Source organism: Lissotriton vulgaris, unplaced genomic scaffold, assembly GCF_964263255.1.
Source record: "Lissotriton vulgaris unplaced genomic scaffold, aLisVul1.2 SCAFFOLD_1088, whole genome shotgun sequence".
NCBI lineage: Eukaryota > Metazoa > Chordata > Amphibia > Caudata > Salamandridae > Lissotriton > Lissotriton vulgaris.
The window spans coordinates 152,604-296,782 of record NW_028251602.1 but is presented as its reverse complement, the minus strand read 5'-3'; the positions used below and the strand labels follow the sequence as shown (position 1 = coordinate 296,782).

The 144,179-nt window shown below is 47.6% G+C and overlaps 1 protein-coding gene across 4 annotated transcripts; it reads right to left on the bottom strand.

Moving 5' to 3' along the window:
- Positions 1 to 43,003: 43,003 nt before the first annotated feature.
- LOC147662829 (uncharacterized) lies at positions 43,004 to 129,438 on the bottom strand. 4 transcript variants are annotated; one of them, XM_086950877.1, is made up of 5 exons: positions 129,197 to 129,438; positions 106,753 to 106,813; positions 69,814 to 69,867; positions 51,089 to 51,139; positions 43,004 to 48,110 (listed from the first exon to the last, which is right to left on the bottom strand). In XM_086950877.1, the coding sequence occupies exon 5, from the start codon at positions 46,955 to 46,957 to the stop codon at positions 45,563 to 45,565; it is 1,395 nt and encodes a 464-aa protein (XP_086807003.1). In that variant the 5' UTR covers positions 46,958 to 48,110; positions 51,089 to 51,139; positions 69,814 to 69,867; positions 106,753 to 106,813; positions 129,197 to 129,438; the 3' UTR covers positions 43,004 to 45,562. The 4 variants fall into 4 exon arrangements, with proteins under 4 accessions (XP_086807003.1, XP_086807005.1, XP_086807002.1 ...); XM_086950879.1 differs by lacking the exon at positions 69,814 to 69,867; XM_086950876.1 differs by lacking the exon at positions 51,089 to 51,139 and having other exon boundaries at positions 129,197 to 129,436.
- Between the last annotated feature and the right edge of the window lie 14,741 nt (positions 129,439 to 144,179).

The window sequence follows — 144,179 nt, the reverse complement described above, 5'->3', positions numbered from 1 at the left end:
GAGAGATGCGTCACGTTGTAAAGCCCTGCGCCATCAGGAGGCGTTCCGGCGCAGGGGAAGGAGCTCCTGCGCAGGAGCAGGGGCAATGCTTGGCGCAGCCTTGGGGAGATAGGGTCCCCCAGAGCATTGCAGCTGCAGCGTTGCAGCTCCAGCAATGCGCTGCTTTTACGGCACAGATGCGTGACGCATCTGTGCCATTTTTGCCACATGGTGCGCCGCATTGTAAATGCGGCGCACCATGGGTAGCGAGCTGCAGCGCACAATAACTGGCGCATCCCTGGGGATGCGCCAGTTATTGTAAATCTGCCCCCATACATTTAGCCAACGAGGGAGCTATTACTGATTAGACAGTAGAAAGTACTCCAGTTGAGTAGAGGTATTGCACAAAACGTGGCATCTTCGTGGACAAACACGCAGGGCGGGATTCATTCTGGCACGATGCTCCTGTCAAAAAAATTAAACTTCAACAGAAAGCACTTACAGATACAAATTAAGCAGGTGCCAGAGTTGAAGGTCAAATTCAGTAACGTAGTAATCAGCCCTAAAAAATTGTAAGCAAGGTCGAGGCTGGGCAAGTGTCCTTTATCCCCATATCTGCCGTCTTAAATGAGCTGTAATCCTTGAGGAGGTCTGTGCATCCAGGAGTTTCTCGAGTGCCATCCCCGTGTAGTTCCTGTGACCAGGAACCTGCTTTCTCCTCATATGCTGCCCTGCTCAGCCTCTGACCCTTTAAAACAAGAGGCATGTGAACTCACATTGAAGCCCCGCACACCACACACTAGCACTATGAAACGTCTTCCCGCCCTTTCCCCACTATGATGGACAGGTCACTCAAGGGACCTCAGAGCCTTTTGGCACGGTGCAAAGTTACAGGCACACATGGTCACTGGAGACACATCTTCCGGCCTTTTACGCGGCTGTAGTGTAGTAAAAGCACTATGAGGCAGATTTACAAGCCCCTTGCGCCTCTTTTGCGCCGCCGTTGCGTCACTTTTGTGATGCAGCGGCAGCACAAAAGATGTGCCATGGTGCTGGGTATTAACAACGTGACGCATCTGAGACATGAGTCACGTTGTAAAGCCCTGCGCCATCAGGAGGCGTTCCGGCGCAGGGGAGGGCATTCCTGCGCAGGAACGCCTCCTAAAAGTGGCTGAGTGAAATCTACAAGATTTCACTCAGTCACTTTTAGGCCAATGCTGCGTCAAAACCCTGCACCTGCTTGTAGCAGGCGTAAGGCTTGACGCAGCATTTGGGAGATAGGGCCCCCAGAGCATTGCTCCTGTGAGCAGGAGCCTGCTTTCTACTCATCTGCTGCCCTGCTCAGCCTCTAACCCTTTAAAACAAGAGGCATGTGAACTCGCATTGAAGCCCTGCACACCACACACTAGCGCTATGATGTGTATTTATGAACACTGTGGTGCATTTGTGAACACTGTGAACGAGCAGGGGCTTCTTTCTGTGACAAACAAAAAGAGTTGGTGATACAGTTTTACGGTACTTTTGAAAGAGAGCAGGTTAAAAAAAAGCCTGTTAGGAGCATTTTTAACATATTTATTAATAATTAATAATATGCTTGAGAACTTTTATGATGCGCTTCAGCTGAGGTTTTTTAAACAGCTAACTTCCCATGTGAATTTATGTAGGTGAGAAAGCCTTTTCACTTGCCCAGCCTCGACCTTGCTCACAATTTTTTTTATGTTACTGAATTTGACCTTCAACTCGGGCACCTGCTTTTTTTAGGGCACGCCCTGTTTGCTTTGCGAGACATGCAGTATACAGTATAGTGGGAGAAGCTCCGCCCACTTTCCGTCCATGTTTCTGATTGGCTTATATCAGAAATGCTGCATCCGGATTTGTTTTCAGCTTGTTTATCCCTCCTCCTAACAGCCATGTCGTCATTTTTCTCCTCAACAAAGAACAACTATTTCATTAGGGTCAATGGGGATTTTTAAGACCACGCTCCAATACGTCCCCTTAATACTTTAAACAACAAAGATATCGGAGGGTCTAACAAAAAAACTGAGTTGTGAACGCAAGCTATGAACTGACAAGAAAAACTAAATGACCATGTCATGTGTATATCTATCTGGGGTCATCCCTACAATAGACCCATATAGTGGTCAGGTAAGGATGCCCATCAGTCACCACACAGAACCGCCCTTCATCATTTGGGTTTCCTTTAAGACCATCACCAAGGGTGCCACTTAGCTTTCACGGAGAGGGCCCAGATATTAAGAGAGCCCTCACCCGATCAGATAGGTCTTACTGTGGTCCTACTACTCAATTAAGAGGATGTTAAACCAAGGGGGGGACTGATATCGCAGTGCACAAAATGGTGTGTACAAAATAAGAAAAAAGTGTACTAAAATTCGATGAGGGGGAACTGAAAATGAATTTTATTCTGGTGCTACCCACTCTTCCCACATTAAAAAGTAGTCAGTGACAGTCACCCAAAAAGTTTTTGGAACGCGTAGATGTAATGGGAGGTCAACATGTTTCAGCAATTAGCGACACATTTTGTCATTGCTTTCTTCAGGACCGAAAAATACTGATAGCTACTGCAACAAAGTGATGGTGAAACAAAATTCGTGCTCAAACCAAAATAGAACTGATACAGAGATCACCTGAATCCACTAGGTGTCCGCATCGTTTTCTCCACTCTTCCAAGTTAGTAGATTATTCTAGGAACAGTGAAAACATGGGAATCAGAAATGGGTGCCTTGCCAATAAACACTGCGTCCACAAACTCAGTTCATGATAATATACCAGGTTTAAAATTTTAGCAATCCTAGTAATAGGTGTCAGAATCATATACACCCATAGCACTGTGTAGCCATGTGCATCTGTCTCAACAATGAATCGATTTTCAAATGCCAAAGTAAAGAAACAGAAACCATCTTACCAGACTCGGAAGATGCACAGACCTCATCCCACCTGGCTGCGGCTCAGGAAGATAGGGCGAAGCACCGCTCTAAAAAGGAAGGAGGCAAGAACACAGTATGCTGAGAAAGCAACTCCCTTATTATTGTTATAAAGATCTACTTAGCGCCACTCACAGCAAGTTGCTACTTTACTAGATTGGAGTGTTTTAACAGGTGGGAAGACAGAGGTCCCGCTTTTCTCCATGCTTGTTCCGACCTTTAAATCTGTCGGCAGTTTTGACGCGAATAAATAATAAATCAGAGTCCTAGTTTTAACTCTCCAACACAGCCATGTTGGTTTCTAGTGAAGTAGCAACTTGCTGTGAGTTGCGCTACGTAGATCCTTTTAACAATAATAAGGGAGTTGCTTTCTCAGCATGCTGTGTTCTTGCCTCCTTCCTTTTTAGAGTGGTGCTTCCCCCTATCTTCCTGAGCCGTGGCCAGGTGGGGTGAGGTCTGTGCATCTTCCGAGTCTGGTAAGATGGTTTCTGTTTCTTTACTTTGGCATTTGAAAATCGATTCATTGTTGAGACAGTTGCACATGGCTACACAGTGCTATGGGTGTATATGATTCTGACACCCATTTCTAGGATTGCTAAAATTTAAAACCTGGTATATTATCATGAACTGAGTTTGTGAACGCGGTGTTTATCGGCAAGGCACCCACTTCTGATTCCCATGTTTTCACTGTTCCTAGAATAATCTACTAACTTGGAAGAGTGGAGAAAACGATGCGGACACCTAGTGGATTCAGGTGATCTCTATATCAGTTCTATTTTGTTTTGAGCACTAATTTTGTTTCACCATCACTTTGTTGCAGTAGCTATCAGTATTTTTCTGTCCTGAAGAAAGCAATGACATAATGTGCCGCTAATTGCTGAAACATGTTGACCTCACATTACATCTAGGCGGTCTAAAAACTTTTTTGTGACTGTCACTGACTATTGTAATGTCGCCGCTTATCAATGACCACTATGACGCTCTAGTGTGCTTCAACTAGGAATTTTATTTTAAGTACAGCAATTACTGAAGAGCGCCGGCCAATGCTGCCTCCTCTCTCGGTCTCCAGCGCGCTAATGCTAAGCGCGTCCATTGCCTACAAAATGGCCGCATGCACGTCACGTCTGCGTGACGTGCATAGACTAGTACGCTCACTACATATCTCCCCCTTTTACCAACCAATAAAGAGTCACTTACAGTTCATCGTCCAATTCAAAATCTCGAAACCTGGAGGGCCTTACCACCGGCCTAACACTCCTTGTTATCCTGATAGGGTTCCCCAAGGTCCCTTGGCTCTGCACCTCGGCACCCTCCATTCCTTCCTTCTCCCTCACATTCTCCTCCGTCTGTCTTCCCAGCCCGACCTTGTCAGTCCTCTGACTTCCGCTCGCTCCTTCTACTTTCTCTTGTTCCGTTTCTTCACTTGCTCCATCTTGCTGCTCACTTACGTTTTGTCCTTTCTCCGTGTTTGAATCCTCAATGTCCTCCCACATAAACTTTAATTGTGCTATTAAACAAACTGGGATTTTAACAAAACGTTCTATTTTTTTTAATCAAACAGTGGCAGGATAACCCCCACCATGATATGAACGCTAAAACTGATACACAAGCCCATTGAAAAGCTCGTGACAATATATAGCTGCCAGTCATTTAAATCTGGGTGAGTATAACTAACTAAAAACCAATTTGACATTTGATAATCACTCCTTTGATTACAATATGGTAATAGGTGTATTTATCTACAGCACAACTGAAGTCCAATATCGGTGGCTCCTACTACCAGAGCGAGATCCATTCTTAAACAATCTCAAGGTAGTGATGTGCTATATTAATGTATCACTGCTAAGTAAAAATAGAGCACACAAATCATTGATCTAAAACTTTATTATCATTTATAGATACCATTGCAGCGTATGTTAAAACAGCGAGAACTTATAACAGTTCCTGACCGGATTCTAGAACCGGCTCACGGCATTCCAGGATCTATCTGGAAGCCATTAACACAATACAGGTAAATTCAAAGTCAAGACATGAATAACAAATATGTCTACATTAGTGAAATTTTTCCCATAAATATAAACTGGGACTCACGAAATGGTACTATTAATAATATGTGATGTACTTTAGCAATACCAATAGTGTCAACCACCACCCATTTTTTTGAATAGCGCCAACCACCAAATAATGTAGCCAATCAACAGTGTTGTTTTGGAAAAATGCTTTGTCTGAAAATTGGAATTGCAAAAAAGTAATTTTCTGTTTCCTTTTAGAACTTGGTCCTGAAGAAGGTTGTCTATTGTTAGCCTGTAACCGAAACGCCGCGTCGACCCATGTTCTTTTGAACTTTTAACCAATGTTTACTTCATGTGATTTTAAATGTCTTTTATGAAATGTTTAACATACTATATGTATGTTTTTTAATGATTTGTTATCACTGTGATAAAATGTTTTCATCTGAATAAATACACAAAGTATATATATATTTTTCCAAAAAACTACTTTATGGTTTTCCAATTTTTATCTTGCTTTTATACGATGTAATGTGTGCCATAGTGGTTTAAGCTTGCAACTCTTGCTGGTCTAATGAGTACATTAGTTGGCCTACGTTCTGTAATTCAGCCCTCTGCATTTTATATAATTGTGTGATTGGTATTGCTAAACATCAAAAAACTTATTAGGTACCACTATTCCACTCCTCACCAACTTAGTGGTAAATTTGTGGGACAATTTTGGTTTCCTAATATGTCGATAGACAGTTCCTCCCACGGGTTCAACGGAGGGTCGAACCTTCCTAACGCTGGGCGCAGGGGTATGAGCGTCTTGTCTGCCCCTTGACACTGCGGACACTCTCTGACATGTCTTTCCGCCCTCATATCCATGCCTGGCCACCAGTAGTTTTGTTTGGTTCTTAGTTTTAGCTTGCCGATGCCCAAATGGCCCTCATGTAACATGTCTAATAGCTAGGTGACTAGGTACCTTGGGGGAATCACCTTGTCTCCTCTGTAGGTGAACACCCCCATGTCTCCTACCGACAGTTCTTCTCTCACTTCATAGTATGGTCTCATGCCTTCTTTCACGTGTCTTTTGTCTGGCCAGCCTTGTATGATGTGTCTCTTCACTTCCTTCATGTCACTATCCTCCTCATATGCCTCTGTCCACTCCTGGTGGCTGATCACCTTCTCCAGGTCGTCTACTAGAGCCACCAATTCCCCTTTGCTTGCATGGTCTTCCTCCCCTGGCTCCATGGCAGCTGCTCTACTCAGGTAGTCAGCTACTCGGTTCCGATTTCCGGGAATGTATTCCACGTCATACCTAAACTCAAGCAGTTTTAGAGTCATTTTGGATATCCTGGGAGTGGCGCTGGCATGTCCACTTGACGTTAACACTTTTACTAGCGGCTTGTGGTCCGTCTTGAGTAGGAATCGGGTACCCCAAAGGAATTGCCGAAATCTCGTCATGGCCCATACCACCGCCAGCATTTCCTTTTCAATCACGCTGTATTTGCTCTCCGTATCGGTCAATGCTCGCAATGCAAAGCTGATCGTTTCCATTTCTCCTCGTCCCCGATCCTGCATAAGCACTGCCCCCAGGCCCTTGTCACTGGCGTCCGTGGTGAGTACTGTGGCACCTTGGGGGTCATATCCTTTGAGCGGCACGGCTCCGGTGACATCCTTCTTTATTGTTTCGAATTCTGCTTGAGTTTCCGGGGTCCACTGGAACGAGGTGCTCTCCCTGGTCAGCAACCTCATATGGTGAGTCTTCGAGGCAAAGTGTACCACAAACTTGCTGTAGTACTCTGCCATCCCCAAGAACGATCTGACTTCTTCCTTGTTCTTGGGGGGCGGTGCTTCTGCGATTGCTTTAACATTTTCTGCCTTGGGTGTGATGCCCCGCGCACCTATCCCATGGCCCAAGTATGTCACTGACTCTAGGCCTAACCGACACTTTGCCCACTCTACCGTGAGGCCCTTGCTTTCCAATGTCTTTAGTACCCTTCCAAGCTTCTGATCATGGTCTACTTTGTCACATCCCATTACCAGGATGTCGTCCTGAAAATACTGGACTCCTTTGATGTCTCTGAATAGCTGGTGCATCATTTTCTGAAACACTGCCGCAGCCGAGGCCAGCCCAAACGGCATACGACAGAATTGGTAGCATCCGAACGGGGTGATGAAGGATGTGAGGCTTCTGCTGTCCGGGTGTAGCACTATTTGGTGGTATGCGGAGGTCAAATCAATTGTGGAGTACCACCTTATTCCCCTGGTCTTCGCTAGCATTTCCTCAATCCTCGGGAGGGGGAATTTCTCTACCACAATGTTTTTGTTGAGCTCCCTCAAATCCACGCAGAGCCTGACCTTCCCATTGGGCTTCATGACTACTACCAGGGGCGCAAGCCATTCTGCGCATGTGATTGGTTAAATTATTCCCTTCCTCTCCAAGTCTCGAAGTTCCATTTGGACAGCCTCTCTCACCGCTATGGGTACGTTCCTCACCTTGTGGGCTACTGGGATGGCCCCTTCCTTGAGCACAATCTTGTGTTGGAATCTCTCCATTCTTCCAACCGTGCCCCCGAACGCTTTTGGGTAGCTCTCTCTCCATTTGTTCAGGTCAGGCCACTCTTCCGGTTCCGTGAGGAGTATTTGTTCCTTCCCTCCTGGGTCCAATTTGATTCCTAGATCGCCTTGGTCTAGCCAACCTAGGACGGAGGGCCCCCTCTCCGCTATGTACAGTTTGCACAATGCTGATCGTCCTCTGAATTCAAATCTCAGGCGTCGGAATCCCACCATTGGAATACGATCTCCATTGTATGTGACTGGTCGAATGTCCAATCTCTCCAACTCCGGCCCTAATTTCGGTCTGAACATTTCATCCCAGACTGCCTTTTGGACTATAGTGTAGGGGGAACCTGTTTCAGCTACAACGCTGATGTTAACACCGCCCATCGTCATTTCCAGTACGGGTTTGGTTGTTCTCTCCCCTTCCACGCATAATATCTGGTCATATATGCATAGGACGGTGACCACATCCTCCTCTGTGACCTCTTCCTGGTCCGCTTCGCCCTGATCAACGCATTTCACAACGCCTTTAGATAACTTTTTCCGACACACTTTCTCGTAGTGGCCTATGATGCCACAATGCAGACATTTGGCTCTGAACGCCGGACATCTTCTGTCCTGTGCTTCGTGGGCCCAGCTTCCACACCTATAGCACGTTCTCTTGTTGTTGCTGCTTGTTTGCTTTCCCTGTGGTCCGGAACTGCCCTGCCATTTGTTGGCTCCTCTGGGTGCTGGGTTCGTATGTCTTTGGTCTCTGTGATGTACCTCCTCATGTATCTTGTTCACTATGGTTGGAGTTGCCACTTCTTTCTTGGTCGCGTCTGCGCACCTCCGTGCGAGCTCCGCTCTCTTGACAATGACCATTACGTCGTTAAGTTTGTGGTCCCCACTCGCCCACAGCTTATCCTGCACATTCGTGCTGGTCGTGTGCATCACTATCTGATCCTTGATGAACTCGTCGTCCCACAGCGCATACCTGCACGTGGTCGCCAGCTTCCTCAACGCCGTGACGTATTCCTCTATGGACTCTCCAGCCCGTTGTTTCCTCTGCTGGAAATTGAATCTGTCGACTGACACACACACCGTGGGTCAATAACGTTCATCCAGATCTTCGATAGCGTGGGCATACACGTCGTCGTCCGTACTTTCTCTCTGTTTGGGCACCAAGCTCTTGTAGATCCTGAGACCCTCCGGTCCCAAGTTAAGTAGCAGGATGCGTTTCTTCCTTTGCGGCGTGAACTTTTCCTCATTTTCGTCCTCCAGGACCCCTATAAAATTGTCAATGTATTCCTTCCAGTCCTCCCACTTCATTAGTGGGTCCCCTGGTTTCGGCAGGAATTGTACTGGTGCAATTGCATACCCTGCTGGTGTGCTCATTTTGACTTCCCTGGATACGCTTGCTTTATCTTCCTTGCTGGTGGGGCTCCCTGGGGTGCTGTCCTTCGTGACTATGCTGGGTTTCGCCTGGGGACTCTCCGTGCTAGTCCCCACTTCCTCCTCTTTGGTAGCCAGCTCTATACTTCCCTGACGCGTTCTGCGGGGCTTGCACGTCTAATCTGGCTGCGGTAATGCGTTTGTGTCCCCTTCACAACCTCTTTTGCCGCCTGCGTGGGTAGCCGTGGCTCTGCCACGCTCTTCAGGTTCACTGTACCTTCGGTTCGCACTGTTGTGACCCTCGTGGTTTCGGTTTAGCTGCCCGCTCCGGGTGGACTGGGGGCCGTGCTCTCGTCCGTCCTCCACGTGGTGGGCCCGTTTTCCTGATCTTTTTTTTTTCTTGCGTGGTTCTGCTGGGCGTATCCCGTCCTCGTCGCCACTGTAATGTCGCCGCTTATCAATGACCACTATGACGCTCTAGTGTGCTTCAACTAGGAATTTCATTGTAAGTACAGCAATTACTGAAGAGCGCCGGCCAATGCTGCCTCCTCTCTCGGTCTCCAGCGCGCTAATGCTAAGCGCGCGCATTGCCTACAAAATGGCCGCACGCACGTCACGTCTGCGTGACGTGCATAGACTAGTACGCTCACTACAACTATTAATGTTGGAAGAGTGGGTAGCACCAGAATAAAATTCATTTTCAGTACCCCCTCATCCAATTATAGTACACTTTTTTCTTATTTTGTACACACCATTTTGTGCACTGCGATATCAGTCCCCCCCTTGGTTTAACATCCTCTTAATTGAGTAGTAAGGCCACAATAAGACCTATTTGATCGGGTGAGGTCTCTCTTAATATCTGGGCCCTCTCCGTGAAAGCTAAGTGGCACCCTTGGTGGTGGTCTTAAAGGAAACCCAAATGATGAAAGGCGGTTCCGTGTGGTGACTGATGGGCATCCTTACCTGACCACTATATGGGTCTCTTGTAGGGATGACCCCAGATAGATATACACATGACATGGTGATTTAGTTTTTCTTGTCAGTTCATAGTTTGCGTTCACAACTCAGTTTTTTTGTTAGACCCTCCGATATCTTTGTTGTTTAAAGTCATTTTTCTCCTTCCATGGCTATCGGCCCCTTCACTTTATAAACTCTTTGGTTACTCTGCCCCCCCTCCTTCCATCCAGCAGTCTGTAACTTCTCTTCCTACCTCCCCCCTTTCCCCCTCCCCCACCCCCCTCACTCCCGATCATGCCTTCTTGGACACACACACCTTTGTTCATAATGCAATAGGGCTCGCGTAAGACGAGTCTTATTGCATTTTGAAATGCTTGTTTTCTCATTGGATTGGCTGGCTGAGTCTCGCACTTTATTTTGCCTGACCTGTCCAGGCGGCTATGGTGCGCATGCGTCGTCCCGTATTCACTAAACAGACGCTCCTGCGCATTAAGAAGAACTTCAAAAAAAAGCTGCAGAAGCAGAAAACGAAAGTGTAGCGGCCAGAAGGAGGAAGTGACAGGAGGCACCGAGACTTGTAATACATCTATCCACTGAAGAACAGGAAACACTACTGGTTAATATGAGGAGACCATGGAGAGATGCAGCTCTGTACCTTGTGAAATAACAGAAGCTAAAGTAGTGCAGTGACACAAATCATGAACCCAAGCACACAATGAGAAGCGCAGCTGTGCTCATTCAGGTGTGTGCATTTGGAGCCTTTAAAATGGGTAAAAAGGTGGCCTGAGGTCATGAATATGTGATAAACTCACGTCCCTGAACAAGAACAGACCGTTCACGAGGCCCCTGCGCATGACCGGCATCTGGAACTGGAGGTCAAGAGAGGAGAAGTGAGCTGTGTGAAGTAATGCACAAGCGATCAGCGCAGCCACACCGCCAGCGTGAGTGACACTGCCCTCACCGGAGCTCCTCAGTGGCGCAGGGGGGCCGTGAGTGACACTGTCCTCACCGGAGCTCCTCGGTGACGCAGGGGGCCGTGAGTGACACTGCCACTGCCCTCACCGGAGCTCCTCGGTGGCGCAGGGGGGCCGTGAGTGACACTGCCCTCACCGGAGCTCCTCGGTGACGCAGGGGGCCGTGAGTGACACTGCCCTCACCGGAGCTCCTCGGTGACGCAGGGGGGCCGTGAGTGACACTGCCCTCACCGGAGCTCCTCGTGTCGCAGGGGGCCGTGAGTGACACTGCCCTCACCGGAGCTCCTCGGTGACGCAGGGGGGCCGTGAGTGACACTGCCCTCACCGGAGCTCCTCGGTGACGCAGGGGGCCGTGAGTGACACTGCCCTCACCGGAGCTCCTCGGTGACGCAGGGGGCCGTGAGTGACACTGCCCTCACCGGAGCTCCTCGGTGACGCAGGGGGGCCGTGAGTGACACTGCCCTCACCGGAGCTCCTCAGTGACGCAGGGGGGCCGTGAGTGACACTGCCCTCACCGGAGCTCCTCGTGACGCAGGGGGGCCGTGAGTGACACTGCCCTAACCGGAGCTCCTCGTGACGCAGGGGGGCCGTGAGTGACACTGCCCTCACCGGAGCTCCTCGTGACGCTGGGGGGCCGTGAGTGACACTGCCCTCACCGGAGCTACCGGAGCTCCTCGTGACGCAGGGGGGCCGTGAGTGACACTGCCCTCACCGGAGCTCCTCGTGACGCAGGGGTGCCGTGAGTGACACTGCCCTCACCGGAGCTCCTCGTGACGCAGGGGGGCGGTGGGGCACAGATAACACGCTGGGCCATATTTCACGCTCCTCGGCTGGAGAGGAGCTGCAATGGCCGAGCTGTGCCGGCTAAAGTTCTAACTGCAGCTTTTCAAGGCGCTGGACGACAGCGACGTGGGCAGCTCTAATCGCAAGCTTTAATTAACAAGGCTTGGCAAAGCCAGTAGGGTTGGTTTTGAATACTTGATACATTCAGATGCACACACCAAACAAACAACTAGAGAACCCAGCACTCATACATGCACAAGCAGACAGTAACTTATTTTGAGACGTCCGTGCACGCAGATAAATATAGCTACAGGTCCCTGTACACATTGACTACAAATACCTATGCACAGATATGCATAATAATGCTCATAGATCTATAAACATCCTACCAAAAGTGACAACAGACATACAGATACCCATGCGCACAAACCACCTCACACACTGGCACACAACACATGCACACAAGACAACGGACATGCTGTTAGAGATTCACATTTAGGCGCCCAGTCTCACACAGACACTGTGCATGGGGACACCTTTGTACTGACAAAGCAAAAAGGCAAACAAGCAGCACACATACATACACTCATTGATAACAACACACTGGCACACAACAGTGATAGCCACTTCCAATTTATCCAAGCCCAGCCTACGCAAAGCAGACAAAATACTGTTTTGCCTTCAGTCCTATAATCTTAGCTCCATTCCAACCCAGATGTGTAACTAAGAGACTCCCCTCCATATCTAGATGTTTACATCTAAATTGAAGGTGCCTTATGCATTCAGTTTCAGGAGGGCATTACATAGTCTACCTATGCGAACCCCAATGCAAGAGCTATCCATGTGCCTTCAGTCACCACCTGTGGGTTGTGCCTCGTCTAAATCTAAGGAAGATATACATTTTCTTGATAGGAGCTGAATTTATTTCAGTTGCGATAAAGTGGTTGTTAAACAGATTTTGAAATTCTGCACAACATACCATTGTTGCCCCTTAATTTTCTTCATAGTTTAAACCGCTAGTTTAAAAAGCTTTTCCATGTTCAATAAATCACAGGACATGTGCGTCTCTTTGAGCTTTTTTTGCAGTTACTTGGGGCCAGGAGCACGTCCCTGAGCAGGCTTCTTTCTATACAGGATTTATGTATTTAATCTTAATGTTGAGTATGCAGACAATTAGCGTTTTTAGTGCCTAATCTCAGAGTGTGACCGGAATTCATTCATTGATGAACTCTGCGTAATGAACACGAGGAATGTCTGCTGTTTATTAATCTATTCCCATATATCACACCATTTTAGATAGGACTATTTTTAACACCCCTGTCAAATGACCCTGCGAGCTGGCTCTTTGTCTGGCGGGGTGGCAGAGGTCCCCCACAGCATAATTTCTATCATTTATATCTGTCAGTGCTTCCTGTTGCGGTTTAATTTTCGTGACAGGCGCCTCATTGCCTACTTGTAACTATTCTCTGACCCTGCTTTAAGGGTCAGAGCAGGGTCAGAGAATAGTTGCAAGTAGGCAACGAGGCGCTAGGAAGCACTTACAGGCTTACAGCAGTAGGTGCCCAAATTGAAGTTAATTTCTTTGTAACCCTTTTGTAAAAGGTTACAAAGAAATTACCTTCAACTTTTGCACCTGCTGCAGTAACCCTGTAAGTGCTTGGCTGAAAATTCGTCCCGCTCACGGATTTTACCGCGATTTCACGAGATTCGCGGATTGCGAAATCGCGGAAAATCCACAAATTCTGCGAGCGAAACTAATTTTCAGCCGACCCTTACTGGGGACCCGGGTGTTCACCCAGCGGTCTGCCTCCGCAGCAAGCCTCGTAGGGTCAGTAAGTTTGTAGTCGAGTGGGTGCTGGCGCAGTTCTACAAAGCAATTTAAGGACAAGTGTTCCCAGGCTATCAAATCAAATAAGTCTTCAAAAGTGGTGACCTTGCTGTCCTTGATCCAACCTTCTAAGGCTCTGCTGTAAAAGTTAACATACTCTACCCAAGTGGTACCAGGGAGCTTTTTGCAGTCCCTGAATCGTTGTCGGTACATCTCGGGGGTGAGCCCATATCTAGCAAACAGGGCCTCCTTCATGTGACTGTAGGAATTCAGTACCGTGGAGGGTAGTTGTTGGACAGGCCTCGTGGCATGCCCGACCGCTCCCCGCATGGCGGGTCGCGGACCCCTGTTTCCCGGACCAGAACAACTCCTGCAACCCGTCGGGTCAACCCACGACCCTTCCCCGACGGAACCTTGGCCCATGACCACAACAGTCTCGGCTGGCCCGGGCCCCTTCCCGAACCACTGTCTCCGGCCCAGCCGCCATTTTGGACACTCCACGACCAGGCCTCGTGGCCTCGGGTCGACCTCGGCCTCGGGCCCAGCCAGGCCCCGACATCGAGGCACCACCATCCACCCAGGGGGTAGAGAGACCACTTGGCAAGTCAATGGGCGAAGGATTTTCGATGGCTCCCCTCCGCCCGGTTTCGATCACCCTCGGCCTCCCTGGGCGCTGGCTCCACCCCCCTGCTGGGTGTCTGGACTCCCTCATTCTGGACCTCCCGACCTCCAAGTGCGAGGGTCCGGACATCAAAGGGCGCCAGACCTATAACTGGGGCAGCTCCAGAGTAGGAAGGCAGTTGTATCCTGGAGTCGAGAGACACCGAGACAAACTCATCCTTGGAGGCCTGCTGGCGCTGCCGCGGCTCCTCTTCGTGAACCATCTTGAAGGCCTGCTGGCGCTGCCGCGGCTCCTCTTCGTGAACCATCTTGAAGGCCTGCTGGCGCTGCCGCGGCTCATCGGCGTCGTAAACCATTGTGAAGGCCTGCTGGCGCTGCCGCGGCTCATCCTCTTCGTGGACCATCTTGAAGGTCTGCTGGCGCTGCCGCGGCTCATCCTCTTCGTGAACCATCTTGAAGGCCTGCTGGCGCTGCCGCGGCTCATCCTCTTCGTGAACCATCTCGAAGGCCTGCTGGCACTGCCGCGGCCCATCCTCGTCGTGAACCATCTTGAAGGCCTGCTGGCGCTGCCGCGGCACCTCCTTGCGAACCCTCCAGCTCGAGGATTGTGAGCTCCAACCCTGCAACCCCCGTACCGGATCGGTACTCAGACTGTCCCGCTACCCCTTTCCCCAAAGAGACTAGGATTGACGGGATCCTCGAATCCTGGTCCCCACTGTATCGTCAAGTTAACCTGCTTAAGAATACCTATAAAAGTATATGTAACCTATCTTGGTGTGGTGTCCATCTGTGGGGGGGAAGTTACTCGTCCGTACGATTACCGGAGAGGGCCCTCGCCAGGAGGCCTCTCCCCCTTACTCGGCCGACCCTCCGGGTCCCCGTCTAACATTGGTGGCCAGCGGCGCGATCCGAGCCGACGCATAATCGTACAGAGAGTAACTCACCCCACGACACACAGCAGCCATGACGACAAAAGAGAGTGGAACAACCGAAAAATTTCAGATGGAACGGCTGGAAGAATACAGCCACAAAGAACTAACGCAATTCTGCATAGATTTGGGCATTGCTACCACAGGACTGAGCACAAAAGATGACCTCAAGCACGCCTTGGAATCTTGGGTGGAGACGGAAACGTCCCCACCCCAAAATCAAAGCCTCGAGACCGCAGAAACAAGTACCACCCCCGTAGAAGGAAGAAGAGCGGGCCTCTCGTCCGAAGAGGCCCAAGAACGGGAGAAAAGCCGGCTCCACAAGTTGGAGCTGGCTCGACTCCGCTTAGAAGGAGAACTCAAACTGGCAGAACAGAAGATAACCCTCGAACACTTACGGCTCAGGGAAGAACGAGAAGAGAAAAAGAGCCAGAGGGAGCTGGAAGAAACGAGACTAGCATACGAGCATGAGCGAAATTTAAAAGAACTCGAAATTCGACGGCAAAACAAAGACCTCGGCGTCCCCGGGAACCAGAGTCCTGCTTCCCCTGCGGACCCCAAGGTCCACATCCCCAAGGACGTCGTCCGGGAATACTACCGGAACGATGATATCCAGCAATGGTTTAAGGCCTACGAGGTGGCCATGACCTCCCACCGAATTCCGAGGAGCGACTGGGGAGCCGGGTTATGGGGAAAATTCGTCAACGAAGGAAGAGATGCCCTGCTGCAACTCCCCGACCACGAGATGACATCCTACGACCACATGAAGGCCGCCCTCCTCACTCGCTATGGGCTCACGCCCGAGATGTACCGGCAGCGATTTCGAGACTGTAAGAGAATCCCCGGTACCACCTGGGTGGAGTACGTAAACTTTTTTAGCCGAGCCTTCGAGGGATGGATCAAGGGCAGCCAGGTCACCACCTACGAGCAATTATTCAACCTTATTGTGTGGGAGCACCTCTCCAATAATTCTTTCGTAGAACTGAGGCAGCACCTCCTCGATAGTAAGCTGACCGAACCTCGGAAACTCGCCATCGAAGCAGACCGATGGGAGAGCACACGGGTCCCTCGGAGCTGGTCCAGCGAACAGAACAGAGCCTCCCAGGGGCCCCACCGCCCCCGCCCCCGGAGAGGAGGAGGAGGCCAGGGTCGGGGCCGGGACACCGTCACGGTGCCCCCCACTAGCAATCCCCCGCCCCCGGCCGGAAGAGGAGGCCCTCCAACGCGGCCCGGGTTCCGCTCCAACGTCACCTGCCACAAATGCCAGCGACCCGGCCACTACGCCAATGATCCCACCTGCCCGAAAAATCAGAGCTCCATGAACCGCCAAATCACCGCCGTCGCCCTGGGCGAAGAGCCAGGCCACGAAGAAGCCGAAGAGTGCGAGCAATACCAGCCCGAGTGGGAGCCAGCCGCCATGTCCCTGGTCTGCCTAGGGGAGAGGGACATGGTCCCGCGGGCGCCCATTCCCGCTAACACGCAGAAATACAGCCAGTGGGTCACCATCAATGGACGCCGGGCTGAAGCCCTCCGTGACACAGGGGCCAGTGTGACCGCAGTCCGCTGCCATCTGGTGACCCCCGACCAAATCCTACCCAATGTACTTTGTCCAGTACGGTCAGCAGACAACTCCGAAAGCCTGTGCCAGATGGCCCGCGTCCCCTTCGAGTGGGGGGGGGGTGTCCGGCATGCTAAAAGTGACTGTCCGCGACGATGCCCCGGTGGACTGCCTTCTGGGGAACGACCTCGAGAGCTCACCCTGGTCAGCCGTTGAGAGAAGAGAGCACCTGGGAATGCTTGGTCTCCCGGAATGGGTCTGTGTAACGACCCGATCCATAAGCATGGGCGAATTTTGCGGATCTCGCGTTCGCAGGTTTTGCGGATTTGCGAACTCGCAATCCGCAAAATCCGCGAATTCTCGCGAATTTGCGGATTTTTTTTTTATGTTCGCACGGGTTTCTGCAAGTTCGCGAGGGTTTTGTACAATTTCGCAAATTGCGAAATTGTACAAAAAGCGTGCGAACTTGCAGCAACCCGTGCGAACACAATAATATGAAGAGAAAGAAGCTCCTGGTCACAGGAACAGCACGGGGATTGCACTCATGAAAGTCAAGGATGCAAAGGCCTCTACCCAGCATCACAGCTGACTTTCCACGGTAGATTTGGGAAGAGGCACACCTGTCTAGCCTCGAAGACGCTCACAATTGTTTTTGGGCTAATGAATGAGTCACTGAATTTGAGCATCAACTAGTTCGAGCGACCATGTGTGTGTTACTATGCAATCGCCCCGAAGGGCGCAGGGGTCCCTTGAGTGAGCTGTCCATCATAGTGGGTGAATGGCGGGAAGACGGTGCAAACCGCGAGTGTGTGTGCGGGGCCAAACGTGCGGGGCTTCCATGCGAGTTCACATGCCTCTTGTGTGCATAAAAGGTCAGAGAAAGATCAGTTCAGCAGCCTGGCCTGTTGTAACTATTTTACGATGGCGCCGGCAAGCTGCCAGCGCCATCCTAAAATAGTTACTAAGTTAGCTTCAACAGGAAGCTCTAATAGATAAAATCGAGCACCTGCTTTATTTTATCTCTTAGAGCTTCCTGTTGAAGCTAACTTAGTAACTATTTTAGGATGGCGCTGGCAGTTTGCCGGCGCCATCCTAAAATAGTTACAACAGGCCAGGCTTCAAGTTTTGAACTTTTGCCCCCGGAAAAATCCGCCGCTCGCGGATTTGCGGATTTTCGGTAAATTCGCGGGAGTTCGCGGATTGCGAATTTACCGAAAATCCGCGAGCGGAACGGATTTTCCGCCCATGCTTACCGATCCATGGACGCCCGCGCCATCTCCGTCCCAGAGGAACAGGAGTGGCCCGAACCTCCTCCACCGATCGTCGCAGAAGAAACCACCCCTGAGCCTGGTCCTCCGGGGCTCAGCAACGAAGAACAGGACCAGCTCCAAGACATCCCGGAGCTGGCCCAGTGGCGCCAAGAGGGTGGCCCCACTCAGGAGCAGTTCCGCCAGGAACAAAGAGCGTGTCCCTCCCTCGAGGGCCTCCGACAACAAGCCATAGCCCAGAGCGCAGGGGATGCCTCGGGCCCACTGGATCTACTGGGACAACGGGCTGCTCTACAGTGAGCAAAAGATCGCCGAGCTGGGAGCCAGCCGGGTGCTGGTGGTCCCCCTCCGATTCAGAGACTTCCTCTTGAACCTGGCCCACGATGTGCCTCTTGCCGGGCACCTGGGGCAGGACAAGACGTACAGCCGCCTGGTGACCCACTTCTACTGGCCGAAGATGCGGAATGATGTAACGAACCACTGCCGGGCCTGCCCCACCTGCCAGGCCAGCGGGAAGAGCGGCCGAAAACTTAAAGTCCCCCTGCAACCCTTTCCCATCGTCACCACTCCCTTTGAGCGGGTGGGAATAGACATTGTGGGGCCCCTGGAGCCCCGAACAGCGCAGGGTCACCGGTTCATACTTGTCTTGGTGGACCATGCCACCCGCTACCCCGAAGCCATACCGCTCCGGACCGTGACAGCGCCCCTGGTGGGCCGAGCCTTGATGGGGATCTTCTCGCGGGTGGGCTTCCCCCGAGGAGTCGTCAGTGACAGGGGCACGAACTTCATCTCCAAGTACATGAAGTCCCTGTGGCAACAGTGCGGGGTCACCTACAAATGCACGACCCCTTATCACCCGCAAGGGAACGGACTGGTAGAACGATTCAACCGCACCCTCAAGGGGATGATCATGCGCCTGGAAGAGCCCCTACGTCGCCAATGGGACGTGCTGCTCCCGTGCCTCCTGTTCGCTTACCGGGAGGTCCCCCAGAAATCCCTGGGCTTCAGTCCGTTCGAACTCTTGTATGGGCACCCCGTCCGGGGCCCCCTCAGCCTGATCAAAGAAGGGTGGGAGGTAGCTCCTCAGAAGACTCCCCCTGATGTGTACAAGTACCTCTTGGCCCTCCGGAACCAGACCCGGCGGTTCAGGGAACTTGCCAAGGCCAACCTCGAAGCCAGCCAAAAGGACATGAAGCGCTGGTATGATCAGAATGCCTCGTCCATCGAGTTCGAGCCGGGACAACGGGTCTGGGTGATGTCCCCGGTTGAACCTTGCGCCCTCCAGGACAAATGGATGGGACCCTTCAAGGTGGTGGAGCGCAAGGGCCCCGTCACCTACCTGGTAGACCTGGAGTCACCTCGGAACCCCCTACGTGTCCTCCACGCCAACAGACTTAAGCCCCACTTTGTACGCTCTGAACTCAGCCTCCTGATGGCTACCGACAGTGGGGCCGAAGAGGACTCGGAGCCCCTCCCCGATCTCCTGAAGACACTCGAGAAAGACGGCTCCATGGAAGGAGTCCACCTCTTCGATGCCCTGTCCCCAGCGCAACGCAAAGACTGCCAAGACCTGCTACTACAATTTGCCGACCTATTCTCCCTCATCCCGGGGGTCACCCCTTGGTGCCTCCACGATGTTGACACCGGGGATAGCCCCCCATCCCACACAGGGCGTACAGAGTACCTGATCGAGTACGCGCCTGCATCCAGTCGGAAGTCTCCAAGATGCTGGCTCTAGGAGTGATCGAGCCTTCTGACAGCCCCTGGGCCAGCCCGGTCGTACTGGTCCCCAAGGCCGCCGCCCCGGGCGTCGCCCCCGAGCTCAGGTTTTGTGTAGACTATCGGGGTCTGAACGCCGTCACCAGGACCGACGCTCACCCCATCCCCCGGGCAGATGAGCTAATCGACCGCATGGGGGCCGCCCGCTACCTGAGCATCTTTGATTTAACAGCGGGCTATTGGCAGATCGGCCTCACTCCTAGTGCCCAGGAGCGATCCGCCTTCTCCACCCCGGATGGCCACTACCACTTCAAGGTGATGCCCTTCGGAATGAAAAACGCACCCGCCACCTTCCAGAGACTCGTGAACAAAGTCTTGGCGGGTCTGGAGGAATTCAGCGCTGCCTATCTGGACGATATTGCCGTGTACAGCCGCCACTGGGCAGAACACCTCCACCACCTCCGGGAAGTCCTGAACGCCCTCCGGCAGGCCGGGCTAACCATCAAGGCCAGCAAATGCCAGATCGGCCAAGGGTCCATGACCTACCTGGGGCACCAGGTAAGAAGTGGCCTGGTGGCCCCCCTCCAACTCAAGATCGCCGCCATTCAAGCGTGGGAGCCCCCGGTCACCCAAACAGAGGTCCGAGCCTTCCTGGCGCTCACCGGGTACTACCGGCGCTTCGTAAAAGACTATGGCAGCCTTGTGGGGCCCCTCACAGAACTCACGTCCAAAAAGAACCCCCAGAAAGTCCACTGGACTCCCGAATGTGAGGCGGCCTTTGAGAAACTCAAGTCCGCCATGTGCACCGCCCCGTGCTCCAAGCCCCCGACTACAGCCGGGAATTCATAGTACAGACGGATGCCTCCGATCATGGCGTTGGGGCCGTCCTCTCCCAACTCAACACCGAGGGAGTTGATCAGCCAGTGGCCTTCATCAGCCGACGCCTGCTGGCCCGAGAACAGCGCTGGAGCACCATAGAGCGAGAGGCCTTCGCCGTGGTGTGGGCCCTCAAGAAGCTCCGGCCCTATCTCTTCGGTACCCACTTCCGGGTGCAAACAGACCGACCTCTGCAATGGCTGATGAAGATGCGAGGAGAGAATCCGAAGCTGTTACGTTGGTCCATCTCCCTGCAAGGGATGGACTTCACTGTGGAGCATCGCCCAGGCCAAGACCACACCAACGCAGACGGCCTGTCCAGCTTCTTCCGCCTCGGCGAGGAGATTACCCAAGAGGATGGGTGACTCTCCCTGCCTTCAGCTGGGGGGGGACGCATGTTGGACAGGCTTCGTGGCATGCCCGACCCCTCCCCGCATGGCGGGTCGCTGACCCCTGTTTCCCGCACCAGAACAACTCCTGCAACCCGTCGGGTCAACCCACGACCCTTCCCCGACTGAACCTTGGCCCATGACCACAACAGTCTCGGCTGGCCCGGGCCCCTTCCCGAACCACTGTCTCCGGCCCAGCCGCCATTTTGGACACTCCACGGCCAGGCCTCGTGGCCTCGGGTAGACCTCGGCCTCGGGCCCAGCCAGGCCCCGACATCGAGGCACCACCATCCACCCAGGGGGTAGAGAGACCACTTGGCAAGTCAATGGGCGAAGGAGTGTCGATGGCTCCCCTCCGCCCGGTTTCGATCACCCTCGGCCTCCCTGGGCGCTGGCTCCACCCCCCTGCTGGGTGTCTGGACTCCCTCATCCCGGACCTCCCGACCTCCAAGTGCGAGGGTCCGGACATCAAAGGGTGCCAGACCAATAACTGGGGCAGCTCCAGAGCAGGAAGGCAGTTGTATCCTGGAGTCGAGAGACACCGAGACAAACTCATCCTTGGAGGCCTGCTGGCGCTGCCGCGGCTCCTCTTCGTGAACCATCTTGAAGGCCTGCTGGCGCTGCCGCGGCCCCTCTTCGTGAACCATCTTGAAGGCCTGCTGGCGCTGCTGCGGCTCATCCTCGTCGTAAACCATCGTGAAGGCCTGCTGGCGCTGCCGCGGCTCATCCTCTTTGTGGACCATCTTGAAGGCCTGCTGGCGCTGCCGCGGCTTATCCTCTTCGTGAACCATCTTGAAGGCGTGCTGGCGCTGCCGCGGCTCATCCTCTTCGTGAACCATCTCGAAGGCCTGCTGGCACTGCCGCGGCCCATCCTCGTCGTGAACCATCTTGAAGGCCTGCTGGCGCTGCCGCGGCCCCTCCTTGCGAACCCTCCAGCTCGAGGATTGTGAGCTCCACCCCTGCAACCCCTGTACCGGATCGGTACTCAGACTGTCCCGCTACCCCTTTCCCCAAAGAGACTAGAATTGATGGGATCCTCGAATCCTGGTCCCCACTGTATCATCAAGTTAACCTGCTTAAGAATACCTATAAAAGTATACGTAACCTATCTTGGTGTGGGTTCCATCTGTGGGGGGGAAGTTACTCGTCCGTACGATTACCGGAGAGGGCCCTCGCCAGGAGGCCTCTCCCCCTTACTCGGCCGACCCTCCGGGTCCCCGTCTAACAGTAGTTCTAGCAAGGTATCCCGCCCCTCGCTCAGGAATCGCCCCCATAACCCGGCACCCCAATCCTTCTCAGGGACCCGGTGGGAGGTCATGGCTACCTCGTAGGCTTTAAACCACTGTTGAATGTAGTCATTCCTATAGTATTCCTTTACTACGTCTTTGGGGATGTGGACCTTGGCTTCTACAGGGGCAGTGGCCCCTCGGTTTCACGGGGGTCCGGCTTCTTCCTTCCAAGCCTTGAGCTCAAGCTCCGTTCATGTTCTAACTGCAGTCTTCTGCCCTCATGCTCCAGCTGTAGCCTTTTCTCCTCCAACTCCCCTTGCAACCTTAGTTCCTCCATCGCCAACTTCCTCTATGCTAACTTCCATTCCCCTTCGATTAGGCGCTTAGCCAGCTCTAACTCGTGGGCTCTGCTTTTCTCTCGGTCCACCAGCTCATCTGCGGACAGGCCCCTTTCTGATGCGCTGCTACGCGAAGGGGAGACTACTCCCTCTCTCCCAGGGCTCCAGGGTTCGTCCTGCACCCCAATGCCGTTACCTTCTACATGGGGGGAGGGGCCCTGGACTCTACCCAGGCCCTCAGGGCTTTTTGGACATCTTCCTTGGTGCTTAGGCCATTGGTAGGGATTTGTAAGTCTTTACAGAATTGTTTTAGCTCCCTATGGGTGTAATTTTCTAGTTGTTTTTCCTGAAAGGTCTAATTCACATTGGTGTCGGTAAGACTCATGGCTGTCGGGGTGCAAGACTCTCCTTTACTAGTTCTGGCGAACTTCAGACAAACAGGGCTTGTTTTCACCACCTCAGGGCGGCTTTAGTGTTTGTCTTTGCGAGGTAGCAGGTCAGTAACTCACTGTGCAGCAACTAAATGCCGGATCGGATCCTTCCGTTGCTTCCAGTGTTAGAAGGGGGAGGTCACTGGGTGGCCGAGGTAGTTACTGCGGACCACACAGGGACCCCCCTCTCCCAGGAGCGTTGCCGAGCACTTGGGGTCTGACCCTCAGATGGGAGGGTTACGCATTGATAGTTGCACACAGCGAGATCCCATCCTACCACAAAAGGACAACACACCAGTGGATTACAGGTAGAAATGGATTCTTTATATAACAGGGGTCAATAAGCTTGCAAGATCCACGGGTACACTATGTCATCCAGATAGGGGTTAGGGGTATCCGTCAGCACAAGGGGTGTAGGAGACAGTCCGATCGGGATATAGATGCAGTGGTTTCTCAGTACTCACAGTCCATTGGCCTGAAGTCCCTCGCCCGGTTCGGTCCCGCAAGACCGTGAAGAGCAGCAGTGGTGTGGTTGCCTGGCGGCCGGCTCTCAATCCTCGAGCCACGTGGGTATTGATGGAAGACTGCTGCGGGTTTATCAGGCGTATGGCTCCCAATCCTTGAGCCGCGTGATACGAAGGTGCCCACGTGCGAGGCGAACCCAGTGTACGGCCCGCACTCCTTGGTCGGGGTAGTCCCTTCAGGCTACCGGTGAAGACGCGTTGAACACCAGCGGGTGCGTCCAGGAGTACGAGGCGTACTCACCGGCTGGAGTTCCAGGATGCGCACCAGCGGGTGTGTGCCAGAGTAAGGACCATACTCGCGGGATGGAGACCAAGGATACGCACCAGCGGGTGCGTGCAGGGGAACGGAGCGTACCGGCAGGCTGAGGATCAACGAGGAACACCAGCGGGTGCGGGCAAGGGTACGAGCCGTACTCACAAGGTGGAGATTCAAGGATGCGCACCAGCGGGGGAGTGCAGGGGTACAGAGCGTACCGGCAGGCTGAGGATCAACGAGACGCATCAGCGGGTGCGGACAAGAGTACGAGCCATACTTGCAGGATGGAGCCGCGACAATGTCAGCAAGGATCTGGAGGTCCGAGTCGACAGAGCTGTGATGCCTTCCGCAGGGCTCTGGAGGTCCGAGTCGACAGAGCCGCGACGAAGTCAGCAGGGCTCTGGAGGTCCAAGTTGACAGAGCCGCAACGAAGACAGCAGGGCTCTGGGGGTCCGAGTCGACAGAGCCGCAACGAAGTCAGCAGGGCTCTGGAGGTCCGAGTCGACAGAGCCGCAACGAAGTCAGCAGGGCTCTGGAGGTCCAAATCGACAGAGCCGTGACGCCGTCCGCAGGGCTCTGGAGGTCCGAGTCGACAGAGCGGTGATGCCGTCCGCAGGGCTCTGGAGGTCCGAGTCGACAGAGGTTTCCTTGATGTCCTCCCCCTCCTGGCCCGGGCTTCCTGCCAGATGGCATCTGGCTCCTCTCCAGCTGGGGGCAGGGTGCTCAGACTGCCAGCGGGGACAGCCTCGGGGGAGACAGGATGTTTGGCCGAAACTCCTCCACCGCCCTCATTTAGTGCCTGCATGCTTAACACCAGGCTGGGGGACAACTTGGCAGGGTGTTTCCGGCCCTATGTCTCTCATGGCCTGAAGCACGGTGGGGGTGATAGGGAGTCAGGGATCTTACAGGATTTCCTACGCTGGGGGGTGCTACAGGTCTATGCTACGGATAGGTCTCGTGGACCCAGAGGATGGGGCGCTATTCTGGAGTTTCTGTTACTCACCCGGGGTCGGGTGAATATGTGGGGGTCGGGGCTAACTGATTAGGATGTGGCCTCACACGGTGTTCAGGGGTGAGGCACAAAGGAGTTTAGCTGGAAGACTGGGACAGACACGGGGGCTTAGTGGGAAAGAATGTAAGGAGACCCACGCCAAGGCTGCCAGGTCTAACAAGGAAACACAGTCAAACTAGGACGGTGCCACTGGCCCGGCTGTAGAGGGCTCTGGAAACAAGCGATTGAGGGACCTGACACTGAGATCGGGAGGTTCTAAACCATAGACACTGTGAGTACCAGCTTTGGCCCACAGGGCACTATATGCTGGTTAGGTTCGCCGGTTGTGGAGTGCAGAGGCAACCTGGCTAGACCTCGGTCGGGCGGGGCTGCGCGGTGCCAGTCAGTCGGCTGATTCACAGAGTCTAAGCTGGAAGGGAGGTTTAAACGGACCTGGCTGGGTAAGCGTGGTTGTAATCGTTCTTTCAAGTTGAGAGGGGTATTCTAGGGGGTGGGTGGAGCTTTGGGGCGGGGTTCAGAATCCTCAAACCAGGACTCGCTGCAAGAATGAAGGGCTACCGCCTGTGGGTGGGGGGAGTTGGGGTTTCCAGTTGTGGGTTTGTTGGGGTTGCTGTTGGGTCTGGTCTATGTTGTTACACAGGAGATCGAAGACGTCCTCCTCTTTCGGGGGCAAGGTATGACACTACTGGGGGGGTCCCCACACCACAGGCGGGGAACTGTGATACCGAAAATTGTTCACTCATGCCAGGGGATAACCAGAATTACAAACTGATCACATGGAATGTTCGGGGGCTCAATAATAGGGTGAAACAGATCTGGGTGGCATCATACCTTAGGCACCCGGAGTCCCCTTTAGTAATAATAATAATAATAATAATAAAGCCATTTTTAGAGCGCCTGGTTACACTCAAGACCGTGTGTCACCGCGCTAAAATTGCTGCTGCTCCCAGAGAGAAAGAAGTCCAGAAGCGAGTGGCCTAAGTCAGAGGAGCAAGAGAACTTTATATGTGTGGGAAGAGATGGGTTTTGAGTCCCAGTCTGAATCTAGTTTCAGAGGGTTCCATGCTTAGAGCAAGCGGGAGTTCATTCCAGTGTTTTCTTGCAAAAAACCTGAAGGAGCGACCTCCCATTCTGGCCTTGTGAATGCAGGGAAGTTTGAACAATATCGCTTCGGCAGATCTTAAGTTCCGGATAGGACGATGGATGGTGAGGAGTTTTCGCAAGTAACCTGGGCCCTTTCCCTGGGCAATGCGGTGTGCAAAGCATAACGCCTTAAACTTAATGCGTTCCACAATAGGGAGCCAGTCTAGTTTAGATAGTGCTGTCTTTCCTGATGCTCTGCGCGGGAGGTTGAGCAGAGGCGGTGCATGTTCAACAGGATCCTGTAGGGAGGTTTGTGGTGGTGGAGGGGGCCCTAGTTGGGTGCAGTATATGCCTTGTAAATGTTTATGCCCGAATAGCGGTGGGATTTTGAGCCGAGTTATGGGACAGCTGGATCTGGACCCGGATTCAGGATTGGTAGTGGCAGGTGACTTTAACTGTGCCCAGGATGGGGGGGCTCGACAGATTCCCCCCAAAACTGGATGCCAAACCTAGAGTCAGAGAAGCGATGGGCCAAATGCTTCACAATTATGGCTTGCTGGACGTGTGGCGCCACCGTAACCCTAGTCGTAGAGTATACTCGTGTCACATACCTGCTGCCAATACCTATAGTAGATTAGACTAATTCTTCATTCAAAAGACGGCGAAATATCGGATGGCAGAGACGCAATACCTAGCCCGCTATTTGACTGACCATTCCCCACTCCTAATTGCTTACTCGCTGGCGAGACCGAGATCACTGGTATACGGAAGGGGATAAGGCAGTGCGGCTTCTGGCATGCCTGATTAGGGTGGAGACTCGGCCTTACCCAATCCTGGCACTTAAAAACGACCTTGGACAGATGGTGTATGCTCAACATGAAATAAATAACGTTTTCCTGGCCCACTTATGTAAAATATACTCCAAGACCCAGTCACCCACGACCCTTGAGGCTGTGGAGGCCTATCTGGCCGGAGTGGAATTGCCTAGTATAGACGCAGACAGTCAGGAAGCCCTGGGGGGCCCCTTTAATCACCCACCTAAAGACAGCAAAGTCCCCAGGAATGGATGGTATAGCAGCCGAACTCTATAAAGAGTACGGCGGAGTGCTGAGCCCCAAACTACTAGAGATCAAAGTGGATGCCGAGGAACGCAGAATGCTCCCGGACTTCAGGCGGGAAGCACTGATCTTGATAATCCCCAAACCTGGGAAGGAACCCCTCCTCCCCGGCTCATATAGGCCCATTCTATGCTGAATGTTGATCTTAAAATTATCAGCCAGGTGTTGGCATCTAGGCTCCTCCCCTATCTGCGGCAGCTGGTCCATGACGACCAGTCCAGGTTTATACCTGGCAGAAATATGTTGCGGAATATCCTCCGCCTGGCGGACATTATGCAATCTTTGGAGGGACGGGCCCAATAGAGCACCTTGGTTTTTCTTCGATATCGGACAGGCGTTCGATATGATCAGATGGGATTGACTATGGCAGGTACGGCTTAAAATGGTTCTAGGGGAGGGGTTCGTAAACTGGATTAAAATACTATATGCTCGTCCGATGGCGAGGATCCGTACGGGACGTTACGTGTCAGACACATTTCCTATAGCAAGGGACATGGCAGGGTTGCCCGCTATCCCCCTTGCTATTTGCCCTGGCAATGGAGCCGTTTGCGTGTCATTTGTGCAAGATACTTGTAGGACAGGTGTGAGAAGTTGGCCTGATATATGATGTTTCCAATTCTGGAACCACCTTGTATCAGTCCAAACAATCCCTTATGGTGTCTGGTTGTAAGTCAACCTTGTTAGACAAGCTATCCTAGGGGTAGCATGGACTAAGCAGCCTTAAAGGCTTAACTTAAGAGGTCGTGTTAAGCGAGCTGTTTTACCACATACAATCCTGTAATACCAAATGAAAGGGCACCACACAAGTATATATTATAACAAGCATTGGAAATGCAATAGGTCTCGCAGTAGGAAAGTTTGAGCTATAGGTGTTAATTATTTTTTTGTTTTTTATTTATGTGTTTTTTCTAAATAGCTAAATTAATAGCTTTCTTCTTTACAAAGCCAATAGTTATAATTGTTGTAAATGTGACACCTCTAGCATTTGTAAAGCAACATGTTTTGTATTAACGGGACTTATATGTGACTTGTATGTATTGATATAAAAAAAATCAATGGCTTTAAAAAACAATTAATAATTAATACGTAAATAAAATGGATTTTATTTTATATTGCCAATAGCTTAAAGTTTATTAAATATATTTAGTGAAGATGCTGTGGTTGCGCTGAGTGAGGGTGAGTGAGGGTGAGGGTGAGTGAGGGTGAGTGAGGGAGGGTGAGGGTGAGTGAGGGTGAGTGAGGGTGAGTGAGGGTGAGTGAGGGTGAGTGAGGGTGAGTGAGGGTGAGTGAGGGTGAGGGGTTGAGGGTGAGGGGTTGAGGGTGAGGGGGTGAGGGGTTGAGGGTGAGTGAGGGTGAGGGGTTGAGGGTGAGTGAGGGTGAGGTGTTGAGGGTGAGTGAGGGTGAGTGAGGGTGAGGTGTTGAGGGTGAGTGAGGGTGAGGGTGAGGCGTTGAGGGTGAGTGAGGGTGAGTGAGAGTGAGGGTGAGTGAGGGTGAGGGGTTGAGGGTGAGTGAGGGTGAGGGGTTGAGGGTGGGTGAGGATGAGTGAGGGTGAGGGGTTGAGGGTGAGTGAGGGTGAGTGAGGGTGAGGGGTTGAGGGTGAGTGAGGGTGAGTGAGGGTGAGGGTGAGTGAGGGTGAGTGAGGGTGAGGGGTTGAGGTTGAGGGTGAGGGGTTGAGGGTGAGTGAGGGTGAGGGTGAGTGAGGGTGAGGGGTTGAGGGTGAGTGAGGGTGAGGGGTTGAGGGTGAGTGAGGGTGAGTGAGGGTGAGGGGTTGAGGGGGGTTGAGGGTGGGTGAGTGAGGGTGAGTGAGGGTGAGGGGTTGAGGTTAAGGGGTTGAGGGTGAGTGAGGGTGAGGGTGAGTGAGGGTGAGGGGTTGAGGGTGAGTGAGGGTGAGGGGGTGAGTGAGGGTGAGGGGTTGAGGGTAAGTGAGGGTGAGTGAGGGTGAGGGGTTGAGGGTGGGTGAGGGTTAGGGTGAGTGAGGGTGAGTGAGGGTGAGGGTGAGTGAGGGTGAGTGAGGGTGAGGGGTTGAGGTTGAGGGTGAGGGGTTGAGGGTGAGTGAGGGTGAGGGTGAGGGTGAGTGAGGGGTTGAGGGTGAGTGAGGGTGAGGGGGTGAGTGAGGGTGAGGGGCTGAGGGTGAGTGAGGGTGAGGGTGAGTGAGGGTGAGGGGTTGAGGGTGGGTGAGGGTGAGTGAGGGTGAGTGAGGGTGAGGGGTTGAGGGTGAGTGAGAGTGAGGGTGAGTGAGGGGTTGAGGGTGGGTGAGGGGTTGAGGGTGAGTGAGGGTGAGGGGTTGAGGGTGAGGGTGGGTGAGGGTGGGTGAGGGTGAGTGAGGGTGAGTGAGGGGTTGAGGGTGAGTGAGGGTGAGGGGTTGAGGGTGAGTGAGGGTGAGTGAGGGTGAGGGGTTGAGGTTGAGGGGTTGAGGGTGAGTGAGGGTGAGGGTGAGTGAGGGTGAGGGTGAGTGAGGGTGAGGGGTTGAGGGTGAGTGAGGGTGAGGGGTTGAGGGTGAGTGAGGGTGAGGGGTTGAGGGTGAGTGAGGGTGAGTGAGGGTGAGGGTGAGGGTGAGTGAGGGTGAGGCTGAGGGGTTGAGGGTGAGTGAGGGTGAGTGAGAGTGAGGGTGAGGCTGAGGGGTTGAGGGTGAGTGAGGGTGAGTGAGAGTGAGGGTGAGGCTGAGGGGTTGAGGGTGAGTGAGGGTGAGTGAGGGGTTGAGGGTGAGGGGTTGAGGGTGAGTGAGGGTGAGGGGTTGAGGGTGGGTGAGGGGGAGTGAGGGGGAGGGTTGAGGGTGAGTGAGGGTGAGTGAGGGTGAGGGTGAGTGAGGGTGAGGCTGAGGGGTTGAGGGTGAGTGAGGGTGAGTGAGAGTGAGGGTGAGGCTGAGGGGTTGAGGGTGAGTGAGGGTGAGTGAGGGGTTGAGGGTGAGTGAGGGGTTGAGGGCGAGGGGTTGAGGGTGAGGGGTTGAGGGTGAGTGAGGGTGAGGGGTTGAGGGTGGGTGAGGGGTTGAGGGTGAGTGAGGGTGAGTGAGGGTGAGGGGTTGAGGGTGAGTGAGGGTTGAGGGTGAGTGAGGGTGAGGGTGAGTGAGGGTGAGGCTGAGGGGTTGAGGGTGAGTGAGGGTGAGTGAGAGTGAGGGTGAGGCTGAGGGGTTGAGGGTGAGTGAGGGTGAGTGAGGGGTTGAGGGTGAGGGGTTGAGGGTGAGTGAGGGTGAGTGAGGGTGAGGGTGAGGGGTTGAGGGAGACTAGAGCAAAGAAGCGGGGTGGGGCTACAGGCAGCATAATTAAGGACTACAGCGCCCGGCAAGCCGTTCGTATCTGTGACGTGGTTACGTCATCCAGACTGTAACTGCGTAGTCAATAAGAGACGGCAATGGGAAGTAAACTAACTGAATGTCCGTCACTCGAAAAAAACGGATACGCTACTGTAGTATGGCGGAAGAAGCTGAACATAATGGCCATATTGAAATGTTTACGTGTTTCGCTATTTTAAAAAAGCGATACACTCAGAAATAAGTTAAACAAAGCAAGGTAATTTTTGTCTAATACATTAAATGTAGATTTATTTTTGGTATTTAAAAATAAAAAGATGATTCTGTACATACAAGATTAGAAAAAGAACAAATACATACTTTGAACGAACAGAGTCGTTGCTTTCATATATTAAACTAATCACAGAACTCTAGCAGAATAATTTTTACAATAAGGCGTTGCCAAAATATATGTGGTATTAAACTACTGGCCTGTCCCTCTGTTCACCCTAACGGGCGAATCTTGTATACCGTACATTTCCTTGACTCAGAGAGCACATACCGACCGTCGCACACGTAAAGGACTCTTTCAATATGTGTTATCAAATGTTATACGGCAAGTAGAAATGCTACGTTTGAAAAACTACCAACATCCAAGTGGAAACGCTTTAAGGGCATAAAGATCGTGGTTTTTATGCTGTTACATACAAAATTATGAAACACAAATATCGGCCGAAATATTTAAAATGTTATACTAAATGATGGAAACAGGTAATAAAAACAGATTTATTACATAAAAAGCGGTGTGGAATCTTGCAGTATACGAATATGATCAGTTGATGTGCCATTTACATGACTGAAAGCTACATTCAAACATGGCGGCTTCATTTGACTTCTTACGAATAAGGTCCTCTGCGTGCTAGTCTCATTGTAGGTACATGGCTTTAGTAGGGTAGCGGGGAGAGGGAACAGACGGAGGATAAGGGGAGGGGGAGGAGAAATGCGACACAGCGGGCAGGGGAGGGGGCGGAGCGGGGGGCTGGAGTCCGGCTGAGGGAACTGATGTGCACGCGCTTTTAAGCTCAATGCGCATGCGCATTGAGCTTAAAAGTCAAGGGCACTGCAAGGAATCGCCACGATTCCTTGCAAGGTGGACAAAGAGTGGATAAGCCCCCATAGTCTCGCTTGCTCGATGCGCATGCGCATCGACAGGCGAGACCTAAAAATATATGTGTTATTTCTAAATTAATCCCCAGTACTCTTTATGAGCAAAGGAGCACAAGCGTTAAATCAAAAGCACAGTATAACATACAAAGTTGCACAATTATGGATGAGGGCGGGTGGCCACTCAAACCATATATTAAAAAAGTGGTATTAGAGATACCAATCGAACAGTGGTTAGGCCTAGGGAATCGCTGGGAGCAGTCAGGACTAGCAATGCTGAAGTCGGGAGAAGCCCGCGGGATTCGGGTGCAGCACGTAAAGTGCGGCTTGCACGAATGCAATGTCAATGGTGCGTAAAAGTTACAAAGTGAGATTAAAGATACTTCCGCTGAACCTAGAGGAACAAAACTTAAGACACAGACCCTAGAGGTGTGTACCAGTGTGGGAACACTGGCGTTGCAATGTTACCTCAACCACAGGAAGTGGGTGCACAGGGTCGAAGTGGCGTCGGGTTTTGACACGCAGGCTCTTGGTGCTTGGAGCTGAAGATGCTGTAGGCGATGGGAAGCAGAAGTGTCCGGTGTGATCCAAGGGTGGATCGAAGTCGAAAAGTATCTGAAAGCAGAGGGGACAGAGTCTGGGTCACTCAGCAGTGACCAGGGTGGAACCAGGACGTAACCAGGCAATGTCGGGCGCAATCAGATGGTTGTCGAGGAGCTTCTCTCCGCTGTCACGTGGGCTCTGGGGCATCTGCGACGTCCAGGAGCAGGTCACGATCCGTCCCACGCAGGCTCTCGCCGTCAGCGCCGTCTGCTTCGAGATTGGAGCAAACAGCACTTGGCAAAAGCAATCCAAGCGGAGATTGCTTCTCACTCAGACCAGGAGGGTCAGAGCGGGGCTCCTTTTCCCAGGAGCTGGTGCAAATCTGGAGCAACCAGAAAAGCAAGTCGGTTTAAGGTTTTTGTCGGCACAGGGGCCGCAAGCCAGCTGGCAAGTGACCGGGCCAACGCGTCGAGCCAACACAAGCAGAGGGGCCCCACGCAGCACTCGTCGAGTGTGGAGGGGGTAGCTTCGGTGCAAGAGCAGCTCAGGGTGGGGGCTTCTCAAACCCTGGTGTACAGCTTCGAGGGTCACTCGTGGGCTGCACGGTCAGCGTCTCGTAGCCTTTTCAAGATGGCGTTCCCCACGCTTCCGGTCGCCTCCACGGGTCTCAGCTCTGCAGGGACTGTGGATCGGGCTGGAGGAAGGCAGGCAAGCTTGATCTCGTCGATCTCTGTCGCTCGAGTTCCGGCGGGAACTGCAACAAAGCAAGGGTCGAGGTGCTGGATGGTACCTGTTTGCACAGGGTGGTCACTCCTTGACCACAAGGGAAATTCTTCAGTCTTCTACGTTGAGTAGGATGTCGAAGGGTCCAGAGTTTCGTTTCTTATGTTTCTTCAGGATAATCTGAGTTGCATTGGCACTGCTCCCACTCTTATTCGAATCTGGTGGGCTGGATTACCTGCTAGGTCCCCTCCTATGGGTGGGACCCAGGAAGGGGGTGGATACAACCCTTTCCTTTGATCCAGGCCGCGCTGGGACTGGGGCTGGTGTGCCCCAGAACCGGTTTGGCCGGATTATGCAAGGGGCAGCCTTGTGCTCCCCAGGCAGTGTCTGGTTTCTTTGAAACCTCCCTGCTACAATCCACTATCTCCTGTCTGGGGTGGTGTAACACCGCCCTGCGACAGGAAACCCTTTGTCCAGGCCACCATTTGCTGAGTTTCGGTCAGCAGCAGGAGGCCAGACCCGTGTCTGTGGCAGAGGCATCCATTTTGTGGATCTGAGGCTCTTTTAAAATCAACCGCGTTTCAGTAAAGTAACATGTCTTCTCCCTCTAGAAGGGTGGAATGCTACCCCCGTCGCCAGAACTGGCGAGGGGGTACTATTCCAATTCGTATGACACCTTACACGACATGTTTTGATAAAGCCAAACCAAAGTTGCTAAATAACCGCGAGGATTATAAGGCACTTAATAGTATATGGTATGGCATTATCCCGGATCAGCTTAGGGAGTTGTTCCCGACAGCTGCAGACAGGCTCAGCTCATGCCAGAGCTCCATCTCATATTAAACCACGCACTCTGCCTCCAGGATTGATAAGGCCTTCCATAGGAGTGACTCACAGGTTTATATGTGTCCAGATATAGGTTTAGATATAGGCATACTATATCTAAGCAAGGGGTGATTACACCATCTTGCCCCAGCTGAGTGATCAGCCAGTTGTGTCAATTTTGGATAGCCAGCCAGGGGTGGCAAAAGATATGCTGCAGCCCCTGGTAGGCCTTGGGTGGCACCTATGCCCTGGGCACCTATAGTGCACTATACAGGGGCTGATAAGGTGACCAAAGCCAATTTAGTTATGCACCTAGGGTACATGGAGTCCATTTTACAGAGAGAGCAGATAGCCTGGGGCCCTGATCAGCAGGGAACCAGGCCAACTAAGTCGAAAACCAGCTAAACACAGGCAAAAAATCTGGGGTAACCATAGTCAGGTAGCCACCTTCCTACAACAGGGCATACATGTGGGGGTAGAGCAAGTGGTGTCAATGTACGCCGATGATGCGTTAATATACATGAATCAACCGTCCCAGTCATTGCGGACATTGATAACAGCGCTGGCCCAATTCGCTGATGTCGCTCCTCCACGCTGCTCCCTGCCCTGCGAGACTGTCTGGTATCGTAGCGCCCACAGCTTGCTAGACTTGTGCCTGCATTAATTAAATTACTGCATTGCTCGTTGTGCCAGTTCGAGTCAGAACGCTCGATTTAATTGCTGTACTGTTGCGCTGCCCTGCCGAGTTCACGAGAGCTCATTAGCATATTATCGCGGCGCTAGTCTGACATAGCGCGCTGCAACGCTCTGATTTAGTGTGCTGCCTGTGTGTGGGATTTCTGTGCCGGATTGTAACTTGTGCCGGTTCCACTGACCTACAGATCGCGTTCTGTTGCTTATAGTGTGCCCCAACACGATTGCGCTTTTGGGCTGACTGCCATTTTGTGTCTTGTTGTTGTTTGTGCCTCCCTGCCCTGAACTCCGCCCCGCTCCAGCCTCCCAGCTGCTCCTCCCTCGCCCCTCCCCCTCCACTATCCACTTATGACTGATGCATTTTCGTGCAGCGTTCACACGCAGCGGTCGCGCCCCATGCGTGCCGAAGGTGCGCCAAAGGTAAGCCCGTCTACGCCCGTCTGCGCCTGGACCGCGCCCAGCGCCAGACCCCCTGGTCACCGCCGTACCCAACCCACTAGATTCACATATGATACCGCAACTCTCCTCGCCCTCAACCCCGGACGCACACCACAATGCTGCGAAGCCACCCCAGGACGGACCCACGGCCCATTCGCCTGCCTCTCCTGCAAGTTCAACTGCATCAGGACCCTCACCAAATCCACTTCCTCTAAACAAAGCTCCGACTCTAACGACCTGAAGTGCATCCTACTCAACACCTGCTCGGTCCACAGACAAGCTACTGAGCTCTGGGACCTACTCGACACTGCATCACCGGACATCGCCTTCGTTACAGAAACATGGATGAACACATCATTAGCACCCGACATCGCCATAGCCATCCCGGACAATTATCCAGAAAGACGGCACCAATCATACAGGAGGAGGCATCGCCATCATCCACAGGAACACCATCAGAATCTCGACCAGCTCCGACGATAACCTTACAACCGCCGAACACCTCCACTTTCAGATCTACACCGACCCTAGAACCACACTTAGAGGCACCCTCATCTACAGGCCTCCAGGTACCCGCAGTCAATTCAGCGATGACATCACGGACTTCGTCAGCCCACATGCCCTCGCCTCCGAGAACTACATTCTTTTAGGAGACCTCAACTACCACCTTGAAAACAAACACAACAGCAACACCTCCACCCTTCTGGACAATCTGGCCAATCTCGGACTCAAACAACTTGTTGACACCCCCACCCATGTCGCCGGTCACACGCTCGACCCTATCTTCACCTCCAGCAAGCACATCTCCTTCGATCACACCACAGCTCTCCACTGGACGGACCACAGCTGTGTTCACTTCAGTTACAAAACTACCATGACCCACAACCGCCCACAACCTATCCCGCGAAGAAACTGGAACAAAATCACCACCGAGCAACTCCTCACATCACTCAACCAAAACCCTCCCACCCTCTCATCGGACCCAAGTCAAGCGGCCACCAATCTCAAGCAATGGATCACCCACAGTGCTGACGAATTAGCACCCCTGAAAAAGCACCAGATCAAATCAGCCAGCAAAAAGGCTCCCTGGTTCAATTATGACCTTAAAAAATCCAAGAAGCTATGCCGCACCCTGGAGAAAAAACCAAACCACCGACAACATGGCCACCCTCAAAGCAGCCACCCGCAAACACCACCAACTGATTCGCTCCGCCAAGAAATCAGCATTCAAGGATCGTCTCGACAACAACACTCACAACAGCAAGAAACTCTTCAACATCGTCAAAGAATTCACCAACCCCACCGCAGCATCTAACAACATCACTCCCTCCCAAGACCTCTGCGATGAGTTATCCTCCTTCGTCTACAACAAAATTGCCGACATCCACAACAGCTTCGAGAATTCTCCCAGCGATCAACCCTCCCCACCACTCTCAGATCCTACTCCGCCAACTAACAACCTTAGCGCCTGGAGCCCAATCACCACCGAAGACACCATCCGCCTAATGAACTCAATCCACTCTGGCTCGCCTACCGACCCCTGCCCCCACCACATCTTCAGCAAAGCGGACTCCATCATCGCACCCCATCTCCGCGACGTCATCAACTGCTCCTTCAACTCTGCCACCTTCCCAGAAAGCTGGAAACACGCCAAACTCAGCGCCCTTTTGAAGAAACCCACAGCAGACCCCACTGAACTTAAAAACTACCGACCCATATCCCTCCTCCCATTCCCGGCCAAAGTCATTGAGAAAGCCGTCAACAGCCAGCTAGCCGCCTTCCTTGAATCCAACAACTCCCTCGATCCCTCACAGTCCGGATTTCGAGCCAAACACAGCACCGAAACCGCCCTCATTGCAGCAACTGACGACATCAGAACACTACTGGATAACGGAGAAACAGCGGCCCTCATTTTACTCGACCTATCCGCCGCTTTCGACACAGTCTGCCACAGCACCCTCATACAACGCCTCAGCAACGTCGGCATAAAAGGAAAAGCCTTGGACTGGATCATCTCGTTTCTAGCTGGGAGAACTCAGAGAGTCCGACTTCCCCCATTCAACTCAGAGGCCACTGAAGTCATCTGTGGAGTACCACAAGGATCATCACTCAGTCCCACCCTCTTCAACGTTTACATGAGCCCACTCGCATCCATCGCGCGCCAACACAACCTCAACATCATCTCTTACGCCGACGACACCTAATTAATCCTTTCCCTCACCAAAGACCCTAACACCGCCAAAAACTAACTTCACGAAGGCATGAAAGAAGTAGCCGAATGGATGAAAAATAGCCGCCTTAAACTCAACTCAGACAAAACAGAGGTACTCATCCTAGGAACTTCCCCCTCTGCCTGGGATGACTCATGGTGGCCATCCGCCATGGGCACAGCACCCACACCTACAGACCATGCACGTAACCTTGGCTTCATCCAAGACTCCTCCCTCTCGATGTCCAGACAAGTCAATGCAGTCTCATCCTCCTGCTTCAACGTACTTCACATTCTCAAAAAGATCTTCCGCTGGATCCCCCTCGAGACAAGAAAGACTGTCACCCACACACTGGTTACGAGTCGACTGGACTATGGTAACACACTATATGCCGGAATCACAGCAAAATTACATAAAAAACTCCAACGCATCCAAAACGCATCAGCGAGACTCATATTGGACATCCCTCCCCAGGATCACATCACCGAACACCTAAAAGACCTCCACTGACTTCCCGTCAACAAAAGAATTACATTCCGTCTTCTCACCCACGCACACAAGGCCCTCTACAATCTAGGACCCGAATGCCTCAACACTCGACTGTCCTTCCACAAACCCACCCGCCAACTAAGACCGTCCAATCAAGCCCTCGCCGCAGTCCAGCGCATCCGAAAATCCACCATGGGGGGCAGATCCTTCTCCTTCCTGGCTGCCAAGACCTGGAACTCACTCCCCACCCACCTCCGCCTTACTCAAAACCACATCGCCTTCAGAAAAGAACTTAAAACCTGGCTTTTCGACAAATAATGAACCCCTTCCCCAAGCACCTTGAGACCCTCTGGGTGAGTAGTGCGCTATATAAATGCCCGAACTTGAACTTGAACATCTCTAGGCGATTGGAATGGAAAGCGACTGGGGGGCCAACGCCCAGTGCTGGAGCTTCCATGGGCAGAGGACACGGTCCGATACCTAGGGATATGGGTTGGTAGGACCGAGGCAGTGTTTTATCAGCACAACATGGGGAGGATAATCCGGGGGCTGCAGGGTAGTATTACCTTTTGGAACACACTTAACCTCTCCCTGTTGGGAAAGATTGCACTAATAAAGATGGTAGTCCTGCCCCGATGTCTCCATACCATGAAAGGCTCCTTCTTTGAAATTCCACACCGGGTATTCAGGGAATTTGATGCACTGCTGGTCCAACTATTATGGAACGGAAAGTAATGCATGGTTAGTTTAGAAGTCATGAAACGTAGTTGGGGTAAAGGGGGTTTGGAGATCCCAGACTTGGAACTTTATTATTTTGCATCACAATTGCAACATGCCATAGCCTGCTTGGACGTGGATCCCTCCTTGGAGAGGTCCCTGCTGGCACGTACGTATGGGGACCGACAGCTCGGGGCATTGTAATGGCGGGCCGGGGGGTTCACGGTGCACGCCCTCCTTTGGTACGGCTGGGGGCTGCAATTTGGAATCGATTGGTCTGTAGAATAATTCAGGAAAGACCTTTCGCTCCGGAGGCGGACTTCTGGCTGATGCCGCCCTTTGCTCACAGTGACCAGGTGATGTGATTAGAGGCCTGGAAGGGGGGCTGCCTGATGTCTGACCTCTACCCAGACAGTAAATTTATTACTTATCAGGAGGCAGTGACCACCTTTGAGTTGGGGGCAGGGCAGTTTTTGCAATATGCAAAAATAGCCGCAACGGCACAGCAACTATGGCCCACATTTCTGGAAGCCCTGGGGCACACCCAAACCCCTGGTTACTATGATTGTTATGGCGGGAGGGCGAAAGTGTGTTACTCACCTCTATAGGGCATTGAGGGATGATAAAACAAATGGTCCCCTAAAAATAGAAGAAAAATGGCAGCAGGTGTGTCCACAAGAGGTCACAACGCGAGATAGGGAAAAGATACATGGGAGTGAGCAGCCGCTTTAAGCAAATCCAGTACAGCATAATACATATGACGTACCTCTCACCCAGGAGGTTGCACGCCATTGATGGCTTCAGAGACCCTCACTGCCCCAGATGTCGCTATGATCCGGCAGATTTTCTGCATATGGTATGGACGTGCCCAACTAGCCAGATGTATTGGGGGTGGTTCTCGGGGATCTGACCCGGATAACGGGATGAACTATAGCATTGGATCCACGTGCTTGTCTACTGGGCTTGATTCCTGGTCATGGGTCTAGTTATAGCCAAGAGGCGTATTGCGATACATTGGTTAACTCAGCAAGGTCCGCTACTGGCCAAATGGAGGAAGGATCTACGGGAGTGGGCCCTAGAAGAGGAAGGGCATATACGGAGCACCAGGAGGTATGCCCCACTGCCCGAGGTGTTAATGGCATGGGGAGCGATGACGCAGGAGATAGCAGGACAGGCATCCCAAGTCACCATAGTAGAACAGTTGAGATGTCCTCCGTGGAGGGAGGGGGCCCAGGACAGGTGATGGAGACACAGGGTGGCCCCACATGATTACTTCGATACATGGACCTTGAGTTACATAGACCCGGCAGAGGGGGGGAGGGCACTGAGGGGGGAGTTGGAATGGGAGGCAGGAGAGTTTAATACAGTTGGGTTTGATTATGCATATAAAAAGACAAACCAAAGATAATGTTGAAGATAGTGGACTCTCCACGGTTGCAAACTCAGACATTATTTTTGACATGTATTCTTACTGTGATGTTCCTCACCTCGGTTGAGTTGGACGAAATGTATACATGTTGTTTTGGATGTGAACTGCCGATTTGGCGAAAACCTAATAAAGAAATGTATTTTTAAAAAAAGCCTTGGGGTTTATTCATGCAATGCTCCCTAACAGAAAGGCTTTCCCAGATGCCAAATGCAAATGTATATAGAGATATATATTTATATGCAAGCAATAATAAAACACTTGGTAAATGTATAATACTAATGAATAAACATTTATTAGTGATATACTTAGTAATAAGTAAGCTGCAGAACTGCTGCAAATTAACTCAAATTTAAAAAACGAATAAATAATTACATAACCACAATTGTGTGACTTGGATACCAATTATTTCTCAATATAGCCCTTGTTTGTGATTCTGTTGCAGTTCTTACATCATCATCAATATTAAATAAGATAAAAGCCTGGGTTTTCTGGTCACAGAGGCTCATTTACATACGGGAGCACGAGCCCAATCAAAAACCACAATGGTAACCTTGATCATGCTGGACCTCAGTGCCGCGTTTGACACTGTAGCTCACTCCATACTGCTACAGTGTCTAAACAGAGCGGGAGTCACAAAAGAGGCTCTAGGTTGGCTGAAAGCTTTTTTAACCAACAGAAGCTTTCAGGTCCAAAGAGGGACCTATCTCTCGGACAGCTTGACCTTAGAACAGGGGGTACCACAGGGCTCTGCCCTGAGCCCCACCCTGTTCAACTTATATATGACACCTTTGGCAGAGGTGGTCCAATCGTTCGGCGTAGAGCTTGTCTCCTACGCCGACAATACCCAACTCCTGATCTCCCTGTCTCAATCCCCCTCCTCTGAGGCCGATAATTTTAAATCCTGTATGTGCAAGCTGGCTATATGGATGAATGAGCACTGCCTCAAATTAAACGGAACAAAAACAGAGGTGCTCATTATAGGGGGGAACAACACCAAATGGACCAAAGATTGGTGGCCCACATGTCTGGGACCAGTACCTACCCCTAGTCAAGAGGCCAAGAATCTGGGTGTCTGGATAGACAACAAACTCTCCTATGACAGTCATGTCAAAAAAACAGTTGGAAAGTGTTTTGGAGTTATGAAGACGCTTAGCCGCACCATGGATCTACTTCCATTGAGTTCCAGGCTTACCATGACGCAGGCTCTTATCACTTCCCGTATTGACTATGGGAATGTGCTACTGCTGGGCACTTCTGAAAAAAACATTAGAAAACTGCAAGTCCTGCAAAATTCAGCGGCACGCCTCGTGCTAAGACTCCCGCGCAGAGCTCCCTCTAAACCTTCTTTGGATACTCTGCATTGGCTGCCCATCAGAAAAAGGATAGTATTCAAGGCACTTCTCTGGTGCCACAGGATCATTCATCAAAGAGCCCCCTCCTATTTGTCTGACTTAGCCTTACTCTATGAACCCTACAGATCCCTACGTTCTAAGGGAACAGGTCTGCTTAAAACAACGCGCCCTAAAAAAGCCAGACTTGGAGGCAGGTCCTTTCGCACTCTCGCAGCCAAGGAGTGGAACACCCTCCCCATGAACATCAGACAGGATAAAAACAAAACATCCTTTAGGAAACATCTAAAAACGTATCTTTTCACTATCTAATCACTGTCTGATGCCCCTCCACCCAAGCAACACTCTCTCCTCAGCGCGGGGACACGCCGGGAGGCGTCACCAGGCGCTTTATAAACTCCTATAATAATTTTCAGCTGGGAAGTTTGCTTCCTGGAATCAGCCTGCTTTGTTCCCGTAGTGCGGTCAACAAAGGTAAATGTGTCTTGCACTAAAGTGTTCTTGGCTTTCCTATAGTAAAGTGTCTTGAGCAGTAAGGCCATGCTCGAAGGTAAAGCAAAACAGTGGAAGTCACACATTTCAATACAGTGTCTTATAAAGAGACATGGGGTTTCCTGAGTCAAAACAAGTTTATACCAGTGATGATTAACACTGGAATTTGATGCAAGGTTTTGGGCAGAACCAGTCAGAGAAGGTGACGAGATGCACTGAACTGGCATTAAGTGCAAAATAGTCACAAAGAAGAGTTGATTCATCAAGTCAAACCTAAATCTTGGCCATCAAAATGCGTCAAACATCAGGCAATTAAAACAGATGCAAAGCGTTCATGGTTTCCAGATTATGGAGATGATTCAAGGTTGATGAACTGGACCAACGCAAAGAACGTGGTGTGAGAAAAAGTAGCGTATGGGAGCTCATACGGACAGTACAAACATGACACTTGTGACAGCCAAGCTATACCACAGCAGGTTCAAAGGATGATCAGCAATTCGACTCATATCTCAATTATCCAAGTGGAAAGGTGGAATACCAATAAAGGCAAATCAAGGTGGAGGGATCTCAGGTTTTGGGCTCTTGGTGCCTACACTGTAGCCGTACAGTGAGGAAAAACAACTGTTCATCGTATAAAAATGTACATGAATAATAAGATCTCAGGACCATTCAGCAGCAAAGTCTGTTTCAGTGCCTATGGGGCGGTAAACATAACAAAATCAGGTGAACGGACGAGTAGGGAAAATATAAAAACAAGTCATGATAACACGGTTAACAACAAGGAGAAATAACCTGATCCTACTACTGCAGTATCGAATCACTGTTACAAGAGGCCCTCAGGAGGCTGAGTGATGTAGCAAGTCCAGGAAAATGACTTCAAGATATTTGTTGCCGCTCCTCCGTCAAACACATTGGACGAGTGCTCTGGTGTTCGCGCAGGATCCTCCCTTTCACTCTAACAGCCCAAGTAACCGCATCCACTTTAGCTTTACTACAAAAATTAAACACTCGTCGAGATGGACACCTCAAGGGCTATTCACAAAGGTATCTTACACTTATGAGTACTCCGCACATGTAAATGTAAATGTACATGTATTTATAGAGCGCAAATCGCCCACATCGCAGGCATCTATGCGCTTGCTTAGGGAACCCGTCCTGGTATTCCCCTGTGAGATACCTCGGCAGGGTATCCACAAGGTGAAAGCCAGGCATCCCGCCGCGAGGGGCCGTTGTGGAGATTAAGCAAGCTATTGCCCAGAGTCGCAGAGTGTGAACCCATGAGTCGAGTAGGCACCGGAGTGAGAATTATCGAGTCCGTGGAATTATTGAGCCCAACCCCCGTCGGGGCGGGGAATTGAACCCTGGTCCAGGGCCGATATCAGCTTCCGGGTCTGCCGCCTCTAACCCCTGAGCCACACTTCTCCGAAACTTAGAAACAGTAAGTTTCGGAGAGCAAGGATGCTCTCCGAAACTTACTGTGCTCCTTTTAGCTAGCCAACATTACGATCGTAAACACACTAAAACATGTAGAACTGCACATCTCTACGCCATTAAACTGAGGTGGGGCAAAATTTACCAAATGTAACTTACTACACCTAAAGTTGAGCAATAGAAAGTGCAGCCCCACACATAGCCAGTCAACGGTAATACAAAACTCTCCCTTGGAAAATACTGGAGACAGAGACTTAAAAATAGAACCCAATGGGAAATTAAGATGAATTAAAATGATTTATTTAGCCTGCATATAAATTCAATTTTGTTTTACAAAATAACAAAAATAATTTCTTCATGATAAAAATGTTAAACTTTTAATTTAAAAAATATTATAACTATTAAGAAAATAATTAGAAATAATTATATACATAACTCTTTGTAAGGCAGTGTCCTCTAAACAGATATGTGTAAGGCAATTTAGATATTCTGAGTACATAACAAATAAAACACAATTTCATTTTCCATGTGATTTTTTACAACAAATCTTTAAAGACATTTTTATTTAACACATTTAAAATTAAATATTTAATTAAAATACAAATTACAAATATTGTATCATTTTTCATTTTGCTCTACATTTGAAGTACATAAAATTAATTTACATTGATATTCAACATAAAAATATTTCATTTTTTTCAAGTTTAATAAACTTTTTTAATGTGTCCTATGTTTTTACAGAGAGAGCTCCACCCAAGTACAATATATTAATATGTGTATCTTTTCTTCAGCTTAAATTAAAAGTTTCACACAAAGTAACATTTGCATTATGTATTAATAACTATTAAATGAGTTGTAGAGCGATAATGATAATAAATGTAATTATACTTTACGAGGAGCAGAAGGGAATGGGAACATGGCTGCAGGTTGATGTCGGTCGCAGGGAGCTCCAGGGATTCATCCGGCTTGTCTCAGACATTCCACTATCTACTACTGGAGACCTACCCACATTACCCTTCTCTAGACCGTTCTCCCACCAGATCTTCACCTCTTCCTGGCCCACAAACTCTTAAAGGCTGTTGTTAACTTAATTTTTCTGATTAATTCATCTGCATCCTCTCCCCTCCCTAAGACTGTGCATCTCATTATTCCATATAACCTTCAACTTGGCGAGGAATTTAAACTTAACAGAGGCTCCCAGAGCTCTTAGCACCTCCATTTTCAGGCCCACATTAAGCCTTACTAGATTTCCAGATCCCCTGCTTTGCTTTTCAGTTTAAAAAGTTTGGATCTTTAGCTAGGACGCTCAATCAGTCGCAGCTGAACCATATATATTCTGCTATGTTGACATCCCCGAGTGCTGAGAATCTTTTTATATAATTTGGAGAGCCTACATTTTCTAAGTAAGTAAGGCAGTAAAGTCCCTTTGGCAGCACTCAAGGATAGGGTACACTGAATGAAGGCTCCGGGGATCCACTGCTATACAGACTCCGCTCCCATTTAGGACTTTTCTGGGACTCCTTCGTGGTTGAGGGATTAACTCAGTCTCCAACTGCAAAAGGTAAACTCTAGTACCCGGAGGGATCTGAAACGAGACACATCTTTATTGCAGGGTAGGACCTCCATTTGTTAACGGTAAGGGAAATCTCAAAGTTGAAATATCTGCAGCTTTTTTCACGGTGGTCAGCTCAGAGACTAACAAAAATAGAGCCCTGGGAACACAAAACGCTCTTCAATGCGGATAAATGGATTAAAAAGGAAGTATCTTTGTGGTACTGGGACATGATAGCTGCAGAGGACAAGAAGAATATAGACCCACACCGAATATGGGAGAAAGACCTGTGGCAGCTGGCCGTGGAAGACCTCTGGAAGTATCTAGAAATCTTCTTGATAAAACAGTAAAGTCTACACCGCTGAAGCAAAACCAACTCTTCACTCTCCACAGAGCCCATTGGATGCTCCAGAGACTGGCTAAGTACTCCCAAGTAGCCCCAGGTTGGAAGAGATGCAATATGACGGAAGCAGACAACAGGCATAAGTTCATGGATTGTCCTATGCTGAAACGTTACTGGAATGACTAGGTGACTATGTAGAGGAACTCACAGGCTGTGAAGTAAAGATAAGACACTCTCTGATATCCCTTGGTGTAGACTTGGCATTGATTAACCTCTATGAGCACCAAATCATTTCTCTGGTTCTGCCGTCTGAACTAGACTGGATTAAGTCAGTAAGGTGTAAGAGTCAACTAGACCTAGCGTATAACAATAAAGAAGCTTCAAAGCATAGGTCTCCTTTTGTAACCTAGCAAGCAAATCCTATTAGTTTAATGATTACACCATAACTTTGCTGAGTTGATGCCGGACTGTAATGTGTATAATACTATTCAGCAAGACACGCAGTCACATCTACGGTAAGGAGTTTCTCAGACCATCGACTAGGTTAACTAGTGACTGACGGTGGAATGAGTACAAAAAAGATAATTTATACTTTTCTAAAAATGAAAGTTATATGAGTGAATAATTTAATCTCAAAATAATAAAATGCTTTCTTTTTAGCTATTTTTTGCCATTCAATTCCATTTATTTAGATTTTTATTTACTTTACAATATTTAATGTAAGATTAGTTCCTATAGGATTTTATTTGACGTCCCCACCTCCATTATTATTTAGGGAGGGTGTTGCAGTTCCAACAGAAACACGTGTCGGCTGCCAGTCCAACACATGTGGAAGGATTACTGTATCAAGCTTTCCATCGTTAAAACATATGTCATCTGTTTCCAAACATATGATCTAAATGCGTTTGATTTATATATTTACTCTATTGAACAACAAGCAATGACATTTTGAATTTCTCTATGAAACTTTTGTTTGTAGATACATCAAATATAAAATCTTTTTTTAGGAATCTAATTAAACTGACTTGAGTGCCGAGGTTTATCTATAGTCTTTGACATTGCCACTGGGCTCTTTGAGAACAGTGGATAACACCTTAGGGAGTGGGGTGAAAATCTATAAACTTGAGGGGCACCAATACTGTGACTTAATATCTAATGCACTTAGAGAGTGATGTGCTACCAGCAGGACCACCACTACCATTTGTAAATATTGTGTGTTTTCTTATGTTGAGTAAGATTACTTTTCAGACTGAAGCTTCTCTGGCATTCAGTGCACTGATAAGGTCTTTCACCAGTGTGTGTTCTCTCATGTTGAGCAAGACCTGATTCCCGGTTGAAGCTTTTCTGGCATTCAGAGCACTGATAAGGTTTTTCCCCAGTGTGGATTCTCTGGTGTTGAATGAGATTGACCTTACAAACAAAGCTTTTTTGGCACTCTGAGCACGGATAAGGTTTGTCCTCTGTGTGTGTTTTCTTATGTTCAGTGAGATTTCTTTTCTGACTGAACATTTTCTGGCATTCGGTGCACTGATAAGGTCTTTCACCAGTGTGAGCTCTCTCATGTTTAATGAGACTGGCCTTACAGCTAAACTGTTTTGGGCACTTTGAGCACTGATAAGGTTTGTACCCAGTGTGTGTTATCTCATGCCGAGTGAGATAACTTTTCCAAAGGAAGCTTTTCATGCATTCAGAGCACTGATAAGGTTTTTGCCCAGTGTGGATTCGCTCATGTTTAAGGAGACTGGCCTTACAACTGAAACTTTTTGGGCACTTTGAGCACTGATAAGGTTTGTACCCAGTGTGTGTTTTCTTATGTTCAGTGAGATTACCCTTCTGACTGTAGCTTTTCTGGCATTCGGTGCATTTATAAGGTCTTTCACCAGTGTGTGTTCTCTCATGTTGAGCAAGGCTTGATTCCCGGTTGAAGCTTATGTGGCATTCAGAGCACTGATAAGGTTTTTGCCCAGTGTGGATTCTCTCATGTCGATTGAGATTTTCTTTAGAACGGAAACGTTTTTGGCACTCTGAGCACTGATAAGGTTTGTAGCCAGTGTGTGTTATCTTATGTCGAGTGAGAGTACTTCTGTGACTGAAGCTTTTCAGGCATTCAGAGCACTGATAAGGTTTTAGCCCAGTGTGTGTTCTTTCATGTTGAATGAGGCAGTCTTTACGACTAAAGCTTTTCTGGCACTCTGAGCACTGATAAGGATTTAGCCCAGTGTGGATTTTCTCATGAGAAATTAGACTGACCTTATGACTGAAGCTTATTTGGCACTCTGAGCATTGATAAGGTTTGTACCCACTGTGAATCCGTTCATGTCGTGTGAGACTACTTTTCGTACTGAAGCTTTTCTGGCACTCAGTGCACTGATATGGTTTTACCCCAGTGTGGATTGTCACATGTTGAATGAGAGAGTATTTTTGAGTAAAGAATTTCTGGCATTCAGGACACTGATAAGGTTTTTGTCCAGTGTCAGTTCTCTCGTGTTTAGTGGGGTGGTATTGACAACTAAAGCTGTTCTCAAATCCATTACTCCTAATCGAGTTATGGGAATTTTCATGTTGGGTTTGCTCCTGGACACCGGCCATGTTAAGACTATCTGATTCCAGAGTTTGTACTCGTTTATGCTACACTCAGCATTAACTTCTAAAATACACGGCAGATGCTCTTCTTAACATTTGTATTTAACTAATTATATCTTTTATCTGGAGACTATTTTCCTACTTTTAAAGGCAGCCTGTCTAACCTGTTTTATAAACTTTCACTGAGGAGCCCCTTGAATTTAGTGAGATGGGTTCATTTTCTCCTTGTTATGCCCGAGTGAGTTTTATCAAGTTGAATTAACTCATTTTGTGACTCCGGTTTATCAGATTCGATTTAGAAGTTTTAAAATAACTGATAAGGTCTTTGGGGTTTAGTTTTTGCCGTTAAAGTATATTTGTTCATACAAGTAATGACAGGTGATTAGGGCATGCCAGGGTGGTTTTATGAATTAGCAATACATAGCACTGGCCTCTTTTAAACTTTGTGCAGGTACATTCTTTGCCACTCTAGTGGCTAGGGCAGGTACATGATCAACTTTGGTAGTCCGAGCCAATTTGAAAATACTCTGATCAACCCAAGAGACAGAGTTGATGGGGGATAATGTTTCGATACTGGAGATGATAATCCAGCGTCTTTGGTGTAATGAGAAAGAGCATTTACAATTTGTTTTTTTCTTAACAATGTCTTCTCTCTAACAATTACTTGAGACGTAGACAAAAGCTTGTTCTTTTAATCACATGCACAAATACTGTTTTTTTAGGAGGGGTTTGGGTCTCCAGGGCATTTCTCATAAACCATCAGACAGAATTTGCAACACTGATTATTCTCAAATGCACTGTGTGGGTATCCAATGTAGCAAATGTTCTTTGTCCAACCAATCTTGAAATGTTTCTTTTAAGTGAAAATATTTTTACAATTCGTAGATGCAGACTTTCAATTTACTCTTGAGTTCCATTCATACTTCAGAGAGTCCTCAATCTCAGTAAATGACTCTTCGTAAACATTTACCGTAATTTCTTTAAATATTTGACAAATTTCACATTCAGCAGTTTCTTCCGCTCCAAATTCATCAACATTCCTGGCACATATATGTTTCTCCTCTAGAGCTCGAGAATGTTTTAACTTTCCTTGAAATAATCCTTTTTATTGTGTTTCACTAAATTAAAACCTTCTTTTTTCTGTTCATGCTTCAGTCACCTGGAGAAATAGAATTTGATATTGTAAATCAACATAAAGAACAAATATTTATGACTTTGTACTTTGCAGAAAGAAAGCATATATAGAAGCAAGATAGGCAATCAGTTTGAGTTGCATTTCTAATAGTGGTGAAACAGCTCGGGGACACTGTGTAGAAAGGGAGCTTGGAACCACTGGAACTCAAGGTTGTGAAAGCAAAACAAGTGAATCTTTAGGAAAGAATAACAAGTTAGACATATATTCTAACACTTATTATCACACGCAGCCAATATATTTGTAATACTTTTAATGAATTATCAGATGCTATTTATTCCACTGCACACTGGGAGTGGGTGGAGGGCCGGGCTGGCTCCAGCAATTGTTCTATCTGCCCTTTGACCTTTGCTGACAGTGAGGAATCTTGCTGTATTAAACCGGCAGGCATTTAAAAAAAAGGAAACCCGGGCGGCAACCTCTAATTGGTGTCTCACCAGAAAAGTGGTATAAGCGAAAGTAGATCAGGGCGGATTAGGCAGGTGCCCCCGCTGCAAAAATCACACAAACTAAAAAGTCACAAAAGAAGTCAACTACAGCAAGGGGGACATCAACAAGATCCCAAGGAATAGGAAACCTGATCGACAACGGGGAAGCAGCATCCTCCTGGACCTCTCTGCGGTGTTCAACACTGTCTGCCACCGCACCTTAGTGAAGCGCCTCAGCAACATCGGAATCCGAGAGAAAGTACTGGAGTGGATCATCTCGTTCCTCGCCGGAAGAACCCAGAGAGTCCGCCTCCCCCCATTCAGATCCGAGGCCACCGAAGTCATCTGCGGCGTACCACAAGGATCTTCACTCAGTCCAACCCTCTTCAACGTCTACATGAGCCCCCTCGCAGCCATCGCACGCCAACACGACCTCAACATCATCTCCTACGCCGACGACACCCAGCTGATCCTCTCCCTCACCAACGACCCCACCACTGCCAGAGCCAACCTACACGAAGGGATGCGAGACGTCGCCGACTGGATGAGGAACAGCCGCCTTAAACTGAACTCAGACAAGACGGAAGTCCTCATCCTGGGATCATCACCCTCCGCCTGGGACGACTCCTGGTGGCCCCCGGCCCTGGGCACTGCTCCCAAACCAACGGACCACACATGCAACCTGGGCTTCATCCTGGACTCCTCCCTGCCGATGACCAAACAAGTCAACGCCGTCACATCTTCGTGCTTCAACACCCTACGCATGCTCCGCAGGATCTTCAGATGGATCCCCACTGAAACCAGGAAGACCGTTACCCAGGCACTCGTCACCAGCCGACTGGATTACGGGAACACCCTCTACGCCGGAACCACAGCCAAACTCCAAAGAAGACTCCAGCGCATCCAGAACGCCTCCGCACGACTCATCCTGGACATCCCCCGACACAGCCACCTCACCGGACACCTGAGAGACCTGCACTGGCTCCCCATCAGCAAGAGAATCACGTTCAGACTCCTCACCCACGCACACAAGGCTCTCCACGACCTGGGCCCCAAGTACCTCAACGACCGCATGACCTTCTACACGCCCACCCACCAGCTACGATCGACCAGCCAAGCCCTCGCCGCCGTACCACGCATCCGCAGAGCCACCGCCGGAGGAAGATCCTTCTCCTACCTGGCAGCCAAGACTTGGAACTCCCTCCCCACCCACCTTCGGCGAACCCAGAACCATCTCTCCTTCAGAAAGCAGCTCAAGACCTGGCTGTTCGAGCAGTAACATCCCCTTTTCCCCCAGCGCCTTGAGACCCTCCCGGGTGAGTAGCGTGCTTTACAAATGCCGTGATTGATTGATTGATTGATTGATTGATTGATTGATTGAAACCATCCCAGCCCAATACTTCCTCCACTGGAAACCAATTTTGGAAAAGCGAAAAGGTCGGAACAAGAAATAAATACATTTTTCTTTCTGAAAGACCTGGCAGCAGCAATCTTTTCGGAAACAGGAAGTATAAAGGGTTTGCTCACACCTCTTGCCCCACAAAAACCAATGGCTTTGGAAACACGAGAGGCACAACAACCAGCACCTTATGCAATGGCACCATTTACAGAGCTCAGACACAGGGAAAGTGTAGGAAAAATGGAACAAATAATAACAGATTCAATAGATGAGGAAAATCAGCTAAAAACACACTAAACAAAAAGTAGGAAAAAAATCATTGTACAGGCAATTATACACTCAGTGAATAATCACAAGAACGATTTGGAAGACATTAAGCAAACATGTCTAGACCTGACTACTGAACTTAAAAAAAGAAACCATCAACATGATGAAATAGCAATAGCATCCAAGTTCAAAACACTGGATCACTTTCACTCAACTCCTAACAGAGATAAACAGGTTGAGGAGAATCGATGCTACGATTCCCCTTCAACACCCTGTGATATAAAGGCTTCCAAGAAGGACTCCACATTAATAATGGACAATGCTGAACTTGTAAAAGCCCTGGAGACAAAAAGAAAAAACTGTCAAACTTGGCAATTACTCCTGTAACCTCACTAATAGAAACTACAAATCAATTATACAAAACAAAACAAGTTCCTGCAACAAGATCAATTGGCACTGAAACAAAGCAGGACCTTTCCTCAATTATAGAAACATCAAGCCACTCTTCTTCTCAAATCCTAACAGACCTAAAGAATTATTCAATACATGGTTCAGTACCCAACTCAAGGCAGATCAATTTGATATACAAACATGAAAAAAGTTTAAGTATTTCATCATTTCAGCAGAATAATTCCAAAACTGGAGGATACGAAACCTGTAAACCGAAAAATATATCAACCAAACGGAGACAGGCAACCTATCCTCTTTACACTCCTCATTATTAAGCATTCTGCAAACGTCTATATCAGCATTGAATATATGCAATCTGATAAATTAGATCTTCAGATCGACCCTATGAACATTATGGAAACACACGTCTCTAGTATTAACACCAAAATAGATATACTTACCAAACAGCTGAAGAAGGTCCAATCACCTAAGAGCACAGATCCACAATGTATCTGCAAATGCAACCAAATAATAGATAAATTAAGTACTCTGCCAGCTACACTAATTGATATATTGAAAGAAATAAAGCACAAGGCCGATCATAAACTAATTTTAAGGCAAATTCCAGAGGAACACACAAAGAGCAATTGCAGTTATTAGACAACTCACCAAAAAAGGAAACCTATGAACAACAGGGAGGACAACCAAATGTGTCAGGTTGTGTAAATACAAAAGAAACCCAAAACGATATATCGCTGATCCAGTTAACAACTAGTGGCCTACAATCTCTTACTACAAAAGCAAAAAACACATTCACCCAAGTATTAACAAAAAGGCAAAAAAAACGTGCTAGAAAGAGAAGACAGAACATGAATGGTCCCACGCAAATCGATGCAGAGGCCAAAACATTCTACTCACTGTTTAGTGCTACGCAAAAAAAAAGAAATCTCTTCCAGAAACAAAGATCGTAGAAGAAAAATGTACGCTACTGGTTCAATCAGCGGATAGAATTTCGCCCCCTCGTTCTAATAAGTTAAAAAATAAAGTTAATGAAAATAGCGCAAAAAAGTGGAAGGCAAGTCAGAAGGACAAAGACAAGCATACCCTACCCAAACCAGCCTTACCTCTAAAGGAAATAGATGCAAATTGAATTTTTTTTTAAAAGGGAGGCTTTCCAGACACCTTGCAAATGGAGACATTAACTTCAGATACTGAACATGACCTTCCATCAACTTAGTCACCCCGAGGTACCATTGTGTAATTGCTCTGAACAGAACCTCTTGGAAAGGCCAAAACTTACCAATAATACCGGAGAGGTCGTTTGCACTTCACACGGGAACCCTATCATGGACGTGCCGTGTTGAGTCCGCGCTGGTGGTACACAGACAGAAAAACTTGCGGGGCCTATCATAGCCAGCCTGATTTTCAACAACTGTCTCGGTGGCACGCAAAATAGCAGGATAACTATACTGAAGCTAATGAAAGTCAACAGTATTACGGTTCCATTGGGGACACTTTGAACGAATTATTGAGAATACATGAGACATACCTAGTATTTATTCGCATGACACGTCCTTTTGAATTACTTTCATAGGCGGCTTTTTTGCTCTAATATTTGAAACAAGAAATAGATGGACTTTTCTTATTGACCAGCAACTTCCCTGGTCGACGCCGTCCACAGTGGAAGACTTCGGGAATCAAACTATTGTGCAGCTTCTCATGCCCTTAAAATCGGGAAAAAGCCTTGAGGAAGTCACTTGGTGTGACGAAACACGTGTCGGCTGTTGTGTATTTGGATCAAGATTATGAGGACATAACCATCAATCGGATTCTCTTGAATGTTATATATTTTTGAGGGGAAATGGTCTCTTCTTGGTCCTTTTTGTAAACCATGATGTCTTAAATGATTGTTTGGATTAAATAATCACTGTTTTTTTTTAACTTAAATCTGCTTGTTGCCAGTGATATTATAAGTATGAACAATGTAGTGTGTTATGACTAACTACGAACAGGAGATGTCACTTGAGTGCCGGGATATTTGTATAATTATATTGCACTTCACTTGTGTTTGCATAAACTTGCTGCACCATACCAGCATCATCAACAATCAAGTTTCCTTGGTCTCCCTCTCCTTGAAAAAAAAGAAGAGCCCAAAGGTCAAAATTGGGGAAAACATAAATAGGAGACAGGAGTATATCCAGTGTCGGGTCTGCCAATAAGAAGGAACAAATTAAGAAATTGTCTGCTAACAGCCCCATGCGGAGATGGGTTCATTCAAAAGGAAGGATAAAAACTGTTATGTCAAGGTTATCTGATGTAGGGTTGACGGACAAGGCTACAAATGTCACCAGTGTACGGAGTGCAAGCTGCTCAGAAACTGACCTTGATTCAGAATCCTGCATAACGCCTAAGAAAAATGGTGACTCAGGCCAAAATGGACCACTTACGGTATCTGGTTCACGTGGTTCATTTCAATTATCTCACTCGTTGAGCCCGGGCGAGGATTCGCAAAGAAGGCGCTCCAAGGAAAACAATGCTCCAATACTCTTCTTGATATTACAAGCCTTAAAAGATCAGAAGGAGGAGACGAGAGATCTCTTTGCCCAGATTAGGGCAGACAATCTTAGTATTCAACTATCCTTGAAGGAAGTAACAGGGAAAGTTGGGGAAATGACCGGCGAGATAACAGAGATACAGCATAGAATGGTCACTACTGAGGAGGTTACTGCTAGTAAATTTAACACAGTATTATGACGACCAGTTAGAAAGCCTCGAACTTAAACTTGAAGAGTTGGAAAATAGGCAAAGGAGGCAACATTTTAAATTATTTGGTATCCCTGAAGGGCAATAGGGTTCAGACACTAGATCAGTCATTGTCCAAGTGATGCAGAAGGCCTTCCAGGATCTGGTGGACAGGGACTGGGACTGCCAGATCCAGAGGGCTCACAGACTCCCTCTAGTTCAGCGTCTAAAGAATGACCGCTATTCAAGGCCGTTTTTGATATATTTTGGGAACTATTGCTGAGACAAGCAGTTTCTTTAAAAGCGAGCCAGCACCGCGGTCGCTGTAGGGTAGTACTCGATTTTTTTCTGCTCTGACTTTTGAAAGGCTACTATGGACAGGCGATGGCGGATGAGACAGTTAATTGACTCCCTAAAAGCTACAGGACACACCCATGGATCCTTCACCTGCGACTCCTGCAGGTTTGACTGCATCAGGACCCACACCAAACCCACAGACTCCAAACAGAGCTCCGACACTAACCACCTGAAGTGCATCCTGCTCAACACCCGCTCTGTCCACAGACACGCCATTGAACTTTGGAACCTACTCGTCACCACATCGCCGGACGTCGCCTTTCTTACAGAAACCTGGATGAACACCTCATCAACGCCCAACATCGCCATAGCCATCCCGGATGGCTACAAAATCATCAGAAAGGACCGCATCAACCAAACTGGAGGAGGAATCGCCATTGTTCATAAGAACACCATCCGCATCACTACCAGCTCCGATGACAACCTCACAACCGCCGAACACCTTCACTTCCAGATCCACACCGACCCTAACACCACACTCAGAGGCACCCTCATCTATAGACCACCCGGACCCCGCACACAATTCAGCGGAGACATCACTGACTTCATCAGCCCTCACGCCCTCCTCTCTGAGGACTACATTCTACTGGGAGACCTCAACTTCCACCTGGAAAAGAACAATGACAGCAACACCACCACCCTTTTGGACAACCTCGCAAATCTCGAACTCAAACAACTTGTTGATACCCCCACCAACTATGCCGGGCACACGCTCGACCCAATGTTCACCTCCAGCAAGCACATCTCCTTTAATCACACCACAGCTCTCCATTGGACGGACCACAGCTGCGTTCACTTCAACTACAAAAAGATTACGACCCACAACCACCCACAACCAATTCCCCGGAGAAACTGGAACAAAATTACCACGACCAGCTCTTCACAAATCGCTTCACCAAAACCCTCCTGCAAAATCATCGGACCCAAACCAAGCAGCCACCAACCTTACACAATGGATCACCCACAGCGCTGATGAACTAGCACCCCTGAAAAACCCTCAAATCAAGCAAGGCAGCAAAAAAGCCCCCTGGTTTAATGATGACCTTAAGAAATCCAAGAAGATCTGTCGCACCCTTGAGAAAGCCTGGCGAAAAAAACCCAACCACTGGCAACCTGGCCACCTTCAAGAACGCCACCCGTAAACACCATCAACTGATCTGATCCACCAAGAAATCAGCATTCAAGGATCGACTCGACAACAATGCCCACCACAGCAAAGAACTATTCAACATCGTCAAAGAGTTCACCAACCCCACCGCCGGCACCAACGACATCACTCCCTCCCAAGACCTCTGCGACTCTCTAGCCTCATTCTTCCACAACAAAATCGCTGACATACATAACAGCTTTGGAGACCAGTCAACCCCACCCACCTCCGAACTAAAACCCCCCTCCAACAACCTTTGCGCCTTGAACCCAATCACCACTGAAGACACCATCAGCCTGATGAACACCATTCACTCAGGATCGCCAACCGACCCATGTCCCCACCACATTTTCAAAAAAGCAGACTCCATTATCGCACCCCATCTCAGAGACGTCATCAACTGCTCCCTCAACTCCGCTACCTTCCCGGAAAGCTGGAAACATGCCGAACTCAGCGCCCTCTTGAAGAAACCTACAGCAGACCCCACTGAACTTAAGAACTACCGCCCCATTTCGCTCCTCCCTTTCCCTGCCAAAGTCATTGAGAAAGCCGTCAACAGCCAACTCGCCGCCTTCCTCGAATCCAACAAATCCCTCGACCCTTCACAGTCAGGCTTCCGAGCCAAACACAGCACCGAGACCGCCCTCATCGCAGCAACAGACGACATTCGAACTCTACTAGACAACGGAGAAACAGCTGCCCTCATCCTACTTGACCTCTCTGCAGCCTTCGAAACAGTCTATCATAGCACCCTTATACAACGCCTCAGCAACGTCGGAATACAAGGAAAAGCATTAGACTGGATAATCTCGTTACTCGCCGGAAGAACCCAGAGAGTCTGCCTCCCCCCTTTTAGATCAGACGCCACCAAAGTCATCTGCGGCGTACCCCAAGGATCTTCACTCAGTCCCACCCTCTTCAACGTATGCATGAGTCCCCTCGCATTCATTGCGCGCCAACACAACCTCAACATTATCTCCTACGCAGACGACACCCAGCTGATCCTCTCCCTCACCAATGACCCAAACACCGCCAAAACCAACCTATACGAAGGGATGAAATAAGTAGCCGAGTGGATGAATAACAGCCGTTTAAAACTGAACTCGGACAAAACTGAAGTCCTCATCTTAGGATCATCCCCCTCCGCCTGGGACGACTCATGGTGGCCACCGGCCCTGGGAACCGCACCCATACCAACGGACCACGCACGTAACCTGGGCTTCATTCTGGACTCCTCCCTCACGATGACCAGACAAGTCAACGCCGTCTCATCATCATGCTTCAACATACTAGGTATGCTCAAAAAAAATCTTCCGTTGGATCCCCACCGAAACAAGAAAGACCGTCACCCATGCACTGGTCACAAGCCGACTGGACTACGGAAACACCCTTTACACCGGAACCACAGAAAAAACTCCAACACATCCAAAACGCCTCAGCCAGACTCATCCTCGACATCCCCGCCAAGCTCACATTTCAGGTCAGCTGAAAGACCTCCACTGGCTCCCCGTTAACAAGAGAATAACGTTCCGCCTCCTCACCCACGCACACAAAGCCCTCTACGAGCTAGGACCCGAATACCTCAACACGCGTCTGTCCTTTTACACCCCCACCCGCCAACTTCGATCGTCCAATCAAGCCCTCGCCGCAATTCCACGCACCCAAAGATCCACCATGGGGGGGGGGGGTTCGGGGGGGGGGAGGAAGATCCTTCTCCTACTTAGCGGCCAAGACCTGGAATTCTCTCCCCACCCACCTCCGCCTTACACAGAACCACCTCTCCTTCAGAAAACAACTAAAAACTTGGATATTTGATAAGTAAAGCTCCCCCCTCCCTCAAGCGCCGTGAGACCCTCTGGGTGAGTAGTGCGCTATACAAATTTAAACTTGACTTGACTTGATAGGGGCACATGCTTTTTTTACAGGAGCCAGCTCACCTGAAGATCATCAGGAGTGGCCAAATGTTATCTTTTACGTCTGAACTTGAGGCAAAGGAGGTGTTATTAAAATGGCAGAAAGAGGGGACTGCTAAAGATTGAGAAGGGATTAGTAGCTGTAATGTTAAGGCCCAAAACTAGTTAAAAAGGATAAGCTCTTTGTTCGTGGCTAGCTATCCTAATCATCCTTGTTGCATTAAACTGGTTCTTATTCCCCTTTTTTTTTCCTCTTTCTTTTTTTCTTTTTTACGGTCGCTCAGATTGCAGAAGACTCAGCCACCTCGTATGTTTTTTTTTCTCTCCGGCTAATTGACTTAGGGCAGCGGTTCCCAAACTGTGCGCCGCGGCGCCCTGGTGTGCTGTGATTAGCAGCCAGGGGCGCCGCGACGCCACACAGGACAGGACAGGACATGGGACATACGGATTGCAGGCCGGGAGGGGGGGGGGTGTTTAAAATAGCGCCTTGATAATGGTTTGGCCCAGCACACTGCCGCCATACGCTTCCTGTGTACGTACGCACGTACGTACGTGTTTGTACTTAAGCTGGTGACCCGCTGGTGAACCCCCCGTCTTGTGCCCTGCTTTGGAGCGTCGCTGCAACGTTCCTGGTGCCCCCCCGTGTTGCGCCCTGCTTTGGAGCGTCGCTGAATCGTTCCTTGTGGCCCCCGTGTTGCCCCTGCTTTGGAGCGTCGGTGAATCATTGCTGGTGCCCCCCGTGTTGCCCCTGCTTTGGAGCGTCGACGTAATCGTTCCTGGTGGCCCCCGTGTTGCCCCTGCTTTGGAGCGTCGGTGAAACTTTGCTGGTGCCCCCCGTGTTGCCCCTGCTTTGGAGCGTCGACGGAATCGTTCCTGGTGGCCCCCGTGTTGTGCCCTGCCCTGCCGTGCCTCGCCCCGTAGGACCCTTTTCAACTCGGTAAGTAAGCGTCTCTCTGTCTGATTGTTCCCTTCTTCTCAGACCCTGGCAGGAAGTTCTTTAGCCGTAAATTTGTCACATATGTTTATATTTTAATGTACATCCTGTGCTTGCTGTGTGTTAAATTATTTTCTTTTTACCTGCGTTGTTTTGATTCTATGGCGTGCTCATGCAACGAGGGGATTTTTTTTATTGTATGTGTGGCGTTATGGTTACATATTTAACGAATATGTCCGTTAGAATAAATGCAACAGTCCAACTCCTAAAATGACGGGAATAGGCTGTAATTACAGGCATATGGACTTGGGCCACAGGCAGTATCATATTACTCAAAATCGGGGCATGCGAACCATTTGAGTTGGAAAGTTTCCTGACACGTCCGAGCCACTCTAGCAGAGTACAGAGCGATGACTGCTTCTCTCAAGCTCTATGAAAATTAGTTAACTTGAAACTAGAACAAATACAGAACTGTGGAGATAAATTAAGGGGCCGACCGATCATGTTGCTTTTGAATATGACCTTGTTTATTGAAGGCAAGTCTTGAATCAATTATGTTTTTATGTCTCAACTGAACTCTTCAAAGTTGATGGGTGGGTGGGTCTCTGAACTGGGGAAATGTATTTATTTAAGAATGGAACGGTAGGGGCACCTGCAGCTTTTCTGCTAGCAACCCTAGGTTTTGCCTTTTATGTGGACACGGTAAGGTTAAAGGAGATGGAGGTATCACCAAGCAGGCCACCGCACAGATTTTTTATTTGTACTTTGAGAATTTATAGAGCGTGTTAGACCCAAGTGCGTCAAAGCGCTAGCAAAGAGTAAGAATGACTGCAAGACAGGACACCAGACCTATCCATCACAGAAGAGCCAGGTTTTCAACTGCTTGCAAACGGCAGCATGGAAGAAAAGACTTGCAATGTGAATAGTTAGCGACAACTAGAAAGGACTGCCCCCTCACCTGCCTTTTCAAAATGTAGGTATCTCAACCTTCCTAAGAGAGGCAGACCTGAGCTGACTGTTGGGATACATGAGAAAATTACAACTGACCAAATTACAAAAGCAAACGTTAAGTTACATGAAGCAGTAATATGAGCAAACAAAATACAAGAGGTAGCAAAAGGTACATTACAGGGGGGAAAAGTGACATGTGTGCAAGTTACAAAAACGTACAAACTACAAGTAGAGGTATAATACTGCAATAATGGCAGACACTCAAGCACAAGAACAAACGTTATGTAGGCAATGGTGGCACTTGTGCAAGTATCTAAAGCAAACAAAATGTAAGCGGTAGCAAACAGTGTTACAAGAGAAAAGTGACGTATGCATGTTACAAAAGAGTACCAAACACAGGTAGAAGGATAATACTGCAATAAATGGCAGACACTCAAAACACAAGAACACACTGGGAAGGCACTTCCACAGTCATGGAGAAAATAATTTTCTGTACTTGAAGGTCTTCCTTAGGATAATAGAGAGGGTGTGAGTTACATTTGGAAGCGTCTTTGAAGGAGGCGAACTTTGAGGTCAGTTTTAAAGGCCTGGGAAGAGGTGGTGGCTCCCGAACACATGTAGACAAAATTGGTTTTGCCTGTTTAGCTTTTGAAGAAATTATTTGTGCTTTGCAGCATTTGCCTTTCGTCCCAGCAGAGTTCATCCCATTGCATCCTGGTAAATGCAGTATGCTTACTTTCAAAGTTGCTGTAGTCTTTCACCAAAGTTGATGCAGGTAGTGCTGTTATCTCTAGACTGATTTGGATTAGAAACTATATGTCCGTTCTATAGCGTACTCTGTACTACTGTGATATGTCCTTGGCTGGGCCCAGGAATTGTTGAAGTGTTTTCTTTGGTGTTACAAATCAGTCTGATGTACACATTAGCTGCAATTTGGCTTTCTTCATTGTTTGCAAAAATGTGCCATCTTAGATTTCATTACAAAACTGAATGCTCTTTCTGTCTGTGTGGGGTACCAATAAGAATAATTAATCCAAATGGTCATCATCATCACGTGCTGCTATTGGAAATTAACATCAATAATAGATCCATCATTACAAAGAGGATCACTTTTGTTCTTCATATACTTGTCTTACCTGGATGTTTTGTACTTCAGACTTATTATACCGTGGAGACTGGTTGAGACCCGGAAGAAACCTGGAAATACTTGAGCAAAGGAAAAGAAAAGAAGACCAGGAACTTTACAGATAGAAAGACCCCTCCATCTGAATAAATCAGACACGTGGAACTGATTTCCATCTTTCTGATTGACAATGAAGAGATTTCCAATTTCAAGTTCATCTGCGCAAAGTGAAGTTGGAGGTTCTTCTGACAAAGATGACGGGAAACGAAAGGCCAAGTACAGAAAGTATGATGACGGGTATCTGGATTATGGTTTCACGTGTGTTCAGGTTAATAATGAGGACCGTCCTCAATGTGCAATCTGTTTAAAAGTTTTGGCTCTGGAATCCATGCTTCCAAGTAAACTTAAGCGGCATCTTGAAAGTCTTCACCCAAAATGTGGTCGGAAAGCCAAGGGAATTTTTTGTAAGAAAAGTTGCAGAAGCCAAACTACAAAAGTCCATATTCTCTAAACAAACCAAAATGAATAGTAATGCCCTCCTGTCCTCATATCAAGTGGCCTATCTAGTTGCACAGAGTAAAAAACCCCACACAATTGCAGAAGAGCTGATTTTGCCTGCTGCTGTTAAAATGGTAACAAACATGGTCGGCGAAGATCCGGGTAAACAGCTGCTGAAAGTGCCTCTTTCTAATAATACTGTCAGCCGGAGGATAAATGATATGGCTGAAGATATTAATGATCAGCTCATCTGTAATCTAAGAGGAAAAGACTTTGCGATCCAGTTGGATGAGGCAACAGACAACCACAAAGACACCCATCTTATTTGCTATGTCCGGTTTGTTCACGAAAAACAAATTGTTGAGGATTTGTTGTTCTGTAACGAAATCAAAGGTGGAACTACAGGTCAAGACTTGTTTGTAGTTGTGGATGATTTTATGCAACATAATCAAATTGACTGGGAGAGATGTGTTGGAGTTTGTACAGATGGGGGTCGTTCCATGGCAGGATGCTACCAAGGACTTCAAGCTCGCATACGATCTAAAGCGCCCAATGCTGTTTGGACACACTGTATAATACACCGAGAAGCACTGGCAGCAGGAAACCTCAGTGAAGAACTGCATGGTATTTTGAAAATAGTAATCAAAGTGGTAAATCATATTAAAACAAGACCAATGAAAGCACGATTCTTTGCTAAACTGTGTGAGGACATGGGTGCCGACCACTCATGCCTCTTGTTCTACAGCAGCTCTAGGTGGCTGTCTCTTGGTAATTCCCTGCTTAGAGTGTATGAGCTGAGGAATGAAATATACTCCTATTTACATGATGATGAACATTGTTTTGCTGACAAATTTATTGATGCAGACTTTCTAATACAAATGGGTTTTCTTTCTGATCTATTTGAAAAACTGAATGAACTGAACAAGTCCTTGCAAGGCAATAACACTAACATCTTGCAACTGTCAGGCAAAGTTTCAGGCTTTAAGAACAAGGTGATCCTTTGGAAAAGCTGTGTAAGCAAGGGTGACTATAAATGGTTTCCTTCATTGGACCAGTTTCTGCAGGAGAATGGAATGGTGTTAAAGGAGGAACTGCAGACAGTTTTTGTTCTGTATTTGTCTCAACTGCGTTTTTACCTTGACAACTATTTTCCAGAGGATGAAGGGGAGCCAATAAAATGGGTGAGCAACCCTTTCAATGCTGAGATACCTCAGCATCTCAACAATGAGGAAGTAGAACAGCTTATTGATGTTGCAAGTGACTTAGCATTGAAAGCAAGGTTCCAGTCTCAGTCACTGTTTGAGTTCTGGTGCCAAGCTGGGGAGGAATACCCAAAGATAAGCAAGAGAGCCCTGCATGTTTTGATCCCGTTTGCTACTTCATACCTTTGTGAAGCTGGTTTCTCAGCAGTTGCAGTAATAAAGTCCAAATATAGGGCAAAAATTAACCTTGAAAAGGAAATGCGTGTTGCGATCTCAAAAATAACTCCGAGATATCAAGAGCTATGTAAGGGAAAACAAGCACATCCATCTCACTAGGATTTGCAAGGTAAATTCGGACTCTGTTGTTTTTCCTGGTCATTAAAAACTTCTGTATAATAAAATATCTTTTTCAAACTACTGTTGTGTGGTCCAAAAAAGTCTTGTATTGTTTCTCACTTAACAAGTTTTTATTAAACAACTTATCTTCTTATTTTGTTACTAATATCATCATTATAATACCTTCATTGCGTCTCAATTACTTTAAGGAAGACAACTGGAAGTACTCCCGATGTCGGGCTTGCATCCAGTCCACCGGTAAAAAAAAAAAAATTGTGGGGAGCCACGGCCAACTGCCGATTAGGTCAAGGGAGCCACGGGTCAAAAAAGTTTGGGAACCACTGACTTAGGGGATTGTGACTACTTGGTGGCCATCATGGCTGCAGGTTTCCAGTTTCCAGAGCACTGGCAGCAACAGGAAGGGGTTGATTCCTCCTTTAGTTTGCGGGGGCGAGAGGTGGAGGGTGGTGTGTTAAAGGGGAAAAAGTCAACACAATTGTAGGGATAAAGGTGGAAAAAAGCAAGTGCATATCTAAGATGGAAAGTAAGCAACAAAGTAATCAAAAAAATATTCAAAAGCTAATGGAGGTAAATAATAGAAAAAGCAGGGAGGAATTAATGCTAGGATGGCAGTGATAAAGTGCTTAGCATGGAATGTGGTTGGTCTCAACAGCAAGATTAAGAGACAGTTAGTAGCAGAAGAACTTAAAATGTATAACCCCCAGATTGTTATGCTGTGAGAAACACACCTTTCTTACAAAGATAGAGGTTTTCTGAGACATTTAGGTTATGAAGTGATAGTTAGCTCGGCGCAAACTAGGTCTATTCGGGGGGTAGCTATTTTGAAGAGTAACCGATTTGGAGCAGAAATTTGTAGGACATAGTCTGATAAAGGGGGTAGATGGGCTATCGCGCAGGTGAAAATAGTCGGTGAAAAGTATGTGTTTTGTTCACTCTATGACCCAAACGTAGATGATCCTACTATAATAGAGGCAGTGACTTTGGAGTTATTAAATTGGCACGGGGAGCGGGTGGATTATGGAGTAGACACTACAAGGAGAGGGGCTATTCAAATGATGAGGAAAACCCGGGCAGCTATATGGGAGCTGGGGCGTTTGCTGGCAATCAAGGATGTTTGGAGGACCCTCTATCCCAATATAGCAGGTTATACGTACTACTCTGCCCCTCATAAGCTATATTTAAGAATTGATATGGCTTGGGCATCAGACAATATCTTATGGTTCAGCAATATGGAAATATGTCTGAGGGTAAAGTCAGACCATAACCCTGTTCTTTTCACACTTAAAATCTCCCCCGAGCATAAAAGCTCTCGAACTTTCTCCTTTCCCAGATATTTGCGGACAGATGAAGGGTTTACGACTAAGATTAAGAAACAACTTAAGGAGTTCTTTGAAATTAACATAGGATCAGCCTCTCCCATAGTAGTATGGGACAGATTTAAACACCTTGGCTGCTATGGGTTTTCCCCTCCTGTGCTTCTTTGTGAGCTTTCCCATTGTTCATGACGAGCTCAGCTCGTCATGGGCACAGCTCAACCGTGCCTCATGACGAGCTGAGCTCGTCATGAGCATCGAAGGGGTTAAGGCAACAACTAGAGGATTTGTCCAGCAATTTATTTTGAGACAAAACAAAGAGCAGAAAACGAAATTGGAAGCAACTAAATAGGAAATACGAAAGATAGAAAATGATCATATAGAGGCAGTTACCAGAGGCCATCAAAACCAAGACGAGCTGGGGTGCAAACTAGTGGATCTTAGATCAGCACTGAAAAAGACATTCAGGGAGAGGAGTATAGTGACACTGAATAATTATCGTCTTTCTCAGTATGAGTCTGGGGAAAAGACAGGTAAGATTTTAGCTTTAGCTTTTAGAGTAACTGATGACAGGGCCAAGACAACTATAAAGAAGATTAAGGGGATCGATAATAAATTATATGAACGCCCAAATCAAATATTGGAACAATGTGTGGCTTATTACCAAGAGCTATATACTCTGGATAATTAGCCAAAGGAAGAGGAAATATATAATTATATACAAGATAATCCTGTGTTAAGTATGGAGGCGGAAATAACCAATTCTCTAGCTAGGGACATAACAATGGAAGAGATAAGGTTAGCAATTACTTTCCTACCATAAGGCAAAGCAGCAGGAGACGATACCATTCCTTTGGAATTTTATAAGCAATTTATGGAGAAACTATTGATATCACTTAGTCAGGTTATAGGATTTATTGGTGAAGAAGGCAGGGCTCCTGACTCATGTAAAGTAACGCAAATCATTTTTTTCTCTAAAAAGAATAAAAAGGCAGATGAGTACGGGTCGCATCGGCCGATATTACTCATTAACACAGACGCAAAGATTTTTTAAAAAATACTAGCAAATCGATTATCTCTAGTGTTACCTAGTATGGGGTTGCCTTACCAGCATTGCTTTATTCAAGGGAGAGACACGACTGCACATGTGAATATGGCTGTCTCTGCTTTCGATGCTGCAAAAATACAGTCAACATCACTCGGTATGATATTGTTAGATGCTGAGAAAGCATTCGACTGAGTGGGGTGGGACTTCTTGTGGGCCATACTTGACGCTTTCGACATTAAGGGGCAATATCTCCCTTGGATAAAATCTCTATATGATAAACCCAGGGCTAAATTAATGTATGCAGGTTTACAATCAATTGCTTTTTCGATTCTCCGGGGCACCTGGCAAGGGTGCCCCCTATCACCACTTTTATTTGCTCTTGATATAGAGCCTTTTGTTTCAATCCTCCGAAATCAGCAGCTAATCCACCCCTTCTCGCTTAGGGATAACTCCCTTAAAGTCATTGAATATGCCGATGACACAGCTGTGTTCTCAATGGACCTGCAGGGGGCTATCCAAGTGATTACAGATGAAGCGCAAAAGTTCGGTTTGATATCTGGGTACAAACTGAATATCAACAAGACTCAGATCCTACTGAACTATAAATTAGCGCTTCCGATACAGGGGGTTTGTTCAACTGCTATATATTTGGGAGTAAAGATGGCGGCACAGATTGAAGGAATAATTCCTTTAAATTACGAGACTCTGCTGAAGGAGACGGCTAAATCATTTAAGAATTGGCATATGCTGCCTATTGGTATTATAGGGAGTATAAACTACATAAATATGAAGATTCTGCCCAAATTTCTGTACCAGTTTAGATCTGTTCCGTTGTGATTGTCTAGGTTTTTTTAAAGCGATTAGACGGGATTCTCAGCAGTTTTATTTGGGGCTATAAAAAAGCGAGAAAAGTTCTGGATCTGTTAAAAACTCCCCTTTAGCCATGGGGTCTAAACTTCCCGGATTTTAGAATTTATTTTTGGGCTGCTTTTTTTGGTCGCCTCCGTAGCTTTATTCACTCTGAGAAAAGCACCTACTATCACAAATTTATATTGTCAGCAGAGAGCAATTTATTTTTGTTTAGAACTAGTGACCCAAACTATTCTAAAAGGGTTCAATTTAAGATGATTCACGAGGGCATAACAATATGGTGTGCAATCGCTCTTAAGTATGGCTTGACATTTGTGAATAGAAAATTACCCCTTTTGGGTAATCCAGGGTTGGCAAGCACCCGGCAAGTAATCGCTGGATCAATTATGGGGTAACATGCCTAGGAGACTGTTAAGTGACTTATGCCTTTCATTACTCTGGTGGTGTCTTCCCTGTTGCTCAGCTAGTATGTGTGCTAGAATGCCTGATGACCTCATGGAATTTTTGGGTGCATGGCTTGAGTGTAGAGTGGCAGTTGAGGGCAGGCAGGCAGGCTGAGCGACAGGGAGGTTGCTCCTGGTGGGGTTTACATTTCCATCTACTCATCTTCTTATCCTGAACGTAACCTGGAACTTAAGCCTGAATAACAATGCTATCCTGTTTTGTATACCTCGCTACTGGACTTTCTGTGTACAACAGGGACCTATACGACTATGGTGGTTTTATGAATTTCGGTAAAATGCAGATTGTCTATAAGCTTACGGATAATATGCAGTTTAAATATATACAGATTCATGACTATTTTGTTAATCATCTGAAACTGGTGAATCTATCCCATTCAGATATATGGGACTGTTAATATGGTTCTAATGATAAATCTATGATTAGCAGAGCATATGAAACCTTATGTGGTCACAGATTGGAGGATAGCCCAAGAATAGCTGCCGTTGGACTAGAATTACGGGGACACCAGTCTCAGCTAAAAATATAACATATTCACTAAGTAAAATTGTTAGGGTAGTACATTCTTCCAGTTTGCGAATTCAACAGTTCCGTACAATCTGCTTATTATATTACACTTGGGTCGAATTCCAAAATGGTCATTAAATAATCAGGCAAATGATAGGACAAAATGTCCAAGGTGCGAGTAATATGCGGCAGACATACAACATATGTTCGTTACATGCCCTGAACTTTCATTATGTTGGCAGAAAGTGGAACAAATTTTGATGCAAAAATTGGGGATAGAAACACCACTAACGGTCATGGAAATATTGTTGTGGGCAAGGGACCCGAGATTTGGTAATGAAGATCTTTTAAAAATTATGAAAACACTGCTAAACATCTTTTTTCAGTACCCATCTTATTTTTACACCAGACGAAGACGACCAGCTAACAGTAAAAAAATGAAATTTGGTTGGTTAAATCATCAAACGGCCCATCCATGGAGGAAACCTAATAAAGTAGGTAAGGAATTGGTCACCACTCTAGAACATTTAGGTTTGAGAGTAATCAACGGGAGAACACTGGATGATAATCCACCAAGTTTAACACATTATGGACCAACTTTGGGGTCTGTCATTGACTATACTATTCTTTCCTTGCCACTAATCCAACAACTAAGCACGTTTAAAATTAAGTGCACAACGGATAGTGATCATTCAATTCAGCAAATAGCAATAAACATACATCTGGACAGATTCCAGTCCGTTCCAACAATCGATGAGGGAAGTCCAGTAACTACCCACAAACTAGTGAATTGGTCATCTAATCGACTTCCGGAACTCGCAGGCAAAGCCAAAACAATACTGGAGGATAGTATATCGTTATCTTCCACCGTATTAAATGCCTGGATCAAATTTGTGATTTAAGTAACTAAACCGAAATCAAATTCAACATTGAGACGGACCAAAATCTATACTCACCCATCATTACAGAAAATCGAAGAGCTAAAAAAGGGCCTGAGAAGAGAAATAAGGAAGGTAAAAAAACAAGGAAACCAACCAGATGCATGGGGCAAGTTAAAACAACTTAAGAAGGAATTTAAGAAAAACGTTTGGTAAGAAAAAAGAAAAAACAACAGATGAGTTCTGGGAAAAGTTGGTTTACAATTGCAAACAGTCAAATGTCAAAGCATTTTGGAAAACAATAAATGATTTAAACAAGACTCACAAAGTAATAGCATCATCGAATGTTACAGAGGAAGATTGGGTTGCGTATCTAAAAAAACTTTATTGATGAAGAACAGCTGAAAGTAAATAAAAACAACAAAATTAAGAAAACTACTGAACGTGGGTTAGAAATCAGGATTAAATATTGCCATATCATGAGCTTGTACCCACTTTAGATGATACATCGTGTACGCTTACTAGAGTCGAAAATGTTATTAAATCAGGAAGAAGTGACAGTGCCCCAGGATCAAATGGCATCCCACAGGCCATATTTAAATTGGACCCAAAATATTGGGCCAATCCAATAATGCCACTATTTAAAGAGGTGGAAAATACAGATATGATTCCAGATGGTTGGAGGGGGATCTATAATAAACCCCATCTTTAAGGGTGCAGACAAAACAAAACCATCTAATTACAGATTAATAGCCCTTATTGACTACGAAGCAAACTATTATGCATCAATAATATTGGAAGATCTAATAGAGAGGTCAAATGCTAAGAATCTGATTCCACCCCATCAAACAGGCTTCCGGAAAGGGTATGGTACCTCAATTAATATGTTAACAGTAGCACTAATTGTGGAAAAAAGCAAACGCCTAAAGAAAAAATTACAACTCTGCTTTATAGATCTGAAAGATGCTTTTGATCGGGTGGATCGACCCCTCCTATGGGCTAAATTAAGACGTTGGGTATACAAGAATTTTTTTAAGATCAATTGAATTAATATATACTGAAACAAGGATTCAAATCAAGGTAGGGGACAGGACCAAACTATCAAGGAAAATACCAAACACAAGGGGTCTTAAGGAAGGGTGTGTGCTAGCTCCACATCTGTTTAACCTATTTATGGCAGATTTGACTACCCACCTGGATCTAGTTAACTCACATGCTCCAAGGTTACGTCCACTGACGAGATCCCATATAGCATACACTGATGACATTGTGCTGCTGAGTCATAGAGAAATCGGACTTCAAGGATTGATCAAAGAAACAGCGGCGTATACAAAACTTAACAAAATCCATGCTTATTGGGAACAATCTGTGTCTCTTTAAAGATCAAGCTGGATAATGTAACCATAGAAGAAGTCAGTACCTATAATTAATTGGGTTTTAATTTTGATAAAAATGTTAACTGTCATGCCCATCAGCAGTTTGTGGTTAGGAAGAACAATGCTTTAATACACGCATACAGCTTGCTCCATAAAAACTAGAGGTCCCTCCTACCAACCACTTCTCTCTGTAATTAACGCAAAATTGCTTCCCTCTCTAACCTATGCAAGTATGGTGATGCATGGTAGGGATTCCAAAATGTTAGACAGATTACAAATCAAAACATACAAACAGGTATTTAATTTGCCCGGTAATGCCTCCCCAGCCCAAATTCGTTTGGAATTTGGACTAACACAGCCAAACATAGCAAGAAGGTACCAGTTCATTAAAACCATGCACAAAATACAAAATAATCAATCTAGCCCTCTAGTCAGCGCGTTATGGGAAGCTGTGTCCAACGATGACAATTCAAGTTACAATAAATATCTGTTCTCATCTTTACAACTAACCAATGCGGGTGATTTGTGGGACTTGAACTTGTCGCATCCTACGTTTTGTCAGGCCATGAATAAAGCGGCAAAATTTAATTTGTTAGTTGATAAAAGTATATTTTCACGGCGAGCCCATTGCTACCTGCAACTTACCTTCAGCTAAACTATCTGGTGCATCTTAAGAAAAAACTATTGGCCATGCGCCTAGTTGATCTACAGTCTCTGTCAGACAAACCACTTTGGCGATATAAAGGATCAAAAATGTGCAAACTATGTGATGCCCCAGGCAAGGACTTTGTGCATTTGGTCTGTATATGTCCCAAACTGAACAATGCACGTCGAGTACTTTTAAAGCGCTTATTTAACGAGCGAGGGATTCGTACGTGTAGAACAGCCATTATGAGAAGTCTGGACTCCACAGATCCCCAGCTAAATTGTAAACTTCTGAAGTTTTTACAATCTCATGATAAAGTGGTAAAACAGTATTGTAAGTAGTATTCAACAACACAAGGATCCTGTACAGACGCAAGATTATAAGACATCGATATGATGATAAAACAATAGCAGGATGACGATATCTAGAACTACCGAATTTCTGTCTCTTCTTACCGATGCATACTCTACACTAATAATCTGGTGAAGTGTCCCAACAATTATGAATTGAATGCATTTTAATAACGTTCTATTTTAACAAATCCATGATATTATTTTGTGTTGCACCAATATTTATCAATGTTTTAATGAAAATGGATTATAATTTTTTTATATGTATCTAAACTTGTATTGTGACAGTTTTTATTAACTAATAACAATAAACAATAAACTGAAATTGAAACACTGCACACTGGGAGTGTTCATTTATTCTTTTTTTCCAGTGATCTATGAAAGGGCAATTTAATTGAACAAGGGAATTGGCCTGTTGTAATCACTGCTTCAAATGCCACCATAGACAGAGCTGTGTCCAGTTAGCTCAGTGGAATTCACCATTTCAAATTGAGGGGGTGATAAGGACTTACTTTGTGGCCTGAAACTCATCACACTCCTCCGACAGGGCCCAGGCACTGCAACACCTGACAAAGGAAAAACATCACAACCTTAAAGGAAACCAAAAAGGGCAAGAAAAGAAAAAACACAAAACAAACAGAGGAACGAGAGAAAAAATAGACTATCTTCCACTCTCACCACAAGTACCCAGCATGACCCCTAAAGTGGCAAAGAAGACAGAAAAGGTCATGATGGGAGGACGTAAAGAGGTGGAAGTCAGATCCAGAGAGAAGAGATGCAGAAAGAACAGACATAGGGAGGATAGTATCACGTGGTGTAGAGGAGGAGAGAAATGCACCAATTGTAAAGGAACAGGAGGCAAGTGCTCACAGCCCAGTGCATCCTGACCTGATAAGGAACCTGACCTGCACTAGGCACCCAACATGTTCCATCAGGTTGTCGTCGGAAGTCTGATAGCAACAAGAACAGTGTAAGGAGGGAGTCAAATACTGAAGTTGGAGAGACATAAACCGAGATCGAGAGAGTGAAAAGAGAAAGAAGAAACAGGCAACAAGGCATCAATGTGAGCATATATAGTCTTTATTGCTTGATTAATTAAAATCATTTCAATCACAACATGTTAATTCATCAAAATAAAACACAGCATCTTAATTCACCAAAATTAAACACATTTACATTTAAAACAAGAAATCTTCTTTTCACATAATACAAAAAACAATGCCATAAATACATTTTAAAGTGACGGAGTGCTTTGCATACTATTTCCATGAATATCACAAAGGAATGTTATCAACCAATAAGCATTCAATTCCCATCCTTTCAAAAGTGCTAATGCGCAAAAAGTGCATCAGTTGGCTGCGATGGTAAACCGGCTGTTATTACATTTCAAATAATACCATTGTAGCAAAAATATTTAATTAATGAAATTTAAAAACCGTTAAAATTAATTGCTACAAGGACATAGAATTAGAGGCAATCTGCCCTATATTAAACCTTTTTCAACCTTTATACCAGTTGACATAGTAGTGGAACCGATTCACCGGATAATGACATGATTAATGCCCGACGTGCAGATCTCACACCACTCATCAGAAAATAAGGTCTAAGATTAATCAACTACGTACAAGAGTTTCCTGAGGCCATCCACAGAATCTACAATTAGAATCCGGCCACTGTTTGATCCAAGAACGGATGCCCTCCTTTGTTGGATTTATACTCATACGTAGCCTTAGAAACATTTTTTTAAACAAGGCATCAATGTGTTGACGCTTTTTATTTACAAATTATCTAAAGGGATAATGTGGAGGGTCATTAAAGGACCGCTCCCTGGTTAGAGGCCTTTGGAGGTGTAAGGCCATATTAAAGATTTAAAATACTTACAGTAGTCATAAGCATGGTTACTCTTTCAGAGAAATATACTTGCACCATATCTATTTTTGTGATTAGGACTTTTTTTGCATTTATTGCAGTGCACGGCCCCTCGGCCCACAGCTCAGGTGCATGTGCCTCTCAAAACCACTCTAGTTCGTTATCAGGGTGGGAGTTTACATTGACAGATGGGCACAGTGATGTAAACTCCTCGGCCAGAAGCGAAAAGGCTACTCCTCCAACTGAGAGGGGATGGGCAGTGTGTGGGAGCCCCCTACCTCTTGCTGCCTGTTAGACAGGACCTGGAGGGTCGGCCGAGGACAAGAGGAGAGGTCTCCGGGGAGAGCCGTCTCCAGCGATCGTACAGACAAGTAACTTCCCCCCCACAGATGGACACCACACAAAGATAAGGTTTAACGTTCTTTATAAGCAAATCTTGAAGTACGGTAGGATGGTACAAGGAGGTCTGGACTCAGGGGTCCCCTCTGTTCTTAGTCTCTCGGAAGGAAAAGGGGGTAGCGGGACAGTCTTGTTACCAGTTGGCAGTAGATGAAATGATGGTAGCTCTCAATCCTCGAGCTCGGCATTCTAGGAGGTCGGGCCGCGGCAGCGCCAGCAGGTCCCGAGGAGATCGTAGATGGTACCGGGCCGCGGCAGCGCCAGCAGGTCCCGAAGCGGTCGTAGATGGTAACGGGCCGCGGCAGCGCCAGCAGGTCCCGACGAGGATGAAGGTTGCAGAACGCCGCGGCAGCACCAGCAGGCAGGACGACAGTTCACAAGGCAGGGCTGCGGCAGCGCCAGCAGTCCGTCAAGGATGAGTTCTTCACGGTGTCTCTCGACTCCAGGATACAACTGCCTTCCTGCTCTGGAGCTGCCCCAGTTATAGGTCTGGCGCCCTTTGATGTCCGGGCCCTCGCACTTGGAGGTCGGGAGGTCCGGGATGAGGGAGTCCAGACACCCAGCAGGGGGGTGGAGCCAGCGCCCGGGGAGGCTGGGGGCGATCGGCACCTGGCGGGGGAGAGCCATCAACACTTCTCTCTCCCATTGACTTGCCAAGTGGTCCGTTCACCTCCTGGGTGGATGGTGGTGCCGGGATGTCGGGGCCTGGCCAGGCCCAGGGTTAGGGTCGAGCTGAGGCCACGCGGCCTCGTGGTGCAGTGTCCAAGATGGCGGCTGGGCCCGGGCAATGGTGCTGGTGGATGCCCAGGCCGGTGATATGGAGATGTTCGGGGGCAGGCGTCCCGTGTGGGACGGGTTACGGGTGGCTTCTGAGGGTGGCTTCTGGAGCGTCGGTGTCCTGGCTCTGTCATGCGGGGAGGGAGCAAGCCCCCTTCTGGGGCCTGTCCAACAGGCGTCCCCCCCAGCTGAAGGCGGGGAGAGTCACCCATCCTCTTGGGGACTCTCTCCGTCGAGGCGGAAAAAGCGTGACAGGCCATCCGCATTGGCGTGATCTTGCCCAGGGCGATGCTCCACAGTGAAGTCCATCCCTTGCAGGGAGATGGACCATCGCAGCAGTTTGGGATTCTCCCGCCGCATCTGCATTAACCATTGCAGGGGGCGATGGTCTGTTTGTACCCGGAAGTGGGTACCGAAGAGGTAGGGCCGGAGCTTCTTGAGGGCCCACACCACTGCGAAGGCCTCCCGCTCGATGGTACTCCAGCGCTGTTCTCGGGCCAGTAGGCGTCGGCTGATGAAGGCCACCGGCTGATCGACCCCTTCGGAGTTGAGTTGCGAGAGGACGGCCCCAATGCCATGGTCCGAGGCATCGGTCTGGACTATAAACTCACGGCTGTAGTCGGGGGCCTGGAGCACCGGGGCGGTGCACATGGCGGCCTTCAGTTTCTCGAAGGCCGCTTGACAGTCTGGGGTCCAGTTGACCGTTTTGGGATGCTTTTTGGATGTGAGTTCCGTGAGGGGCCCCACAATGCTGCCATAGTCCTTCACAAACCTCTGGTAGTACCCAGTGAGCCCCAAGAAGGCTCGTACCTCGGTTTGGGTGACGGGGGGCTGCCAGGACTGGATGGCAGCGATCTTGAGTTGGAGAGGGGCCACCAGACCGCTCCCTACTTGGTGTCCCAGGTAGGTCACGGACCCTTGGCCGATTTGGCATTTGCTGGCCTTGATGGTGAGGCCAGCTCACTGAAGGGCCTGTAGGACCTCTCGGAGGTGGCAGAGGTGGTCTGACCAGTGGCGGCTGTATACTGCGATATCGTCCAGGTAGGCGGCGCTGAAGTCTTCGAGGCCTGCCAATACCTGGTTCACAAGTCTTTGAAAAGTGGCTGGAGCGTTTTTCATACCGAAGGGCATCACAGTGAATTGGTAGTGCCCATCCGGGGTGGAGAAAGCGGATCGTTCTTGGGCCCTGGGGGTGAGGCCGATCTGCCAGTAGCTCGCTGTCAGGTCGAAGATGCTTAGGTAGCGGGCAGCCCCCATGCGGTCGACCAATTCATCTGCTCGGGGGATAGGATGAGCGTCGGTTCGGGTGACAGCGTTCAGACCCCGATAGTCAACGCAGAACCGGAGCTCGGGGGTGGTACCCGGGGCGGCCGCTTTGGGTACCAGTACGACTGGGCTGGCCCAGGGGCTGTCTGAGGGCTTGATGACCCCGAGTGCGAGCATTTTGGTAACCTCTTCTTGGATGCAGGCGCGCACCCGGTCCGGGACTCGATAGGCCCGGTGTCGGATAGGGGGACTGTCCCCAGTATCCACGTCGTGAAGGCACCAGGGGGTGACCCCGGGAGTGAGGGAAAACCGGTCCGCAAATTGCAACAGGAGGGTCCGACAGCCTTGGCGCTGCTCCGGGGTCAGGGCATCGGAGAGTCGGACCCCATCCACGGAACCATCTCTCTCACGGGTCCTCAGCAGGTCAGGGAGGGGCTCGGAGTCTTCTTCCGCCCCACTGTCTGTAGCCATCAGGAGGCTGAGCTCCGAGCGCACAAAGTGTGGTTTGAGTCTGTTGGCGTGGAGGACCCGGAGGGGGTTTCGGGGGGACTCCATGTCGATGAGATAGGTGACAGGGCCTTTGCGTTCGACCACCTTGAAGGGTCCTGTCCATTTATCTTGCAAGGCTCGGTGGGGGACATCACCCACACCTGCTGACCAGGTTCGAACTCAATGGAGGAGGCATGTTGATCGTACCATTTCTTCATGTCCTCCTGACTGGCCTCTAGGTTGGCTTTAGCGATCTCTCTGAATCGCCTGGTCTGGTTGCGGAGTCAGGAGGTACTTGTAGACATCCGGAGGGGTTTTCAGGGGGGCCATCTCCCATTCTTCTTTCACTAGGCTGAGGGGCCCTCGGACAGGGTGCCCGTACAGGAGCTCGAAAGGGCGGAAGCCGAGGGACTTCTGGGGGACTTCTCGGTAGGCGAAGAGGAGGCACGGTAATAGCACGTCCCACTGGCGGCGTAGGGGCTCCTCCAGCCCCATAATCATTCCCTTGAGGGTGCGGTTGAACCGCTCGACCAGTCCGTTTCCTTGCGGGTGATAGGGGGTTGTGAAACGGTAGGTGACCCCGCACTGCTGCCAGAGGGATTTCATATACTTTGAAATAAAGTTCGTGCCCCGGTCACTGACGACCTCCAGGGGGAAGCCCACTCGCGAGAAGATCCCCATCAAGGCTCGGCCTACTACTGGTGCTGTCACTGTTCGAAGGGGGATGGCCTCGGGATAACGGGTGGCGTGGTCCACCAGGACCAGGATGAATCGGTGCCCTTGTGCTGTTCGGGGGTCCAGGGGCCCCACAATGTCTATTCCCACTCGTTCGAACGGGGTGGTGACAACGGGGAATGGCTGCAGGGGGGCCTTGAGTTTTCGGCCGCTCTTGCCGCTGGCCTGGCAGGTGGGGCAGGCCCGGCAGTGGTTGGAAACGTCATTCCGCATCTTGGGCCAGTAAAAGTGTGTCACCAGGCGGTTGTAGGTTTTATCTTGCCCCAGGTGCCCAGCCAGGGGGACATTGTGGGCCAAGTTTAAAAGGAAGTCTCTGAAACGGAGGGGTACCACCAGTACCCGACTGGCCCCCAATTCTGCAATTCTTTGCTCGCTGTACAATAGGTCGTTGTCCCAGTAGATCCAGTGCGCCTCTGCGGTGTCTCCCGCGCTCTGGGCGAGGGCTTGCTGTCGGAGTCCCTCGAGGGAGGGACAGATCTTTTGCTCCTGCCGAAATTGCTCTTGGGTGGGCCCCCCCTCTTGACGCCACTGAGCCAGGTCCGGAAGGTCCTGAGGCTGAGCGGGCTCTTCCGGGGGGGTCAGGGCGGCCGGCGTCTTCCTCTGGAGTGATCGGGGGAGGAGGTGCTGGCCATTCGGGCTCTTCGGGTCTGGGGATGGCACGGGCGGCCATGGACCGGGTTGTTACGCACACCCAGTCTGGGAGGCCCAGCATCCCCAGGTGCTCTCTTCTCTCAACGGCTGCCCACGGGGAACTCTCGAGATCGTTCCCCAGGAGGCAGTCCACGGGGGCATCATCGCGAACAGTCAATTTTAGCATGCCGGGCACTCCTCCCCATTCAAAGGGGACACAGGCCATCCGACATAGGCTCTCAGAATTGTCAGCTGATCGGACAGGGCAAAGGACGTTTGGCAGGATTTGTTCCGGGGTCACCAGGTGACAGCGGACGGCCGTCACACTGGCCCCTGTGTCATGCAGGGCTTCGGCCTTGCGTCCATTTATGTTCACCCACTGGCTGTATTTTCTGGTGTTTGCGGGTAGGGGGACCCGCGGGACCATGTCTCTTCCCCCTAGGCAAGCCAGGACCATGGTGGCAGGTTCCCACTCGGGCTGCTCCTGGTCGTATTCTTCATACTCTTCGGAAGTTTGCTCTTCTCCTAGGGCGGCGGCCGCGACCTGGCGGGGCCCGGGAGTCTGGTTCTTGGGGCAGTTCGGGTCGTTGGCATAGTGTCCGACCCGCTGGCACCGATGGCACGTGACATTGGCTCGGAACCCTGGGCGCATCGGGGGTTCCCCCGCCCAGCCGAGGGCGGGGTGTTGTTGACGGGAGCTGCTGGGGCGGCATCTTTGCCCCGGCCCTGGCCTCATCCTCCTCCTCTGGGACGATGATGACCTTGGTTGTTTCGATTCTGTTCGTTTGGCCCACTCCGGGCCACGCGGGTGCTCTCCCAACGGTCAGCCTCAGCGACGAGCTGCCGAGGGTCAGTCAGTTTACTGTCGAGGAGGTGCTGCCTGAGCTCGACGAAGCAGTTGTTGGAGAGGTGCTCCCATACAATGAGATTGAAGAGTTGCTCGTAGGTGGTGACTCGGCTACCCTTGATCCACCCTTCGAAGGCTCTGCTAAAATAGTTCACATATTCCACCCAAGTTGTACCCGGGATCCGGGTGCAGTCGCGGAACCTCTGGCGGTACATCTCGGGCGTGAGTCCATATCGAGTGAGGAGGGCGGCCTTCATGTGATCATAGGACGTCATCTGATGGTCCGGGAGCTGTAGCAGGGCATCGCGGCCTTCATTGACGAACCTCCCCCACAGACCGGCTCCCCAGTCACTTCGATCGATCCGGTGGGAGGTCATGGCGATCTCATAGGCCTTGAACCACTGTTGTATGTCGTCGTTCCGATAATATTCTCGGACGACGTCCTTGGGGATGTGGACTTTTTGTTCCGTAGCGCCCGGGGTGCGCGGTTGCTCGGGCACCCCTAATTCTTTGTTTTGTTTTCGTAGTTCGATTTCAGCTAGCTTGTGCTCGTGTTCGTATGCCAGTCTCTTTTCATCGAGTTCTCTTTGTCTTTGCTTTTCTTCCCGCTCTTCTCGGAGCCGCAAGTGTTCTAAGTTCAGTTTTTGTTCCGCTAGTTTTAGCTCTCCGTCCAACTTGAGCCGTGCCAACTCTAATTCGTGGAGTCTGGTTTTTTCTCTTTCTTGGATCTCTTCCTGTGAGAGACCCGCTCTCCGTTCTTCGGGAGAAGTGATGTTGGTCTCTAATGCTTCAACGTTTTGGTCCCGGGGTCTGACGGCCCCAGTTTCCGCCCAAGATTCTATGGCGTGCTTGAAGTCGTCTTTCGTGCTCAGACCGGTAGTAGCAATGCCTAGTTCTATGCAAAACTGTTTTAACTCTCGATGGCTGTACTCTTCCAATTTATCCATCTGGAATTTCTCTGTGGATCCGCTCTCTCTGGTCGTCATTGTGGTTTAGTCGTGGGGTGAGTTACTCTCTGTACGGTACGCGTTGATTCGGATCGCGCCGCTGGCCACCAATGTTAGACAGGACCTGGAGGGTCGGCCGAGGACAAGAGGAGAGGTCTCCGGGGAGAGCCGTCTCCAGCGATCGTACAGACAAGTAACTTCCCCCCCACAGATGGACACCACACAAAGATAAGGTTTAACGTTCTTTATAATCAAATCTTGAAGTACGGTAGGATGGTACAAGGAGGTCTGGACTCAGGGGTCCCCTCTGTTCTTAGTCTCTCGGAAGGAAAAGGGGGTAGCGGGACAGTCTTGTTACCAGTTGGCAGTAGATGAAATGATGGTAGCTCTCAATACTCGAGCTCAGCGTTCTAGGAGGTCGGGCCGCGGCAGCGCCAGCAGGTCCCGAGGAGATCGTAGATGGTACCGGGCAGCGGCAGCGCCAGCAGGTCCCGAAGCGGTCGTAGATGGTAACGGGCCGCGGCAGCGCCAGCAGGTCCCGACGAGGATGAAGGTTGCAGAAGGCCGCGGCAGCGCCAGCAGGCAGGACGACAGTTCACAAGGCAGGGCTGCGGCAGCGCCAGCAGTACGTCAAGGATGAGTTCTTCACGGTGTCTCTCGACTCCAGGATACAACTGCCTTCCTGCTCTGGAGCTGCCCCAGTTATAGGTCTGGCGCCCTTTGATGTCCGGGCCCTCGCACTTGGAGGTCGGGAGGTCCGGGATGAGGGAGTCCAGACACCCAGCAGGGGGGTTGAGCCAGCGCCCGGGGAGGCTGGGGGCGATCGGCACCTGGCGGGGGATAGCCATCAACACTTCTCTCTCCCATTGACCTGCCAAGTGGTCCGTTCACCTCCTGGGTGGATGGTGGTGCCGGGATGTCGGGGCCTGGCCAGGCCCAGGGTTAGGGTCGAGCTGAGGCCACGCGGCCTCGTGGTGCAGTGTCCAAGATGGCGGCTGGGCCCGGGCAATGGTGCTGGTGGATGCCCAGGCCGGTGATATGGAGATGTTCGGGGGCAGGCGTCCCGTGTGGGACGGGTTACGGGTGGCTTCTGAGGGTGGCTTCTGGAGCGTCGGTGTCCTGGCTCTGTCATGCGGGGAGGGAGCAAGCCCCCTTCTGGGGCCTGTCCAACACTGCCCATCCCAGCCAATCCGAAAGTCCATTTAGGATCACATGACTCAGAGTTCCCAGACAAAGAAGGTTTCACCCCCTCCCTCCTCCCTTGAGTCTACCCTTCCCACCTTGCAATATCCCTACAAAGCCAGAGAATGGGGCAACCGGCACTTGAGTGGACTGTGAAGCTCCAGGGTTAATGGGCAGGTCCCTTCTTTACCTCACTTGGTGTGTAGCTGGCGCTGTGCAGGCAGAAAGCTGGGACTAAGGCTGCCCGCTGCTCGATGTGATTTTTGCTGAAAGATCTGTGCTGCTGCTTGTGTCATCTCCCTGCTGCGAGGAAGAGGAGTCCTAATTATCCCCCATCAATCTCTGGAGAGCTCGGCTTGCATTGTATTGTATTATCGTTCTTATATAGCGCATACTGTCACCCTACGGGTATCCTGGCGCTGTAACCTGAACAGATGGACTCAACAGAGACAGGCTTGATTGTTAGTGGAAGGTATTACTCTCATTTTTGGGAAATAGCCAAGACTTCTATGGAGATGGAGGTAGGGAGAGACACATCCTGCACAGCCACAGAGAAGTGATGGGGGGCTGGCACTGGAGTGCTGTGGTTGTTATGGGCTTAGAGCTAGAGTTTGTTTCCATGTCACAGATTGTGCTTTCTCCATTCTGTCCGGAACACAGTATCTTTTGCGGGATGACACTTTCTTCTTGTGTGGGTAAGGCTTACAGTGGTTGGTGAACATGGGGTGAGAATTCTTATTTGGGGTGACCTTTTATTGAGGTTTACTTCCATTGACTCACATGGGGTTGTTGTTGCCAATGCCCCTAAAGTGCAGTTTGTTGACATTTCTAGCCCAGGAAGCGTGAAAAAGATTGTTTGTTCGTAAATCTCCCTGACCCTCATGTTACTCTTTGAGGTTTTGCCTCCAGTTCCTAAGGGCCAGTCTGTGCAAAGGTGAGGGGTGTTAGTAGTATAAATTGTGAGGTTGAGTCGATGGTATGCATGCTTCTGTTTCATTCTATGTAGAGTGGTATTTGAGCTTCTCCTCAGGGTTACAGAATGATTTCTGAATCCTGGAGCCCCCACATTGGCACCAGCATGTGTTTTTTGCAGAGGGACTAAACTTTCTTGCCCTTTGGAGCCATCAGAAAACGTTGGAGTCACAATGTAAGTTTTCTGAAGTTTCTAAAGGATATTTTTTTTAAAAGTTAAAGGGTTTCATAGCGATCCTTCCTGCAATGAGACAGGCTACACTCCCTATGTTGACAATGCCATGCGGTGCCTTAGCCCCTGAATGGAAAGGGTTGGGGGCAGGATTGAAAGATTAAAAGATCATAAGATGTGCCCTTAGCACATGGGGCCCCAGCGCTTTCTACTTAGAATGCTGAGGCGCTTATTGTGGGTAGGCGAAGTGTGCATACTTCGTAAAGTCTTTGGGCGCAGAGTTGGATTTACCAAAGAGTGTACTCATACAGATAAGAATAGGCCCTCTAACGTACCCTTATTCTCAACACTTCTTGGTAGGATGGGTGTGAGGCGCCAGGATTGCACCACTCGCACTGACATCAGGGGTCCAGCTTTTGGGTGCTTTCTTCTGTCATGTGGTTATCAGGTAGGACATGGGGTGTTCCCTAACGTGAAGCCTCACTGCCTAAGAAGGAGTTGAGATGTTCGAAAAAGGCAGAGCTCACAGGCATTAGTATCAGGTGTCACAACTCGCAGGACCACATGCCAAAACTAGCAAGGCCTCATTTTTGTCATGTTGTTTCCTAGCAGCTCTTCGATTCCCATCGAAAATCTCACCTGCTAGGAGTAGGATTTATTATACAGGGAAAGGCAAGTTTTCCCCTCTGATCCAGGCAGCATTTTATTTCAGCCTTATCTTTATTGTGTCTATGTGCTGGTCTGCAGCGTGGTGTCCTTGCACCTTCAGGCCTGTCAGGTAACAGACCATGGCAAGTGGACTGCACTTGCTCATTGGCCCTTTGTGTAAAGCCAAAAGCCCAGGAGTCGGGGTAGGGGGAAAGAACTCTTTGTTTCTTGTGTGGTTCTGTGTTGTAGTCAGGGTGGTTGGGTGGAACACTGCAGAATCTTGCAGAGTTTTTGTAAATGTCACTGGAATTCCGTGGAGTAGAACTCCGTGAGTTTCGCCCACCACCATAAAAAATCTGTAAGAGGTCTGCCATGAAGTCTGCCTCTTGGAAAAGGGTACAAAAAAATGTCAGCAAATATCCCAAAAACAGTACATTTGATAAGTTTTCACATTATTGCAAATGCAATTTTACAAAACACACCTACAAAATGAATAATCAATTGTGACTAAAAGCAAGGGGATGACAATGGATATTGCATGTTCTACAATACATCAACTTGGGAAAATAATATTAATACTTTTTCTCAGGTGCTGTATTATCCTCAATTTCCCACTTGTTTTTTTTTTAATTCCCATGATTGCATGGACTCCCTAGCACTCCTTTTAGAATGCCCTGCTCAATCATTTTTATCAATGACAGGTACAATTCCCTCCTCTACTGCTCTTGTAAGATTGCACCGAGGAGTGTGTGGATACACTGCAGTCTGTTTCACCGTGGTTGCACTGATGAGTGTGCGGATACACTGCAGTCTGTTTCACCGTGGTTGTACTGGTTCTGCACTGTCAATCAATCCAGTATCTTTTCCTGTAAAATTCCAGGGCTCTTAATTTTCTGTGCAATTTAAATCAGGAGGTAAATCCTCTCTTGTGAAGACTGATTACAAATGAACTCTTGAGTCTTGTGAATGTAATATAAAGTCTTCATTTTGGGTCTGAATGACAACAACATCCGGTGTACAGTAAATTATACAAATCATTTTACAAAGAAGGTAACGCTCTAAAAACTCTGAGCTGGTCTCACTAAGTTTAAATTTGTGGCCATTCATTATGGACACAATTTGTACAGGAACACTTGCTGACAGCTTATTAATTAGTTGGTCATCAAAGTGCCTACAACTTGTACTTCTTTTCCCAAGAGGAGTAAGTTGGGAGCTTCCAGAAGTCTGACTGTGGAATGGGCAGCACCTTCACAGATTAAAAGTGATGCTGGATGGCCATTTACTTCTCCTTCCACAAAAGGGTCACTCTGGTTTCACCTCTAGGACTGCACCAAGTATGCAATCCTTCTCCCGATTCTCGGGCTCCGTCACTGTGTCTGATTCTGTCCAATAGGAACTCCCAGTGTAGGTGTAAATTGTGCAAAATCATTATTAATTACTGAAGGAATTTTTTAAAATCTTAAATTTGTTGAGAATTCGGCATTCTATATTGCATTAGACTGTGGGGTCTTGGGAATTAAGGAATGTTTCAATTTAACTGCCTTTGAGTCTGCATGTTCGACACAGAGGCCAGTTAGGCTGGGACCATTGCCTACGACACCCCACTCTGTGCCATCGGATTCATGTTCTGTGAATCACTGTGAAACCAACACTCCCAGTTACTGCAAATATGGCAAGGAGTGTTCCTTATTCTGCACATTATTAGTATTTAAGGTGAATACTCGCCATGCACTGCTAATTACCGCACATATTACATCACTCATGACATCATCTATGGCATTATTAATAATATCAGTGCAACATTTGTTGTAAAATGATTGATTAGAAAACTGGGACGAGAGTTATGGTTACCTTGGAGCACAAGTTATAGTCATTTGGCAATTTCCTAACTTTAATGTCCCTGTAACCTTTGTTTATTTCAGTGAATTTCTATATTTTTAATGCTATTTTTGGGAGGGAGTTTTCTATAGCGTGAATTCGACCCGAAGGCATCAGAGCACTTTACATGAGCGCCAGTTGCATTATAGATGGACACATTCATTTTGTTATGCACAGAAGGATTAAGTGATTTGCCCAGAATCATAGGATGTTGAGTGCCCTTGATGAGACTTGAACCCGGTTCCCCAGCTTCGAGGTCGGCCGCTCTAGCTGTTAGGCCACATCCGCATCCTAACCTCATCGCTGCTGATGACGAGCTCAGCTCGTCATCAGCTACGGTGGTCGTGTGCTGATGACGAGCTGAGCTCGTCATGTAACGCAGCTTTTTTAAATTTGCCGCACACAGCGGGAAAAGCCGCCGCAGCGATGCGGCTAACTATAATGTCCCTGTAACCTTTGTTTTTTTTAGTGAATATATGGTTTGAAAACGACAGAAGGAGGCTGTTGAAACGCGTTACCTACCAGATTTGTAGCCTCAAATAAACATGTATGATAGCATCCCCGAGCGTGCTGGAGTCTGTAGCAGACCATGTGACGAATATATATATATATATTTATATATATATGACCATCCTCCTTGTTTGCACAAAATGGTGTTGTAAAAAATAAAAATTACCTCTACTTGAACAAATCACGCTTTGGATTCCATTTGTGCTGTGGTGTATCTGGACTGCTGGGCTGAGAACTGGAGCTCGGCTGGGTCCATTCTATGTCTGAGGAATATATATATATATTCCACAGCAAGATCCCAGGGGTACCACCATTTAAAGAAAGGCGCAACACCAGGAAACAGACTCCAAAGGCAAAGTTAGAAAGTTAAATGATGATTTATTCAAGCATCAAGAGTCCAAATGACTCGTTTCAGGCCGCCAGACATGCCTTGATCATATATATATATATATATATATATATATATATATATATATATATATATATTCACTGAAAAAAAACAAAGGTTTCAGGCACGTTATAGTTAGAAATTAGCATTTAAAAAACCTTAGAAATTCACAGAAAAAAACATAGGTTTCAGGGGTGTTATAGTTAGTTGGATATTTCACTGGTATAAAACCATAGAAATTGCTCCGTTATAGTTAGTTCAGCTAACTGTAACTCGCACCCCCGCAATGCACTACTGATGACGTCACATATTACATCACTCATGACATGGTCATTGACATCACTGATGACATCATCCAGCGACTGTGTGTTTCCGTAAAGTTTAAATATGTTTAATAAATATATATAGGGAAAGGCGTATTGAAGAATGAATGGGTATATGAGTGTCTGAATGGATGATTTAGTAGGTGCGTGACTGACTCTATAAGTGAGTGATTAAACGTATCTCACTGAATGCATGGGGTAGTGACTAAACTGTGTGAATGTCTGTATCCGTCTGTCTGTCTGTTGGTGTGTAAGCAGCTGCATGGGTTTGTGAATAGCTACATGAGTGTCTATATGAGTTATTGAATGGTTGTCCGAGTATCTGTATGGGTGCCTGAGTGTTTGTGTGGGGGGTGTGTGTGACTGTGCATAGATGTGCGAGTGGGTGATTCACTGGGTGCATGGTGTCAAGAGCGCATCTGTGATGGACTGTATGGGTGGGTGGGGAGTGAGTGTATGGGTGTGTTAGTGAGTGAATGTATATCTCAGTGGTACATGTGTGAGTAACTACATATGTGAAAGGCAGTAAATGTGAGTGTTGGAGTATATAAAGGAACTATATGTTAGAGTGAGTGTATCAAAAGTTATATTAGGGTGTGAGAAGATGCATGAAATTATCACATGGATGATGTCATCAGTGATGTCATCAGTGATGTCATTTGAGATGACATCAGTGATGTCACTGACCATGTCATGATTGATGTAATATGTGACGTCCTCAGCAGTGCATTGTGGGGGCGCGAGCTATAGCTAGCTGAAAAACCTATAACGAGGGAATTTCACTGGTGTTGTACGAGTGAAATGTCCAACTAACTATAACGCCCCTGAACCCTATGGTTTTTTCAGTGAATTTCAAAGTTTTTTTTAAATTCTAATTTCGAACTATAACATGCCTAAAACCTATGTTTTTTTAGTGAAATATATGTATATATATATATATATATATATATGTCAATCTCTCCACTCTTCAGAAGACTTTCCCCTCCGTGGCGAAGAAGACTAGAGACAACAGCGAAGTTTGGCAGGTAACTATTTGTTTATTAAAAGGACATTGGCACCAACGGTTTCAGCTCATGCCTTCTTCAGATGCCTAGTCCGTTAGCAGCGTTAACCCACCCAGGGATTCCTTTTAAGCTCCTCCTCCAAGTGGTGGTGGGCTCACCTTCTCCGGATTGATTCAGCATAACGTTAGTTTTGGGGACTACCAGTCCCAGAATACACTGTGCTTCACAGTCCAGATGCAGTGGTGGGGCTTCACTAAAAATTAAACTTGTAGCTGCCAGACTTCTAACTCTCTGCCACAGTCAACGGAGTAAATATATATATATATATATATATATATATATATATATATATATATATATATATATATATATATATATATTACCTACTGGCGATAGCCAGTAGGTATATATAGTTCGAATTTTCAAAAGTTCCATAGAGAAATAATCCTATGTCTAATAACTTTGGCGTTTGTGGACGGAATCGGCTGAAATTTTCGGGAAAATGGCACATTTTGTTTCTGAGCGGCCCTTGAAAATTTGGGGGGGTTTCGTCAAGGGGGGGCCGAGAAAAAAGGGGGGTCCCAAAACGCGTTTTTCCCATGTTAATTTCCATAGGGCGTTTGGCCTCACTTTTAGCTCGAACGGCTGAATGGATTTGCACGAAACTTGGCAAAATTGTAGGGACTGTTAGCCCGATGTGCCTTTGCTGGGTCTCAATATATGTGCTCCAGTGGATTTTGAGATATTAACGTTTAAAAAAATGTATATATCTGTGACAGCGTCCCAGATAGAGCTCCAGATCGCGTACTTTTCGCGTCACGGAGCTTTGCGAAGCGATGCTGATTGGCTCTCCGGTGTCTGTCAACATTCTAAACAGTCCGGTGCGGCCGCCATCTTGTCTCTCGGTAGGATCGAGAGACAAGAAGAGGTGAAAAACGAAGAGGGAATTTAATGAAAGGGGGCAAGGTAGACCCCTTTTGACCCCCTAGGAATGATGTTGGGGTTATTAAAGGGTCCCGTGGGGAAAATAAAAAAAATTTGATTTTTCACGGTAGAGGTGCTTCTCGGTTCGCGAACCGGGTCGCAAAGTAACGGCTGAATGGATTTGCACGAAACTTGGCAAAATTATAGGGACTGTTAGCCCGATGTGCCTTTGCTGGGTCTCAATATATGTGCTCCAGTGGATTTTGAGAAATTAACGTTTAAAAAACAGATATATCTGTGACAGCGTCCCAGATAGCGCTCCAGATCGCGTACTTTTCGCGTAACGGAGCTTTGCGTAGCGAAGCTGATTGGCTCTTCGGTGTCTGTCAACATTCTAAACAGTCCGGTGCGGCCGCCATCTTGTCTGTCGGTAGGATCGAGAGACAAGAGGAGGAGAAAAACGAAGGGGGAATTTAATGAAAGGGGGCTAGGTAGACCCCTCTTGACCCCCTAGGAATGATGTTGGGGTTATTAAAGGGTCCCGTGGGGCAAATAATACAAATTTGATTTTTCGCGGTAGAAGTGCTTCTCGGTTCGCAAACCGGGTCGCAAACTGGTAGCGAAACGTGAATTCGCCATTTTGTGTTTCGATTTAATTAAATTACTAGGTATAAGGGGGTACGGGAGACGTATCCTGACCCCTTTTGTTTTCTGAGTGTGGCTGAGGAGGCTCATATATGTTGATACATGTCTTCCAGCGGCTGTGCGTGAGCGTTTTTTTTTTTTGCTGCGTGACGTCTTTTAACGTTCGATTCGATGGAAATCAGGAACTGTTGACCGCCATTTTGTCACTGCGAGTAAATATTTTGTTAAAAATAATTGTTATAAATTAATTCGTATTGATAAACATTGTCTGCGCCATCTTGTCTTTTTTGCAATGCCACACTTTTGTTGAGCACGGCAGCCATTTTAGATGCCTTGACCAGAACCACTCTCTGCACGCTGCCGATCCTCAGCATGGCTCTCCACCCTCGCAAGCATCTCCCCCACGCACTGGTCACCCCCGCTCTCTCTCTCATGCATGGGCCAGAAACCTCCTCCCATGTGCGCTGCTCTTCCCTGAGAATCACACCCTGTGCCCGCCCGACACCACCCTTTCACCCTATTCACTACCGCACCCTCTGACACTCCTCTTCCTCTGTGTCTGATTGTCCAGGCCGGTCCCAGGCTATCACCTAGCCCTGCAGATGTAGTTTATGGCCCCAGCTGTAGAGAATCACCCCTCTTCAAAGGAGTTACAGTAGATCAAGGCCCCTACCCGATGAGATCCGTCACACCACACGCGTTCCTACTATCTGATAACCATCCTGTATTGTGCTTGGGGAGGGGATTCTCACTGTGAGGGTGTGTGGGACCGAGCCTGAAGCGGAAGATTCCAGGGATGCCTCTTTGTACATCAAAGTTTTTACAATTATGTGTCACATTAAAAAAAAATAGCACTCCAACAAAGTAGTAGGATTTTAACACTTTAATAACTTATAAAAATATAGAACGCAACAAAAACCGTAAATACATTTAAACATTTTTTTGAAAAAAGCAGCAACAATGGTCAGTAGCTGTGTTTTGTGCGAATAGTCCCAAGGCAGCACAACGTGCTGAGTTCTGGACGGCACCCAGGTGATGTTACCTGGGTGCCGCACTGGTTTTTGGTATCCTACAATGCAGCTCCGAAAAACGGCGTGGGGCGTCCCGGAGGGTGCGCGGGGAGGCCTCGTCAGTAGCGGTCTGTTGTGCGAATAGTCCCAAGGCAGCAGAACGCGCTGAGATGTGGATGGCACCCAGGTGATGTCCAGTAAGTTGTCGCACTGGTTTTGGCATCCTACAATGCTGCTCGGAAAAACGGTGTGGGGCGCCCCGGGGAGGGGGGGGGGGGGAGGCGGCGTGAACGGGCCTCCCCAGGTGGAGGCTCGTCTGCTGTACTGGGGCGCCCCTTTACCGTTTCAGTTGCCATTCCGCCCGCTTTTGCTACACTGTGCCTCATCCTCCATTCAGCTGTTTATCGCCCGCTCTTGCGGCTACAGCGTCTCGCTCACCATGTAGTTGAGTTGCGCCCACTCTTGCGGTGCAGCGATAGGCGGCTGCCACAGGACTCTTAAAATGGCGGACGGCTCTTTGGATTTGGGCCTGGTCCACTAAAATGGCCCTGGGACACCTTGGAACTCGGACGTCCCCTGAGCCTTGAAGATTTTACAAAAGTCTTGGGGGCTCCCGACTCCTGCAGGCTTCCGGTGGGGAGCGACTGCCAGGATTGCTCGCGGAATGACCACGACGGAGCCACGAGATGGTGGTGCTCTCAGGCTGACGCCAGCTTCAGTCTGAAACATCTAGAAACAAGGTGGGGCTTTCATCGTTTGGGAAAAAAAATGTTTTAATCCAATGAAAAGTGTTATTTTTAGGTCATATGATCAAGCCTTCCATCATTAGGAAACCAAAAGTAAAATGAACCAATGAAAAGTTTTATAAAGATGTCACATGACCTGTTATGCTTACGTTACGCGCTGCTATAAAAAGCGTAGAAAATCCGTTGGCACGTGAGGCGGCGTCAGTAGCGGACCGATGTGCGAATAGGCCGAAGGCAGCACAACACGCCAAGATCCGGATGGCACCGAGGTGGTGTCCAGCAAGTTGCCGCACTGGTGTGGCCATCCTACAATGCTGCGCCGAAAGTCGGCGTGGGGCGCCCCGTTGGCCTGTGACGTCGCGTCAGTCAGTGGGGGCTGTTTGAGAAAGCAATGTGATGTTGTGCGTCGCCCCCAAGATGGAGGCTCCTCGGCTGCAGTGGGGCGCCCCTTGGTGTTTCACTCGCTATCCAGCTTAGTTGCGTCCGCACTTGCGGCTACAGTAGGCCGAAGGAAGCACAACGCGCCGAGATCTGGATGGCACCGAGGTGGTGTCTAGCAAGTTGCCGCACTGGTGTGGCCATCCTACAATGCTGCGCCGAAAGTCGGCGTGGGGCGCCCCGTTGGCCTGTGAGGTCGCGTCAGTCAGTGGGGGCTGTTTGAGAAAGCAATGTGATGCTGTGCGTCGCCCCCAAGATGGAGGCTCCTCGGCTGCAGTGGGGCGCCCCTTGGTGTTTCACTCGCTATCCAGCTGAGTTGCGTCTGCACTTGCGGCTACAGTAGGCCGAAGGAAGCACAACGCGCCGAGATCTGGATGGCACCGAGGTGGTGTCTAGCAAGTTGCCGCACTGGTGTGGCCATCCTACAATGCTGCGCCGAAAGTCGGCGTGGGGTGTCCCGTTGGCCTATGAGGTGGTGTCAGTAGCGGACCGATGTGTGAATAGGTCGGAACCAGCAGAAGGCGCCAAGATCCGGATGGCACGGAGGTGGTGTCATAGTTGAGAGTTCTGAGCAGTGCTTGTAACACTGTCTGAAGCTCATTTGCACCTGCTGCAGCTTCACTATTGCCCTGGTGTGGCCAAAGATCGCCCATGACATAGGCGACCGGCTCCCATGGTCCGGCGGAACTTTTTTCCTTTTCCTTTCTGCATCTTGTCCCACAATCCGTTTGACCTTTAGACACGACCAGGTCCCTGAATGTGTGCAGGGGGACGCTATTGATTGAATCAAAATGGCGGCTTCACACAAAGCTGACTCAAGCGTTGCTGGTGATGCTATACAGACAAAAAATGGTTTCAGTTTGTACATTCTTCAGGATTTTTCCATCCAAGTCTGCTTGAGAGTTTGTAGAACAATGGCTTTAGATCTTGCTCTCCCCTCTTTTGACTGTTGGTTCTTGTTGCCTATCTCTTCTGTTGTCATTTAACTGAACCTTTTTTGACTCCCGAAAGGGGTTCTGGTCCGACCGCTGGTTGGTGGAGACATTTTGACTATATCCTGGACCTGCCCGGCCTCGCCCAAAATGGCGCCGGTATAAATGGGACTCGTAACTCCTTGTTGTGTGCCTTGATATCACGAGATACGTATGCAGTTTTGAAGCACATGGCGGGCGGGAACGAGAATTGATTGAATATTTCGACATCCCTATTGATATTAAGTTCTGATGTGTTATTGATTACTGTACTATTGAAAGTTCGAATTAACATCACCCATGGTACTTGCCCGCAAATGTATATCTAGATAATTTTACTGTAAGTGGCCCTGTCGTATTTTAATTACAAAATGTACGTCCACCGATTCCGCAACTGTTAGACACCTTAGTTCTTGCAACCTAATGGCCCGCTCGTTGCGTTCCTCTACAGTGTAAATGTCTCCTCCTCATATACGATTCCAGTTTGCTCTGTGGCCGGCCCACGTGGTTATAGGCCCGTATTTGTATACTGACATTTTCACAATAAAGGTTTTTAAAACAAAACATGGTAGTAGTATTTACATTGGTAAAGTTTTTAATTTTAGTCACTGTTTTCGAATCAGTAAAAGGCAAGTGAAATAAAGCAGTCCAATTACATGACGGATAAAAGGTATAATACGCAGGAACGCAGTAAAGATAAATGGTCAAGGGCTGTTGTGTTTTTTACTCCTGCAACATAAAGTGATCGATAAGAATCTGATATTCAGGCGTATCGGCGACTAAGACAGCAGGCCGAGCATCTTTTGCTCAACGGCTCCGTCATGGGACGAAGAAACGCCCTTTTTCTAGAAAAAGGAATATATTTTACTTGCAGGACAGTTGTAAATTTTCCGGGAAAATACATTAGCCTGGAACATTATAACATATATGTTTAAGAAAAAATAATGTTCGAAAGCAATAAAAAGCGTAATTTTAGGTCATATGACCAAGCCTTTCATCATTAGAATAACAAAAGTAAAATGAACCAATGAAAAGTTTTATTAACAAGTCACATGACCTGTTATGCTTACGTTACGCGCTGCGCTTCGCGCAATGGAATACTTCCGGGTGCGCTAACGCGGCGTGTCATATAACGCATTACGCGACAACGTAGGTTCAGAATATAGTCAAAATGTCTCCACCAACCAGCGGTCGGAACACAACCCCTTTCAGCAGTCTAAAAAGTTCTGTTAAATGACAACAGAAGGGACAGGCAACAAGAACCATCAGTCGAAGAGGGGAGGGCAAGTTCTTCCCTACCGGGTCACGTTGGGGCGCTACCGGAACTGATCGAATTGGTAGTCTACAGTGTTTCTGGATGTTTCAGACTGAAGCTGGCGTTAGCATGAGAGCACCACCATCTCGTATCTCAGTCGTGGCCATTCCACGAGCAATCATGGCAGCCGCTCCCCACCAGAAGCCTGCGGGAGTCGGGGGCCCCCAAGACTTTTGTAGAATCTTCAAGGCTCAGTGGACGCTTTCGAGAATGGGGCCCAAGCCCTAGCAGACATGCGTCCGAGTTCCAAGGTGTCCCATGGCCATTTTAGTGGACCCCGCCCAAATCTGAAGAGGCGGCCGCCATTTTGAGAGTCCTGTAGCAGCCGCCTATAGCTGCATCGCAAGAGCGAGAGCAACTCAACTACATGGTGAGCGAGACGCTGTAGTCGCAAGAGCGGGCGGTAAACAACTGAATGGCGGAAGAGGCACAGTGTAGCAAAAGCGGGCGGAATGGCAACTGAAACGGTAAAGGGGCGCCCCACTACAGCGTGTCTTCAGGTCAAACGGATTGTGGGATAAGGTCCAGAATGGAAGAGTCATCAAAAGGCAAAAAGTTCCGCCGGACCCCGGGAGCCGGCCGCCTATGTCGGGGGCGATCTTAGGCCACGCCAGGGCAACACGACTTGGGGAGGAGGCAGAAGTCAAGCGCACCCTCCCAGTCCGCGCCACCACACCGTATGTTGAAAATCTGAAGCCATCGTTCTACAAACTCTCAACCAGCCTTGGATGAAAAATCTTGAAGAATGTACAAACTGAAAACCAGTTTTTGTTTGCATAGCATCAGCAGCAACGCTTGCTATCAGAGTGCATGAGTTTCATGCTCGATCGATTGAGCTAGCCGGATCAGGCAACAAAAAGTATAAAATAGTTATGTAAATAGTTATTTAATAAAATGTTTTACCCTGTTACTTTGCTGGTGTGTTGTATATATTTATAATATTTGCATAGAGTTTATCGTTATTTTGGGTGGGGTGGGTGGCGGAGCCGAGCTGTCTTGCAGCCATCATGGTGTGGAGCTCAGTTCATCTCACTAGTTTCGTATTTCTCATGAAGGGTTGTTCCTAATGTTTCTATTTTAGCGAGGTCAAAAAGAGATCCCATTAGTGGCCTACTGCTTTTGCTCGATTATTTTTTTTTTTTTACACGATTTTTCACTATCTGCAAAGACTAAACAGAGTATTGCGGCTTTGTGCTTGTTAGTAAATAGAGAATGAATCAAAGAGAATAAATTCTAAAATAGTAAATGCTTGGATAACAATCAATCAAATGGAGAGACAAGCAGGCACGACGGATTACAACGGGGGCAAAGGCCTGCGTTAACTACCCTTCAGTATCTGCAAAGAGAGAGTACTTCTAAGAGAAAAGAGGGGGGGGGCAGCGTTCAAAGCAGATCAGCGTGCATAAACACGAAAATGTTTTTACCTATCACGTACTTGACATTTGACAGCTTTTGATATTTGCTATTAAAAAACCATTGAAATTCACTGAAAAAAACATAGGTTTTAGCCCTTCGTGGAGAAGTGTGGCTCAGGGGTTAGAGGTGGCAGACCCGGAAGCTGAGATCGGCCCTGGACCAGGGTTCAATTCCCCGCCTCGGCGGGTCTTGGGCTAAAAATTCCACGGTCTCGATAATTCTCGCTCCGGTGCCTTCTCGACTCACGGGTTCATGCTCTGTGACTCTGGGCAATAGCTTGCTTAATCTCCACAACGGCCCCTCGCGGCGGGATGCCTGGCTTTCACCTTGTGGATACCCTGCCGGGGCCTCTCACAGGGGAATACCAGGACGGGTTCCCTAGGCAAGCGCCAGGATGCCCTTTGTGGTGACAGGTTGCGCTATATAAGTATACCTACATTTACATTTACATTTACACATATAGTTAGGGATTAGCATTTACAAAACCTTGAAAATATGTGACATCATCAGCAGTGGATTGCGGGTGCGCGGTATATAGTTAGCGCAACTAACTATATATGCGAATTTCAATGGTTTTATGCGAGTAAAATAAGGTTTTGTAAATGCTAATCCCTAACTATATATGGTCTATAACCTATGGTTTTTTCAGTGAATTTTCAAGGTTTTGTAAATGCTAATCCCTAACTATATATGGGCTAAAACCTATGGTTTTTTCAGTGAATATATATATATATATATATATTCACTGAAAAAACCATAGGTTTTACACACGTTATAGTTAGGAAGTAGCATTTGAAAAACCTATGAAATTCACTGAAAAAACCATAGGTTTGACACCAGTTATAGTTAGCTGGAAATTTTACTGACATAAAACCAATGAAATTCCACGTTATAGTTAGTTGGACTCACTATAACTTGCGCGTGTAATGCACTGCTGATGACATTACATATTACATCACTCATGACATGGTCAGTGACATCACTTATGACATCACTGATGACAGACCTCCTTTAAGTGTAATGTAACCCTTAAAACACATATTGCAAAATAGAAATTAACATTTTCAAAAAAATGGAGATACCCATACCAGTTACAACAACCAATTCAGTAATTCCACCATCTATATACACATTCTCTCATTTACCAACAGTTCTATATAGTCACTCATACATATACTCACTCATCATATGTAGTGATACACCTATACATCCTGTAACACACCGACAATCATCCAAAAGTTACTCACACACATACTCACACATGCAAATAAACTATTGAACATCCATTTATTTGCATATAAAACTATACACACTCAACCACCCATACAGTCCTGCACATATGGTGTCTTCTAAACACATACAAAAAGAGAGTTAGTCATTCATGCATCTATGTGATTAGTAATACCCCCATAAAACCATAGAAACACTCATACTGATACTAAAAAAACATCTAAGAACCCAAATACCTACACATGTAGGTACTCATCAATCCATGCAACCAGTTATTCACAAAGTGAAACACTGATACATATAATCAAATATTTAAACATTACTCGCTAATATATGTATTCACTAAGCTACACTTAATAAGCCAGTTATCCAATCATTTCTTTTGGAAAAAAACATTCATTAAGACAATTATTTAAACATTTATTCTTCCCTCGACCTTTACATATACATATATAAAACATATTTATTTTTTAGAAAGACACACATTCACTGGATGGTATCATAAGTGATGTCACTGACCATGTCATGAGTGATGTAATATGTAATGTCATCAGCAGTGCATTACACGCGCAAGTTATAGTGAGTCCAACTAACTATAACGTGGAATTTCATTGGTTGTATGTCAGTAAAATTTCCAGCTAACTATAACTGGTGTCAAACCTATGGTTTTTTCAGTGAATTTCATAGGTTTTTCAAATGCTACTTCCTAACTATAACGTGTGTAAAACCTATGGTTTTTTCAGTGAATTTCATAGTTTTTTTGAATGCTAGTTCCTAAGTATGTAATCACGTTCGTAACTACATAGTGTCACCGCCTACACGTCCTGAGAAGCGCATGTAAAGTCACGCGACTTGAAAACAAAACTTCCAATTGGTTATTAGTAGTTTCTGTTCTGGAATATACACGAAGCACTCCACCCACTTTCCTCACAATCTTTTCTACTCTCAAGAGACAACGTCGAGCATCTTCCGGAAGACTTTGCTGAAATGGCTTCCCTACCAGATTCATCTTCCGAATCTGAAGGAAATGAGCGACCACCGTTAAGAAGAAAAAAGGAATCTTTCATTTGGCAATTTTTCACTTATCCTGAAGATCAAAAGAAAGTGAATGCGCCAAAAGTAACCTGCACGATATGCAATTCGGAGCTCTCAAGGGGAAATCCAAATAAAAAATATTCCTTTTCTGCACACACCATGCAGCGGCATGTTAAACAAAGGCATCCTGAGCATTATGCAAAAGCATCGACAAGAGCCCTGGCCACGCTATTACCATCAGAGGTGGCCAGCACATCTTCTGGTGTACGACCTGTATCTCCATCGAGTGCTGAAATGGACTTGAGACCATATCTTGCGAAGTGTGGAGAAATTATTTTGTATGGAGAGCAGAGCCTCGTTCTTATTAAACTCAAAATTGACAGTCACAAATGCCCCAAGAAAAGATAAATTTCTTCACTTCATTTTCAAACTAATACATACTGAAAAATGTAGTAGCAACTTTAAGAAATCGAAAGCATTATAACACTTCTTTCCCCCCCCCCAAAAAAAAAAAAAAAAAGTTCTTTTCAGAACTAACTCTTTCTACCAAAACGTGCTCCAAGAGCATATTATGAGATATTTTTTCGCCGCTTTATTTTAGTGCGAGACCGGGTGCGCGCACCCTCCTATCGCGTACAGGACCTGACACTCGCATGTGAAGTCATGTGACTTCTAAACAACACTTCTAATTGGTTCTTGGTAGTTTCTATTCTGGAATTTACACGCAGCACTTTACCCACTTCCATCACTTTCTTTTCTACTCTGAAGAGACAACAACGTCGAACATCTTCCCGAAGACTTCGGTACAATGGCTACCATTCCGCATTCATCTTCCGAATCTGATGAAAATGAGCGACCACCTTTGACAAGAAAAACGGAGGCCACGCTATTACCATCAGAAGTAATCAGCACATCTTCCAGTGGACGACCTGTATCTCCATCGAGTGCTAAAATGGACTTGAAACCATGTCTGGCGAAGGTGCACATAAAATGCAACAACTGTGGAGAACTTCTTGTATACGGAGAGCAAAGCTTTACTCTAATTAAACACAAAATTGAGAGTCATAAATGCTCCAAGAAAAGTTAAATTTCTTCACTTTATTTGGATAGTATGACATACTGAAAAATATCATAGCAACTTTAAGAAATCAAATGCATCAAAACACTGGTTTCCAAAAAAAAAAAAGTTATTTTCAGAACTAACTCTTTCCACCAAAACATGCTCGAAGAGCATATTAGCTGATATTTTCTCGCCGCTTTCTTATAGTGCGCGACCGGGTGCGCGCACCCAACTATCGCATCGAGACACGCATGTGCAGTCATGTGACTTTAAAACAACACTTCCAATTGGTTCTTACTAGTTTCTATTCTGCAATTTACACGGAACACTCCACCCACTTCCCTAGAAAACCAGTTTATCGTAAATCTTTTAAAGCCTCCTCTTATGAAATATTCAACATCAATCACATAGCAGAGTACTAAATAGCACTATATACACTCCGTCCCTTAATTATAAGAGACTTATTGCTATGTAAAATCAACTTTTGTTTTCCAAGATAATGTAAAATGCTGAGCCTATTACATAATTTTATTTCACATATATGTTACTAGTCTCCTTCGAGTACTAACACCGTAGAAAATACCACCAATAACGGTGATATTTTTTACACCGAGAAAGGGCGATTTCTATCGCTTACAGCCCTTACAATTATAAAGTTTTATTTCCTAAGTCTCTGATCTCCAACTGTGCAACGTAGCTCCCCTGTGTGTCGCAATAAGGTCCATAAACAAAAACTACAGAGCCAGCATTATAAACATACACAGAACAACAAAACGACAAGAGCCACCATGCTAATATATATCCTTAATATAATAAACCTCTGAGAATAAATACATATTTCCGTGGCAGCCCATAACACAAATGTGGCGTCCTCTGACTCTGCTGCATTACCAAACACCGTAACTCCCCGCCCCCTCACTTTTCACTAAACTCCGCACTGCACCCCAGCCAAACCCCCTATTACAAACCCCCAACCTACCCTCCCTGCCCAAACCCACCATGAACCTCAAACCGCCCCTAGAAAACTTATAAGACACAGGATTACTAAAACTCAAAGAATACGCAACAGGCACATAATGTAAATAGTACATAAAGGCACAAATTTTTTCCAAAATACTATTTAAAAACATGTTCTATTTTTAATAAATCTATCATGCAGCTGACCCTCTAGAACTGCTTTCAAAACGTGAACTATAAACCTCTACTTTTCATTTTCAAACCATACACTTTCTTCTGACCCTCTAGAACTGCTTTCAAAACATGAACTATAAACCTCTACTTTTCATTTTCAAACCATACACTTTCAATTACATTATTTTTTTTCCACAATTCATGTAATGTTACAAACCTTTTCTAAAATACACCAGTCCGTATCATTTATAAGGATTTATTTTCAGTCTTCATCAGTGACACTTTCTTCACATATAATAGAAATCACTATAACTTTTTAAACGACAATGCTAACGCGGTAAAAATAACCCTTCATTTACTTTCCTTTAAGAATGCACACTATGTACCCCACGCATGCGTTTCTTAATCATTGTATTTGGCAGCCATTACCGACCTTGAATCGGAAGACATGAACAAGACCGCCATTGTCACATTTAAAACTGAACGTAGCATCTGCTCACACACATCTCTTTCACTTAGCTAACATTCACAGAAAACAGCATTGATGTAAAAAAAAATTGACCTTGCTTTACAACTCCCTCAAATCACTCCCTTATTTTTTAACGCATCCTCCAGTTCAAAAAAAGCTACTTTTTTAATAACCACTAAGCAATATATAAGTGACTAGACTCCTAGAAAATGTATCAAGTCATTCTGCTCCTCTCCACTGCATAGCCGGCGACCTAATTCTGTGGAGTTGCTATACAACCAGCGGTGCTGCGCCGTTTCCTGTACCATCTTGGGAAATTCAAAATGGATGTCCCTCCTGCCTTCGCAAACGAGCCGGGCCACTTAGAACTATTTCGCCAGAGGATGCTTGACTACTACGGCATCTTACCACTCTCGACTTTGAATGCATCATATCGATTATCATTTCGATATTCGTATTTCACCTGTTTGCAGCCTGTATTTCATTGCCCGAGCTGTGATTTCACGTGGGCCCTGGATTTATGTCTCTGCAATTTGGTACCTCCTGAACCGAATTACAATCACCTCATGAATCCGTTACTTGATCATGAACAGCTTTGTTACAACGGAGGGTTTATGGCCTTTGCAGCGATACAAAGAGTTCTGGGCCATTGGAATATATTCGCAGCGGCGCAAGATTTCCTAACAGAGAGCTACATCGAAAACCCACCGAGCTGCCCTATGATGGTAAAAGACGCTCCAATAATGACAGATCATGAATGCTCCTTTCATCTTCTCAATTGGATGGCTGACATGTTTTCAGATGATAACAATGATTTCATGTTAGAGGCACTTGCTGCATACTTTGCCTACACAATGGACGGTTAACTCTTTCCTAACAGCGAGCTACATCGAAAACCCACCGAGCTGCCCTCTGATGGTAAAAGAGGCTCCGATTATAACAGATCATCAGTACTGCTTTACTCTTTTCCATTGGATAGCTGACATACTTTCAAATGATAAAACTGATTTCCTGTTACAAGCAGAAGCTACCTATTTTGCCTAAACAATGCTTCAATAACTCTCAAACAAGCCATTCACGTCCTCATTTCCTTTTGGTTTTCTATATTCTTCACGTTCTTTTCCATATTTTCTTTTGAAGAACAGACCTATTTGCTTTACCAACAGTGGACATTATGATTTCGTGTTGTTTGACAGCTGATTCATAAAGTAATGATGTATAACCACTTGCATTTTCATATATCGTTCCTAAACTGAAAGGCCAGAGACCTTCTTCCATTTATTAAAATATAATATAATATACTTCCTTATAAGAGTGTACAATGTTTTTTTCCAACTATATTCATTTTTCTTCAACTATAGCGTTTAATATAACTGGGTCTGTCTATAGGTATATTTTCTAAATAATGTGTCAAGCGCTTGCACGTCTAGAAAGGCATTAAGGCACAGAAACAAAAGACTGGAGTGTAGCGGGTTTACTGCCCATCACACTGCTGCGCTGTTAGTTATTCGGTTGGAACTTGAACAAAGCAAAGGAATGAAGCAAACCATAACCCCCTTAACTCGACGTATGGCCACCAGAGTTCTACGGCCATGCACGCGCAGGTGCGTCTAAGGTAAATACGTGTGGGTGTGTATTTACACTCATATCTTTCTGTGTGCATGTTTGTTTCTGTACAGGTGTGGGTGCTGAGTGTGTTAGTGTATGCGCATGCCCTCTGTATGTTTATACGCATGCACAAGCAGACACCCATAGTGGAATACCATAAGAGTGTAAAGTGCTTTGAAGTCTGTCCAGCCTTTTGTACAACTATTGACACCTCTTGACAGCACAGGAAAAGCTGGTTTGTTTGTGCTGGAGCAGGTAACTGCCTCAACCTCCCCCCTCTGCCCCTTAAAAAAATGCTCCTCCACGGCTTAAAGCGATGCAAACAGAAGTTACTCCAGGGGATGTGACAAGAACATGTAAACACAATTAACGAGACAGCCACTAACAGTAGCCTTTGATTCCATGTGTACATGTCTGGCAGGGTGCCGGCCCCGCCACCCCAGGCTAACAGTCATGGTGTAATCCCTGGCAAGTGTCAGAACAATGCCACTGGATGCGCTTAAACACTGTCTTCTGGGGGCTTTGAGGAGAAAAAGTCACACAGAGCACTAGTGGGATCAGAGGAGTAACATTCAACAAAGAGCAAACAAACTGTTGGATTGCATGTTTAAATTACATTCTTGAACCACGCATCAACGGACCTCGTCACACTTGTGAGCACCCTCCTCGTGCCTGAAGTTCACAGGAATGTAAAACTCACAGTCTAGCTGCCAGAGACATAATCAAGATATCCTTTCAAAGTGCCAAGAGGCGCCAATTCAAAGATCTGCAGCTAATCGAATTAGAGAAGTGATGTACCACAAACAGAGCAGCAGTGAACAGCAATTTGAGGAATAGTGAACAATTAGAGAAGTCCTGTACAGCAATAAGATGACTAGTGAAGAGCAATTAGAGGAATATTAAACAATTAAAGAAGTCCTGTACAGCAATAGGAGGACTAGTGAAGAGCAATTAGAGGAATAGTGAACAACAATTAAAGAAGTCCTGTACAGCAATTAGAGGAATAGTGTACAGAAATTAGAGGAATAGTGAACAGCAATTAGAGGAATAGTGAACAACAATTAAAGAAGTCCTGTACAGCAATTAGAGGAATAGTGTACAGAAATTAGAGGAATAGTGAACAGCAATTAGAGGAATAGTGAACAGCAATTAAAGAAGTCCTGTACAGCAATATGAGGACTAGTGACGAGCAATTAGAGGACTAGTGACGAGCAATTAGAGGAATAGTGAACAGCAATTAGAGGAATAGTGAACAGCAATTAGAGGAATAGTGAACAGCAATTAGAGGACGAGCAATTAGAGGACTAGTGAATAGCAATTAGAGGACTAGTGAATAGCAATTAGAGGACTAGTGAATAGCAATTAGAGGACTAGTGAATAGCAATTAGAGGACTAGTGAACAGCAATTAGAGGAATAGTGAACAGCAATTAGAGGAATAGTGAACAGCAATTAGAGGAATAGTGAACAGCAATTAGAGGAATAGTGAACAGCAATTAGAGGAACAGTGGACAACAATTAGATGAATAGTGAACAGCAATTCGAGGAATAGTGAACAACAATTAGAGCAATACTGAACAACAATTAGAGGAATAGTGACCAGCAATGAGAGGAATAGTGAACAGTAATTAGAGGATTAGTGAACAGTAATTAGAGGAATAGTGAACAGCAATTAGAGGAATAGTGAACAACAATTAAAGAAGTTCTGTACAGCAATATGAGGACTAGTGACGAGCAATTAGAGGAATAGTGAACAGCAATTAGAGGAATAGTGATCAACAATTAGAGGAATAGTGAACAGCAATTAGAGGAACAGTGGACAACAATTAGATGAATTGGGAGGCATTTTAACAACAATAGGTCTCGCTGCCGAGACCTAAAAATGGCAGTGATAACGGTAAGCAGCATCCTTGTTCTGGGGTGTTATTATCCCTCCATTGTTCTCCTGGCTCTAATAGAAGCTTTTACAAAAGAGCATACATCAAAGCAAATGCTTGGGGTTTTCAGCAATTGCAGGTGATATAGAGCTTCACAACACCTGCAGTGGCCAAGTGTTTTTAGCAAAGAATTGAGAAAGTGCTTACGTGCATTATTAAAATGTTTTTAAAAAAATGTAATGCAACAAAGAGTGTTCGGAAATGCCATCACAGGGACAAGGTGAAGCAGAACTCCCCGTTGTGGCATACAATGTAATGAAACACAAAAGCCGCTAAACAGTACAGGATCTAAAACAAAATAACAATGATCTCTCCCAGTGCGTTAATTTAAGTTAAAGATAGAGCGCTGGCTCGGGAGAGGCAAGTGATCTATAATAAAGTAGTACTGTGCTTTTCTCGGTTTTAACTGCAAGTCTAATATCTTCACAAGACTGCCAAAATAATTACTTAACCCGCAATTTATCATCCTTTTTTATATTTGTGGGAAAAGAGAAGACAGCCCTAATGCATTTAGCAACCTTGATATGTAGCTCAACCACAGTATTGCATGCCCTGATCCAATCTAATGCAGTCCAGGATGAGGTCTCTGCAGAGTTTAGCATGAGGATTAGCCCAAACCCTAATCTAAAGCAATAATAGAGTCAGGTATGCTCTATCCTCAATGAATTTGCTTGTTTAGCACCATGTAGATAATATAACTCAAGGCAATAGGAGGGTGCTATAACAACCTCCGGCAAATGTGATTGTCCTCGGACTGGAGTGACCAAACATTTTGAAACCCCCAAACCGGAGTGACCAAATATTTTGAACCCCCCAAACCCCTGCCCCATACATTGCCGTCTGGATGCACTCAGCATTATATACTTTTAACAGAGGTGAAAGATTGCCTTTCAGTGTGGGGCTACAAATATTAAAAATTGCTCCAGTCAATCTACGAAGTTTCAAGTGGCAGGAAGTCACCTGGGGTTCCAAGTGCCTAAGGAGTTAATTCTCAGGTAACTGAATTCTCTGACAGTAACCATTTACTGGCCTTTGATGATAACTTTACTCAGGGCTTTTTTGTCAGACCCACAGGCCATGATTTGTGACTTGCCATAGTTCGTGGTTATGTCAAGGTTACTCCAGAAAGAGAAGAAGTGATCCACTAGTGTGCATTGGGCGTAACAGCACAGGCCCTGTGTAACTTGCAGGACACGCTTCAAACCCTAACATAGCCAGCTCAACCTTCTGCCTCACAGAGGGATGAAGTAAGCGCCGTTCTACTGGGCAGACCTGGGGTCGGGCGTGAGGGTCACCAGGGGCGCGCACGTCGCCAGGGGCGTGCACACATGCACAGCAGTGCGCAGCCCCTGCCTGAGAGGACAAGGAGCCCCCGCGGTGTGGACCGGCCAGAGGTCCGATGCAGGCCGCAGTTGCAGCGACCTCATGGATGGCGGACGCTCCGGATCTGCAGGGTGCTCCCAGAGTCGAGGGATCTCATCCAGTTCTGCATTCTTATGCGAGAAGCCCCCGCGGTGGCAGCAGACGTCAGGAGTGGCGGCTGAGGCTGCTGATGCGGTAAGTGGGGCTTAATTGTTGGGGGGTGGGGGCGGCTGCGTGTGTGTGTGCGTGGGGGGGCGGCGGCGGCGTGTGTGCGCGTCTGTGTGTCTATGCGCGTTTGTGCGTGCCTTCGGCCTTCAGTAACGCTGTGTGTGTGTGTGTGTGTGTGCGCACACGCGCAAAGCGCGTCCACATACCCTAAGCGGCTCGTGCACCTGTCTGTCTCCCTTCGGAGGCATTTTAACAACAACAGGTCTCGATGCCGAGACCTAAAAAGAGAACTCCTTTCCAAATGGACTACTGGGGCAGAAGAAGCCTTTCAGTCTTTAAAGGAAAGCTTCACCTCAGCACCAGTGTTGTTACATGTTGATCCAAGTCAACAATTTTACGTAGAAACTGATGCTTCAGAGGAAGCTATCAGAGGAGTCTTGTCACAGCGTCATAAAGATACCAGACAGTTGCATCCAATCGAATATCATTCTAGGAAACTACTTCCGGCAGCAATCAACTACACCAGTGGTTCCCAAACTTTTTTGACCCGTGGCTCCCTTGACCTAATTGGCAGTTGGCCGTGGCTCCCCACCATTTTTTTAACCGCGCACAGGGGTGCCGCGGCGCACCCTTTGGAACCCCTGGTCTACATGAAGAATCAAGCCTAGACGAGATGAAGGATTCAGAGAGTAGCCATCACTATCATAAAACTTTATTTGCAACCACTCTGCCTTGCACCCTTCCCCCTCTGCCTTGCACCCTTCTCCCCTCTGCCTTGCACCCTTCTGCCCTCTGCCTTGCACCCTTCTGCCCTCTACCTTGCACCCTTCTGCCCTCTGCCTTGCACCCTTCTGCCCTCTGCTGGGCACCCTTCTCCCCCTCTGCTGGGCACCCTTCTCCCCTTCGTCTTGCACCCTTCTCTACCTTGCACCCGTCTCCTCGCTGCCTTGCACCCTTCTCCCCTCTGCCTTGCACCCTTCTCCCCTCTGCCTTGCACCCTTCTCCCCTCTGCCTTGCACCCTTCTCCCCTCCGCCTTGCACCCTTCTCCCCTCCGCCTTGCACCCTTCTCCCCTCCGCCTTGCACCCTTCTCCCCTCCGCCTTGCACCCTTCTCCCCTCTGCCTTGCACCCATCTCCTCTCTACCATGCACCCATCTCCTCTCTACCATGCACCCTTCTCCTCTCTACCATGCACCCTTCTCCTCTCTACCATGCACCCTTCTCCTCTCTACCATGCACCCTTCTCCTCTCTACCATGCACCCTTCTCCTCTCTGCCTTGCACCCTTCTCCTCTCTGCCTTGCACCCTTCGCTCTCCACCAGGCCTCTGACCCTCTACCCACCCAACGCTCTCCACTAGGCCTCTGACCCTGCAGACCCAACGCTCTCCACCAGGCCTCTCACCCTGCACGCACCAAATGCTCTCCACCAGGCCCCTGACCCTGCAACCACCCAACGCTCTCCACCAGGCACCTGACCCTGCACCCACCCAACGCTCTCCACCAGGCACCTGACCCTGCACCCACCCAACGCTCTCCACCAGGCCCCTCACCCTGCACCCACCCAACGCTCTCCAACAGGCCCCTGACCCCGCACCCACCCACCCAATGCTCTCCACCAGACCCCTGACCCTGCACCCACCCTACGCTCTCCACCAGGCCCCTAACCCTGCACCCACCCACCCAACGCTCTCCACCAGGCCTCTCACCCAGCCTGCTATTGCGGGGGATAAAGGCGATCCTATGGACTCCCCAGACATCCCCTTGCGGGCGGGTGCAGACACTGCCTGTACCCGCTTGCAAGAGGATCAAGTGCACCCCTGTGAATGCTGAAAAGCAGTAAAGCCACACAGAAGTGCAAGTTCACCTTCGTGAATCGGGCCTCCAGTGTGTTCACATGTAGAGTCTGTCCACGGCACCACACTCTTCCTGGCTGGACTGTAGACACTGCACCCATAAGCCATGAGGCCCCTAGACGCACTCTCTCCCTCCTCCCAGCAGCGCACTCCTTGAGTGTGTGCTCTTGGCGCCCTTTCAGTGCACACTCTCCCTCCTCCCAGCAGCGCACTCCTTGAGTGTGTGCTCTTGGCGCCCTTTCAGTGCACACTCCCCCTCTTCCCAGCAGCGCACTCCTTGAGTGTGTGCTCTTGGCGCCCTTTCAGTGCACACTCTCCCACCTCCCAGCAGCGCACTCCTTGAGTGTGTGCTCTTGACGTTCTTTCAGCGCATAGATGAGTGAGGACGGAGGCTCCGAGGCCTCTCTTTGGCTTGGCCGCCGCACCCCTCACCGGATACCGAGGGCTGGCCTCTCATTCGTCGGTGCTGACCTCCAAACCAGGAGCCACATCTTGGGGTCTGTGATTACACCCCAGGCGTCCAGGTCACTTCAGTGTAATTTAAGATTTCCTTTGGGAAGTCCCGGGCGCACAGCTCTGTAATTTACCCTGAATATAGTGCAGCTCCAGAGTTGTGTTTCCACCAGCCAGCTATCGGCCTCCGAGGTGGGTGACTGGGTGGAAGAAAGGGCTCTGTCTTCATGCAGCACTTACCACCCTCACTAAACCCTGGTGCTTCCCAGGGCTGTCCAGCCACGGCCCCACTCACAGACCTCTCCGTCCTCCCAAGACTGCGGGGCAATGTCTGGCATGTGTGAGGCTTTCTCCATCAATCACTCATTGGATCCACATTCTGCGCCGCGGTGCCCCTGGCTTCTAATCACGGCGCACCGGGGTGCCGCGGCGCACACTTTGGGAACCACTGAACTACACTATTACGGAAAAAGAATTATTGGCCATCAAGGATGCCTTTCAGGAGAGGAGACACAATCTTTTAGGGGCAAATCATGTAGTGACAGTATTTACGGACCACAGGAATTTGCAATTTTTGAAATCAGCCAGAACCCTGGCTCCTCGACAACTACCATGGTCCCTACACTTCGCTGACTACGACTTTGTCATCACCAATCGACCGGGCAAGAATAATGCAAAGGCGGATGCCTTATCCAGAATTGATACTGAAGTGAAAAAAACATGTTTGCAGGAGCTGCGAATCATTCCTGAAATGAAAATAATTGGGGCCACTGTGAAGGAATTAATAGAAGAAAAGATCAGGAAAGAAATTACGCTTGAGGAAATACGAAAATGGGTTGAAGAAGGTCCTGGGAGAGAGATTCGCCAGCGATTGCCTTACCAGGCAGACACATTGTATTGGCCAACTTGTGAACTCCAACAGCAAGCATTGTTTGACTGCCATGACAGTCCCTTGGCCGGTCATTCTGAAATTCCTCATACGGAAGAATTACTTAAGAGACAATTTTGGTGGCCCAGCTTGACAAAAGATGTTCAACAATATGTAGTAGGATGCAAGACTTGTGCACGAGGAAAGTCGGATCGGCAAGCCCCTCACGGGCTGTAATAACCCTTACCCACTCCTCCTCACCCATGGCACACTGTTACCATGGTTCTGATAGTGGATTTGCCCTCCAGTCAGGGATACAGTTCAATATTAATAATGGTGGAAGCTTTCTCTAAGATGGCTCACTTTGTCGCCTTAAAGGGAAACCCAAATGCCAAACAGTTAGCCATGCAGTTCAATCAGCATTTGATTAAGATTAATGGAATCCCTAAGATTCTGATTAATGATCAAGGATCTCAATTCTTGTCCCATTATTGGAAGGCCTTTACTAGAAAGCAGGGCATAGAAATTAGGTATTCCACAAGTTTTCACCCACAAACTGATGGTCAGACAGAGAGAACTAATCAGGAATTAGAAAAATACTTACAGTTGTTTCTGTAAGATCAGGAAGGTGATTGGCCAGATCTCGTTTGGGCAGCTGAATTCGCACACAACAATGCTAAAAATGCTTCCACAGGGTTTTCCCCTTTCTATTTAAATTATGGGCGGCACCTAAACTTTTCTGTGTCATTTCAAGAGGTGATGGTGCCTGCCGTACAAGGTCTAGTTCAACATCTATCAAAAGTTCAAGAATCAGCAACTAGAAATTTGGCTCTAGTGAAAGAACGTTACAGATTAAGTGCGACTAAGAAGAGGAGACCAGGGGCAAATTTGCAGGAGAGAGATATGGTGAGGTTGAGCACCAAGAATCTGAGGCTCAGAGGAAATAGAAAATGTCAGCCCTGTTTTGTAGGTCCATACTCAGTAGATCAGTAAATAAATCCCGTGACTAACAGGCTAAAACTCCCTTCGCAGGTCAAAATACATCCCGTCTTTAATGTGTCTCTGTTAAAAAAGTGTCACCATATTTTATGGAAACGCAACCTCCAAAACCATTGTTGATTGAAGGCAAGGAAGAATATGAGGTTAAAAAGGATTCTAGATTCAAAAATGGTTAGAGAAAAGACATTATTTGATCAATTGGAAAAGCTATGGACTAGAGGAAAGGTCTTGGGAGGAGAGATCTGACGTTCATGCTCATAGATTAATACGAGCCTTTCATCATCAGTATCCTCACAAACCCAAGCCAGGAGGTGTGGCCTTGCAGAGGGTTACTGTCAAGGCTCCGCGTCCGACTGCCTGTGGAGCAGGCTGTGTAGCCGTAATCTATTGCAGTCGGATCGGGGGACACAGATTGAGCTATGCTTTGTCTGATTTGAACGCGCCCCCTGCAGTGATCAGAGAGACCACTGCAGGCAGGCGTTAAAGACTCAGAAGTTGCCGGTCACAGCCTTTAAAGGCGCGAGGACAGCCGCTCAGCAGTGAAGTGCATTGGCAGCGTTCGAAGCTGCTCACTTCAACAACGGTTTGAGAGAGAAGGAGAGCTCAGGAATTTTCTTAGGTAGTCAGGGTTTAGTGTAGCTCAAGTAAATTTGTAGAATCAGTTTTAGGGTAGCTAGCGTCTCATGTGGGACGATGAGCTAGATAGGATATTAATATATTTATTAAATAGGAGTAGAGTGTAAATATTGGAGAAACATAGCGAATCAGTTACACTCACCTGTTCACCTCAGGGAAGTCTGCATCAAGGAGTAGAATCCAGTCTTTATAACTGCAAGTACCTGAAGAAAAAAAAGATACAGTTTTAGTTATAAGAAATATTTGGAGACTGTCTGATAATTTCAATTTGGAGCATGGTCCCGGATACCGCTATAGTTATAAGTTAAAGGTACAAAAAGACTCATTGAAGAGAGGCTAAGCCTTAAAGGTGGTATAAGTGAATGTATTCAATAAGAGAGTAAAATAGTGTAAAAGAATAAGTTAGAGAAGCTTATTAATTTGATATTATTTAACTGCAGTACGCATAGAAGTGTTACTCCAGATTAGCAACAGTGGGTGCCTGGCGGTGCAGAAGTGAACTCAGAAGCAAGGCAGTCTCTTCTCTGTCCCCTTTCCCTTCGGGGTTCATGCGAGAGCTTGTAACTAGAAGAGTTGTGTGGAGGTCTGCAGGGGAAAAGAGAACTCGCATCATTCTGCTACTGTGAGTGAACTGAGGACAGTGAGTATACAAGTAGGGCCTTGACAGAAGTGGACGTCAAATACTTCTCAACCCTGTTGTCACAAGGCCTGTCTGAGTGGGCATTAGAAGCTGGAAGACTGCCCTTGAATCAGACAGGCTTCACAGAGAACCAAGGGATCCTATCCAATCTGATGGCTGTGTGTCTGATCACGAAGAGTGTAAGACGCCGCTGCACATGTGCTCTGTGGATTTCAAGGCGGCATTTGACCTCGTACCACGTGACAAATGTAGGGAAAGTCATGGAGCATCCTGCAAAAGCTTTTGAGGGCAAAACGGTTGACCCAAAGGTATCGGGTATCAGAGCGCTTTACATAGCACCAGTTGCGTTACATGAGGACACATTCATTTATAGGTTTTGGCCTGGCCGTAGCACTGCGAAGCAGTGCTCCGCCCAGGCGGAAAACTTTTGTTTACAGTATGGGGGACTTGAATCCGCCCCCTCTTCCATTGGCTATCTCCATAAATGGAGGCTAGCCATTGGAAGACCGAGGCGTCCGTCATCCTGCGAGGCGACTCGTGGGCGTTTCTGAGAATTTCTCATCCAGCCCCTTTTAGGACGTCAGTGCGGCGGTGGGCGAGGTTTATTTTTTTGGTCGTCAACGTTTGCCGTTCCCGCCCCACTCCCGCTGTCCGTGCCTTTTCCGCCCCCCCTCCCGCTGTCCGTGTCCTTCCCGCCCCCCCTCCCGCTGTCTGAGCCTTTCCCGCAGTCCGAGCCTTTCCCGCCCCCCCTCCCGCTGTCCGTGCCTTTCCTATATTGCCCGGAGACTTCAACCCTGCCCCTACCCCCTTGTTCAATCACTACTAGAAACGTGGCAGAAAGAGAAAGCAGTGTGCGGGAAGTACACACATTCTGTATTGACTATCTGGCTGACTCTGTTTTCTAATACCATAGATACCCCCATTCAACTCAGGGGCGCATTTTAATTCATGAGCTGGGCCTCAACCTGCAGTATAAGTCAGAGGATGTGCCCGAGAAACGTTTTGTTCACAGAGATGAAAGGCAGCACATATACCTCATGTGTTTATCTCGTAATTCAAGGGTTCGCCATTGCTCAAGTAGTTGCCATTAACAAAAGGGGAGGTCTCTAGTTTATCGGCTGTTCTCTTGTCCTGTTATTTTTGAGGCTGTGATGGCAGGCTACCAGTGATTTCCCCTCACAAACGCTAGCTTGGATGATTTGAGGTCTCCTCTTCACAAGACATGGCGCTGCTCACATCATCACACTTGCTCGAGGGACGCAGCAGTCTGGGCTAAAGAACATAAACATTCTGTGAGCAGCTCGGATGCGCTTTACAGTAAAGCAGCAGAGTGTGTGCACCGTGATATTGCCTCCTTTGTCAAGCTGCCTAGGTGTCAGACGGTGGTCTACAACTGCCCTGTCTACAGCCCGACAGCCCGACAGCCCCACCACCGACTGAGCAGCCTGGTCTCCGTGCAGATGAGTTTACCTATGCTGGCCAGGTGGAGGATTTAGCGCTATTGCTACCAGCAATAGTGTAACAAACGCAGCTTCAGCCACAACTGAAGAGATAGGGCTCAGTTTAATCATGTAAAGTGTTTACTGTTAGGGGATAAAAAACAACCTAAATCACCCTGAGCTACTGTCCTGGCACCCTAAAAAGCCACTTGGCACAGTGTACCAAGCTGTCCTAAAAGAGTTGATCTACACATGCTCAATGCGTGCAACTGGGCCAGATATTCACATTTCCCATTGTGGGTTTGGATTGCCTTTTGAACAGCATTCATTTGTGTCAAAGTGCTGTTTATTTTAGGAGGATTACGGAAGAGGTGTACAGTCGGATGAAGTTGTTTGCTCAAAATCACATAGTTTGGTCCAGAGGGGAACCTGGGATTAGAATTATTCTCTCCTGTTTCAAGGTCAGAAGCATAACCACCAGTTCACATCGCCAAGATCTGGACCGGTTGGCTTGGCGCACAGATCTTTTCTTGACTGTCAGTGGATCTGGTGTCGTTTGCATCCGGAAGGTCCAGGTGGCTAGTTGTTATTTTATGTCCGTCAATGAAGTAATATGGACGATGATGATGTCTGAGGGACTCTGCGGCACTTGGAGATATTCTTCAATATAAATAGTCAGATGAGATTCTGATGGATCCAATAGATGAAGGACGGGTCCTCATAATTTCAGGCGGTCTCTGAGATGTCTACCATGTGATGCGGCAGCCCGTGAAGAAGGATGGAGTGGTTCACCATGCAACACTTTCCAGAAACTTCCAGTAGTGTGACTGCTCCAGAGTGTGTGTGTGTGTGACTGCTCCAGTGTGTGTGTGTGTATGTGACTGCTCCAGAGTGTGTGTGTGTTTGTGTGTGACTGTTCAAGTGTGTGTGTGTGACTGCTCCAGAGTGTGTGTGTGTGTGTGACTACTCCAGAGTGTGTGTGTGTGTGTGTGTGTGTGACTGCTCCAGAGTCTGTGTGTGTGTCTGTGTGTGTGTGTGTATGTGACTGCTCCAGTGTGTGTGTGTATGACTGCTCCAGTGTGTGTGTGTATGACTGCTCCAGTGTGTGTGTGTATGACTGCTCCAGAGTGTGTGTGTGTGTGTGACTGCTCCAGTGTGTGTGTGTGTGTGTGTGTGACTGCTCCAGAGTGTGTGTGTGTGTGTGTGACTGCTCAAGTGTGTGTGTGTGACTGCTCCAGAGTGTGTGTGTGACTGCTCCAGTGTGTGTGTGTATGTGACTGCTCCAGTGTGTGTGTGTATGTGACTGCTCCAGTGTGTGTGTGTGTGTGTATGTGACTGCTCCAGTGTGTGTGTGTGTGTAAGACTGCTCCAGTGTGTGTGTGTGTATGTGACTGCTCCAGAGTGTGTGTATGTGACTGCGCCAGAGTGTGTGTGTGTGACTGCTCCAGAGTGTGTGTGTGTGACTGCTCCAGAGTGTGTGTGTGTGACTGCTCCAGAGTGTGTGTGTGTGACTGCACTGGGTGTGTGTGTGGGGCTCTGGCTGTGTGTGTGTGTGTGGGGGGCTCTGGGTGTGTGTGTGTGTGGGGCTCTGGGTGTTTGTGTGTGTGGGGCTCTGGGTGTTTGTGTGTGTGGGGCTCTGGGTGTGTGTGGCTGGCTCTGGGTGTGTGTGTGTGGTAGTAATTGCTGTCTGCTGAGCTCATCCGTAGGGTACAATAGGTCTCACATTTGCGAGAGATTAAGCTAATGGCAATGTAAATGGCGATCCCATTTATTTATCTGTTTTCAAAACCAACACATAAATACAAATTTTGTCATTTACAATGCCAATAGCTCTAACTTTTCCAAAGGCGAAACCGTTGCATTGTAAATGCTTGTTTTGTTAGGCACGGGAAGATTACGTGATTTGCCCTGCATCACAGGATGTTTCGCATCACCGCCGAGACTCGAACCCGGTTCCCCAGATTCAAGGTAGACCGCCCTAGCCATTGGGCCAACTCCTCTCACCTTGTGTGGGCAGTCCATGTTGGTGCCGTCATGTGTCTCTGACAGGTACATACCTAGTCTTGACTTGGAATTCCCGATGCAGTGTAGGAACAGAGCTGTGAACTTTATGGGTATGAGAGATGTGCCATAATGGGCAGAGCTGCCAACTTTGGAACTGGGGGAATCAGGCTTAAGTCCCAGCCTCGGCTCAACATCATGTGATTCTAGGCAAATCTCTGTGCCTAAAAAATGTGGCATGTTATCTGGCGCTCATGTAGAGTTATATAAATCTGCAAAAAAATAAAGGTTTGCAGAAATATAGGAAGATGGTGAAGGAGAATTATGGGTCTGTGAGTCCCCTCAAGCACAGGACATACAACACTTCTCAATATGCTGCCTCTGCTTCTGTTCTGTGTATGTTTATTGACATTCCAATACTGCTGACACACGTGCTTTGGGCAGCCAATAAAGTTAATGTAAACAATGGAGTGTAAGTTGGGGAAGCCCTCAGGATGCCTTACCACAGGGTTTGGGTGGGCAGGCGGCACTGCCACTGTCGGCTGTGTGTGCTCATTTTGGTGATTTTCTGCTGTCCCGCTGCCACTTGTGGAGTTGGACAGACAGCAGTAAATATTAGACTGAATACAGTCTTCTCACCCTCGTCCCAGACTCTCACATGCACAAGTGGGCCTGTTATTACTTGTTGAGGAGGGAGAGTGCACGGATCTGTACTCGCAAGAGCTGTGCTTGTGTAACAAGGCCTACGTACTCCAATGGCAGAACCCAATTCGCAACAGCAGCTGATGAAACCAGACCTTATGCATTTACTAGAGCTCAGTGGTTTCCATGCGTCTGTCTGGGGTGAAAGGGGTCCAGGACCGGTGTCAAGGCTCCCCGGCTGGGGGCTCCCTGGGAGCGCGGGTGCACATCACAGGAGGAGCTCGGGTTGCGCGTGCTGCAGACAGCACACGTGCTACAGGAGACACTGCATGCACAGTAGCAATGCATGGGAGACTTTGTACTCAATGATGGGAAGTGAATTACTTGCACTCCTAGTCAGGGAGGCAAGGGAAGGGCCCCGCGCTAATAAAAAGAAGGGCGTGTGGCAGCCATGCTGATACTAGCTCAGAACTTGCCGGGACAATTGCTGCTGCTGTGCAACCACATGAAAGCTTGTTGTGTTTGCAGGCGATCCATAGACATTGAAGAAGGACAAGAGAAACAAGCTGGGTAGGCCATGTTGGCCGAGAACAACATTGGCGGCCATCCTAAAAGAGAAACATTAGTAAGGAAATTACTATACTAGAAACAAGGTTTACAAATATTTGCTGTTTATTTTAGCTGCTTAACCGCGGCGGCTATTCCGCCGCCTCTTCAGCTCCAGACGTCACCTTAGCCATCCGGGACGGGTACAAGATCATCCGTAAAGACGGCACAAAACAAAAAGGAGGAGGCATCGCCATCGTCCATAAGAACACCATCCGTGTCTCAACCAGCTCAGACGACAACCTCACTATCGCCGAACATCTTCACTTCCAGATCCACACCGACCCCAAGACCACACTTAGAGGCACCCTCCTCTACAGGCCACCAGGACCCCGCACACAATTCAGTGAAGACATCACTGACTTCATCAGCCCACACGCCCTCCACTCAGAGGACTACATCCTACTGGGAGACCTCAATTTCCACCTGGAAAATAGCAACAACAGCAACACCACCACCCTTCTAGACAACCTTGCTAACCTTGGACTCAAACAACTTGTAAACACCCCCGCCCACTACGCAGGACACACTCTCGACCCTATCTTCACCTCCAGCAAGCAGATCTCCTTTAATCACATCACAGCTCTCCCTTGGACGGACCACAGCTACGTCCACTTCGAAAACATAAAAACCACAATCCACAACCACCCTCAACCAACACTGCGAAGAAACTGGAACAAAATCACCATCGACCAGATCTCCACATCGCTTCTTCAAAATCCCCCTGCCTATTCATCGAACCCTAACCAAGCAGCCATCAACCTCACACAATGGCTAACCCACAGCGCCGACAACCTAGCACCCTTGAAAAAACGTCAAATCAAACTAGGCAGCAAAAACGCCCCCTGGTTCAACGATGACCTTAAGAAATCAAAGAAACTCTGTCGTTCCCTTGAGAAAGCCTGGAAAAAAGAGCCAAACATTAGGACCAGAGACACCTTCAAAAACGCCACCCGAAAACACCACCAACTCATCCGAGCAGCCAAGAAATCCGCATTCAAAGACCGACTAGACAACAACGCTCACAACAGCAAGGAACTATTCAACATCGTCAAAGAGTTTACCAACCCCACTGCCAACTCCAACAACATCACTCCCTCTCAAACACTTTGCCACTCCCTAGCTTCATTCTTCCACAACAAAATCGCCGACATCCACAACAGCTTCGACAATCATCCCGGGGACCAACCCACCCATCCTACCTCCGAAACTAAACCCCCCCAGAACATCCTTTATGACTGGAACCCAATCTCCACTGAGGACACCATTCGCCTGATGAACTCCATCCACTCAGGATCCCCCACAGACCCATGCCCCCACCACATCTTCAATAAAGCTGACTCCATCATCGCACCCCACCTCCGAGACGTCACCAATTGCTCCCTCAACTCCGCCACATTCCCGGAAAGCTGGAAACACGCTGAGCTCAGCGCCCTTCTGAAAAAAACCACAGTAGACCCCACCAAACTCAAAAACTACCGCCCCATCTCGCTCCTACCATTCCCGGCCAAAGTCATTGAGAAAGCCGTCAACAACCAGCTCGCCGCCTTCCTCGAATCCAATAAATCCCTCGACTCCTCACAATCCGGCTTCCGAGCAAAACATAGCACCGAAACCGCCCTCATCGCAGCAACTGACGACATTCGAACACTACTGGACAACGGAGACACAGTCGCCCTCATCCTCCTTGACCTGTCTGCAGCCTTCGACACAGTTTGTCATAGCACCCTTATACAACGTCTCAACAACATCGGAATTCAAGGAAAAGCACTAGACTGGATCACTTCGTTCCTCACCGGAATAACTCAGAGTCCGCCTCCCACCGTTTAAGTCAGAGGCCACCGAAGTCATCTGCGGCGTGCCACAAGGATCATCACTCAGCCCCACACTCTTCAACGTATACATGAGCCCCCTCGCGGCCATCGCACGCCATCACAACCTTAACATCATCTCCTACGCCGATGACACTCAACTGATCCTTTCACTCACCAAAGACCCAAACACCGCCAAAACTAACCTACATGAAGGGATGCAAGACGTAGCCGAATGGATGAAGCACAGCCGGCTAAAATTGAACTCGGACAAGACAGAAGTCCTCATCTTAGGAACTTCCCCTTCCGCCTGGGACGACTCTTGGTGGCCAGCGGCCCTAGGAAAAGCACCCATCCCAACGGACCATGCACGAAACCTGGGCGTCATCCTGGACTCATCACTCTCGATGACCAGACAAGTCAACGCAGTTTCTTCATCATGCTTCAACATTCTGCGCATGCTCAAAAAAACATTTCGCTGGATCCCCATCGATACTAGAAAAACGGTAACCCACGCACTGGTTACAAGCCGCCTGGACTACGGAAACACCTTATACGCCGGTACCACCGCAAAACTTCAGAAAAAACTCCAACGCATCCAAAACGCTTCAGCCAGACTCATACTAGACATACCGCGCAAAGACTACATCTCCGGTCACCTGAAAGACCTCCACTGGCTTCCCGTTAATAAAAGGATAACGTTCCACCTCCTCACCCATACACACAAAGCCCTCTACGAACTTGGACCCGAATGCCTCAACACGCGACTATCCTTCTACACTCCCCCCGCCAGCTTCGTTCTTCCAACCAAGCCCTCGCTGCTGTTCCACGCATCAACAAAACCACCATGGGGGGAAAATCCTTCTCCTACCTAGCGGCTAAGACTTGGAACTCCATCCCCATTCACCTCCGTCTCACTCAAAACCACCTAGCCTTCAGAAAACAGCTTAAAACATGGATATTCGGCAGGTAATCCTCCACCCTCCCTCAAGCGCCTTGAGACCCTCTGGGTATGTAGTGCGCTATATAAATTTCCTGATTTGATTTAGTGTAGTGGGCGGGGCCGAGACGGCCAACGGATGTGCCCAGCACTACGGAGGTAGTGGGCGCGACCACCGTTGGCCATCAGAAGCAGCGACAGGTTTAGAAAGCGCAAGACTTTGTTGCCTCGATCTACAAACTGTGTATTCAGAAAAACATTAACCTCCTAAATGAGTAGCCTGCTACCATAAACGGCTAAGAATGGAATATACTGGTGAGAACAACAAATCAGCATGAAAGCAAAGGGTATAAACAAGCGGGCAGTGTAGGAAATAAGAAAGGACCATGGCATGGGAATCCACCACCAGGCTGAACAAGAGAGAAATGGAGTGGCTGCAATGAATCATGCTCAATAAACAATGAGGTGGCCCTGTGTCACTTAGAACCTGGATATAGTCTTGCAAAAAGTACAATGGTTCTGTCGGGTGTAACCAAAATATTTCTTATAAATACAATTCAAATTAGAACAAGTTATTTTATGCACAGGTTAAATGTGAAAACATTTTCTGGAACACACAATAAAAGCACAGAATCAGGGTTTCAAGGTAGTGGGATATTTTATATAAATTGCATCATTTATATATACCCACATATAATACACTTCATATGCACGGCTGCCACAAGGTGAAAGTCAAGGCGAGTTGTGATCAAGTGACATACTGTGCTCAGTGACATGTCTGGATGCGTGATATGTACAAGGTGATTAGGATATCTACAAGTAGTGGAAGAGGCCAGGGTAAACAAAAATACTAAACAAGCATTGGCATAGCCAATAGGCCTCGCCTTTGGGACCGTATAAGTGTTTAGCCATGCAACAGTAGATGTAGTTGCACCAAGGATATTGTGCTGAATAACAAAACACTTATAAGGCCCCCAAGGCGAGACCTATTGGCTATGCCAATGCTTGTTCTCTGACTACTCTCTCACTCTAGAACATTCCAATAGAAAAGCACAAGCAATAACTCAAAATGACATGGACTCATTGGAAGAAATGCCAATCCAATGCATCATTAAAGCCGAGGCGTGACGAATGTTACATCAAAAAGGATTTCAAGAATATGATCCCTCTGGATTTTACCTCCCCTAAATGTAGAAGTGAGTAGCTGAAAAGAACTCAATATCACCAAAGATGTGGCTTAGCTGTGGACCCACCTAAGAAAAAGCTTTAAGAGTTTGTATTATACACATCCTCATTGGTGTTGTAAACCTAAGTAGCTGAATAACGGAGGATCCCAATCAAAAGCATTTTTGGTGGACGATTTGATGGACTGCTATAAAAAGCTGTATCAGATGTTCTAAATACAAAAAGGGGAATGAGCACACAACACATGAAGGACTGTCTGATTGTCCTAGTACCAGTAAGGCTTTGTAATGCTATCTTTCTGGATTTCATGCAGATATTTGGTTTGTCAAAGGGTACACCACTATCTTAGTGATTGTAGAATACCTAATAAATTATTGTGTTGTCAGGGTAATCTCAACTGACCTACTGCTAGCCAAACTCTTTTTGAGCAATGTGTCTCTTTCTAGACTTTCAGAAGGATGTACCGGATTTTCTTTAAAAAATGTTGAAGGATCTAATGCATTTAAGTGTTTTCCAATAGATTGGCATAGCAGCTGTAATGGGAGTGTTGTCAAACAGAATCTATTTCTAGAGTAAATTATACATCGTGATAAGGACATTCCTTTGGTGGGTTAAGGGATTAGGTACAGCCCCTTGTCAGAAGGGAATAGGATTCAGGAGGGGATCCCAACAACCCCTTCTGGAGCCATAGGGACTGTATGCATTCAGAGTAACAACATGTCTAGAGTGCAGGTCTGACTGAGAAGGGGGACCCAGAGGGAGAGAATGAACTGTACTATCCAACATGAAGAAGGAAATAATTTTTTGCAGGTCATGAGGAGATTCAACATCTGATTGGCTGGGGTGTGCGATATGAAGATTGAATGCGAGTTATCATATGATTGGGTCAATGTTTGGTTGCGGTGTGCTACTAGTGTGTTGAGGCCTGAGGTTCAAGGAAGCCTATAGGTGACTTGTCAGTGACTAGCGATGCAAGAACAAAGTGCGAGTCAGTCTGTTCTCGGAAGTCTGTGATGAGATGCAAAAGAGGGCTGCACTATTTCAAGAAGAATGTAGGGTGGCAGCTCAAAGCTTATTGCAGTTGAGGAATCATGCCTTATTACAGATGAACAGTATTGTCACTATTAAACTATATAAAGAAAACAATATTGTAATAATCCAAGAAAGCTTGAGGTATTCAGAAGGTTTATTGAGCAGCACAGCATCAAGTCCTGACACAGCAGGATACAGGTGACAACTGACAAACAGTGGAGAATGCTGTATGAGCAAAGCTCTGTTAGGAATGTAGAATCAAAAGGAAACACAAACATGGCACATGCTATTAAAGGAGTAGCAGCATAGATAAACTATACACAGAGATGCGCAGGATGTAACACACCTCCCTCTTTAAAAGAAAGAGAAAGGTATAAAACTTAACGCAACTAAACATGGAAGAACATACTATACAAAATCTTGCAAAGAAATAGGTCTTCTTCTGATACGCCTATCATCCTTAATTCTTGAGGCTACTGAGTCAGAACCATACTCAGACCCACCGTCAGAGGTGTGATCTCTGTCTACATTGAGATGAGATTGAAACCTGGAGGCATCTTGTGTAGGACACTTAGCAACCCTACTTAAATTCCAGGCCTTGCCGTCCTGAGTAATAATAGAGTTACTGAAAACCTTTTTAATTCGAATGGGTCTGCCAAACTTACTCGTACCTTTGCTAACAAAGAAAGGTTTTGCAATTCTGACCCAATCACCAACACACAAATCATGCTCTTTAGTTTTCCACTTCTTGTTGTACCAAACTGCAGACTTATCTTGTTTCTCACATACTCTCCTTGCAACTTCCTTGACATCACAACCATTTTCCACCAGGCCTTCACATTTTTCTTTGAGCCACCAGGGGCACATGTCAGTCGCAGGATTCCTACCTTTAAGTAATTTGAACGGACTGATCTCAGTGGTGGTATGAGGGGTTATACGATAAGTCCAAAGTTTCTGTCTAATGCGGTTCAGCCAATCCCCCTTTTCTTTGATGGCATCAGAGACAAAACCCTTCAGAACACGGTTGAAGCGCTCAACTTGCCCGTTCTCATGTGGCTCGTAAAGTGATGTACAAATGTGTTTGATGTTGCAGGATTGTAAAAACAGTTTCATTTCAGCAGAGACTAACTGCACACCATTATCTGACACCAAGACCGAAGGACAGCCTTCTCTAGCGAAAACTTCCTTGAAAAAGGAAATAACAACTTCAGAAGTGATTTTAGCTACAAATTTCACTTCTGGCCATTTAGAATGATAGTCTACAATGACCAACGCAAAACGTGAACTTTCAGGTAAAACTTGGAAAGGCCCCGAAATATCAAAGGCTATCTTGCTCCATGGACACTCTGGCCATTTAACTGTCTTAAGGGGTGGAACATGTAATTTAAGCATCTTATCACTATTACAGCACTCATCGCATTCTCTAACAGTGCGGTCTATGAACCTGTCCATCCCAGGCCACCAGAAATGAAGTCTTATAATACGTTTCATGGCTGAGATTCCTGGATGAGTCTTGTGTGCTAATTTGAGAATGAGCTCTTGCACACCACTAGGTGGGATGCATTTCTCAGATTTGAAAAACAAATCACCTTCACACCATAACTCCTCCGCTATGTTATAAAACGGTAACAGCTCATATTCAACATTATTCTTACTAGGCCAACCTTCTAAAAGGTATTTCTTCAACTTAACAAATTTTTCATCTTTATCCTGGCATTCAATCCAAAACTGTTCAGAAATATCTTGATACTGGGAAGAAACTAGATCCGTAAGGCCTAATACAAAATCAACTTCAGTAAGACTATTCACACTGTCAGCTTTACTTTCACACGGAAAGCGTGATAAGCAGTCGGCAGTAACATTTTTCTTCCCTGGAATATATTCAACTTTAAAATGGTACTCCTGTAACTTGGATGAAAGACGTGCAATCCTAGCAGTCGAGTTCCAACCACCACCAGCTGATAGGATATGCACCAAAGGTTTGTGATCCGTTCTTAAAATAAACTCACTGCCCCAAATGTAAATTCTGTAGTGTTCAATGGCCCATACACAAGACAGCAATTCACGTTCAATAACCGTATATCTGCGCTCAGTTTCATTCAATGTTCTGGAAGAAAAGGCTACATTCCATTCTAGCATACCATCTGTCTGAGATAGCACACACCCAAGACCGTACAAACTTGCATCAGTAGTAATTATGCATTTTTTCCCAATTCTAAAGGGTTTCAAAGTAGGGGAATTAACAATATCATGTTTGATTTCAGTGAAAGCTTTTTCTTGTTCAGTATCCCAAACAAAATCATTGCACTGTCTTAAAAGTTTCCTTAAAGGTTCCATTTTGGTGGCAAAGTTTACAACAAATTTACTGTAGTACTCACACATTCCGGAGAAAGAAAGAAGTTGTTCCTTATTCTTTGGGGATGGAGCACTGAGAATAGCATCTACATGTGATTTCTTTGGAACAAGACCTTCCCCCGACAAAGTGTGGCCTAAATATTCAACTGACTTCCTAAAAAGTTTGCATTTGTGTGCCTTGAGAGTAAGCCCAGAATTTTCCAATCTTTTGCACACAACACTCAAATGTGAACTATGTTCAGTTTCATTTTTTGAGAAAATCAAGATATCATCTTGAAAGCATTTTACAAACTTGTCAAGATCCCTGAAGATTTGAAACATGACGCGTTGGAAAACAGAGGCAGCGGACGCCAACCCAAACGGCATCCTTCTGTATTGAAACAGTCCCATGGGAGTGATGAAAGCTGTGTATTTCTTAGAATCTTCAGTAAGCTCAATTTGATGATACGCAGATCTAAGGTCTAAAGTGGAAAAAATCTGCGCACCATCAAACAAGGAAACCAGCTCATTAATATTCGGAAGGGGATGACAGTCTATAACAATATTGGAATTTAAGGCCCTCAAATCGATGCAGACCCTTAATTTTTGGTCAGGTTTGCGTACCAAAACGATAGGAGAAACCCATTCAGACGATTCAATGGGCTCAATAATATTGTCTTCAAGTAGGTCATCCAACATTTCTTTTAGCTCGTCCCTAACATTTAAAGGAACTCCTCTAAGCTTTTGTTTGACTGGAACTGCACCCTCTTTGAGAACAATTTTGTGTGCAAAATTTTCCAGTCTACCTAAACGGTCACAGAAAACTTTATTGAACTTTTCACTCCATGAAGTAATAACATTATCCTTCCCATTTACATCAGAAATAGAACTAATCATATCTTGTTCACTACACAATGAAATGGGATCTTTGGCACGTGGATTTAAAGTAATGCCAAGTTCCCATTGATCATGCCAACCCAGTACATTGATTCCTTTGACGGCAATGTAAAGCTTAATTTGAGCTGACCTTCCTCTGAAACATAAAAGGACATTAAAGAAACCTTCAATATCAATTGCATTACCATTGAAACTTTCAGCTAAAATATCTGAGGGTTGTAAATCAGAACTGTAACAAACTGTTGTTAACTTTTCATTAAAGTATTCCCTAGTAATAATCGTCCATGGAGATCCAGAATCTACCATGAGTTCGATAGCGATGGATGAAATGTGGAAAGTACATTTAGGAGATTTCCTACTGGTTGATCCAAGGATAGAAACGACATATCCACGTTCAACCTCCTGTTTAACTTCATCCACAATGCCAACAGAAGATACTTTAGTGGGAATGGGCATAATAGATCGTCCAGAGCGACCTTGGGAATTGTACCTTCTTTCCCTACATACATTACTAAAATGTCCTAGTTTGTTGCAAATATTGCAAGTTCTGTTTAAAGCAGGACAGCCCTGAAAGGAAGCTATATGTGATTTACTACCACATCTGTAGCATGAAAACGCTGGGTTTCCAAAATCTGATCTTCTGTTATTAATACCCACAGAATTTTTATATTTAGACTGAAAAGGGATAACATTTTTATCATCAACCTTGGGTTTAACAATACAAACTTCTTCCTCTACAATAGTTTTACTGGGATGAGAATTTGAGGTTTGCTTAACTACTATGTCCATCCACTTTTCCGACATTTCAGTAGACTTAGCGATGGCTATGGTCTCTTCTAAGTTAGGATCACCTATACACCAAAGCTTATCTTGTACCTTCTTGTTTTTAACATGAACAATAATCTGATCACGGATCATCTCATCTGCCATAGCACCAAAATTGCAATGTAAGGTCAGAGCTCTTAAAGCAGTGAGAAAGTCATCAAACGATTCCTCTTGTTTCTGTGCTCTAGTATAAAATTTGAAACGATTTAAGGCAATATTGGCAGTGGGTTTGAAACGTTTCTCTAATCTACCAAGAGCTTCGGTATAAACATTAACAGAATCACCACTTCCACTAGGTACAGTAAATTGAGGTAAAGTTCTAAAGATTTCTTGGCCTTCAGAGCCCAAACAATGTAACAAAATGCTTTTTTTTCTTTCTGATCCCATGCGCTCCCCATCAATGGCTTTCATATAATTGAAAAACTCCTCCTTCCACCTTGACCAAGGCATGGGAGGGTCACCTTTAACCTGTAAAAACTTAGCAGGGGGGTCAAATTGCATGGTGAAGGAGATTAAGTAGCAACAACAATAAAAAAAAAATGGAATGAAATAAATAAACAAAACGAAAATAAATAAATAAATAAGTGCAGACTCAAACACTCAAAAGATAAGAACAATAGTTGAATAAAATGTACTTAAGCCAATGTGGAATCACTTAGTTTGTGGTGATCGAGTTTGTAGTACTGTGGAAGTTGAAGCTTGAAGAACTGTTGCTGGAAGTACACTTGCCAGAAAACTTGAAGAAACGGAGTGTAAGTAAACAACAAAATAAAAGTTAAGGTAAGCGCTAAAACAATGGTTCACTTTTAGAGCAAGCGCTAAAAAAATTGGTGAAAAACAGCAGAAAACGCGATTAGAAACGGACTCGTTCGGTCGTCGATGCGTTGCTAAGCAACGAAATAACAAAATGGCGGCACGTAACGTGCATGAAGGCGTTGTAGCGTGATGACGTTGACACGCTAGATGAGGCAGACGTAAATCCCGAAGACATGGTTGCTGGGCAATGGCATTGCGGTGACGTTGTTTCTCCGCTTGGTAAACAATGCCGATGGTTGCCAAGCGATGACGTGGTGGCTCTTGTTTCTCCGCCAAGTAAACAATGCCGATGGTTGCCAAGCGATGACGCTCCGCTCCACGATGACGAACAAAGAAAGAGTTGCCACGGAGATGGAAGTACACAGAAACGTCGCGCTGGGAAGTCGCGCTGAGGGTGGCAAAAGTCAAAAGATGCAGGCAGACTTAAAGGTCAGAAAACTGCAATATTTGGTATTTTGAAGTAGATAAATGAAAATAAAAAGGTAGTTCCATAGAAATACTTGCAGAGAACGATGAGCAACGTTTCACCAAGGCAGTAAGTTCTCTTCAAAGGCAGGAAATCCAGTAGAAATGATATAAAGATGTAAAATGATCCAAAATGGGTTCAAACTCCGCTCCTGTGCTGTAGATGGCTGGAGTAAGGTTGTCCTCGTCGCCAAAATTTGTAATAATCCAAGAAAGCTTGAGGTATTCAGAAGGTTTATTGAGCAGCACAGCATCAAGTCCTGACACAGCAGGATACAGGTGACAACTGACAAACAGTGGAGAATGCTGTATGAGCAAAGCTCTGTTAGGAATGTAGAATCAAAAGGAAACACAAACATGGCACATGCTATTAAAGGAGTAGCAGCATAGATAAACTATACACAGAGATGCGCAGGATGTAACAAATATGCAGAGATTGCAAGCTTATAAGGATTGCATGTCATATAATATGGATTACTAGTTATTTAGCCTACGAAACAAACAAAATCATATCTTCTCTGGGTGCCAATAACAACAGTCCTCATTTTATCACCTTTAACCGAATTAGAGCAAGAGAAGAGTGAACCAGACAAGACTCAAACTTGTGACCTTCAGACATATCTGTGCATTGGCTGCCCTAGTCGGCTGAGGTACTTCATTTACTACACACCGCTATGTCCTTGCATCAAAGTTTGGTGAAACACAACACATGAGTGATACACTCAATCGCTTTAGAACATAGCTAAAGCAACATGCATCTCAGCAATCCAGAAAAGTCCATATTCTAACCGTATGTGTGATCTTAGACACCGAGTGATCAGTATGTGGGTGCTGATGTTTTGTCTTAACTTCTTTACAGTGTGGGACTTTCCCCAAAATAGGAATGAGTAGATTTTGGTTCCTTAGTTTGTGTATGCAAAGGGCACCTAGGACCTGCAAAACATGTTATAAGTAATGTCGGTCTCTTCAGGAAAGCAGAATAGACACTTATCAGTGCCAGTCTCCTTGATCTTAACGATGTCGCCACTGTGTTGTAATTACAGCAGCTTAGTCTAGTGAGGCCACCCAAAGTATACCCTGGGAGGTTTCAAAGTATTGGCCACCCTAGGCTGGGTATGTTTTTTGCACTATAACACACCACGTAGGTGGCCTTAACAAATACATTGCAAGTCTTCCTGAGATTACACGACTGTGTAAAGAACTCGTCAGCCTTGTTCCTTAATATGGTCACCACTTTTTGGAACCAGCCTTATCCTTAGAAATATATAGTAGGGTATACCTTCTGCCATATATAATGGTTTCTCCAGGAATGAGCACAAAACAAGCACTAAAGAACTTACAGAGGACGATTACTCTGACGTAAACAAAAGTGTTATCCCACCTGGAGCACAATAGGTGTCAATTTTAGAAATGGCAATCTGAACAGATGTGCCCAAACCATAAGTGTATAGGTTAAAAGTTGACAGGTGCCATGTCAAGTTTGGTCACTGCTGTACCACAAGTATGGTCTAATTACAGGTTAAATTAACAAATGGTATTTCCAAAGCAGTGTTAATCCACCTTGATATGGAGAACTCCACACTCACTGCCCCCTCCTTTGAGGTGAAATCATTTCCACTTTCCTCTGTGGTTACCACCTTGTCAATATTGTAATGACAAGCTGCCATTGTTACCTAAAATCTGGTACGCGGGGGATATCAGTAAAGGCACGTGTTGCCCCTTTGAAACAAACACTTGAAACCGCAAATACGAATAGAAAAACTAGTATGTTGGAACGGTCTGTACTACAGCAAAAAGAGCAGCACTTACTGAACATTAATAGTGGATGAATGACACAGGTTGTTCAGTAAAGCTCAAAGAAAATATCACAATATGTTACAGAGGCAGGAAAGACTGACTTGTATGCTTAGTGACCAGGTAACCCCATGCCTGCGAGCACACAATGCCCCACTCCGGCGCATTGGGAATTTTTTTTTTTTTTTCGGGTGTGATTGCTCAACTGGATCAACACAACTGAAAAATGCGTTTAACTTTTTTTTATTTTATACGTTTTTCTATAGCGTGGACTTTACCCGAAGGTGTCAGAGCGCTTCACAATAGGAACAGTAATGATACATGAGGAGAAAATTACAAGTGAACAAATTACACAAAAGCAAACGATAAGTTACATGAAGCAAAAGTGACAATTGTGAGCAAACAAAATACAAGACGTAGCACACGGTGCATTACAGGAGGAAAAAGTGACATGTGTGCAAGTTACAAAAGCGTACAAAGTACAAATAGAGGTAAAATACTGCAATAAATGGAGGACACTCAAACACAAGAACAAACGTTAGGTAGGCAATGGTGGCACTTGAGCAGGTATCGAAAGCAAACAAAATGTAAGCGGTAGCAAACAGTGTGTTACAAGAGAAAAGTGTCGTGTGCAGGTTACAAAGGACCTCCGCAACCAATGCACCTCTTTTCCGCCCAAACCTCCTACACTCCCATGACGCCACACAGGCCTCCCCCCTCCTACTTCCCTGCCGACGTGTTCCGCACATTTCTCCCTCTAAATTTGTCCCTAATTCCTCTCCCTCTTGCAACACCAACAATGACAACTCTCCCTTAACCCCCAATTCATTTACTCCCGCTCCCAACCTCCACCTTTCCCCACCTGTGAACCCCACCCCCAACACACCCCCTGTCCTCCCACCTCTCCCTGCCGTCCACCACCAATTCCACCCCCCCTTATTTCAATCGAGCCACCCAACCTTCCGTGCTCTGCCTCTTTCTCACTGGAAAATACGCTAGGCTCTCTGATCACCTCCATCTCTCAGCTGACAGCTGCCATTTCACTTTTATGCTCTAAGATCCCCACCCCTCCATGCACCTCTACCCCCTCGCAACTTCCCCAGAGATGCACCTCGCCCCCTCACCCCAATACAGCCAAGCTCAACCCTTCGTCTGCAAGCGTCGTTAACTCACACAAGCCCTTGAACGCCACCTTTCTTCAACAGGCATACCCTAGCAACCCCACTGTCTACACTATTCCGACAATCACCTCTGTCAGAACAAAGCGTCCACCTAAACCCTCCCGAGCACCTCCGCAAATGTACAATATCCCGATCACCCTTCAGAGCCCAAGTGCCCCCGTCACCAAAACAGTCTTGACAGAGCTGCGCTGTATGCTTCACAACTGCAGATCTGCAGTAAAACACAAACTTGAAATCTCCGACACCATCACCCTTCACAAACTTGACATGCTCTTCCTCACAGAGACCTGGTTCAAAGATACCTCTCACTCTATATTTGATCTCCTATTACCCACAGGTTATTCCATATTTAGGAATGACAGAACTGAAAACACGGGGGGAGGTGTTGCAGTCATCTTCAGAAACGCCCTCCAACTTAAGGCGTCTCCTAGCAGCTCCTCCCACACCTTTGAATGCCTTTCTCTTGAGCTTCAATTGCAACACCGTTCACCGCTCAGATTCCATATCATTTACCGCCCGCCTTGTAGCAGTAGCTCTTCGTTTATAGAAGATCTCAAAGACTTCATCAGCGACCAATACTCTCAAAGTGACAATCAGACCATCGTGGGTGACTTCAATCTCCACTGGGGCGCACCACAAGACTCCTCTGCGAACTCACTGGCCACCTTCCTCTCGGCAAATGATCTTATCCAACACTGCACTGAACCAACCCACTCTAAGGGCGCAATCCTGGACCTTGTTATTTCTAAAGCAGGCATGCTTTCTACTACTACCCCTATTCATGTAGATTGGTCTGACCACCACCTCATCCCATTCTCTCTTCAACTTTCACACCCTATAACTCTTGGCCAACCCAAGAGGGCCATCTCCTGGTTCCATGATGCCAAAAACATTGATGTCGGTCCCCTCTGTGAATCAGCTTTGCTTTCACTTCCAAGGCTAGACCCGAACATAGCTGTTGACGATCTCACCTCCCAATGCCTCACAGTTCTTGAAGCTGAAATTAATAACGTCGCTCCACTCAAAAGCAAAAGGATAAGGCCCACTCCCTCAGCACCTTGGTTCAACAAATCCCTTTATGAGGAAAGGAAGCAGCTAAGATTCCTGGAGAAGCAATGGAGGCAATTGCCTTCCACTGACAATTTAGCCTTGCTTCGCACAGCAAGATCCAAATACCACAAGCACATCTTCCTTGAGAAAGCGACGCACTTCAAAACCCTCCTTGATTCCGCCAAAAATAGACCCAAAAAACTATTCGATCTCATCAAGACTCCGAGCTGCTCTCCCCCAACCTCCAAGGTGGAGGATTCTACAAAGAGAGCAGCGGATTTCGCTAATTTCTTCGATGGAAAGGTGAAATCACTTGTGGATCAGGTTGCTCATCCTACACCTCCAGAGGAGCGCAAATCCTTAGCCATTTGGCAGAGCTTTGACCCCATATCTGAAGATGCCCTTCTCAAATGCATACGCGAAACAAAGCCCTCCAACCATTCGCTTGACCCTATCCCCAATGCCATTGCCTTTGACTTCTATACCCATTCCCTCTCCTACTGGACCACTCTGATCAACCTCTCCCTCTGGCAAGGCTCCCTTCCTGTCCCCTTCAAAACTGGGCAGGTCACCCCTCTGCTGAAAAAGCCCACTGCTGATGCGAATGACCTCAATAACTACCGCCCCATCACTAACCTTCCCTTTCTTGCAAAGATAACGGAAAGATGTGTAGCCAAACAACTCTCTCGTCATATCAAGGACAATGATCTTCTTGACAATTGTCAGTCCGGCTTCATCCAAAACTGCAGCACTGAAACGGCCCTACTGCAAGTGGTTGATGATGCGCTGAGGATACTCGACTCAGGGGGGGTCCTGTCTGCTAATTCTCCTTGACCTCTCCGCAGCCTTCGACACTGTTAATCACAACACCTTCCTCAATATTCTTCAACAGAGAATGGGCATGGAGGGCACTGTGCTTAAATGGTTTGCATCCTTCCTCTCTGACAGATCTCAAATGATCAAAATAGCGAACAGTCTTTCGTCTCCTGTGGCGGTGGGTCAAGGTGTTCCCCAAGGCTCTATACTTGCACCCACACTGTTCAATCTCTACTTAGAACCACTGGGAAACATCCTAAGCAAATCCGGGATTCACTATCATCTCTATGCAGATGACACTCAACTCTACCTCAAGGTTGCCTCAACTCATGATCTCTCCATCCTAAAATCTACTCTTGACTCCATTCAAAACTGGATGTCATCTCATCAATTAATTCTGAATCCCTCCAAAACTGAATTCCTCCTCTTCTCCTCCTCACTCTCTCCTCCCCCGGTTCAATCATGGATGGATCAGATGAATCTACTAAACAACAAACCCATCATTGTCGACAGCGCAAAATCTCTTGGTGTCATTCTAGACAAAAAACTCAATCTAACTCCCCACATCAATTCTATTGCAAAATCTGCTCGCTACCAACTGCGCCTTCTTTGGGGAATCCGTCGCTTCTTCCCGGAGCAGGACCTTATAACCCTGGTGCAATCGCTGGTCCTCTCCAGACTAGACTACTGCAATTCTCTTCTTACTGGCCTCCCCAAATCTCACCTGTCCCCACTTAAGTCTGTCTTCCATTCAGCAGCTCGTTTCATCTATGGGGCCAAAAGAAGCGATCACATCACACCGTTGTTATCCACCCTCCGCTGGCTTCCCTTCGAGGCTAGAGCTATCTACAAGACCGCTTGTATCACCCACAAAGCCTTGCACTCCTCCTCTCCCCGCTACCTGGTGAATAAACTGAAACTCTCTGGAGGCTCTAGACCTTCACGCAATGCCGAGAATCTACTGCTTGAACCTCCCACTTTCAAGAAGGAAAGAACAATGGCCCAATCCTTTTCAGGCAACGCAGTGAGAATCTGGAACTCGTTTCAGCCTGAGCTCCGGACCACCGCCTCCTCCCAGGCCTTCAAAAGGGACCTCAAAGTTCTCCTCCTCCAGAGACACCTCCAAAAGTAATTCACGTCCTCTTGCTATTCGGAGGAAGACTTCCCACTACTGATATTTTCTACTTTCCATGACCATGGGAGTGCCTTCCCAGTGTTTTCCTGTGGTGGGAGTGTCTGCCTTTTTGCAGTATTCTCCATGTACTTGTGTTCGGTGCCCTTTTGTAACATGCATACAAACAACACTTTGCCCTTGTAACACACGGTTGCTACCTCTCACATGTTTTTACCTTTGATACTTGCACAAGTGCCACCTTGCCTACGTAACGCCTGTTCTTGTGCCTAGCACTTATTGCAGTATTATACCTCAAATTATACTCTGTTTTCTCTTATAACTGCCCACTTGTCACTTTTCCTCTTGTGCACTTTTGACTACCTCATGTATTTTGGTTGTTCACAATTTTTACTACCTCAAGTATTTTGTTTGCTCACAATTGTCATTATTACCTTTACTACCTCATGTATTTTTGGTTGCTCACAATTTTTACTACCTCATGTTTTTTGTTTGCTCACAATTGTCACTATTACCTTATGTAAGTAACGTATGTTTTAGTAATCTGCTCTTCTGTAATGTTTCTCATTATGTTTCATTTCTGTTCCTAATGTGAAGCGCTCTGACGCCTTCGGGTAAAGTCCGCGCTATATAAAAATGCATAAATAAATAAATAAATAAAAAAGAAGAGCACCAGACACAGGTACAGGGCTAATGCTGCAATAAATGGAGGATAAGCCCCTGCCTCAAGCACTGCGTCCTCACACAGCAGCTGCCCTTCCATACTTTGAACCCCTGCCTCAAGCACTGCAGATGCCGCGCAGTCACTGCCCTCCTTAAAGGCTGCCCTTCCATGCTTTGAACCCCCCCTGCCATTATATATTTCGCAGTAGAGAGGCCTACTCCACGTGCCAGCGCTCCCTGTCTCTGATTGGCTGTCTTCGGCCGGAAGGGAGTGATTCTCTTCCGACTTTTGAAAAGAGCTGCCTGGTAGCGCTTACCTTGAAGTCCGGAAGCTCCACTCCCTCCTCACAATGACTGGTGCCGCTTCCAGGCCGTGGCTGATGTCGTCCAGTCCCACGGTCCGGACACCATTGGCGTCAAGGCCCCACTGTACCCGGAATCTACCGCCTGGCTTTGTTTACATCCAAAGCCGTTGGTCTGCCTCCTATGTTGATTGGTGCAGTTACACGCACAGGATGACAAACCATTGGTCGCAGAATATGCCACTTGCCCGGCAGGAAGGACGTTCATAGCAGCGATTGGTTAGAGCCAGTGTACGTCATTGCAGTGGGCGAAGATTAACGCACGACGGCACCTCATTGGCTCCTGTTTTAAATATGGCTGCGTCTTCGCTTCCGCGTTCCAATAGGATGGGATTTGTAGTTTTGCGTTTCAATGCTGTGCTCCTCTCTTTGGAAATCCCAGACACGTGACCTAACAAGCAGAAGCTGTCTAATGATGTGGAAGTCGACACAGAATGCCTAGTTCAAAGCTGCCAAGGGTTCAGATTGCTGTGTGTGATATTTTCACAATTTCAGTGCAAATAAGAGTGACATTTAAATGACTATGAGTGACACTTTCTTATGAGCAAAATCAAGATATGAAGACGAGGGAAACATAGAAATACCAGAAATTACACCCATCTGAGCAACAAGAAACTCCAAGAAATGTTTAAAATACAGCAAACACCAGAAATCCAGAGGCACTGTGGGACCCGACTGTACCACTTTACCACTCAGGATGTGAGAGGTCATATGTCGCCCTTCGCCCACGACACAGGAGTCAGAGCTAACCCTTTCACATCCTTCTTTATTCCCTGCCAGGATGTAACTGGTTTACAGACTAGATTCTTGTTCCTGTTCCTGTTTCCGCTTCTTCCTCTTCCTGTCTGCCTGCTTTGTCCCGAGGCAGAGTCAGGCATGACGACATGACATCTCCCCCTTTTGTACAAAGTCCTACTACTTCCTACATTTCTTCAACAAGCCGCCTAGGTCTTCTTACTTGACGTCTTGGACGGCTCTCCTGTTCTGGCGTTTGACTATGTTGACTGGAGCTGCTGACAATTCTTGGAGAGTTGTGATGATGTGGATCGTTGTTATCACTTTGACTAGCTGAGTCGCTCGATACTTGACTCGAGGAGGTTCCTCGGTGGTTTGAGGGAGTGTATCTCTTAAAATGCGATATGTTTCTTGTTATTTGCTTGTGGTCAGCTTTTGCTGTGATCATGGTTCCCTTCCTTTTGTAAACCTGCAGTGGAAGCTCGAGGTATCGGCTATCTGCTTTTGTTCGCCGGTCACTTTGTACTATGACCCAGTCTCCTTCTTGGATGTCGACGTCCTTGGCGTGCCGGCGTCGGTCTGCGTACTTCTTCATTTTCTGTTTCTTCTCTCTGTCTATTTCGACCAGAGTGTTGTGATCAACAGTGATGGTCCGTGATTGGGACGTCATGTTTATTGTGGGTAGTCGAGTGCGGGGTGCTCTCCCCAGCATTATTGTGGCTGGGCACTGATTCGTGGTGTTGTGCGGAGTGGTCCGGTAGGCCCTCAGCACCTCATTCAGGGTCTGCTGGATGTCTCGGTGTGTTAGTTCCGCTTGCCGGATTGCCTTCTTCAGTGTCCCCATGAATCGCTCCACCATGCCGTTGGCTTGTGGCCATAATGGAGTGATTTTCTGGTGTTTAAAATTGAGGTGTTTCGCAAAGTCTGTAAACTCATGGCCGTTGAACGGGGGTCCATTATCAGATTTAACTCTTGAAGGAATGCCCCATGCTGCAAAGATTTCATCTAGTATGGGGATGACTGCTGTTGCTCTGGTAGATGGTATCATGTGCGCAAAAGGGAATCTTGAGTACTCATCCATGATGACCATGATGTACTGTCCTGATTGCAGTGGTCCAAAGAAGTCAACTGCGACTTGTTGCCACACAGAGAAGGGAACCAGACTCGTTCTCTCAAGGTCTTCTTCGTGGCGTTTATGCCTCTGTGGCCTTCGTGGGCCAGGTTGATTCCTTGGCGCAGCTTGTGTGGGATCACAATTCTCCCCCCTCTCAAGAGGAGTCCATTGTCACTGATGGAAAGGCTGTGAGATCACGGAGGTGTGCATCCGAGCCTTGAGGTGTATTTTTGACATGTCGCCAGGAGTTCGCACGTATGTGGGCCATGACTGCTTGTATGAGTGGGTCCAGGGCGGATGCTTCTTGAATGGCCTCAAGAGGAACTGTAGGAGGGCATGCTGCATCGATGACAAAATGGATATAGTCGTCAGCTAGGGAATGTGCAGTCGTGGCACTGGACAGGGGGTGCCAAGACATGTAATCAGCTGTATTTTCAGCTTTGCCAGGCTTGTGGACGATGGTGTATATGTAGTCTTGGAGACGCAACCCCCATCGCTCAATGCGTGGCGGCATCTTGGCGTTAGGATTGCCAAATATGGTGATCAATGCCTGGTGGTCAGTGACGATGGTGAAGTGTTTGCCATATACAAACAGGTGGAAGTGTTCGCACGCCCATACCACGGCCAAGCTTTCTTTCTCTGGCTGGGAGTATGCTTTCTCCGTATCCGTGAGGCTGCGGCTGGCGTATGCGATAATATGGCGTTGATCAGAATGTTCACGATATTGAGCCAAGATGGCGCCCAGGCCCACAGGACTGGCGTCGACGGTGATCTCTGTTCTCTTGTTCGTGTCAAAATAGGCAAGATTGATGGCTGAACCAACAGCCTGTTTGATTTCCATGAAGGCTTGCTCGCATGCTTGTGACCACTCAAAAGGTTGTCCTTGGCGCGTGAGTTCTCGAAGTGGGTAGCTGATGGTGGCGTAATCGCGGATGTAGCGTGCGCAATAACTCGCCATCCCGAGGAAAGAGCGGAGATCACTCACGTCTCGGGGTGTCAGCAAGTGCAGCTACCTTGTCAGTATCTGGTTTCATCCCTTCGCTTGAGAAGATGTGTCCGTAGAATTTCAGAGTGTTTTTGTGGAACTCACACTTGTTGGCATTGAGCGTCAAGTTTGCATTCAGTAGCGCGTGGCATACTCTGTCCAATGCAGTGTCGTGTTCGATTTGATCTTTACCGAATACTAGCAGGTCGTCACTATAATTGAATGCATTGGGGATCCCTTGAATGACTCGCCGGATGGCTTCCTGGAAAATTTCGGCGGCTGACGAAATGCCAAAGTTCAAGCGTTTGTAACGGAACAGGCCTTGGTGCGTGGTGAATGTTGTAATGTACCTTGATTGTTCATGGAGCTCTAGCTGGTGGTAACCTTTGTTAAGGTCAAGTTTGGAAAATATTGTAGCGCCGTTGAGTCTCGTAATCATGTCACTTATGTGTGGCCCCGGGTGGCGCTCTCGCTCGATGGCGGTGTTGGGTGCACGCATATCCACACATAGTCTGACTTTATTGTCCTGTCCTTTCTTCGGGACCACCACGACTGGGGACACCCAGGGGGTGGGCCCTGATGTGCGTTCAATGATGTCCGTTTGTAGGAGATATTGGAGCTCGTCATCAACGGCTTGCTGTAGGTGGAAGGGCACTTTCCTGTGATGCTGGGCAATGGGTGTTATACGTTCGTCAATGTGTAACTTCACCTTGAAGTGGTTTAGTTTCCCCAGGCCCTTGAAGAGATTTGGGAACTTCGCCACGATGTCAGGGGCATCTTCAGTCATGTACAGCAGTTCTACTAGTTTCAGTCTTTCGGCTGTTGGCAAGCTAAGCAGACAGTCAGCGACATCACGTCCCTCTACCACATGGACGTATGCTGGAACTTTCCTGTCCTTGAAAATCAGTGTGGTGTGAAAACGACCTAGACAAGGTAAATTCTGACTGCAAACGCACTTTTCCCCCTCCTGAGGCCGAAGCCGGGAGGTCTCTTGCCTTTCCACTTTATTTTTAGCTGTTTTTAAAATCGAATTGTGTACTTTTCATTTTGGCTACATCTGAGCAGTATTGCGTGTGCTGTGTCCCCCTGCGCTCAGTAGCGCTTCAGATCCCTTTCACCCCCTCCCCTCTTGCTCCGGTCCTGCTCTCGGCCGAGTGTTGACGCCGAGAGCAGAGCACCGGTTTTGGCGGCCATCTTGGGTCGGGTTGTGGTTCGTGACGCGATTGGCAGCGTCATAAAAGGGACGCTAGGGTGAGTGCTGGTAATTCTGACTGCAAACGCACTTTTTCCCCCTCCTGAGGCGGAAGCCGGGAGGTCTCTTGCCTTTCCACTTTATTTTTAGCTGTTTTTAAAATCGAATTGTGTACTTTTCATTTTGGCTACATCTGAGCAGTATTTCGTGTGCTGTGTCCCCCTGCGCTCAGTAGCGCTTCAGATCCCTTTCACCCCCTCCCCTCTTGCTCCGGTCCTGCTCTCGGCCGAGTGTTGACGCCGAGAGCAGAGCACCGGTTTTGGCGGCCATCTTGGGTCGGGTTGTGGTTCGTGACGCGATTGGCAGCGTCATAAAAACGGGCAGGGATGTCTCCGCGCAGCGGACGTGCCGGATCTGCGCCGGAGTCGTGCCAGAGTCCTGCCCGTCTGCGCCCGTCCGTGACACGGCAGCGACCGGCGCAGCGGCAGACTCTGGCCATAGGCTTACTTACTCTGCAACGGATTTATTATCCTATAACGTGAATACTACGTTCTGTCGGCCTGTCTTTCCAGGCCGCTACAAAGGTAAATGTCGCTGTCCTGGTTGTGGATGGTACCCTAACATCTACCGGGTTTCTGAGGGACCCCACTTACTTCCCGTAAATAATTTTAAGTGTTTATTGTTAAATACCCGCTCTTTGCATAGACACGCTCTGGACATTTTTGAGCTATTGACCATTGAGAACCCACTTTGTCTAATGCTTACAGAAACCTGGCTCATTGAGTCTTCTAACCCTGATATTGCGGCAGCCATTCCTCCCGACTATATAGTCTAAAGACAGGATAGGGCACTGGGTAAAGGTGGGGGTGTGGCTCTTGTAGTTCAAAGATCCTTTGCCTGTGCAATCATTCCTTCCTCACCGATTTCTGGTTGCGAATCCCTCGCCTTTTCTATTCCACTTTCCCCACACCAATCATTCTCAGGGTTCTTAGTTTATAGACCTCCTGGTCTGCGTGGTTCCTTCTTTGATGAGCTTCAATCAGCTATTTCCACTCTATGCCTGAAGGTGGAACACTGCATAATGCTCGGGGATTTTAACATTCACATGGATGTCGAGTCGGACAGTGAAGCTATTAAAATCACGGACATCACTGCTCCCCTTGGTCTAACTCCTTACATCTCTAGTGCAACTCATGATAAGGGCCACACTCTTGACCAAGTGTTCTCCACCATTCCCCTCATTATGTCCCGTCCCACTCCTGTTTTGTGGTCTGACCACTCCTTGATCAGTTTTCTTATTCAAGGTAGAAGCAAAATCTCTTCTTCTAACTCTGACCAACTGAGGCACCCCAGTAGACCTTTTCATAAAATTACTCAGGAGAGCCTTGTTCAAGCATATCAAGAACATCCCTGTATCCTATCCGGCCATCTCGAAAGAGACCTTGAAACTTTTCAGAAATGGCTTACGGAAAGGCTTGATGATCTTGCTCCTCTTTCTACGCCTCGCTCATCCATCAAGCGTAGCTCGGCTCCTTGGTTCTCTAAATCACTGACTCTTGCTAGGCGTAACTGTAAGTTAGCCGAAAGACTCTGGCGGAAACAGTATGATCAGGAAGCTAAGTCCGCTTACAAAGCATCTATCAAATCTTATCATGCGGCTATCCTAGAGGCCAAAAAGAATTATTTCGCCAACAGAATTGAAGCTGCGTCAAACTCGTGTAAAGACATTTTTTCCATCGTCAAAGAGTTTGTTTCTCCTAAATCGAGTTCAGTCCAGCATAAGTTTTCTGAACCTTGGGTAAAGGAGCTGGCCATCTTTTTTAATATGAAAATCAAACTCATCCAAGAATCCTTTCCTCCAGCTGTCCCCAATGTACCTATGATTGATTCAAGTATGTTGTCTTTTCCATCTGATACTTGCCCCATTCTATCGGAGTTTCCACCTTTATCGGAATCCACTTCTTTGGATCTCCTACTCAGAATCAAATCAGGCTCTCCGCTTGACCCCTGTCCGGCAAGTTTTCTAGCTAGGAATGCTAAGATTCTAAATTCCCTGATCTACCCTGTCTTGAACTCATCCTTGTCCAGCGGCATGGTTCCGCCAGCCTGGAAGAAGGCAATGGTTGTTCCTCTAATAAAAAAACCAGGCCTTGATCCAGAGATACACGCGAACTATAGGCCCATATCTCTCCTGCCCAGTTTGGCTAAGATCGTCGAGAAGCACGTCCACTCTGTGCTTTCTTCCTTCTTGGAAGATCAGGGGTTACTCCACTCTACCCAATCTGGCTTCCGCTCCAATTTGAGCACTGAGACCGCTCTTTTGGAAGTAAACGAAGCCATTAAGGAAGTTCTCGACGCAGGGGGAAGAGCTATGCTGGTGATGTTGGATCTGTCGGCGGCCTTCGACACCGTCCCGCATGAGGCCCTCTTGAGAAGACTTCACGAGATTGGTCTCCGTGGGACGGTGTTGAGCTGGTTGAGATCTTACCTAGCGGGTCGTCGACAAGTGGTCTGGGCCCCGCCGTACTCCGCGGAGGTGCCGCCTATGGATGTTGGAGTCCCACAAGGGTCGGTGCTGAGCCCGACCCTTTTTAACATCTTTATGACTCCACTGGCGGTACTTGCGGAGTCCATGGGTGCCCAGATCATATCATACGCTGACGACACCCAGCTTCTCTTCACCTGCAAGAAGGGCATGGAGTTTGACGGGGAGAGCATCCGTGGTTGCCTGGGGGCTGTCTTCGACTGGTTTCAGTGAAGCAGCCTCAAATGCAACCCTGATAAATCTGAGGTGCTCTTCTTCGGCTGTCAAGTAGATCCACCGTGGCAGGAATGGTGGCCGGTGTGTATGTCACCCCCTTCCTCTTCCTCTGTGGTTGCTAAAAACTTGGGGATCAAAATAGACAACACCCTTTCACTGAAAACACAGATCACAGGTCTCACCAGCACCTGTTTTGGTCTGTTAAAAATGCTGCGAAAATTTCTTCCTCTGCTCCCTTTAGTCCACAGGATGCTGACGGTACAGGCTTTGATTTGTTCCAGGATTGACTACTCAAATGTCCTCTACCTGGGTTTACCGGACTACCTCCTGCATCAACTTCAGGTAGTTCAAAATTCCGCGGCAAGGGCTATCTTTGGCCTACCTCATCAAGCTCGGGCCTCAGAGCTGCTGTCTTCCCTTCATTGGCTCCCAGTAAAGAAGCGGATTACTTTCAAGGCTCTCACTCTAGCCCACAAGGCACTCCATTTGGTTGGGGCCTCGTACATTCAGAAATGGCTTCTTTTCTATAAACCCACCAGATCTCTCCGATCTGAATGTCTTGGCCTGGCAACGGTTCCTCCCATTAGGAGGGTCAGGATAGGTACACATCTTGCCCCTAAACTATGGAACTCCCTGCCTGTGGATCTGCGCCGTACTTCTAATCTGCTTGCCTTTAGAAAGGCCTTGAAAACTTGGCTGTACAAGCAGTAACTTGTTATGTTTGGGTTTTCTTCCATCTCCTTTCTCAGTTTGGGGTCAGAAAGCGCTGGGACACTCCCTGGAGTAGCCGTGCGCTATATAAGCAACCCCAATAACATAACATAACATAACATAGTGGTTTCCGAGACATCCATGTGAATATACGAACCGCTGCTGGCTCCAGTTTGGGTCGATGTTTCATGTTGTAGTACTCCAGCGCACAGATATAGTTTAGCGATGCTCCTGAGTCCAGGACGAACTTTGCTGGATGGTCTCCTATCATGATGTCTAGTTTGGGGTATCATTTCAAGCGGTCCGGGTCAGACACCATGCAGATGTATTCGTCACTGTCTTGCGACGCAGGTGTGTGTGATGATGAGTCACTGGACGTGGATCTGTGCGCTCGATGTGAGCTTGTCGTATGATGTCGAGAGTAATGCGTGCTCGTGGATCGGCTTCGCGATTGGTATGAGCTTGTTGATCGGTTACTTGATCTTGAGGAGCTGGATGAGTGTCTTTCTCTTCCCATTACAGCACGTGCGTGGTGTCGTGTGCTAGGTCGCGGGATGGGAGACCGGCGTGTTGATTGTCTGGCTTGGCATGCTACCTCAAAGTGATTGTCTTTCCCACAGCGGTGACATCGCTGGCCAATTGCTGGGCATTGTCCCGAATGGGGGTATTCTTGTCCACACCGATAGCATGCAGGTGTTGATTTGGTAGGTCTAGTATGTCGTGATTCTCGTCTGGGTGATGTTTTCCGAGCGTTATGGTGGTGTTTGCTCGATCTGTGTGAGTTTGTCACGGATCGGGTGGTCTTGCGTGTTTGTACCCGGAGGGCGTGTTCTTTATGATCGGGCTTGTGAGTTTCCATTCGCTTGGCATGATCTTCCGCTTGATCATTGATTCTTGTTAGTTCTTCGATCTCTTCTAAAGTGTATGGTTTCTTCAAGAGTCGCCTGCATAGTGATTCAGATTGACATCCATCGATGATGCGAAGTCGCAGTGCGTCTTCCGTCTTGAAATTCTCAAATTCACAGTATCGCGTCATCCTTTTAATACGCACGATGAAGTCGCCCATGTATTCTCCTTTTTCTTGGGTGGCCAGGTTGAACACATATCGCTCGTAGTCCACGTTGCGCTTGTGTAAGAATCGTCTATCAAGGGCAGCTTTTACTTCGTCATATGTGGCAGTTGCTGCGTCCGGCATCTCTTTGATGATTTGTGCTATCTCTTGGCCTGCTAGATTTCGCAGTGCAACCAGTTTACGTTTGGGATCTTGTACCAGGGAGCCCTCCATGTAATCTTCAAAGTCCTCACTCCAGGTTTTCCATGCGGGCCCCATGGTGTTGCCGGGCGTCAGCGGCTGTGGTTGTCGCATAAAAGGTGCCCCCACGGACGCCTGAGGCATCATGGCTGCGTTGGCTTGTGCTGCTGGGCCCGCTACCGCGTGTCTTCCAGAGGTACTGATAGGCTCGGTGTCAGACATGTGAGGCTTGGATATTAGTTTGGCTAATTGAGAGTTTTATCCACCCTTTGTTGTTTCTCCCCGCTTTCTCGTTGTTGCTGGGGCTTGTTGTAGTTGGGTATGTGTTTCTTTGCTTTTTCTTGCCCCTTTTAATTGTTGTAGGCTTGTTTTCCCGCTTTATTTGCTAGCCTTATGTTCTGGAGTAAGTTATGCCTGATTCTAAGATGGCCGCCGCGTTTGAGGCGTGAGTAGTTCAAGGGCCGGCGCCTGACCTAAAAATGGCCACCAGATGGGACGCTGTCTTCTTGGCCCAGACACTCTTGTCCACACGCTTGCAATTGCTGCCACAATCACGCTTTCTTTGCTTCTGTCTTTTATTTCACTGCAGCGGGACTCACCCTCGCATCTGCTCTCGTTTCTGTGTCTCCGCGAGTGGGCGGGGCATCCGCGCCTGCCGTGGCGCCGCTCGGTACTTGGGCTGCTCCGGGGATCAGTTGTCCGGTGATGCGTGTGCACTTTCCTTGCTCTGTGCACCTTGAGTGGCAGCGCGACGTCGTCTAGCCGGGTCGCGGCTCCGGGCAGTTTCTCGCGCCTTTCTAGGCAGCCGGTGCGGGAAACCGCTGACTCGTCGTTTGGGCCGCGACTCTGTTTGTGGGGTAATTGTAATCCCACCTTCGTCGCCAATGTCGCGCTTCGCCCGCATACAAATGACACAGGAGTCAGAGCTAACCTTTTCACATCCTTCTTTATTCCCTGCCAGGATGTAACTGGCTTACAGACTAGATTCTTGTTCCTGTTCCTGTTTCCGCTTCTTCCTCTTCCTGTCTGCCTGCTCTGTCCCGAGGCAGAGTCAGGCATGACGACATGACACCATAGGTACTGCCTGCAAATGACCTCATCTTCTATAACGCCCACCACAAGAACAGGGTAGATCTCCCATGGGTGGACTTAAGGAGAAGCACATGCTTCACCCTCTCCCTGCAAGAACTGATCAAGCTGTGCTGTACCCCCCACCCGTACCATGTGGCACTCAACGCCAGCTCCTGGCACAATGTCACCTCATTTCCTGTATCTCTGCAGAGCTACCCCTCAAGGTGTAAGGACCCAAAGTAAAATAAAGCTATTTAAAATTATGTATCGAAAACAATAGGACCAAAAGGTCTTACTTTGAAAGAAATCCTTTTAAATATTTATTTTTACAGAAAAGATCAACGTGTTTTAAGCAAATAGTTAAAAACAAGGATTATTCTCAATATGTTTTGTCATATTGTCGGTTGCATTTACTTTGCTTATCCTGGAAACGTGTAATTTTCTTTTCTAATTTAGTCAGAAATTGTAATCGTTTTGTTGTTTACAGGCAAGTTGAGAACAGAGAAAGGGAAATTATGAGTTATCTTTTTAATGGGATTAAGCATAAATGCATGTCTATCTGTAAAGCGTTAATGGGAAACATTCTAGAACAAACGATATATAGAAGGTCACAAGATCCTTTCTGGACTGGAGTTACATTTCCTGTTTTACGTGAAGCATGTGAAAAGAGACCCCAGTCCAGACACCGACCTGCAGGCAGCTGATCGCGTTGATTTGGACTCCCCTGACTCTGAGTCTCACAGTGCCACTGTCACTTACTTGACTGGCACTTTAGTTTGTGCGCCAGCCGCCCGCCTTTCTCCTCAGACTCTCGGCCGCTGTAACAACAGTCTCTCCCTCTGCAAACGTGCATGGTGTGTCACCCCCGGCATCCACAGCGCTGCGGTCCCGTGGGGTTAGGTCCGGCGGTAGTAGGGTCATGGGTTCTTATTTACCACCATGCGGCGGTGCGAGCAGTACTGCTGTGATTTCCATTGCACAAACTTACTGCAGCCCGAGCCGGTTGGCAGTGCCTATGACGTCACTCAAAACTATGCCGCGCCGAGGGGGAATCGTAAAGTCTCAATGAAACTTTGTAGCACTTGCAACATCTGACTCAGCCAATCCCCAAGCGGTGCGTGAACAGCTCGCACACCACAGCGCGATGCCAGCCACTCACTCCAGCTTAGTTTAGTCATAATAGAAGCCCACCGGCTTGACAGCAGAGGCGCAAGCTCTGCCTAATATGCGTGACAATGCATTTCAGTGCGGTGATGCAGATCACCACACTGAAATGCGTTTGTCTAACGCGTGATGCGTGATACTTGGCAGGGCTTCTAGTTGAAATTGGCTGTAACGCCCTGCAAATATTTTCTTTCCGAGCTGGGAAGTGGGGCGACAAATGTCGCAAGTTTCCCATTTCCAGTGGTGCGTAGCTCAGCTGCTCCAAGTCTGGTACTGGAAGTCCTGCTGTTTATTTCAGTGCAAAATGAGGACTGCAAGTACCCGATTGCAATTAAACAGACATCGTTCAATGTCGATAGTTCATGCTTTGGTGCAGACCTTTTATTGACGTGAATCTGCAAAAAGTTTTTTTTTTAAATGCTTGCGGCTGATGCTGTTTAGCAGAGGAGTGGTGGGGAATAGGGAGATAAAGTGAATGCCACTCAGCAGCACCACTGAGAGCAAGTAGGGTATAACAGCAATGGATGCACGTGGAGGCGATGCAAAGAGAAAACATAGAACATGGAGGGACAAGGGAATTAAAGTTGAGGATGTGGCTATGAGAATGTGAAACAAGAAAAAAAGCAGGAGAGGGGTGGGATTCACTGGCGGGAGCAATAATTGCAACCAGATGGTCCACGCACGCCCACGAGTGGATCTCCTGGCGTGCATTGAAGGCAATTGAGCGTGTGCACGTGCTTGGCTGAAAAGCCAGAGCGCTCGGAAAAGGTCATTTTCCTTTGCAGCGCAGACACTGCGAAGGCTCGACCTAAAAATCACCCTGCTGCTCTATTTCATTTCAATATTTCTGCAAGCAGAGCCTTGAGCTGGACCAGGCAAGGATGGCAGCCTGCAAAGTCAGATAGAACGTGCGTTAGGGACATTTAATTAGGGAAGACACGGTGTGTTCCACCAGCCAAAAAACATTATCATTGTAAGGACAAGATGGTAACAACTCACCTAACGATAACCGCAATGAATCGTGGGCTCCACGGAAAACAAGCTAAAACCCCCTTAAATGGAAGCCCAAAATCAAACTAACATTGTACCAACTGACAATCGACAGAAAATATTGCAAAAAAACTAATAAAAAATACAAGCAACGGAGCGGGCAAAGGCGCGACAGGCAGCACGAATACAACTGTGACATTAAGAAGAGATGATATGTATATATTACAGTGTAAGCAGCAATGACTCTGAAGCTGAACACAGGTAAACAATAACAGAGAAGGAAAGCAAGAAAAAATAGGCCCCTAAGGAACAGATACAGAGCAACAGAATAATGATACAGTACTTAGTCCCTGCTGCTGGGAAGAACGGAAGAGAAACAAGCATTGGAAATGCAATAGGTCTCGCATTAGGAAAGTTTGAGCTATTGGTCTTATAAATGAAATTTTTTGTTTGTTTATGTGTTTGTTAAAATAGCTAAATTAATAGCTTTGTCATTTACAATGCCAATAGTTATAACTTTCGCAAATGTGACACCTATAGCATTTGTAATGCAACATGTTATTTATTTACGTGACTTAGATGTAAAAGGTGCCATAATGTGAATAAAATAACAGGAAACCTCACATCATATTACTTTACCCAGGAGCAGAAGATGGAGGCCTAGGCCACATTCCCTTACAAACAATTGTGAAACCACCACAATTGTTTGGCAATACTGGCTGCTTTTTTTTTTTTTAAAATTTTTATTTTTGGTGCAAAACAAAGATAGTAAGTACAGTGTCATCCATCGCATTTCCATACTTAAGTTACTAGGTGAATGAGGTGATACAGTATTCACAATGGCAAAACGTATAACATCCACAGTAGTATAGAGCATTGCGAGTCTCGTCGACGATGTGATGAATAGGAATATACTTGTGTCGAAAAAATACAGTTTGCAATTTTGTGTTTTGTTGGCTACTATCCATCTGAGTCTTGCCGTTCACACCTTGCAATAAACATAAAACAGTAAAAACAGCACACTTTAGTCCGGCACGTACTTGAAGTAGTAGCTTTCGGCACTCGTAGCACAGTCCATCTGTAAAGAGAGCAGTGTATTGTTGCATAGCCCCCTAGTTCCCACTCCCTCCCATGCCACCTCCCACGGCTGCACCCACCCACCTCCGTACGCTCGCCCTATTCACCTAGTTACAACCCAATCAACGCTCCTCGCCACTCTCTGACCCTCCGTCATCATCTTCCTCCAATGGTTCGCAGATATCCCCCCTGTATGCGTTCCAGGATTGCCACACCCCGTTCCATTTACGTGGGTTACCCCTCAATTTGTACACCGCCCTTTCAGTCAACATGAGCATGTCCATGTTGCGGAGCCATTGGGGCAGCGTGGGGATATCAGCCGATCCCCACTTCTGTGCTATGTCCCGTTTCGCTGTTACCATCCCCACTGTGACCCAGGTTCTTGCATAAAAGGTGAGGTCAGTCGGCTCCCAGATGTTTAGCAGACAGAGCCGTGAGTCTAGGGTGAGGGTGGTGTGAAGAGCTTGGGCCATCGTGCGTATTACCCGTTGCCAGTAGCCGACTAACAATGGACATTCCCACACCGTGTGTATGAAGGTCCCTTCCGCCCCGCAGCCCCTAAGGCAATATGGATGATCCGCCCTGTGCAGTTTGTGAAGTAATGTACGGGTGTAATAGATTCTGTGAAGAAATTTTAACTGCACTAGGCGAAATTTAGATGATATGCCTGCTTCACGGGGGGATGCCATGGCTGCGTTCCAGTCATTGTCATCCAGGTCACCCACTTCCGCCATCCATTTGTCCTTCAGTTTCCCCAGTGGATCAGGCATATTGTTAATCAGCTTGCGGTATGTCAGCGATGTCGCCCCTTCTTGCATGAAGTCAGTAAGTAGCCGATCCTCCAGAGAGGAGGATTCGGGCAGGGGTGTGTCTGGTGAGATCGCTGCCTGTAGTGCGTGTCGGACCTGGATGTATCTGTAGAGCTCTGTGTTCCCCAACTCATATTGGTCCTGCAAAGTGGCAAATGAGATCACTCCTTCCCTCGTCCACATGTCCCCCACCGTGGAGATGCCGATGCTGTCCCATTGTGCGAAGCCCTTAGAGCGCCGCAAATGGCCCAACGCCTTTGTGTCCCACAGGGGCGTAAGTTTCGTTATGACGCCATCCCACTTCAACTTTGCCTGTGCCTTGTACCATATGCGGACTGTGTGTTTCGTAGGCCCCGTGAGTTTTGCCGCCACTCCACGGTGATACAGTGGGGCCAGTAAGGTGTTGGCACCCAGTTGTGCCCTGTCGGCCTTGTACGCTGGGTCTTCCTGCGGGGCATGTATCCATTGGTTAAGGATTTTGAGTTGGGCCGCCCAGTAGTACAACTGTACATTCGGGAGGGCGATGCCCCCGTCGTACCACCCCCTGTTCAGTTTAGTGTGGGAAATGCGGGCTGGCTGGTTGCCCCATAACAGGCCCGAGATTTGCGCCGTTATTTTCTGGAGGTAGCCATCCGGCACCAGATACGGGGCGTTCTCCAGCACATATAGGAAGCGCGGCAGAGCCATCATTTTAAATAGTGCTGCACGGCCAAGGAGTGTTAGGGGGAGATCCTTCCAATGTCGCACGTCTCCTCGGAGACGAGCTAAGGGGGGTAGTAGGTTGAGGCGTGAGAAGTCTGCCTCGTTCCGGGTGATATGAATCCCCAGGTATTTAAATGACGTGTGGGCCAGTTCCAGTGGGCAGGAATCCGGGAGAGGCAGGAGTGGGCCTCGCAGTTCAAAAATGGTGGACTTAGCCCAGTTAATGGTGTAACCCGAGATTCGCCCGTGAGCCGTACAGAGAGCCAGGAGGTTAGGGAGACTCTCTTCCAGATCTGTGAGATAGATCAGCATGTCGTCTGCGTAGAGGGACACTCTGTCCTCCCATAACGGGGTCCATTGTATCCCTTTCAGGAG

Coding starts and splice junctions, on each gene's coding strand:
- LOC147662829 (XM_086950877.1), bottom strand. CDS start 46,957: ATGGCCGGTGTCCAGGAGCAAACCCAACATGAAAATTCCCATAACTCG.